Source organism: Taurulus bubalis, assembly GCF_910589615.1.
Source record: "Taurulus bubalis genome assembly, chromosome: 8".
Taxonomy (NCBI): Eukaryota; Metazoa; Chordata; class Actinopteri; order Perciformes; family Cottidae; genus Taurulus; species Taurulus bubalis.
Genome location: NC_136596.1, coordinates 11,978,716 through 12,122,894, shown reverse-complemented (window position 1 = coordinate 12,122,894; position 144,179 = coordinate 11,978,716). Strand labels below are relative to the sequence as shown.

Here is a 144,179-nt window from a genome sequence, read left to right as displayed (position 1 = left end):
CTTGAAGCCCTCGAGCTGCCTGCTGCAGCGGGCCCAGGCAGCCCTAAGTAGATTGATCACAGCTTTAGCTACAGCAATGGCATGGCACTTTACAAATATCAGTGAAGAGAGATTGATACTTCCCCGATGCTCACTATTGCCATGATGAATTTTTTTTGTGGCATCATTTCTCTCTGCAGTCTTTATTTTTGAAAAAAGAATATTCAGTAGTACAGCCTGTGTGTATGTGTGTGCGAAGAAAGATGATGAACTGAAATTCAGATAGATGCTTTTTAATATTTGTGAACTCATCCACTGCCACAGGTTCAGTATTGTGTGAGAATGAGAATAGTAATCTTAGAGCAGACTGATGATTGCAAACCACAAAATAATAAAAAAAAAGCCTTTGCAAACTGAACATTGTATCTAGTATACAAGATTAGTATACTGTTTGTCTGTGTTTGGACTGAAGTTTAAAAATATTGAGCTTCTCAGCTTTCACAGCGGCACAGAAGCATTGCCTCCTCACAACAAGACGGTCATGGGTTGATTCTGATCTGCATTTTCAGTTTGCAACAGTTTCCTCCAGGTTCAGGCAAGTTCCCACAGTCCAAACATTTGAGGATCAGGTGATGTGGAAACTTTAAATTGCCCACGGTGTGAATGTGACTGTCTATGCAAGCTCTGTGATATACTGGCAACCTGTCAAGAGTTCTCTCTGCATGCATGCTACAGCTCCCCAGTGAATTCAACAAGAATAAGCAGGTAAATAAGATGGATGGATGATAAGTGCCATGTGCAGTTAAAAAAAATCAGGTGTGTTGGGAGCATGAAGGATCTGCCTCTCTTAGGGGGCAGAGTCAATGTGTCCCAAAATGGCTCCCAAAGGATGTGCATCAGTGAGTGAATGGGTGAATGATGACATGTAGTGTACAGTGCTTTGAGTGTTTGGAAGATTTTTTTTTTACTTATTTTAGCAGTTGTACTGTGTCTGCAAGAAGATAACCCAACATCTCAGTGAGTAAGTTCCCCTTAGGTGGCTAGAAATCTATAAAAAAATAAAAATAAACATTGTGTGAAGATTGGAGGAGAGCTCCATGCGCAGCAGCAGTGTCTCCTCCTCCGACCACGAGCAGAGCTTTGTCTTGCTGGCCGCTGTAAGCTAACTCTGATACCACAGTGATTCATTTTGAGTTTGATAAGTACATAGATGCTGTCTGTGCAGGTTCCTTTCACATGATTTGGGCGACTTAGATGAGTGTTACAGATATATCTAGGCTGCACAACATTATGTTAGTGGTTGTATTGAGTTTGCTCCAAAGATATAAAGCTGCATCCTTATGATGCTGATGCATCATGCCACTATTCCACTGATGGAAAACAAATCGTAACTTGTGCTCTAATGTAAATAATAAATAGACAGGGGAAGTACATATTAGATGGTGTACAACATTGTTGACAAAATCCCGATGTTTAATTTGTCATGAAATGACACGCAGCAAAGATAATAATTATTGTGTTCTTAAAGTTTGAAATAGAAACATAAACTAACAATGACCTCTGTGCCCCATCAACCATGAATGTTGGCCTCCATTTGTCTCTCAAATGCTCCTTCAGAATGTGTCTTTGATGATTGTGAAGTTAATGTTCAGGCTTTAGAACTGATGCCTTGGTTATTGGTAACAGTTTGTAGTATCACTTTGAAGATGTGCTACTATCAGCTGATGCTAAATAGGATATTATTTTACAACCTTACATAGAGGTAATGAACAGAAACCAGATATTAAGGCTTACACATTTGTATGTGTTTTTCAGAGGGAGTGTTTTAAAAATGTATTATATTTAATTACATATAATAGTTTATTTACATTTTGTATTTGATATATAAGTTATACACATCTATCAAATAAAAATAAACTGCTTTACCACCTTCTGTTACACCCAGCTATCTAAACAAAGGCCAAATGATTTGTATTGGTCCCTGCGGAGATGAGTGATGTTAGGTACTGTACCATAATAACACTGACCCGTGATGCTAGTCTTCACAGCTGAAGGCATCTCCCTGCTGTTCCAACTCATTCTGCTTTTGATTTATCGACAGACCTGCATGCTCTGTTGCAAGTTAGATCATAGCCCACACAGCAGTGCAGTCTACACCTGCAGCTTTCAAGGTCAAAGGTCAGAAGAGTCGAGTGCTGTCGGATCAATATCTGGTTTCTCAGGAGCGGAGCTCATTCACACTTAATCTAGCTGCACCACACCTGTGGATATGAGTATGGCCCGCTTTGAGATTTACATGGTTTTTAATCAGTTTAGGAAACATGATCAACATTCACCATTACTGACTTTCTTACACTAAAAATAGATTTTGGATGATTATTGATTATGTATAAAGCAGGCAAGTTTATCAGATCTTTTATTTCCATTTTTCTTACACCACCCTGAGACGACAAATGACTCAGATGAGTCGTTTGTTGTTGTTCCAAGGTTCAGATACATCACGGTGACGTAGCCTTCGCAGTCAGAGCTCCACGACTGAAGAGATCTGGGCAGCGAACCCGGTGTCGTATTTTAAATCACTTTTATAAATTGATAAATAATGTTTTATGACATTGTAGTTAATTTAAGTGTATGTTTTTATGGGTTTAGTTTTGGGCTTTTATTTAATTTAATTATATTTTTATTTTTAACTGTACAAATAACTCTCCAACAGTGTTTTGAAAGGTACTTTATAAATCAAGTTATTCTTCATATAATTAGATATAAACACACTTTTATCAACAACTCACAAGTTGAAACTTCCATTTAGTTAAAGCTGTTATTGTTCTGAATGATTTGCAAAGTAAGAGACAATGTTAAAAAAAAGTAGTCTGTAGCACTTCAGTGAAAACCTTTCTGATAGTCAAAATCTATGTTTTTAATCAGTGGAATGAGTATTTAAATATATAACTAAATAATAACTTCAGTAGGCTTTCCTATTCTTAGTATTCAGACCATAGCAGAGTAAGAAAAGAAGAAGTGTTTGGCTAGCAAGGGCAGACTCTAAACTTGTTAAAGCAGCATTGAGCATTTTACAACCAAAACCTCCAAACTACAGCATGTCTCAAACATTCACCAAAGGAAAGAAACACAAAACAACTACGCCCTTGGGCAACAAGTCATACACAAACAAGTGTGTAATAAATGATGCACTATTAATGAATAATTTAACAAAAAACAGATTTGAAGATGTACTCAAAGCGAATAGTTTGAAAATAATAAGGAAGTGAATTCAATATTCTCTGTTTTAGGTAATGGCCTAAATTCTATGGCTATGGAAAACCTGAATTAACCTTTATATGTTTTTTAAATGATTCTGAGCCGCCGTTAACCAGCAAAAATGTGCTGATCGGGTACAGTGCAAACACACACGCGCGTTCTTGTGTGCTCGTGAAGAAAATGGTAATTGAAAACAAATCGCCACTGGTCCCTGATCTGAATTAAAAATGATGAAATTAACACATAATTGAAGAGATAAATCAAATGATTTTGCCTTCTAAGTAAAACACTAAAACAGTCTAAAATGAAAACACAACCGTAAGAAACTTTTTTCTAAATGATTAGTTCAACCTTACATATTGATTGTTGCAACTCAAATAAAGTTTAATTTACTTTTGATTGTTTCTGTGAGGCATTAACTTATACTTTGTAGCTTACTTTCAGCTTGTTGATGGATGGAAACTGCATTTAAGCCAGGACATGTAAAGAGAGGGTTTGGAGGGATTTGCTGGCCTCTCTGCTCTATCTTTTCCCATCTGATTTGTCAGCCCAAGCAAAGTCCATCTTGATTAAATACTTCAGTGCAGAAAGAATAAATCTCTTCGGAAAAATACTTAGAATGATAATTACAGGTTGTCACTATTCACTCCATTCGTTCAACTGACTGATGTAATTGGATTGAGGGAATCCAACCGTGAAACATCTACCCGGCATGTGCTGACAGTATTACACATTGAATTTTCAGGTAAGTTTTACCTGATCGTAAAACCCCTCACATTTGCAGGAAACAAATATGTTCAGGCAGAACATGTTCTTTCAATGTGGTAACAGTAGTACCCTGTGTGAACATACCAACATTCTTACATCTTAAGTTTGTGGGTATGGCTATGGATGTGAGTTACAAGCCTGATGCCAAGAAAAAGCAAGGAGCTGTATTCGCGGTGCCTTATTCTTTTACAAAAACATTTGATCCAGGAGGTGGAAGGTTTAGCAGATGAACGGTGGTTTCTGAATAGTGTTTGAATGGCTTTCCAGCTGATGTTGCAACAACGGTCATTATGTTGAAGAAGATTCAGTATTTTTGCTGGACAATCCATCGTGTTTTTGTTTGCCATTGCATCCGTAACCAGCGGCGCACCATCTAGTAACCTCTTTTTTATGTTTCCCAAAAAAAGTATGGTGCCTGAAAGGCTAATCTCACTCAAAAGAAACGCTTGATTATTTTAAGGAAAGAAAAAAACTAATATGGTGTGTGTGTGTGTGTGTGTGTGTGTGTGTGTGTGTGTGTGTGTGTGTGTGTGTGTGTGTGTGAGTGTGTGAGAGAGAGAGAGAGAGAAAGAGAGAGAGCGAGAGAGCGAGCGTGTGCATTAGTGCTTGTCAACAAAGTGAAAACTTTTTCCATTACAAGTTTAAGGTGAGCAGAGATGGAACAGGAGTTTCATTACCAGAACACTGCATTAAGTGAAACGTTGCCATTATAGGCACATCAATGGAAGTATGTCATTTATCTGTCTACACTCTAAAACCCAGCAGAGTGAGACACACAAGCTATGATCTATATATACCTTGACAAGTCATAACAAAAACAGCTGTCAGCAGGGATGATCCTCTGAGCACTAAAAAAAAACTAACATTTGAAAGCACTGTCGCTCAATGTCAAGTCGTCCTCCTGTCCACTGTGTCTCTGTGTCTAAATGATTTGGTCAAGTATTGCTCTGCTTTATATTGCTTCATGAAAGGCTACTCAGCAGGTGCCCCTTGAGTGATGGCTGCTCTGTCTCTCTCTGTTCCCCTTGTCTTTCAGATCAGTGGGCCTCTCAAGCAATCTCTTTTAGAAGATGGTGTGTGTGTGTGTGTGTGTGTGTGTGTGTGTGTGTGTGTGTGTGTGTGTGTGTGTGTGTGTGTGTGTGTGTGTGTGTGTGTGTGTGTGTGTGTGCGTGTGTGTGTGTGTGTGTGTGTGAAATTATATGTGAGTGCTGATTACAGGACTCTGGTCCATTCAGATGGGTGTCCTGTGGCCTCTTGTGTGGACCCAATCCCTTACTCTAGTTATCTCTGTGATCCCTATGTTTGCAACTGCAACAGTTGTTGTCACTAGATTTGAAAACGGCACTCTAAGCAACTCGATGTTGCTCCCAACCCGTCATATACCGACAGTTGGTCAGTGCCCCTCGCTGTATCCTACTGAATCATCTTGCTTTTAACTTACTGCAATGAAAACCCACCCGCATCATTATTATCTGCTCAGAGAAAGTCACATAGTATGAAATAGGAGATAGTCCACACAGGGCGGTAAGGTCAATCAAACATAGGACTTTCATTCAGGAGACCAGTTTGTGTCCACTGCCAAAGTAAATGTTGCCATTGTCAGTACGTCAGCCATGTCAGTCGTCTTTCCCTGCTGTTGTTATTCATGTGACTTAAGTCTTTATTCAGGCAAGTTAATGTCCACCACGCTCTTTTCCTATTCCTAACTAAGTGGTTGTATGACCTAAATCTAACTTCCTGTGAATTTGGAAGTTTATTTTTAAAGGACAATGTGCATTTAACGGGTGGAAAATGAAGCTCAAGCGCAAGTTCAATAAGGAAGACATTAGTTACCCGCTGGTTCGTTCAGGAGCCAGTCTGTAGGCTCACAGCGATGACTCGATCAGCTGATTGGGGGGGCGTGTATGTTGAATGAACCAGCTTGGCAGAGCAATTTCCTAAACCAATCACAGCGTTGTTGTCTAACTTGAAATAGTTTCTCCGCAGGTCTGTCAGTTGTCATTTCAGCCCTAACCGATGCGACCCTCCACCACCCCGGGCACCGCCAGTCAGCAGTCCTGCTTTATTCATCGACGGCCGGGTACAGCAACTCTCGTCTTCTTCTTTGTCTTCACCACCACCAGTGTCTGGACTACAGGGGGGGATTCTGCGGGCGCAGATGTCAGATTCTGCGGGCGCAGATGTCAGCATCACTCCAATCGCCAAAGACTTTGCACAATTTGATTGTTGCACAATTTGATTGTTTGCAATTGTAATAAATTATGGTTAAAACTCGGCAACCAGTCTCTCCTGATTGAACTTATGAACCCTTATGACACAATACAATTTTGTACATTTTTGGTCATTACATTTTGCTCTGATGACTTCACTGCATGGAACCAGCAGGGTTGCATAGTCCGGACAGTAGCTGCTGGTAGTCAGCGTCAGGCAGACCAAATGGTCATCAGTCATGGTGGAACGGTGTTTGCACTTAATCTTTTTCATGTGGGAAAAGGCTGACTCTAGGGCTGCAACTAACGATTATTTTCATAAACGACTAATCTATCGACTATTTTTTCGATTAATCGACTAATCTAATGACTATTTCCCGTAGCAAATTAAGAATAGTAACTCAAAATGTTGGAATTTGAACTTCAAATGTATTTGAGTAACAAGATCTGAACATCAGAACATCATCATAACAAATAAATTAAATAGTAATACAAATTAAAGTGCAAATATGCTTTAAAAGTAAAGAAAAAGAACAAATAAAGCTTTAGAGGTAACTCAACATAGCAATCAAGCCTCTGAAAGTGCAAAATAACTAAAGAATAACTGGGCTGCAAGTGCCATTCAAAGTCCAAAAGTTTAAAAAAATTGTCCATCCTACCCGATAATTAAAGCGCAAAGGTTTAAAAGTAAATCAAAATGACTCATTACAGTCCCACGTCTTGCTGCTCCCTCCTTCAGGGGAACACACAATTTACACACGTTTTAAATTGTAATTCAGAAACGTGAGCATATTGACATGCCTTAGTTAGTTGTATTCTCCATGTTTAACAACATGGAGAAACTCCTGTATCTCCAGATAGAGCTCTATAAGCCATCTCACATCAGTGTGCAGCAGGAAGTCAGAGTGGCTGCAGTCCTTCTCCAGATGCGCACAGAACATCCGTCTTTGAAGAGCTCTCGCTCGATTAGACGATCTTTGTTGCCACATCCGTGATCTCTTTCATGTTTAGCGTTGTAGCCCATAATGCTTGTTGGTGTATTATGCAGTGGTAATTAAGGAAGTTGGGGAAAACATCTCCCTGTACTTGGCAATACATCCATTCAAGCGGCCAACCATTGCGAGCGCAGCGTCCATAGTGATTGACATTAATTTGCACACTGGGAGCTGGGTTTTGTCGCTAAAGTTTTTTAAATTTTTTTTTAATTATTATTATTTTTTAAATGGCATGCGATCTACCCGCACTACCTCCGCGATCGACTGGTAGATCGCGATCGACGTATTGGGCACCCCTGACCTAGAGTGTTTTCAACAAGGCCACTGACTAAGCGTATGTAGTTGACCAGTTGGAAGTGACATTGTGTTGTTATGAGAAGTGAGGGAATTTTGGGGTCTAAGAAGCTCGATGATATTGCATGGCCAAGCCTAGAGAAGAAGCACAATCTTATATAATCAGGAATTGCCTCCATGTACAGCAGATTATTGACAGAGGGAGTATGCCATTTAGTGTGAGGTACTGTATGTATGTGAGGTAAAACGGCCTTTTTTTTATCCCTATGTAATTTATTCACATCACTTTTTGGTTCATATTATATTAATGTTTTCCAATGTATTATGTTATAACTGTATCAATAGCAGAGACATACTAAATGTGTATATACAGACTGTCTACAGAGACTTATTGATTCCAGGTAGACACATTTATCATTGGTATTCATGCCTAAGATATTGATGGTTTTCTTCTACTGCAGATGTGATTTGCATTTAAAATCTAATTTTTATGAAGGTCAGGGTAATTTATTTTTAGAAATATATACAGTCTTTACGTATTTGTAAAATGGAATATGAATAATTTCACACCTGAGAAATAAATAGATGCAGTGGTGACATTTACAAAATCTGCTTTTTTGCTAATAGCATCATTTGGAATTGATAAATGGCGTAAAAATATGCTCAAAAACAACTTGAGCATCATTAACTATTTTCACTGTTTAATTGTCAAATGTGTTTTTCTAAATGATTAAGTTTCACTCAGTTATGTTTTCGCAGTCGCCACAATGGACATCCATTTTGTATTACACAAGATAATGGTGCATTAAAACAAAAATATGAATAAGTGTAATATTCAGGAATACTTTCTAGTTCTCTTAAGTACCCATTCAACATGTTTCCATGGAATATCCTCCCTGTTAAAAGCAACAGCTAACTTAGTATATAATTGGACCAAGGCGTAAATCAATGATTATTTTTCTTAATTTAAATTGTACAATTAATAATATGACTTAGATTGAGGACATGCAGTCCCCCTCAGATTGAGTCAGTCACAGCTCCAGGATAGATTGGAGATTACTTCCTGCCCATGAATGTAAAGCACTGGAGTTGATGATGATACACTCTCCCACAGTTTGACTTCTTTTGTTTACCCTGCTTAATGATACAGTTTAACATACCACAGCACCACGTCACATGCAGGAAATGTGTTATTAAGTTCAGAACAAAAACTAAATTAAAATCCAAGACATATAAGGTAATGTGAAAATACCCCTGATGCTGACATTACAGATCTGATATCACCTTTCTTTTTCAGCATTTCACAGCCCTCCTGAACACAGCAATATAAAATGCATTCATCAGAAAGAACAGATATGGGGAGCGGAAATTAAATATATGGAGTAGGGGAAATAAAACAATAACACTGTCACTGGGCTGGACTTTTTTAAAAGAAGATGAAGTGATGAAAGGAGCATGTCTTTATTTTACAGCATTGAGAGTAAATCAAAGATCTGCCGCGGTGAATGATCTTGTTTGACTGAGCGCTTGATGCAATTAATGTATACAGTTTAATCAGTCCACTTCTGCACTTCGGTCTGAAAATAGATATTAAAACTTCTTTCCATAAAAAGAGATGAATAGCTCTTCATTTTTTCTTTCACCTTTAAAAATCACTGAAATATCTGCTAAATTAATTATGAAGGATGCATACAGCAACAATAGTAGAATGGTAAATGCATTTATGGTTTGTTTTCCTTTGTTTCTTCATATAAATCTACATGTAATGAATTTGACAGCATTCGAGGCAGACAATTACATTTCTAAAAAATAATCTGTAGGCCAATTAAATTAAATGGGATTGTAGCGGATTATACAGGAGATAAAGGAGGGACTAAAATGCATTATATGCAGATTACAGTAAACCCCATAATCTGTTTGTCCTAAATGGGCTTTGTTCATTGGAAGCCACAATCCAGCTGTCCCTCTAGGACATTGTTCCACTGATCAGCAAATCACATCACCTCCAGTTGTTAACGCAAATCAAAATTATTTATTTTCCTTGCAACAGCTCAATATACTATACAGTTTAAAAGCACAGTTATGCTGTGCTCATCCATAGGTAGCCTTGATCATGCAAAAGACTCAAAGCCATTTAGCATCTGGTTTACGTAGAACATAATTATTGCCATGGTCACGGTTGAAAACATGCAGACCTGCAACTGAGAAAAAAACATGCCATGATTTGTGCTGTTTAGGGTGAACCACTCATGCCAGGAACACACATTTCATCCACACATTCCCAGCAGGCTTCAGTTGTTATCATTTCTGAATGTGTGGTCCCATAAATTAGAAGATGAAACACTTTGATCATCTGTTCATAGCAACAGTGCTATAAGTCAAGCCAAGAAATATAAAACATTGGGACACATGTTGTCTTTTAGACTCAGTAGAAATCCTCATAACATTGATGCACTGATCAACTATTGATTATTTCTGAATCCTCGACAGACATACCATCTTATCTTTATCAGAATGTAAATGAGCCCCTGTCATGGATGCAGATTCAACATGCAACATGGATGCAGATTCAACATGCTGTAACCTCTATGCTCGCCTTACTAGTTAACTTGATCCCCTTGTTTCCTAGAAAATACTTTATTCAGCGTAACAAAATATGTAGGCTTAATCCATGGAAAACTGACTTTAGGATTATTGGAGGGAGAGAGGTAAGCAGTGTAAATAACCATTTTAACAGCTCGGATCCACGCTTGTCATAGATGGTGCCATCCTGTCTAGTCCATAAAAAATAAAAAAAACTTGGGTTTTAGGAGTTAGGACTGATTTATTTTCTCATTATGTGTAATGAGTTACTCGGTAGTAATAATATGCATTCGCAACATGAGCTCGGGTCCTGCGAAAGAAGATAAGTTACTCTTTTTTTTTTACCTCCAACCTGGTGTAGCTTTTCATTTACATGTTGGAATGTATCATCATCGTGTTGTAAATGTCCTTAATATGACCACTGACTCAAACCTTTCACATGATCGTTGACAATATAAGCTTGTACTCACTGTCAAAATTAATATTATTTGCTTTTTGATGAAATTTATGTTCAACATACAGAAACATAACACAATAAATGCCATTCACCGTTATACACCACAAGCAACAGCCACCAGTCATATTGCATGCATTTCCCAGCCAACCATTTTTGTTGCTGTATTTTTTAATACATAGGCAATTATGAAAGTGATCACTTAATAATGTTAGGGAACCTTGTGATTAGAAGTTCACAAATTTACTTAGTGTGAATGAAGAGAGTAAAAGTGTTCAATTGAGTGCTTAGACACAAAGAAGTACTTTGCCTTCATAAGTCAAGTCGGAATGGACGGCAGCTGTGTAAGTTTTAGTCTATAACTACTATAATCACAGCATGAACAGGGATGCTCTCCTCGAATAATAATACTAGTTCATTTGTTGCAGCCAGAATATATTAGAAAGCGCTGGTTTAATGCCCAGTATTGAGAGGCAGGTGTATTTCAGCTCTGAGTTGTAACCTTGTGTCACACAAGCTGTGCTACGTTCTCTTGAGCAAGGCACTGAAGCAATACAACTGCTCCAGGGGCATTGCAATGTGGCTTCTCCTATACTATTCAAATATACATGTATAGGAAGACATATAAAGATTATTTAAAATAAAGATGCACAAAAAAAGCCATACGAGGTGACATACTGCATGTATTACAATAAAGCACACTGGCAAACATACTTGAAAAATGAGAGCGTTAATAGGCTGGAGGGAGCGTGGTATGACAATGCAGTGGATGCAGACAAGAGCTCTTTGTAGAAAAACACCATTAGCAGTTGGCTGCTCTTCAGCGGGGTTGTGGGTTCAAGGAGATGCGGGGCAGTGCCAACAGGCTGATGGGTAATCTAACATGACAATATTATCGCGTAGGAGGGCACAGTTGGTGCTTTTCCCTGCCATCTCTGCTCCGCTCCATTCAACTCTGCTCCATTACCGAGCACAACACAAAGATCTCTCCCTTTGTGAATGTTACCATCAAGACGGCGAAGATGGAGAGAAGCACATGGAAGTCAGGGGCAGAAGCACGCTGAGAAAGAGAAAAGAGAAAGAGCAACAGATAGGGAGAATTTGTTGTTGAAGGGGACTTGTTCTAATGGACTTTCATTAATGCTTTTGTTCCTTCTTAAAATTTGTTTAGCTTCATTCAGCACTCTAACTCATCAACCACTCACTTAAATGTCCGTTATTATATATATTCTGCTGACTTCAGTTACTGCACACAATGTACATTGGGACTTTATCAGTACATTTTACAAAAAGCATATTCATTGTTAGAGTGAATAAACCCTATTTGTCTTTTGCCTGTTAATTATTTGTGGATTTTTTTTATTTTGCTTTTTTACTGTTCACTGGCTCTTGTTTTCTGCTTTACATTTCATTAGTGTGGACAATAATAGAGGTACTAAATCATTGCTAAAATAGAACCAATATTGTTCTCACTTCTATTACTACTGTGACATGTATCTATTCAATATTGTTATTATTTTCGAAAGAATCCTGTGGACATGTGTTATGAATTAGTGTTTTGCAAACAAACACTAAACACAGTGCATCTGGTCTTTGTCCATGAATGTATGTTACATTTATAATGCTATATGTCCATATGAACTAAACTAGACCCAACATGATGATTCTAAATACTTCTAATCCTTAGAGTAGGGGCTAAAGCTACTATGTTCATTATCATTTTTGAAGAGACTATTGGATTTTACCCAACACGACTGAAACTGCCATTTCAATTCTAGTCCCTTTCCTATGAATGCTAAAGACAGTATGGTAAAGTATACGGAGAGGGATCTTAAATGATAATAAAAAAGTGAAACATACTTGCCTTGTGTTAAGATTAATGCAATGATATAAGTAGAGTAAAATCACTCATTTAAATAACCTTGCTTAAAATAGTGGAGAGCCTCATTAATCTTCATGTCATTCCCAAGGATAAATGGAAGAAGTAATTAGTCCTAATAGGAATTTCATTTTCCTTCTATTTTGTAGAGTTATTATTCAATCTGTCCGTAATGGAAAAAAGAAAATTCTAGATTGCACAGAAATAGTCAGAACTTCAGTGGAGTATGATAAAGTGAGATTCTTATTGATTTTCTCTTCAGTTTTCTAACCTTTTATGGAAACGTTAGCCTTTTCACTGCCAATAAGTACAGTACAAGAAATGGCTAATGATGCTGGGGACATCTAACGTTAACGTGAATAAATGTCAAGTATAAGGTGATGGTCTATATTTATATTAATCATTAAAATGTTTCAAGGTAACACAGAGTAGTAATTAACATGAAGGAGAACAATAAACATATGAATATGGTTTAATACAAACAATCACCATCTAAAGTAATTTTATATGAAAGTTTATAATTTGCGTGACGCAGAAACAAGGAGAAGTTCCAATCTGCTGATAAATGCTGTTGTTAAATGGACTAAAACTTTCATTCATATACAGTATTTAATAAAATTAAATGCAATTTTTGATTACCAGACAGAGAGAGTGCAGACAATAATAACCTGCTCTCCAAATATTTGCATCGGCCATTGAAAAATATTGGTAGACAGAGAATGACATATTTACTAAGTATAATATATATATTCTGCCAAAGAAACTGCTTTGTTTGTCATACAAATGACCTTTCAAGACTCAACATATGTATTTAAAAACATCTTAATTACTCTCTGTTGAATTAACTGACGGTTGTGTTTTGCATACTTGATCTGCTTTGAAAATCTGATCTTGGAAAGTGAATAATTCACGCAGTCCCCACGGCTCACCAGAAACCCCAGAGATACCCTTGAGCAGCACACTTAACCTCCAGCTCCTGAAGAAGAGCTGCTCAGTGCAGCTGCAAAAAACCTGCAGATATATTGGATTCCTTCCACATACCTTTTACTCCTAGTTGACAAGCATTTGGACTCACTGAACGACATGTATTGTATTATGTCAAGTGGGAACAGGCAATTTAATTATCAACATTAAGAAATTACATTAATTATTTCCATTAAATGCAATAATATTACTGTGTCTGTGCACTGGCAAATACAACACTATTACTGCAGTGGCATGTCACTTGTACATTCAATCAATAATGTCAAAACACTTTTATTGATGGATTATTATTGTATTAAATAATTAAATAAACCCAGGAGATCCTATTGAACCTGTGACAGCATGATGGATTATATTCATCAAAATGATATTTAAACATTGATTGTATGTAAGTTCTGAAGGTGTGAAATGCCAAAAAATGTCAAATGTTGCCCAGTTTTTACAACAGCAAACTACATATACATCACCTGCAAATTGGCAAAAGTTTACTGTACTGTGTGTTACCAGTTTGTAATGTCTATGACAGTGGTTTGGATGCACAATTACTCATTTGTTATAGATGATTCAGTGTAAAAGAAGCAGAACATAAAAAGTGATTATAGTGATATATAGTAAGATTCATAAAACACCATTAGGATAATATTCAGGAGTCTCACCTGTGTCGATGTGTTTTTTTTAACTCGTATTCATCAAACATCCAAACAAACCAAACCTTTCTATTAACAAATGACTGAAGTACGACTATGGCCAGGGTTTGGCACAGTGAAACACTTCTGGCACCATCGAAAACCTCAGACTCTTAATTAGGCTGAGAGAAGTTTTCAAATCACACATTTCTGTGGAGTTAATTAAGTTATTTTGAATAAAAAGGATAATTTAACTAAGACCGTAAAGATGAAAAAGTATTGTTGCACTAATGAGCAAAGAGAATAGAGAGGAAGTACACAGCTCTCCAAATAACCAAACAATATATTTGGGTGCAATCCACGGGTGGAGTCACCCTCTCTAGCACCTTGCTCTGCCTGCTATGCATTTGCTGAACATTGTCATCTTTTTATGCACTTGGGAGAAAGGAACGATTACGTGCAGCGGACCATTTCTCAAATGAATTGGTTAAAATCACATTTCCTAACATACAACGACTCCCAAAGCACCATAGTTTAACCACGGGTGCACCAGTGCCCATCCATCACCAGAATCGAAAAGATGATTTACAAAGGCTCCATAAGACCTCCGAGAATTCTACAAGTGATAAATTACCTGGGAAAATATCCTTTCTTATTCTCCTCAGGATGCCACCCTTGATTCCTTTATTCTATAAGGTCTTATATTACTTAACTTTCAAAGCTTTAAAAAAAGAATGAATTCCAGTGACACCAGAAATTCCGTCAAATAACCATTATTTTAACTTTAATGCTGTAACATGAAATAAGATCATGCTAAATGCTTTATAAAAAAAACAACAGATGTATGAGTGGCAGTCAATATAATACAGGCATAATTTCCACTGCTGCTGAGGCATAAGTGAATGAATACAACAGTTGAAGCTGTGGAAATAAGTCATTCAGCTGTGGATCATTTTTATCTTTTTCTTTTTTCAGTGGTGAAAGATCATGAGCAATTTCGGGGCCGGGTGGCTTGGAACACATGTTTTGCCTGAGGGAATTGAGTTATGGTGTAGTAGTAGTGGTACATCTACAGTAAGTAAGTCCTCCAGAGTTGTAGTTGGGGGGGGGGATGGGACACCGCTGCAATAAGATACAAACACTATCTCATACATAACTAGTGTAGTGTCATCAATCTCAGTTTTATCATGCAATCTGCTGCTGGAATATGTTTAATAGTTGTGGTACTGGGTGCTCGCTACACAGCTTGCATCATGCTGTGCTAAGTGCATGCCCTTGGGATCTGACATTGTATATCAGAGCTCCATGAGAGCGACGCTGAAACACCATGTCTGTAATGCATTATGAATATACTAATAATGCATTATAATCTCCATGTAACAATGTTAATTTATAGTCATTAGCCTATATCAATATTCCTAATGATTTATAACAACAATTGTAGCATTTTTTGAAACATTTACAATGACTTATAAGGTCAATTCTCAAAATGCTTCCTAATTGCTGGTCACTTACTGAAGGGTGATCCTTGAAAACAATTATACTTGACCTTATAGGTCATTATAAAATGCTCCATAATCACTGTGATTGCTGTTATAAAGCCTTAAGAATATGTTTGACTGCTTATAACTATAATTATACAGTGCTATTAGAATGTTATAACGCATAATATGTATATTTATAATGCATATAGACATTGGTCGTCAAAGGAAGTGTTCCACATGCATATTGGAAAATAAAAAGAGCAGGACAAATGTTTTGGTGTTGGATTACTACTGAGGTACTTATGTTGATATCAACCAGAATTCAGATCACAAGTGTTTTTGATAACCATAAATGTGCATAAGCTTCTTTGAGCTGTCCCTGCATCTGTACAGCCGCACGGAAGAATCATTCGCTGTTACCACATCTAAGCCACTTTGCTCACCTCACCTCAGCAGAAATAGAGAGAGAAAGAGAGAGAGAGAGAGAGAGAGAGAGAGAGAGAGAGAGAGAGTCACTCTGGGATGATAACCGCTGTTAAGAATTTCAACCAAAAAGAGATTAGGCTGCATTCAACTGCAATGAAAAAATGACTTAGGGAGAGGCTTACTTCAGAATACAAAGCAACAGAGAGAAAGAAGTGTACCAAAAGACTGAATATCCTTTTTAAAAGTGTCAGATTGATTGTACAAATTATTTCTCGTAATGAAGATTTTTAACTGAGATCATATTGTAATTGTTTAGCAATGCAGCAACAGTCCACATAACCACTGGAGACCACTTCTTATGGATTTTCCTTATGCCTTCAAGTGGCAGTGAATGTCTTGCATCTTGCTGTAGGATTAATCCCTGTTATGCATTTCAACTGCCTTGTTATATAACAGTGTCAAGTAAACATGACCACACTAGCCTGAAAAAGCATGAACAATAGCTTGCTTTAATGGTGCACATGTGTGTGTGTGTGTGTGTGTGTGTGTGTGTGTGTGTGCGTGTGTGTGTGTGTGTGTGTGAGCGTGTGTGTGTGTGTGTGTGTGTGTGTGTGCGAGCGTGTGTGTGTGTGTGCGAGCGTGTGTGTGTGTGTGAGTATAAGCCGCTCAAGACAGCTTCACAGTTGATGGGATTCTTTTTAGCATACTCAGCAATATGTCACCCTTTTTTCCTTACTCCATTCCCTCAACTACACATTGAGTTTGTATTCTATAGCTGATTTAGGGGGGCTTTAAATCCATGGTTCTGCAGCACTATGATCAACACCGCCACGGTTATACCACCACGGGACTCTACATCTGGGTTCAGATGAGGGCAGACAACATTCGTCACTGAAGTGCTCTGATGTTTGTTATGAGCCATAGCTGTCATTATGGGTCAAAAACCTCCCAACAGCACAAAGGAGTACAAAGTTGTTTCGACCACAGGAGACATAAAACAGTAGGTTCAATATGGCAGTCCTTTCTTGTGTGATAGTGAGCCACCAAAGCGCCCAAAACTATTGAAGGGGATAGTCCATTATGTTACTTGAAATTGGTTTTGTCTGGCTGCTTGACCGTTGACTTTTCCTTTCTACTCTCATACTCTGCATGCCTCCAAAATCTTCTTGTTACTGTGATAACCTCAGATGCCATTGGAAATGGACACCATTGAAATGAAGGGAACTTCTGCCATAGAGTTTTTGTGTTGGTCCTGTTTGTAAGAACAACATCTTAAAGAAATACTCCATGGATTTCAGTAGTATTTTTAAGTACTTTGATTTTTTTCATAGCTGGTTGCACAATTTTTCATCACCTTCCCTGCTTTATGTCGGAAGTCCTCAAAACAACAGGATTTTTTTTAATAATTGGTCAAATTTACATCTCATCTCGTAAGAAAAACAATATCTTAAGTAGTTTTGGGTCATTTAAATCAGTAAAAAGAAGAAAAAAACATTCCTTTTGAAACTACCTTCTTCCAGTTTCTGTCAAGGCTGAATCATTTTTAAACAGTGGCTACCATCTAAAATTAATCTGGCGCAGTTGCTCAGTCAGTTGAATGAAAGCTCAGAGATTCTGTGATTCACAAGACATCTGATTCCTCAGTCAAGCTAAATATATGAGTTGTATGTCTGTTTTAGCACATGATTTGACAAATACGTTATCCCCACTGAACACTGAAGAATGTAGTGTTAACTTAGACCTCAAGAAAAAAAAGATGTTCCATACAGTAGCTGAGAGAAAGCATTGCTCCGCTGTTCTAATTAACTGTATCACAGCAATGCCAAAAATATATTCCAAGACTAATTTGTTTTAGGCATATGGAGACGGGGAAATAAAAGATCTTCAGATAGAACACCCAAGTCTGTGGGGGGAGAGACCCTGAAAACCTGCATAAATTGCTAAAGTATATTGTACACAGAAATCTTTAATTTAATTTCATAACGTGACCTAATTTCTTATACCTGGGGGACCCGACAGCATCTTTATCTCCCCTCTGTCTCATATTCTATCACATGCTGAGGGAAGCATTGCAGCGAAGCACAGAACAAGGCGAACAGGCACTTTGAATACCTGAGGTGGAATGTGGGTCAACACAGGTCAAACTCTGAGTGTATATATAGCCTAATTATGAACTTCCAGATGAAAACATTAAGGATCAATAACCAATTAAATAATCCATAATATAGGCCAACTATAAATATGATTTGAAAATTAAATGAATCATTATCTATAATCAGCATACGTTTGGTACTTTAAGTATATTTCTATGCTAACACTTTTGTTCCTAGTTACTGTGAGTAACTTTAAACAGCATTGAAACAGTCTAAATATAACACTGATACTAATACTAACAACGTACTTATGTGAAAGGGGATGTCAGCAAAACACTCTATGCCTGTTTCTGCAGTTTTATCGAGTGTTTGAGTATATTTCTCACTATTTGGGTTTTCAAGCCCACAATCTAACTGTTTTGGTTCAGTCTCACAGCTTACCTTCTACGACCATCAGCCATCTAGCTGTAAAAATTGTCGAGCATTTAGTTTCTGACAAGCCAGATACTCCTCCACCTCAGGATTTAGTCAAAAAACTGAGCTAAAAGAGAGTGGATATTGGACTCTATATAAATACTGTTGCTATGTGTCTGCTTCATTGTTTGATAAAACGTTTGCTATATGAACTTTATAAGGTGATAATATGCCAATGTTGTATTTACAATTTGTTGTTCAGCCTCAATCGGCAAAAATGTAGCTACTACAGTAATGTAAACACATTTTTGATTATAAAGTCTCTTTTTTGTAAGTTCTGATCAGGTTGTAAGTGTTGTAAGGCCTAGAGAGCTCAGCAATATGTGTGAAGATGAATATTGCATAATGGGTAGCTCGGTGTTTCAGCAGAACAATTGTTCCTCTGAAAGCAGGGATAGTTCCACTTAACGTGTGCCTAAACTTTTCACAACTTCAAACCAAAAAGTAAGAGGGTTAAGGACTAAAAACTTGATATGCAAATAGGCATGGCATAGCAGCAGCTAGCAATAAACATGCTAATTTAGGAGAGGGTAACAGTCACTTATCGCGAGCCAAAAAAAGTCACATAAAAAATGGCTTCTAGCATTCTCAACACCTCTACAACAAACAGAGGCAGGAGTTAGCAGTCATTACAGCATGAGATTGAGTGCATAGCTGCAGTGTTTTTTTGCCTTCCACCCACAACTTATAAAATATTAAAGGGCTATTTTGATTAGTATAACATAATCATCACTTCTGGCATTTACATATAAAGTGTATGCTTTCAATGGAATAATGCATCTGCTCAAGGGCAGGATAATATTGTTTACGGAAAAAGTCTCAAGCCTTTTATTTCCCTGGGCCCTCGCTACTCTGTGTGTTTGTGACTCATTAGAATATAGTCATTTTCAATTACAGAATAAAGCAAATCTGAAAAAAGGTAATAATAAAAAGAACAGTTTATATAAACATTGAATTGTGTCCAAGTCAGCATTTGAATTTGAATAAGCGTGCTATTCTGCCTAATTGCTTAGTATGCATGTCTGCTAATAATTACCATTGTGAGTGTTGTTATGTATTGATTTTTGCTTCAGCTGGTTTTACATCAAGTTCCCTCATAAGGTGAGCAGCGCTAAAGTTAAACCTATATGGTAGGTATTTATTAAGAAATTTCACCCATATTTCCATCGCAATATAATTGTTTTGTCTTGCTGAGGTACATGCAAAGAAAGATAATGGATTGGAAACACTAGTTGTTCCCCTAAAAGTTATAGCCTCTGGTGGTTCTGTTTTTAGATGCAATACTTCCACTCCATGATGAATTTCTGTCTTGATGGGAATGGGGTTTTTCAGGATGACAATGTCCCTTTTCACCTGGTGATTTGAAAAGCATGACAGATGTTACAGAGTCTCATCAACGAGCAGAAATAATGCCAGATGAATTGTGGGCAATTCTGAAAAGGCATTAGCGATGGTGGAGTGCATGTTCGCTCGCTATCAGTTTGTGTGTTGTTGCTACCTTTGTTGTTGCCCTTGAAGAAATAAATTGGCCCGGTGCATACCACAAGAGAAAATTGTACAAAAGATTTTTATATTGACAGCATTATCAAACTACTTTTCTGATGCAGTTTACAGAGGATTGCCTAAAGACACTTACTTTCTGATTAATGAAATTACAGATGTTCTGAATTTCCATTTGTGAATTGCAAGCGTGAATTTAAGAGTTTGCGCATAGACTTTTGTTGCTTGTGTCATCGTGATCTTGCATTTTGTCTTGCATTGGAAGTTCTGTTCACTAACTGCCTTCAAATTATTATTATCATGCACTGAAAACAACACTTCTTAAATCCATTGTCCAGCAACAATATTGTCTTGGCTTGCTAGGTATTTATTGTATTTTGACCTGTTATTTTTCCATACTTACTTTATAATATACTTTGGCTGAACTGTCAGGCCACATATTTCAAACATTTGGGTTTCCTTTTGGTGACAACTACACACTAATCTACACTTGTATCTACTTAGTAATTCATTTCAAGTATTGGTCAAAAGGCATTAATTGTCCAACTATCTAAATGTAATCTGTACAATATGTATGACATAAACTCCCCACAAATAACTAATTACACACATGTATTCGATCCGATATAAGAGCTATTGACACAAATTAAATGTTTGGAGTCCATTTCCGTCTTGCTCGTGACTTTTTTCCTCTTGATATTAGCTTTTCTTTCTTCCCATGTCACTGCAGCTCCCTGTCTCCATGCCAATCTGTCCATCTATCATCATCTCTCGTTTCCAGCCAAGTGTTGAGCCGTGGGAATATATGATCATCTCAAATCTAACTTCTGTAGCAGCTGCCAGCCACACCGTCTATTTGATAAGCACACCGATTTCCAGCTATGATCTTTTCATCAAAAATCTCCAGGGGGAGTATATTCAATTTCCATTTTCAGGTGTATTTGCAATAAACAAGCCCAGGTGCCAATGTAATGTTCGGGCCATCGCTGCATGTCACATTTATGTTCATTGTCTGTTTGATTTATGATCATGCCATAAAGCCTAATGAAACTCATTTGAACCCCTGTGGCAAAGGTGGGGAAGAGGGCATACGGAAAGCATACTTTAAAATAATGATCCTCGTCAGCTCATTATCAACAAGACTTTAAACTTTCTCAATGTTTTCATTTCCCTTAATGATATCATCAGTTTTGAAAAAGATCAGAGATTTTCAAAATGTGAGGGTTGAAGAAGGTGTGACGTAACAGATGCTATGCAAAGTGACTGTGAGCTGAATGGGATAGGTGCACGCAGTGTGTTTTCACTGGGTGTTACTGAAGTTCCTGATGATTTGGCACCAATACTGTTGACAGTTGCAGCAGTGGCTGGAGGTGTTTGAGGCAGTTTAAATACCTTAGTGCTCAGACCCCTTTTCTGAGTCACAACCTAACATGTGAAACACTTGAAAACCCTTATAATATCTAGTTGGCATACGTTTAAGGTGTCAAAGTTGCACGAATGTAAACATTTACTGTCTGAAAGAATTGAAAGGATTCTATGCCTCTGTGTAAAACTCAACCTTTTGGTTAGTAAACTTGACTAACTCTCGGCCATGTGCTACGGAGACAGTTTCAACAAAGCCAGGTCTCTTATTTTATATGTTGGCATCAGCTACAGTCTATTTATTTATTAATTTGTTTGGAAATGTGTGAGCAAATTAGTTTTATGGTCCGTCAGTGAACCGGCTTGTATCTTTTTACCTTTGTAAGAATGTCTGTAATATATATAGTAATAGTAGTAAATAGTAATGTATACAGTGCAAAATAGCGCTTACTGCCTAAACATTGCGGCCAAATATGGATGTTGCACCTTAAACATATTCCAACTAGATATTAGAAGGGTCAATTTGACCTTGGGCAAGAGCCCAAATTGCCATGGTGTGTGACCGGGACTGAATGCTTAAATAGTCCTGATGACAGGTGGCACCTCGCATGGTCGACCCTGTAATCAGCGTATGAGATGATAAATAACATGTAGGGTAATAGGGTTTTGAGTGGTCGGAAGACTAGATATACAATTACAAGTCCATTTACCATAATGGAACTATGAAAATCAATCCCATGCTTCTTTGTTGTTCTTTCAAAATGGAGCTGAATTTTGTATTTTTATTTATATTTAAACTTATATTATTAACCGAAAGCACTGTAGTTGTTCAATAATACAATTAATCCTCAAAAAACTACTTTCCTAATAATTGTGCACAGTGTATTTATTTTATAACCATATTATGTATTTATCAAATTTAATTTATCCCCCTTGTTTTTGTAGAAAACTTGCATTATTAGTTATTTTTGTCTTAATTACGCCTGACTTGAGCCGTTAAATTAGTTATTGTGTTAGCATGATTTGTTCCATGACTTGTTGTCTCTGCAGGTGTACATACACATGATCAATACATGTCTTTGTGATGATCACATTGCATCATGTCATTTATTTGACAAGGTTTTTGCTTGTTAAACTGTAGGGAGATTTGATTCAGGTATTGAATATAAGTCAAAGCAAGAGTGAGATCAATTAGTTAATAAACCAATACAGTGTTAATATTTGAATGGGCCCCAGGACACTTTGTACTTGAAAAGTTGGGCCTTGAGGTCAAAAAGGTTAAGAACCCCTGCTCTATGGCTCTCCCAACAAAATCCTCAATAAACTCCAATATGTTCAGAACTCTGCCGCTCGACTGCTCACCTCCACCCGCCGCTATGAACATATCACCCCTGTCCTACGCAACCTCCATTGTCTCCCGGTCAAATACAGGATTGACTTTAAAATATTACTCACCCTCTACAAAGCCCTGAACAACCTTTCAGACCTCCTCCCCCTTGACGCCCCAACCCGTTGTCTCAGGTCCGTCGATGCAAACACTCTGAAGACCATCAGGACCAAGCGCCAGACCTGGGGTGACAGGGCCTTCTCAGCTGCTGCACCCCCCCTCTGGAACGCCCTGCCCATCCACATCTGTCAGGCTCCCACCCTATCATCATTCAAACAAGCCCTCAAAACCCACCTCTTCAAACTCGCCTTCACCTGCTGACGTCTGCACTCCTTTGTCTTTCTATTTTTTGTTTTGTTCTGTTTGTCTCTGCCCTATGTAAAGTGTCTTTAAATATTTAGAAAAGCGCTATATATATTAAAAGTGTTATTATTACTATTATTATTAACCACCTCTGCCCTGGATATTAGTAGTGGGCTTCATTGCTAGTTGTTATATTTAAATACACATGCCATTTTACTTTACACTTGTCACTTTCACACAATCAATCACTTCATTCCGTGCACTTTACTTATTTTAAATTTTAACATTAATTTGTATTCTCTGTAGATCCAACTGTAAATATTCAATGCACCCATTTGTAAATATCCATGCTTCCTTTTTATTGCATTCTGTTTCATGTTTATCTTTAAATGTTCTTTGTTAAATGTTGTTAAATGTTTTGCACATCCCGCCAGAACAAATTCCTTGTATGTGTAAACGTACTTGGCAATAAATGGTTCTGATTCTGATGAATGTACCGTTGAAAAGCTGCCCTGCTCCTGAGTTCATCCAGATAATTATCTAGTGACTGGTAATTTGCTAGAAGACTACATAGCAGAGAAGGGTAGTTTTTTTTCACATTTCCTCAGCCTGACTATGACCCTATTTGCTGAACCATGTTTTCTTTGTCTCCATTTTACACACACAGCAACAAGTAATCCAAGCCATGGAAATCCTTTCGTTTAAGTGCTGTCCACAAACGGTCTAATGTGCCGATATTGTTCTCTTATCTGCTCGCTTTGGTGGTGCGCATGTTTCATTCATGTTAAAAAGATTATTATTGGTAAAATAAGAAAAATAAGAAAAACGAAGAGGATCTCGAAAAACGGCAGCCATTTTTTGGTCCATTTTACACTCAATAAGAAAATAGTAGAGGGTTATCATGTATGTGTTTTCAATGATACTGTCAAGGTATAGTTTTTGTTGATCCAAGACAAATTCCTCACTGAAAATGTACACAGGTTTTTTGTATAACTTTCCCCAAACAGACCATCCAAATCAGTTAATCCTATGACTCAACTTTTCAAAAATACGTAACGGTATAATAATACAAACATTAAAGCAAAAAAAGCTCAGCCAAATGATAGATCAGTTTAATAGCCATTATGCTTCTAACATATAACTAGCTATCTTTGGTTCAGTGTTTAGCCTCTCTGGTGTTACAGGTTTTATAAATGGGAATGTCTGCAGTTTCAGGCACATGACAAATAGGCTGCTGTAAAAGTGTAGCGTGCAATATTAATGGCAGTTCTTAGTGGAAAGAAGCCTACAGTTGAGGATGATGATTCATGATAATCTGATCAGTCTTGCACTTTTAGGCAAGTTAAATAACCTTGCACATTATGTTTGTTTTGTTATCAAATATGTTGTGCTTATCTACATATTTTATTTGTAACTGATAAACTGTTGCTTAAGGATTTCCCCAAAAAATATATCTTCTTTCCTCTTGATGATTATCTACAGAACATATTTGGAGAAGCAGGATCCTGTTTTTTGAACATTGTTTGCATAACGTCAGTTATTGGTTGAAGTAAGTCTTTCTGGCTGTGAACTGTAATATCTTGAGTTGTATTAATTTCCAATGTATATTGTAAATTTCACTGGTGAAGCAATGAAAAGTGTGTTTAGGCACACATTTATGAGATTTATCATGTCTAAACAGTTTTGTCTGTTTCGTCATGATAAGAGGTTTTTCCTCACACTACTGCTGCTGCTTGAGCCAATCATCATTCAATCATGCAGTGTTTGGCTACTTCTCTGCCAATGTCCCTGGCCATGGCAAAGTACCAAACCATTGGTGACTTGATTCCCACTTATGAATTTTGTACAAAAATACTTGTAAGAATCACAGATGGCAGAGCATCGAGCCCGAACCCAGCAGAACAGATCTGCATGGCAGGAGTTGTTAAATGTGTTTAGTGAGATTTTTGCAGCACTAAAACTTAATTCCATTTGTCAGGGAGATTAGTTGCATGTTTAAAACCTGCTCTCAGTCTGTTAAAAATATGTCATATCTTTTAATCTTTGTCTGTAGTTGTTTGTTACTCAAATTGAAATAGAAATAGTCCTATTTTAAATAAATTAAATTGAGTAAATTATACCTGGTATCACATTGTTATAGTGACATAATAGCATCTCTCAACATAGCATTCATGGAAGTCTGTTTCTTTCTTTTCTTTCAATTGTGTGATGCCACAGAAAGAAAAGAATGCTATGCAGATTATTTTTGCTTATTAATTTGTTAAAATGTAATTGTTGCGGTTGACATTGAAGTGGTTAATTCTAACACAGAAGATACCTTTCAATGAAATACAGCCAGCAAAATGTCAAAAAAAAGCTCAATCATAATTGACAATTATATGTTGTCGGACAGTGTGGTTAGTATACACTGAAATATGTCCCATGTTGTGTGTACATCACTGCAACAGACACTGTATCCTGTATTTAGCATTTATAATCTTCTGAAGTCACCAAAATAGAAATATGTGTGTGTGTGTGTGTGTGTATAGTGTAGCGGGTGTGTTTGTGCTCCAACACTGATGTTATCTTCCCCTCAGAGGTAGATAGGAGGTGAACAGTCTGTTTGGTTCTCCAATTTTTTCGCTATCTGACGCCTTTGGCATGTTAAGCCAGAGCAAGAAAAATGAATAAATCATGAATAAGCAAACATCCACACATCATAGACAGCTCACATTTTGTTGATGTGTTTGATGTTTCTACAGTCAGTATCTGCTATAGCTACACTTCCTTTTTTTCCTCTCTCTCTCTCTCTTTCTCTTCATGCACAAAGAGTGTTGAACACAGTTTCACTTGATTCCCTGGTAGCAGTCTGTATGTGACCCTGTGAGACGGTCATGATACATCTGTTCAGATCGTAATAAGAGACGGAGGCAAGTACATTGCTTCATCAGCGAAGGAGAGAGGGAGTTTTAAAGGCTTTGTGGTTTATGTTTCTCTGGACTCCTCTAAGTATTGCAGAGGTCTCACATTGAGAAATAAATACAGGACCTTTGGCAAGATGGCCTCCTGAAATGATGTGTGACTGTTTTCTTACCAGATAGTACATAGAAGGCTTATGCCAAAGCAGCTCAACTCACTCAGGTTACTTTCTGAGAAAAAAGTGTTCACTAGAGACCATGCTATGGTACTTTTACAGAAAACACTCAGATTTCACATATTCCTTTATCTCTTTATTTATACCACTCACATAATTTGGCTAGTAGTACATCCTACAGTTATTAAAACATGTGTTTCAATAATGTTGTATATCTGACCTTGCTTTCATTCAATTTACCCTTTTATTAGTCCCTCATCTGGATTCAATCAAAGCCTTTTCTCAGTTTCAACAGTGTCCACGACAGATGCATTTCCTCTCATATCCTGAGAAATATGCCCTTTTGTAAATTCCTGTGAACATAATTTCAGAAATCAGTCGGCCCATATCTTATTTAGTTTACATTGACCACAGGAACTGTCTCAGTGGGGAGGGAGATGAGAGATAGGGTGGATACTGACTCCCCGGTGTCACGTTGGACGCCGCCTCTCTTCAGGTGTGATTAGGGTCAGCCAAGTAAAATTATGAATACAGCAGATGTGCTTGAAAGTAATATCAGGGGTAATCCAAACAACTGAGAAAAACACACACAGCCTTTAGGGGTGGATATTATAGTAAACTGATGAATGGTTGCATTCAGTTAGCTTTTAAGGTGGTCTTGGTCTGTGTACGGTAAACTTGTATCAGTGTTTTACAGTGCAATTTAAACTCCAGATTAAATACAGGCCTCAAGGAATCAGTATTTTGATAGTATATCCCTTCTGCAAAGAAATACTGGTATGTTTGAAACAGAACAGCAGTGTTCAGTGTTTTCAACTTGTACGTTTTGAAGACAAAGATTGTATATCATAGAGGGAGGGGAAATAAAAATAATTGAAATGCATCGAAACCAGATGAATGTACAGTCTGGTATAACTTGATACACAGCATGATGTAGAAAATTATATAACATGTTGAAAAAGGAACGTATTTCATTGTAACATGTTATTTTTAACACTCAGCGTTTCCTAACTCAAGGCACCATTCGCTATTAATCTGAAGGAATCCTGAATTTATCATTCATTCAGCACTGCTTCAGGAGCGATACCCAATTTGTGTAAATGCCAAAGTCATAATGGGAGATGCTAAAGTATATCCTTCCATACAAATAAAAGAGCTTGCTGCACCAAATGTAAGACGTCAATGATTCAGTCATTGTATATCGGGTTCATTCTACAGTCCTCTTTGATTGAACAACTGCCTGCATCAGTTGGAGAGCTAATTCCCTCTGTAACATGCACTTGCATGAGCGCAAACCCCCAGGAACCTATTTCATATCAACCTCCCTCTCTTCTGTATCCAAGACATTGAGAATCCTCCCATGTGATATCTGACTGGGGACCAAGCAGCACACCAAAGACAGAGTCATTTACATATCCCACATCTCCTGTTTACACGGCTCTCATTTATCATCAAAGACAACTTCATGGATAGGCCTTTCAATGGACGAGCAATATTATTCAAGCAGCATATGGAGAAATCAGAAGCAAAAGGCCAGCATCTTCTTGTCTGTGTGGTGGAGGCCCATGTCTTGAGTAAATATTGCATGCAGATAAAGTGTACGAGTAAGCAGAAAAGGCAAAGGGAGGCAGTGCAGCTTGCAGCTTTCTTGGACTCAGCATTTTGGCTTTGCCTGATGTGCTGGATTATACAGTACACTGGTATTTTAAAGGGACACAGTGATATGTTTGCAAGCTGCAATGTTAGTTTTCATTTTATGCTACAGCGCATTGATAACATCGACACTAAAAAAGAAAAAGACGAGTAGCAGTATAAACATGCTCTATACGGGCAGCTTTGAACAGTCATTGTTGCTAAGCCTGAGACCCCATGCTGTATATCATTGAGAACAAGGAAAAAAAGAAGACTTTACAGTGGTTTACAGTAGGCACAGTAGTGTTGATATGACCTCATATACTCACATATCCTAGTCTCCATGGAAACATTAAACGGACTGTAAAATACCCAGCTGTAGAGGCCGCTCACTGTAGAGATCCATTCTGCTGAAGGTCTTAAGGTTCATGGTGGCAACTCTGCAAGGCTCTTAATGAGCATCTCCACACTAAATCTGCTGTAGGGGGAAATCATTGCACTGACCTTTATGGACACCCAAAGTCAAAGTTGCCACAATCCCACTTGACTCACACTGGTGAAATGGACCCACACACAAATCAAAATAGTTGTTTTCCCTTGGGTGACTATGATACAAGTTTGGTCTGATGGATCTGTACATTTTTTGATTGATAGATAATTATGAATTAAGGCTGGAAAATATGTTGGTACTAGATGTTGTCGTAGATTTTGGATATGGGAATACGACATAAGTGTTGTCTTTTCTTCAACTTACCAGACTGTTCTAGTTGTTCTTTTCTTTTATCCACATAGACAGTCAGACTAATCAGCTAATCACTTAATTTCTATGCCAAGGTGTCCAAAAACATACAATTCAAATAAAATGCTTGAGGCCCAAGTTAAGAATTTTAAATGTAAGTAAGGAGTACAAAGACATACTTAAACAGAAAAGTATGCATGCAACCTCTGCACATAGTCATGGGTCATAGTGCACACACACACACACACACACACACACACACACACACACACACACACACACACACACACACACACACACACACACACACACACTGTAATTAACAGACAGAAAGACACATATTTGTGCACAGCAGGCGCACAGTCAGACCATTTTGTTCACGCTTTGTCTCACTCACAGGTGTAAATAGCAATGACACACACACGCACATACAGGGACACGGCACATGTCACACTCTACCGACATCCACCACTAGTTTGTTGTGTTGTTCACATGCTGCCCCTGTAGTGAGAAGCTGTGAGCGGAGAGTTAGAAAAGAGAATAAAGACTAAACACAGTATAGGATACATAGATTGGAGAGCTGCGATGCACAGTGAAAAATCGTCTCGTAGCAATGCCATGTTTATATTTTCAAGGTCTCACATAATCATATAATTGTTTTTTGTATATCCACACACAACAAGGTGATGTGTATCTGTTAAGAAATTATATAGTTCCAACGCCATTAACGGATAACAAACAACAGTTGCAACACACTGGAACTATCTAAGAGTTTTTTTCCCAATATTTCCCCCCCTTCTAAGAAAATATATTGGTTAAAGTGCTTTGACTTATATTTGGCACAACATACGTACTAATTGCTGTATGTGTCCTTAGCGTGTCACATGGGCTTGCAGCCATGGGCTCCATGCTGTGTGAATGTTCAGTTTTGTCTTCCTTACTTAAATGGTTAAAATTGTAATAATGTTAACTTTCAGAGCAGTCTTGAGGTGTAAAAATAACGTAATCTCTCTCTCTCTCTCTCTCTCTCTCTCTCTCTCTCTCTCTCTCTTTCTCTCTCTCTCTCTCTCCCTTACTCTCTCTCTCTCTCCCTCTCTCTCTCCCCATACGATAACGATAGCTCCAATCTCACAGTGATTCTACTGAGATTATGCTTCCCATGTACAGGCAGTCTAACATACATAAATCATTATATATAATCCACCATACCCCAACACAGAGCCAAACCATATGTCAAGTCAGTATGTGTTCAGCCTTCCTGATTGCAGCACAATCAGGATTACCTATGCCTCCAAAGTGAATTGTACTGCTTGTAACCATTTAGCATTTCTTCGGGAATCAAGGTTCCTTCAGAGACACACGGCATTCCCTCTTGTGTTCGTCAACAAGCCCCACAGATATATGCAAAGGCAGAATACTGCAAGAGCAAAATATTCTGCCTGCAGAGAAAAAACCAGGTGCATGTATACCCACTGCTTCCTGAATATCATGGCCCATCAGTGGCTTCGTTGGATCACCACAGATGGTTGCATATTAAAATGATGAAAAGAAAAGCATTCTTAGTCTATGTAAGTCCATCAGTTTCCTATGAGATTCAAAACTACCACCATCATCAAATTATTTTATGAGCAGAATAAAAAAATAAAAAAGCATTGACCACAGACCATCTCTTTTCTGCTTCTCTGTGTTGTTTGTTCCGGTATATCATGTGATAACCTTGAACAACTGAATTGCTTTTAAGAAGTTAGACTTCAAATTCAAAGATATAAAAGGTTTTCAACCAATTATAAAATGATGATACATTAATTTACTATCTTGAAATGAAGATGCATTCAGGACACATATGATGTCTTGCCAGCGCCCAACATTACTCTGATGTTTGATATGACACCAATATTACAATTATATTTTGGAGTTAAAACCACCATCTTTCCCATCCTAATTCCACGGCATTATTTACATTCTAATTGGTTTCTTAGCAAAAGTGTCTTTGCTAATCTGGCGTGTACTGCCAAAGGGACTTTTTTGCCCCAATTTATGCCTCTGAGGCGGCACCTCCTCTGAGGCTGTCGAGTTCCCCCAACAAGCTCACAGCATGAGGCTAAGAGCAGGGTCTTAATGTACGCCAATAAAGTCCCTCTAATGCATGCACAGTACTGCTGGAGCCACACAGCCATGACAATGATATGAAATGATAAAAATGTAATTAAAAAGAAACTTTTCACACAGTGCATTCATTTTGACAGAACTAAGCATTGATAAGCATCAATCAAGTTACACCAGAATTGTGTAATTTTGCCACTTTTCAAATGGATCTACCGAAAACTTGGCTCTTTTGTTTATCCACCTGAGAACATGAGGCACAAATGTGAATGAGACTGCTGACGGTTACTCTTCAATCTGTGTCAGACAGAGACAGACAACTGGCGCTGGATATTCCAACATACTCAGTGGTGATGTGACATTATGCATGCAGACCCCCTGAAAATGAGCCACCCATATTGGAGATGAAGTGGGCAGGAAAGCACACGTTTCCAAGGTTTGAAGCGGCACTCAGTCACGATTGCCACTTCATTCACTTGACGAGGCTTCTTGAAGCGGTTCGCTGACAAATCCGATGGTTCTTTTGGAGTAGATACATGAATGTAATGAATGAGGTACTTAAACATGGCGGCTCATTCATTCATATATCCAGAGAAAATGTTTACATCGCAACAAAACACATGCTACAAATACAAAATGGAGTAACTACAGTACACTCAAAGATACTCAGAGTCATAGATACTCAAAGCAGGTAAAAGGTCGACAGGGCATTGATGAGCTATGTTAAACTCACTGCAATAACTATTACAAAGTGAAAGTATGGTTATAACATGTCAGCGTTAACATCATGGTTTTAAAGATTTTCAAGCGGTGAAGCAGAACCATACAATTACATCTTTGCACTCTCAATAGTTTGACAGAAAAAACTAAAATGATACTGCAGGAGGTAAAATCCTACTACAGCAAGATCCTTTCATTATTCATCTTCTCCTTTTCAATGCCACAGAGAAAACATCAGTCAAACAAAAGAGAGCAAGTGAACTTTCAACACTCTTTTTCAAGACATCTATTCATCTTCATCCCAGATGAACTTTAACATTTGCCCTAAGAAGTTTTATAGATTAAAGTGAATTCCAGTGTGACCCTGTGGTCTGGTAGGTCGATGATATGTGACACGGCTATGTGCTACATGTTCAGGTTCAGCCTGACCTACAACAGATGCAGAGACATCTCTCTTGGGTGACAATTCTTATAAAAGAGAACCCTTAAAAGAGAGGCCGTGACAGACACACTGACAGGAAACAAGAGCGAATGTTTCCAGTACGAGATGCGTTCATGTGTGCATACTGTGTTGTTGCCAAGGGAGACAGAAGATCAGTCAAACAGAAATCTACACAGGTGAAAATGAGAAGGGATTGATTGAATACAAAATAATCTGATTTGTTGACAAGATTGAAAAATCTGCTTTGTTTATTTATTTTCGAGAAGAAAAAAAAAAGTAGAGGTTCAGAGTCGACAGCTAAACAGAAAGATTACTCATCAGTTGTGTTTGCAGTGAGATGCTGAGTGCTCAACAGAGATTTCATTTTCTCGAAAAAACTAAAAAGCTTTGGGGATTTTTTAGACTGCTGTAAACTCAAAGAAGTGCTGTGCAGTCAACGTCGTTGTCATCAAAACCTCCTTTTATCCCATTAAGTTAACAGTTTTACTCTCAACTTTGTATTCCAATTATAAAAGCTCAAATGTACTTGTGACAAAGGATCCTCAGTGTGCCTTCCTTTGCAAGCACCCAGTAGTGATTAAACTGGTTCTGTAACCCACAGGAAATTAGAAACGGAAACCTTTAATATTCCGCCTTATAGACTACACCTTTGAGTAAACCTAATGAGTTTTAGTTTGCTTTGCCAGCATCTCATCTTCTCCATATCTTAAAAGTATCATTACTCACTTAAACACACATGTTCACACACTCACATGTCAGCAACACATCTGACATCAAACACATTTATCAAGTTCCCAAAAGCAAGTAGATTCACACTTGAGTGGAAAACATCTGCAATTCCTCAGACAGTTGAAAAGCATGCAGACCATGTGGAAAGTGTAAACCCCCCATAGTCTCCAGAGCACTGGACAAGAAAACGAGGTAAACATGTGGAGCCTGCAGGGTTTCTCATTGTGGGAGCTCTACGCACAAGAGTGCATCTCAATACTGTTCCTGTTGTTGTTCATTCAGTTTGTTTTTGTTCTAGTTCAACTGAACATGTGATAAATGAGGCTAACTTTTTTCTAGCTTGTCCCAAAAAAGAAAAGACAGCAAGCATTAAAGGAGGAATGAAATGCATGTTTTCTGTGTCTTCATGAAAAGCAGAACATTATAATAAAATGCCATTTCCTAGTCCACTGCATTTTATTTTGATAGATTTCTTTTTAATTTGTTTTATATCACATCATCAACAAATTGTAAAACAGGATAACAAGGCTCATATTGTAATGATATACTTAGACGGTTAGTGTTGTAGAGGGGACACAAAACAAAGAGGAAACACTGCATGACAGCCCTGGCTTCCCACTGGTGAAGCCGTTCAAGGGCTGACGGTTGTTTTTTTTGGAACAGATTAGGTATCACATGGAGCTCCTTTACTGTGGCCCGATTATGCAGTACAACTATTGCAATTTTGTAAGAAGTTGAATTGACTCGGGTGCTCATGTGTTAGCCAGAATAAACTAAATCTAATCTAATCTCATTCTTGGGATAAGGCCTGCCGGTGTGGTCCAAAAAGATTCAGCTCCCAGATTCCATCTGTCAAGCAGGATCCTGGCTGCCAAAAGGCCCTGACTTTATCGTTACACAATGAAACCTGAGGTACACTCTTGTGCAGTCGTATTACTCTTCGCCACAGAGCTGTGTTTGAAAGCAGATTGTATTAAATTTTTGTATAAAAAATGTGAAAGGATTTTAAAATACAATCAATCAATTCATTAAATCCATTCTTCCCTAAAATCCATTGGATCAGCTTTGCATTCATGTAGCTCTGTTTTATGGTTTCTGATGTGAGTGTGATGCAGTGTACAAAATTGATGTTGCAATAAAAAAAAATGAACACAAAACAGGAAGAGAAGGCATTTGATAATAATGCACAACATTTTACTTTGTTTATTTGTTGGGATTACATTTAATTAGAAGCATTGAGTGTTCACTTTTACTGAACCATTCAAAGTTTATAACTAAGTTTATTATCTCGGCCGTGGTTGGATAGACCTTCTCTCTTGACGTCACATTCAGATCAAAGCATGTCTTCCTCGTCATTTGTTGACCTCGAACTGGTATTTGGAAAAATTCACTGCTTAATAAAGTATGCCACAGAGTGTGTGCATTTGTGTCTGTGTTCATACCTTTCTAACTGATGACACTTCTTTTTGATAAAATATGTCAAAGAATGTGAATATTAACCATATGGAGAACTGGAACCCACATGTGTGTAATTAACTGTGGTGAAGATGTTTAACAAAACTATATATATGCAATTGTCTGTTTATCTCATACATGCCCCCTAAGACATGTATGGGGACTCAGGAGAGATCTTTAATGATTCACATTGGTTATATAAGTAAGTAAGTAAGTAGTCAAAATGTGTGTGTGTGTGTGTGTGTGTGTGTGTGTGTGTGTGTGTGTGTGTGTGTGTGTGTGTGTGTGTGTGTGTGTGTCTGTGCATACAGTGTATACATATATAGATGTTGAAGATATATATGTTGAATATATATATAATATATACACACACACACCCACACACATATGTGCTGTTATTTACCAACAGTGCTGGCTGTTGCCTAGTTGTATTGTATCCAAATGCATTAGAAATAATAGTCCTATTATATTTTTTTAGCATTTTTTTTTTTAAGAAGTCTTGTGGAAGGCTAAAACTTTCCTTATCTCCGATATGAAAAACATAATTCGTATTGCTGGTTTCACTTGCACCAGCAGTGTGCTAATTAATCCGCAGTGTCCTCGGTTCCCATAGCTGTTTTTCAGATCTCTAAGGGGGGGAAGAAATACACATTTTGTGAGGCTTACGCTGCTCAAAGATGACTCTTGAATTGAAATGGAAAAATGTCAAGTGTACTGCTTTGTAAAGAGAGGAATGAGTACATTGAAAATCCTCCTTCTGCGAGCAGAGAGCTTCTCCCTGCCTGACACAAGCGCAGCCAAGACAATCCCCTGCATAACCTCTGAATTATTTACATACTCCGGTGGGGGTGCATAAACATTACTGTTATATGCCTGGCTGCGTGAGAATGGACGCAAACATACCGTGGCAGCTATCATATTACAGTATTCAGCCTCAGAACATGTGATGGTGGAAGAGTCCACAGAGAATTAGGGGGCAGTATCTGCAAGCAGGGTTGATATATTGATCATAACCCAGGGACCTACTGTCATGTCACTAGGGATCCTAGCTCTGCTTAACTTATTAATCATTTCATAGTTTTTGCCAAGGCAGTCAATAATGACTGAGTGCACAATATCAGGGCATTGCATTTTTGATTGGTTTAAACCAAAAGTCTTGGGAAAGAGATTGAAAAGTAAATACAAAACATTATTCTGTTGAGGTTGATTACCTATCATGCAATGGCAGCTTTTCAAGGATGCTGGTCTCCAGGGCACTGCTCTCTATCAATACCAGTTAAAGGATAGTTTCTGTAGCATACTAGTACAAGGGCATTGGATTGTTGAACATACCCATAGGCTTGTTTCCATTATAAATGAGGTCCTTCATTTGGGATGCACGTCAATATAGAACATAACCTTGGGCTGTTTTCTGCTCTTTTCTTTTTAATTTTCTGTTCTGTTTTATTTTTCAAAACAGTTGTCATAACAGCTTCCTTTGTATGTTGTCCTTTTGGTTAGTAATTCAATAACGTACAGTGGATGTTTGTGTGCCTGAAAATGATAAAACATGCATCTGAACTGAACATATGATTGAATAATACAGTTAACATAACATCGAATCTGTGACATTTGCTAACATTAGAGTTTGCCAACATCTTCCTGAAATTAGTCAGTGAATAAACAGGAAAGAAAGGTTGTCACACATGTGAATAAGCAAACACTACGATACTGTTGTTTACTCTGTAAATGCAAGCTTGATGTTAATTGTCACCTCTTGTTTATCTCTTTCATCTTCTCCTTTTCCACCCACAGACTGCATGTGCTTTGGCTCAAGATGTATCATCATCATCATCATCATCATCATCATCATCATCATCATCATCATCATCATCGCCTTCGTCTTCGTGCTATATAAGTGCTCAGAGGCACAGAAACATGAACTCATACTTTGAGTCAAATGTTTAGAATATCATTTGAAATGAATTACTTTAATTCCACAGACCAAACCCACTTATTATCTTTATTTCCGGCAGAAAGTAGCCACAGGTCAACTAGCTCATTACCTCCAACTACAGTGTGTTTTCAATGTGGTTGGCTTTGGAATCCCTGTGAAACCTTTGAGAATATTATGAAAAAACCCTTCTTTTTTTTTAATGCTTGGCCCTGTCGTGTTGCTGCTTGCTCATACAGACAATTTCACCCTCAGCACTGCACTTTCTTGGGTCCTGAATAATACACCCGCCACGACATAGTTTCGTCACACACCCAAGTTGTGCTCACCGTCAGAAACACCTGTGAAATAGGCCTACAGTCTGGTTCACATGGAAACAATTGTTTACAGTTAAAGCAAAGTAGGCCAAATATGATGTAACTGTGTGACTATTCTAATGCACTTAACTCGGAAATAACTTACAAAAGGCCCAAAACTCTTTTGGAGTTTGCAACCATCTTCAATGTATTCACCCCTGATCAGTTCGCATCACTGATGTATGTAATTTAACTTTAAAAAGACAGCATGTTTTCTTGTCTATATGACCTTTTTATGACACTTTAAATACTACACAAACACACACAATCACAAGCAAATAATCCACACACGCACACTTACACAACAAGCAATAAATACACATTCATGTGATTCCCAAATGCCTTTGTGTGCAGCTTGATAATATGTGAGCGCCTCTGGGTTTCAGTAAATAGTGTGGCTCCAAAGGAACAGAGGCCTTAAGTAGCCTCAGTAAATGATTTTATACGCAGTTCACTGAAGCATGATGTCTCCTTACCTGAAACCCCTTACCATTATGCCTCACATACTACCACTGATGCAATTTATTTTCAGGCCATTGTGGCACAGACCAACGATTCCCTTGATTCGATCTATTGCTCATGCTAAAAATGTGCCCATGTGCTTTGGACATGGGCTTCACTGCAAACCTCCAGCAACTCTTACATTTGGCAAATCCAAATCAAAGCCCAATTACGATGTAACTCAAGTTTTCTCCAGATATTTCTGGTTTAAGATGGATTGCTTTTAAGATGTTTGTCAGGACTGAGGTGAGTGCAGATGGCAAACAGGGGCCAGCTGTTTATTACTGAGAAGCAAACAAAATTCATCACCACTGCTGATACTGAAAAGGTACTTCACTCACGTCAGAAAGGATACTCTCAGGAACACCGAAGAACATTCGGAAATAGTATTTATGCACTTACCAAATAAACTCAATACCATGTTAAATATGCAATACTCACCCTGGCTTCCTATTGCCTCCATGTATAGCAGCTGAAAAGATGCAAAGCAGAGCTAAGCCAAATAGCTTGGTATGCCGAGGCTGTTGATTTGACCAATCAGCCAGCAATGGAACAGTTGATTGATTAAACTGCTAATTGAATCAAGCCTAACAAGTTGCAATTAACTCACTCAAGATCCCCACACAACACGGTTACACTTTTAATTAGTAAAGACTCCTCTTAGCCTATGTTGTACCTTTCAGTGAGTATTTTCTTTTGTTGACATCTACAGAAGAGCGACAGGACAAAATAATGGGTAGGGATTGTGTGGTGGTGGGTGTCATGAGTTTACCTAAGCCTTTGATGATCAGACTGATGGAGGAGGTGGATGGAAGAGCCTCCTCATAACTCACATTGTTACATTAAAAATCCTGCTGTCTCATGCAGGGGAACAGCATATTGATCTTTACGCAAGAAATATAGTCCCTCTCGGGCATTTGCTTGTGTTGATATGTGGCATTATGGAGTAGAAAATGAGAAGCAGAGGTCTTCGGAAAGAGGACCAAACTCACAGGATAAGAGCCACTCCTCAGTATGACCAACACATTTGTGTTCCCACTGTTGCCTGTTTGTATCAAAGCACAACAGTGGTTGCAGTTGTGTGTGTCATGATTGCAGTGTTTGCCTATGCAGGCTTTGAGGAGAAGTCTTCAGTGAAGGGTTGAGTGTCATCTCTGTAAATTGTTCTTACAGTAAGTCCCAAGCCTCAGCCACTGAAGAAAATATGTGTTCAATTCGAGAGTATAAACTGTATTTAACTTGCCGATTGGTATAATTCTGTCCTTGATCTTAGCAGCCATATAACGTGAGCAAAATCTGAATGTGTCAAGACAAACTATAGTCCAAACTGACTGACTAAAAATCTGAATAAATAAAGCTGTTTGTGATTTAAAGCCCAACCAGAAATCTGAATCTGTTAAAATAACACCCTGCTAAATCCTCTTGGTTTGAGGAATCTGTGCCGTTAAGTTAAAAGGAGCCTTGCTGAGCCAGACAAACATTATTCGATTGTTTGAAACAACTGTTTTCACACCCTAAATTTGATATCTTCAGCTATTCCAGTGATACCATCTGAAAATAAATAATTTTTAGACACTGACTGATACTGCACTGAATTAAAGACTTAGAAAGCGTGAAAGTAGGGCATTGATGTAGATGTATGTAGGATTACTGGCATACCACTCATTAAGTCAGTTCTGAGTTAAATTCCTGGCTAATTAAACAGCTATAGGAAGTTTAGAAAGTTGAGAACAGGGTGAAAGCTCATGTCAATCATTCAGTATACCCGATATTATACATTCAGCATAAACTGACAAAAACACTGTCGAGTGGATCGTCAGCGGAGCATTGCTGACTACTCGGCAAACCCAGCCAAATATTATGATTTCCAACCGTAGTTTAAATAAGAAATGCAGGTTTGCGGGTGATGGGGGCTCGGGCCAGTGTTTCAGGCAAACCACCAGATTGCTGCCTTGGACGTATTCGTAGTGGAAACAGATGGGACGGGGTGCACAAAGGCAGCTCGTCATTATTATGGTCACACAGTGGGGGCGAGTTATGGAAAATGTTCCTTGTTCGTCAATGTATCATGGTTCATTCATTCTGGAAAACTAAAAGCAACGGGGGACATTATAAAAGTAAAAAAATAAGAATACTTTCGATGTGAATGTGTTATCTTGACAGTTGTGTTTTTCTTTTATTTTTTGTATCATTATTTAGAGATAAAATACCCAGTGCTATTATAGCAATTGTGCAATCTGTCGGATTTAAATGACACAAATGGCCAAATGCTCAAAGTAGTCATAATGAACATCGGATAGCTCAATTAAAATATATTTTTTGCCGCATTTGTAAAGTTAGCACTCAGTTCCTTCCTTGTATTTGCTGCAGAAAAAGTATATTAAAATAAGCAGAATGTCAAAGAGAGGAGCATGAGCCGGTGCCAGTGGTATCATCGGCCTGGGATTAACAGAAGAGACTGAGAGAAATAGAGAAGCCTGCTGGGGAACACATCACTCTGCTGTGTGTCCCAATGCTGAGAGAGGAGGGGAAAAGACGATAAAATGCAATATTCTCTTTGGAATTAATTCACTGTCTCTTCACCAAGAGCATCTAATTTAGTGTTGCTTGCCTTCCTTACTGTCTCAATCTGCCCCTCGCTCCCTCTGTCTCTACCACTTTCTTCATCCATCTCCTTTACTATCTCGCTGTTTCCATCCTGCTCTGCGGCTCCCCTTCCCTCCGCTCCTGCCACCATTACCACCCTTCTAACCACGGCCTCTTTCCCTTTGCTGTCTCTCGTTCTCTCTTTTTCCCTGCCTCAGGCCTTTGTTAGACTGTCTTTGCGGCGAGTGCAGAGAGAAAGAGGGAGACCTTGAACAAGACTCAAGCAGTCTGATTTGGAAGGAGAGCGCAAGAACCTGGAGACATGAGAGATGTGAGAGGGAGCGGGTGGATATAAAAAACCTCTTCTCCCCCTGTGAGAGACCGAGGGAATGAAAAAAGAGAGGGAGCATACAGATAGAAACACAGACAGGCAAGGAGGGTGAAAGTGATTAGCCCCTTATCCACTGTTTTAAAGAGGTTAACCTCATTAAAATTGTGGTTATGAAAATGCTGAGGGCACGCTAGATTATAAAACCTCATGCCAATAGTACATTCTTAGTCTGAATTCATACTCTTCACCCATTAAGTTTCGATTTCAGATAACTTCTGCATCCTAAAGGTTCATTAGCCCCCCCCTCTATCCATTTGGATGAAAGGATAAAATCGTTGTGCCCTTCAAGGTGCGGATTATTGCTGGAAGATAAATAGAAACCAGTCCTCTCCAACTCTGTAACTTTGGCTGGAAACAAAAACATGGTGCTCGTGTTAGTGGCTAGAATAAAAACAGCAGTAAATGAGTACAAAATGTAAAGGTCACTGAGTTTTGCAAATGGGTCCCCATGGCCTAAATGAGGATGGATGTGAGCTGAAGAGGATTCAATGGTCTAAGCTCTGCCTCTCGACAAGGGCAAAGGAGATGAGAAGAGTTGAGTTAGAAGAAGAACTGGCTGTGGCGAGGTTTAGATATACCAGTGTCGAGGATTTAAAGAATAGACTGGCAACAGAGAATGTGAGGAGGTCAAGGGGCCTGCATTTAGTGTACAGATTTACCAACAAGCCTCTGTGAATCCTCTCTGATCATCTCTGTTGTTCGATTCTTTATCTCGCTGTCTGGCACACATGCAACTGAAGCCTAATGAGAACTTTTGTCAGTGTTATGGTTGTGTCTGCACACTAGTCAAACGTAAAAAGAAAGAAGATATTGTTCATGTTCATATTTTTCATTGGATTCAAAAGGTACATTCCTATCTAACTCCAAACAAAATGTATTTCAAGTTAAATAAGACCATCATTTTGAAACAATCGGTTGTGGTATGATTGTAAGAATAGAGGTCGCCGTCTCATTGAGATGATAGTAGACACTTCAGAACTGCAGATGATTTATAGGTCTTGACCAAGTGCATACAGTTATCGGTCTCTATCTACATTAAACCATAAGACACTTGATATCTTCCATGATGCATGACAAGGAGCTCGGAAAAACCCCAAGGTCAGACTGATAACTATTTTATGTTGGGTGATGTCATCACCTTAAAGTCGAAGAAAATTCTAAACTAAAATGTTTGGTAATAGAGACTGGCATTAAATAGGAAGCATGATATCCCTTAAAAATTATGCTTTCTCCCAATCGACCAATTGCTGACCTGCAGTAAATGTCAGCAGAGAAGAACATCCAAATCCAAGTCCAAAATTGCATGTCCTTACAGGAGGCCATTGTTCTCTCCTATTTTGGGCATCAAATATTCAATTTAACAGTTAACAGAGTACAATACATGTAAAAACATTGTGAAAAATTGCACTTAATTGCACTAACTTTAGTCGCATCATGGTAATAATCCATGTAAATTTGAAGTCGCCAAAGTGCAATTGTCAGATTTATTTAGCCCCTGGTTTCATCAAAGACCAATAGGTGGTGCCTGAATTATCACACGTGACACATGAATCAGTGTGTGCAAATTAATCTCAATTTGAAAATGTCACAGCTCTGTGAGATAGTAGTTTATATTCTAGTTGCATCAGTGCCTTGTCAGTAGTGCCTGAATCAATGGATATATGAAATCCCAAGCAGGTCATTAAGATCGACCTTTCAGTAAGATTCCCAGAGCATGTGTCAATTCACTATGTAGCTTAAGTGACTTTTAACTGGGAAAAACAAGGTGTAGGATATGCAATGGCTACATTAGTGGAGTCATGACATCAGTGTTGCAGCATGGGCATACTCGTTACCTTTGGTATCCTTGAAATTAAAGTCACTTGCATGTTTGTTCAGTGAATATGCCACCACTCTTACTTCTGTCTTTTCCTGGAGCAGCAGACAATGTTATACTAATATAATGTATATAGTCCACAGAAGGCACACAGCTCTCAAACAAATGTATATTATGTTGTATTATATGTAACTATTGTGAAGCAAATTATTGAATTAACCAAATATCGTATTGACACTATTGCCTAACTTATTCTTTTGGGTGAGAATGCTGGTTCAGTATCTGCACCCAACAAGACTGAATATACTTGAAATAGCTATCCAATTTACTCAGACTTGAAAAGGAAGCCATGTGGAGTGAAAGAAAAGCGGTTAAAAGCGGCTGATTTAAAGCCGAAAGCCCGGCAGACTTTTTTGCAAGTGATCTCTGGGAGAAGGGGAGGGGAAGAGAGCCCCAGTCGGTTTGCTGTGACCGACGATGAAGCGCACATCCTCCGGTGAGCCGAACGGGGACTGTCCCTGAAGCTGCGTCAATTTACCCAGCCTAGCCCGGAAGTGTGGGGATTGTACCTTCAAAACAAAATATACACTTTTCAATTATGGTTAGTGGGCAGACACCTTTGTAAAAGTAATCCAAAAAAAAAAATGCCTTAAGTCAGCTATCTAGTGAAACACCATCTTGCATAAGCCTTAATAGCTACAGCATAGCGGAATGTATAGCGAACCAGACTCTATGAAAGACGATAAAACATTGCTTGTAACGCATCATGTATGAGATGAACCCTTCTTTGCATTACCAGGAATCCAATGGAGCATATTTTGAATGGAAACAAAATGAATCGTCTCATATTATTGTGGAAGTCTGTTCCGGAAATGATGATTTACGCAGCTCGGGAAGCTTGATGGTCGTTGTGCGGGAGCGCTGGGCACACACGCCGCTCTCCCTGCTACATCGCACCACTGCGGTAGGAGCGGGGAAGGCAGCAGCAGCAGCAGAGAGTGGGGGCAGGAGGCAGGCAGCCTCAGTCCACTTGTTCCTGCACGGACCAACTCAGTCTCTCTGTCGACTTTCACACAGGTGGACTTCATCTGAGAGGACATATAGCAACAGATCCCAGTGCCACCCTACAGCCCAGCGAGAGCAGAGAGAACTTTTTGCTATTGCTCCATGATTTTTTTTTTTTTACCACACCTCCGTAACCTTGGCAGTCAGACCTGTAATTGTGACAGGATGGGACCGCTACTCCTCTCCATCGTCCTGTGTTTGGGCGCCGCTGTCCCGCAGCGTGTGATAGGTGAGTGGAAAAGTGACCGGCTGTCATCAGCGTTGACAACACATTTTTACACGACTAGCCTTTTTTGTACCCCAAAACTGATCACATTTCGCAAGTGACCAAGTAGCCTGAATCCGATTATTTCAAAGAGGGGAGGCCCACATTAACCGCTGAGCAAAATGTAATATGCGTGTATGGAGAGGTTGTGTTGTTTGCGGAAAACGAGCTTTCCAGCGAGGATTGGCAACAGAAAACTACCAGTGGTAATCTGTGCACGACTCGTTAGTTAATTGGTTTACTTGCGTTTTAAGGACACTTGTGTGAGTCGATCAAACAGACGAATCAATGTTTTATCCGTGCGTAATGTTTCCGTGACAAGGGGCAAAATCGATCCATGCATCAGACGAGCGCATTTTAAGGCAGCATCGTGCATTGCTCCAATATGTTGTGTGCGCCCTCGCAGTGATGATGATCTTCAGCGGTTTATTCGCCAGAAATTACGTCACTTTTTCCTCTTTCACAAACTGAGTTTAGAAAAACAGATAAATGGGAAGTCTCGACAACGTGGGCTCGATACAGATCCAGAAGCTTTCGCTTCAAGGAGATATGCTAGAGAGCCTCCTGTATTAGTTGCATTACGGCACTATTATTGACTAAGATGTCACCAAGAGAAGGTCACTTGTGCGTTGCGAGTCTAATGTATAGAGTCTTGTCAAAAGCTGTCTGACTGCGTTCCTTAGAGAGGAAATTGTTGAAAGCTTATATATTCATCTGACCCTCTGGATCAATATTTAAATAATTTGTCATCCCCCCCACCCCCTCCTTTGCCCTTTTAGTTTCTGGTAATAGGAATATTTAAGCGTTAGTCCGTGCTGTATATTTTCCATGAACAGTGCAGAACCTGTGAGAGTTGTGTAAAGAAAGCAGTGTAGCCCTTATGGAAGTGGGTCATGCCATCCTCCTGTCTCTATTCATTTAGCAACATGCTTGCCTCAGGAGTCCCACATGTCAGACAGACCTCCGTCTCCACACCAGGAGTGTGCCTTAAGCAGAGTTTCTAAGGCTCCCTAAGCTTTGCAGTGTCAACTGAGAATCAGCCGCCAGAAGACATAATAGTCCCTGGTAGTGATGGCATAATGGATGCAGAGGAAAAGGAGGCAGTGCCGTGGGTCGGCTTGTTTCAAGGCCCAGTGAGTTAAAAATACACCGCCAACTTGTCTCTCAATTAATCACATCCCAGTTAAATTGGTTGTGTTGTAAACGGTTTCCTACAGCTGTAACCTCATTCACTCAAGAGGCTGGTTTGAGGAGGTGGATGGAGGGTCTAAACTGTACTTGATCTGTCTGTGAGCATCCTTACAGCCATCCTTGGTCATCCTGGCAGCTATTTTAGCAACATAACTGCTCTGGACGGGCTCCAAAGGCCCAGTAGCATTCAAACTTCTCATCATAAGGAATACATTGCTAGTGATTAGACATTTTGTATTGTACAAAAGCTACGTTATACTTACCTTTGGTGGTTGCCAAAAGGTAGCAGGTGTCTTCAGAGACAGCTGCTTACAAACACTCTTTTCAGGATGTCACAGGGTGCCCGTGTCCACTGAAACAAATTGATGGGGTAGACACATTCGCCTTCAGGTAAAACAGGCTGCATTGTTCCAAGTCAGTGTGCAATACATCACTTCCTCTGGTTGGTTGCTGGTGCTGACTCTCACACATTGTTTGGGATACTGCCTGTCCGCCTGGACAAAGAGCACGACGGCACCAGTGGGCCCTCTGTATATAAGATGCTTTTGTGCTTGTTTAGAGTCAGTTTTAATGAATTCTATGCATCTTAATTGTAGTCTCAGTCTTGTTATTATGGCCGCACAGTTACAGCCTTTTAAGCAAATGGACAGCCATCTGTAGGGACAATGTGATTGTCCGCTATTAGAGAATCGTGATTAGTGTTATTATTGTTGGTCACTGTTCATTTCGCTCAAAAATTTCACTCAATTAACACATTTGAAGTAACACAATGCACTGATGTAGAAGCATTGTGCTTTCTAAAATGATTGTGGTTTCAGATTGGTCTGACCAGTTGCTCGTCATGCTCACTGATTGAAGATTTCGGTCAGTTTAAAACTGGAGGGAAAAAAACGGACAGAAGGGTACTTCCTTGTTAACAGGAATGACATCTGGTGCCTTTGGATAAACAAAAGACCAGCTACAATTGAGTTGGATGGAAATTGTTGCCTGGCTGTAACGTAATGCTTTTGGTATCTTGGGGCCGTGGATTGCCATCAGCCCAGTGCAGACTAACTCACTTACATTTTCCTCCGGCGCATTGTTTTACGACACTATATGCACGGTGGGCTATAATTTTCATGAGTTATGTGATGTATTGATCACTGCAAATATATAACCTCAGACTTGTAAACAAATTGCTGCAGCAGAACATTGAATTGAGCTGGAGCAATACATTGATTAATTGATGAGTCAAACAACAGAACATTTATTTTAATAAAGAATTCATGAAGTTGGTTAAAGCTTCTCAAATGTGATGAGTTGCTGCTTTTCTTTGTCATATATGACTGTAAACTAAATTGCCTATTTTTGCCTTTGTGACTGAATAAAACAAGCAAGCTGAACACATTATCTTAGGCTTTGTGAAATTATTTAAAATTGATCAAGAACACACAAATAATTGTTTGTTTCAGTATTGACCTGTTCTTCAAAAGTCTAAATAATGCACATCTCTAAGTTAATTGTTGAATTGCCTTTTTAAATTAAATACTTCTTAGTGAACTTGCTGCCACTGGGCATAAAATGATCGAGCTTGTGTTTGCAAACAGTTGGGGATATTAATAGAAGATGTTCTCTTTAAATGCATGCAGATGATAGCGATCCATCTAAAAGCTCATTAAATTTACTGGCCAGTGGCCACTGAAGGTTATGGCGGACGTATAGGTGACTTTTAATAACAATGACAGGCAACCTCCCTCTACAGTGCCCTTCAGTCTGGTTTTAAATGGCACAGTCTTCAATCAGTGGAGCGAGGTCAGACCTCTGTCAGATCAGCAGCCATGATAACCAAAGGAATGGAAGCAACTCACTGGACGACAAAATGCACACAAGGGAATAAGACATGGGTTATCAGAACACATAGGAATCAGTCTTTGCACAAAACTATCTCTTGCTGCTGTAGTGACATTGGCAATGTCTATATTTTTCATGTTTGTGGAATTTGATTGGGCTATTCATTGTCAGTATTTAATCCCATGATTTATGATCATTTGACTCCTCTGCTGACAAGTCCATTGATTGGGAGCCATTTGTCTTTGCTGTGGTCCGGCTTCTGTTGTCTGGTCTACATTTCATGCTTGACTTATTGGCAAAGTAGTCGAGGGACAGTTACAGAGGTTGCAAGCACACACAAGCGCTAACCAAATAACCTTAACTAGGCCCTGAGATAAGAACGGGCAGCACTATAGTATATAATGTAAGGAATGTATTAATTCCTGCAATTTCAATAGGGCCTTCGCTGCCCCGATGTTGTCGGTGCTCGGGCCCTAATAAATTGTTTGAGCCAGCACAGACCCATAAGTTTTCAGACAGAAATTACTGTCAAATCACAAGATATTGGTGTAAGCTACGCTCTCTGCTTTAGCCTAGTTTTAGATTTTCAAGGTGATTTGAAGCTTTTCAGTTCTGCTTTTGTGCATCAGACAGTGAAAATGAACAATGTGAAAAAGACGAACAAAAAGACAATCGGCAGTAAAAAAATTGCCTCTTTTCACACAAGACTTCCCCTGTTTTCCCCTAATCCTGAAATCAATGTCTGATGTTTCCATTCACAAAACTCTGGAAACATTGATTCAGAGTTTTCCCAGACAACTTAAAAGTCTAACACTCGCTAAAAGCAAGATATTACGCTATGACGGCTGGCATAAGCAGCGATCGTCTTAAAATTGTATTAATGCCAGGTTTCAAAATTCAGACCGTAACTATGCCAGAAAAAGAAAAAGCGGCCCTCTGAAACAGTACATAGATTATATGAATGTTTTCGTTTGTAGTGTCATTTCATGTTGAGTGCAGCTTTACTTCACTTGTTCAGCTCGATCATGCAGCAGCACATCCTTTCATAGTTTGAGCAATCACAAGACCACATGCTGGTTTTAAGTAATCCCACTGGGTCATGATTAATGACTCAACTTTTGGAGGCACAAGTCGGCCCACACTGCAGGCCGTACAATGAGTGTGTGGCACAAACAGACATTGCACATAATGAAGTCATATAATGCCTTGTTTGAAATGAACTGTAACATACAGTTTGGGATTTTCCTGAAGCTTGCGAATCTCTTGACTAACTAAAAATACATATTATATTTGGAAAAAAGCCATCCAAATAGAACACATTTAGCTTGAAGTTGATAATGGAATTTGTTGCTATAGTTGGCCTTAAATTGCTGTTTAGACACATTATTTGTAACATGCAACATGTTGCAGGTACAGGTTCAATATCAAAGATATAGTAACATACAAAACAGTATTCATCATTACTGCACAGTAGCCAACCGTACTGTTAACGGATGGCAATATGTGGATGAACGGTGGTTTAATGACTAACCCAGTAAGGACACTTTCGCTTTAACCCACATTAATGTGATGTTGAAAGAGCATTTTAAACTTGCCATTAAACTGTATTCTTAGAAATTTATCTTGATAGCATGAAGTAAAAACTAATCAACACCACATTTGTATTCACTCACATACATTTGCTTCTGGCTGCCACGGCAGAAAATGACTGAAATTATTCTCAAAATATGTTTACTTCTTTCATATTGGTATGTAATATAATTATATACATTTATCACAATGTGTGCTATGGCTTACAGGCCAGAGTAATTACAGATTCATCGCAATAATTCACTTTAAAACACAAACATGGTTTTGCATTCAATAAAGTGTCAACACGGCAAAGCCTTCATAATGTTTTTTCACAATAAGTAGAATTAGGCTGCATTTTATAGAGGGGGATAGTGTGCTTTGTGCTAATTGCATCTAAAGATTAAGTTTAGACTTCTCTATCGTCCTTGCAGCCTGGGGTAAAAAACAACAACTCAAATTAGATTAGAGCTCTTATGCTGCGTTCCAGAAAACTACCGTGGAACGCCACTCAAAGAGTTTTACTAAACTACTAAACTAAATCCTTCTACCTCGACTTCATGAAGAAGCAGTTGTCTCACGTCACATATAGCAACACCTATGGAAACCCAAAGGCAACATGACGTTAATGTGCCTTCATTTGTGTAACAATGCATATTATTATATAGTAAAACCTATTCTTTATGTAAATTTATGTCAAAATATTTCTGCACGATTATTATGTCGCTGGTAACGCTAAAAACAATCTCTTAAAGTGTCATATGTCTTTTTTTCTCCTCTTTTTCACTCATACTGCTGCTTCAATCGTGTGTCAAAGACATTTTCACGGTCAGCCGTGTTATTTTTTTCAGTTGGTGTTATGCACCTGGACCACTTGGAGGTCGGAATTTAACAATTTCAACTTGAACATGCCGACCTGCATAAATTTGAGAAATACAGTTCAAAAAATATTGTGCTGACCCTGTTTCTAAAACAGTATTTCTTTTTTTTGCTTATTTTGCTTGTACATGAAATAGAAAAGCCCAAATGTCATCATCCTCTGCAGGGTTTCACCAATGTATTGCAAGCCAGGCCAAAGGATTTTTAAGATGCTTCTTTTTAAACAAAAATGTGTTAAACGAGTAGCGAACAACTTTCAGGAATATGTGCATGTTGTGTGCTAAACATTACTGAGTCAGTGTGAGAGCCTTCACAAAGAGGCAACTCAACAAAATAACTTGTTTGTAACAATTCACTGTTACAAATTGTGTTACGCCAACAGCAGTGGTGGATGAGAGAATGTGGACAGAACACATTAAAATATCCCTGTTCTACATGTTTACATCTTGTTTATGCTTATTTTGATACATTATTGACCTTATTCCTTCAAAGGTTTATTTGCAGTTACAATAATCAGCATACTTCACTTTACTGTGTGCACCGCAGCCTCTCTGCTCTGATGTTGACTGACTTCCCTGTATATGTGTTTGTGTATGTATGTGGAGAGCTCCTCCACAGCCCCAATACAGAGCAGGGGAGAGGCTGATAATGAATGCTACAGTTTTTAGCTCCGGGGCCTGTATGATACAGGGTTTCATTGCGTTTCAGCCAGGCTTTTGTGATGTGTTTATTGTGCATGTTCATATTGCAATGAAATAGCGACAACTTTGGCTCCGGCTCACTCGCTTGCTTAAGGTGGGCTGGCTTTTAAGCTCACCTTGCCAGGGCTTTTCTGCCAGAGCAAAGCACCATATGGACACATGTTCTTACCCACGCCTGGATTTGTAATGCACTGCAATTAAATTGAGCTTCTGTGCTTTGATTACCCACTATGAAACAACATTACCCATGACCATTTGATAATGCACAATCGTACTTCTGTGGTTATTTTGGTGAAAATAATGCAACTGTTTTGCCCCCGGTCTTTTTCCAAGCCTGTGAATACAAGCAGAGGGCCCCGGTCACTATGGGACGAATAAAGGATTATCTTATCTTATCTTATCAGTAACGCATTACTCTACACAAACACCAATAATGTACAGTTAACTTATTACTTTCAAATGAAAGTAGCCTGTGATATATACTATTTCATTTTGAGAGTGACTTGCCCAACACTGGCAAGTATCAGGCTGCATTATTATCGTTTTCTTTATGTGAGCCAAGCACAGCCTTTGTATTGCAGTGGGAGTGGATACGGAGCACTCTGGACCCTCCCTTTTTTGTCAGGAGAGTGTCAGAACAGCAGCAGCTATTCATGATGGTTGCTGGCCATGAGTGAAAGTCCACCTCTCCACAGCAGATCAATAAGAATACATTAGTTTGGATTAAGTGCAGAACTGCAGCAGCCTGTAAATCTGAAGAGGTGTGAGTAGTTTGAGCCTGTTTAAGCTCTATTGTGAGACCAAAGCTTTAAGACAGTAAGATTACAAATGAAATGTCATTTTTGAGAGTTTAAAGCTTGTACATGGATGGATGAATGACGCATAGATCTTTGAATGTTTGAATGTTTCATCTTTACACAAAAAGCCCGCTCCTGACACATTTTCACAACGTAACATCTTCTGTTTTGAAGATATAAATGTATTTTTTGCTTGTAATTTATACATATTGTTCCCATCTATCAAAGACTTTTATAATAATGTGGGTGTATCATTTCAGTTTTATGGCATCGTCAGGTGTGTGTAGGCCCTCCAGTCTCATATTAACTTTGTAATAGGAGGATAACATAAGGGGGGTCAAATAAACCCAAAGTTTGCAGCACTTATGCTTGTATTTATTGGACAGGCATTCTTTTGTTGCTGCAGACTGGAGTTAAGCCTGTTTTAGTCAAAAAAAGATTGAAGAGTTAAAGCAATGAGCTTTGCTTTGGTCAGATAAAGTCTCTCCGCCGGGCTCGGCAACACCACTGCATTTGCAATAAGCCCAATCTACTTATTGAGATCAAATGGGTGCAGGTGGCTTAAATTCTTACTTCCAACAAGCCCTAAGGAGATGCAGGCTACTTATTCTTATTCTAGAAGCATACTTTAATCATGAGCGCTCATGTTACAGTCTACACCAGGGTCTAAAAGAAACTTCATTCATTAACTCTTTTCTTCTGTTGTTTGAATGTACAGTAAATGATGCCCCAGAATCTAAGAAATGCATGTTCATCTAAATGCACTAAAAAGTAGACACAAAGTCGAAAATATTTTTTTTTTTGCTGGGTGCTCTCCGTCTTTTACTGTTTACTCTCTTTATGTACAGCCGTTGTTCTGATGATCTCTTTCTCTTTTTACTCACTCGTCTCGTACTCGTCTCGTACTCGTAGAACGAGCAAAGTGTAGATACAAGCCTTGTTTTAGGATCTGTTTGTGCATTTCATCCCATGCCCAGACTCATCATCTATGTACTTTACAGCATCTTAACTTATATTTGTGTGTGTGTGTGTGTGTGTGCGTGTGTGTGTGTGTGTGTGTGTGTGTGTGTGTGTGTGTGTGTGTGTGTGTGTGTGTGTGCATGCGTGTAGTTAGGTGGGCTTGTGTGCTCGAAGCTGGGAGAGGTAACCCAGAAATGTCACCACACAAAGTCTAGGCAGCAATTCTGGCTCTTAAGCACAGTGTGGATGCACATCTATACTTCACTCATTTGCCAAGAAAACAAAAACAGCATCCCTTTATTTATCATGTCAGTCAGCCTAAATTGTGCTTGTGCTGAATGCCCACAAGGGGTATATTTGGTGAGTGATTGAAAACAAGAAGAAGCCCATGTATTAAAATAAATGTGTTTTGATGTTAACAATCTGTATAATTTCAACTGAAAAGCTCAATCTTCAACTCAAATATGAATAAACGGCTCTGGACTAGCGCCAAGCCTTTTTCAAAAGAGTTATTTGAAGCAATTGCATGAAGTATTATGCTGCACATTGAGAAGTGAAGTGCAATTTATTGGAGTATAAGTGGAATATCTCCAAAGCAGATGTTTTAGATTACCTTTGGGCCTTTTTGTATCAGGCGGGTGGAAGAGCTGAGCGCCAGGACAGAAATCACCTTTAAAATGAAGTTCAATGAACAGCAACTACTTATCTTCAAACTTCAAAGTAAAGCTTATTAGAACACTTGCAGTGGCAAATAGCTGCTGATCTCCCTGACTTGGTGACAGGAAACAGTTGAAATCAACTTAATGCGGTGATGCGGTTTAGCAATGGGCACTATTTAGCTTATGTTTTTCTGCCTTTAAGCTTTATTTGACTTTAGATCGATAAGAAAACCAAGGACTACCTGATTGTTGCTGTCGCCACCTCTATATGTTATGTCAGTGTATATTTACAGGGACATCAGTTAAAAGAATGGGGTGGATTTATTACACAAAAGATCATATTATATTACAGTAATGTAACACCACCCATATTGGTTTGGTTTGTATATTACCTGAAATATTTCTCTCCATTAACAGCAAAGCCCAACAAGCACCCCACAAGCTAAAGCATGCGGACACACTGTTGATAAGATACAACTACTTTGAATGTGTGGCACGTGCTTAAGGTTTGCTGCAGGAGTGATGTGTTTGTATACCCCCTTCCACCGATCTTTGTGTATGTCATTAAAGTTATCACTCGGGAGCTGATGCTGTATGAATAGATGCAGTATTCAGTATCAGTCCTTCATTGTATGAGCAGTACTTGCTGATATGCATCTTTTTAAGACTTTGCACATTGTAGGGGAACAATGAGAGCAAAGCAGAATGAAAGACAAAAGACAAATGTCTATGTCTATGGATTATCATTTGTTGTCACTTAGTGTAACAACGAAGTTTAAATCATAGAGCTTATTTTTAACCAGGTTCAAAGCATTGATGAGGCATCTTTGTGGGATATCTCTCTCTCTCCCTCTAAGTTATAATTATAACACATCAAATCAAGGTTCTAAGGTGGCTGCTGCAGCTGGGCGAAGATTTGTCTTGATATTGTCAATAAAACTATTTCATAGCTTTCATATTTGCCTGTACTCTGTATGTTTGATACTTGACCATGGGCTCATTTTGCAGATTGCTTGCTTGCTTATTAAGAGCAATCGTTTTCAAAGACGGGAACCACAGGTGGGTCGCAGGAGATTTTATTAGAGGTCGCTAAACAAATTAGCAGAAGTTCTTACATTTTACCATTTATATCTGTGATACACCTTTGAGCCACATGAGGAGGGTGGCTGAATGTTCGTATGTTCTAATAAGTGTAGCCTGCATATCATATGTAATCTAATACGAAAGGCTAGTGTACATTATGTTTGTTTTCCTGATGAGAAGAAATGAAAAGAACGTGATAGCCTGTTAACTGCATCTAAATGCATCTATTTGGTCTCATTTATGAAGTATTTCACATATGTAGTATATGTTTTTCAATAACAGATGCATCAAATCAAGTGATTCATCAAACGTATATCTCTTTGAAATGAGAAGTTTACCTTTTCACGATAATCAGAATCAGAATCAGAACCATTTGTTGCCACATATGTTCTTGGCGGGTGGTAATATAAGGGGATGTGGAAATGCCACTAGAAATGGTCAGGAATGCTCAATTTGCTCTCTTCACAATTTATAGAAAAGGCCTGTTGTGAATTGGTTCGCTATGGTTTGTCAATTTTAGAAAGTGGGTCCCCAGGAAAAAAAATTGAAAGAAATGATTAGCTGATTCTGTCATTCAGTTACACATCAGTTACTTATTTTCCAGTGAACTGTCTATTCAATGTCTAATCACTGAAAAGTAGCTTCAGTACAACAGCTTGATGTCCAGTAATCAGCCGTGACTGTACTTCATCTCCAATAAAGCTACTGTACACTGAGCCTTGTCATGCACAATACTGTGGCTCTTTGAGGAAGGAGCGCCTGCAACATGAAATTCACTGACCAAGGAGTAAGCAGGATGAAGAAATTCAATTTGTCAAGGCCTGCCCTTTCCAGTCCACACAATGCACAGCTTAGGCCAGCGGGTGTAAAGTATGAGTGCAACTAGGATCAGAAGATATTGTGTAACTATTTCTTCATGTCCTTCTAACATGCATGTAGTGTCATAAAGCAACATCACATGCAGCTTCCTTTATAATATCTTTTTTACAGTTTAAATTGCCACTGCGACTTTAACCAAACAAGTCATAGTACCATGTACTGGATGAGAGACTTGCTGTGCAGCGAGACATTGAGAAGGCGGACAGTGCATTGTGCAACAGGGTGTGTTATTATGTGTGAGATGACAGTCAGAAGAGATTTAAAAGGAATAGAATGACATCTTGGGGAAATACGCCCTTTTGCTTTGTTGACAAGTATTAAATGTGAAGATCAATACCATTCTCATTACTTGTCTGTTCAATATGTAGCTGAAGCCAGCAAACCATTAACGTGTGTCTCATTTGTTTAATCTGTACAAATACCAACGTTTAAAAACAATTTGCCGTTTAACAAAGGGTTATTGTGAAGGACTGTTTCATGAAGTCTTGTTGTCAGCAACTCCTTGTTGTCACAACTCCTATCCAAAACATAGTCTGACACATAAACCTCGTAAAATGGCACTTTTGTATTTGCCGTCACTTTGATTCACGTACAGAATAAACAAACAAGATATGGTGTGACAATTACCGATTTTTGAAGGAGCATGTAGGTGTTTTGGGGATCTTTCAAACAGATTTTTCCAGTCCTTCTGCTAAGTGAAGCTAACCGGCTCCTGGTTCTAGCTACTTGTAGGACAGACAGACATAAGGTATCAGTCTTCTTCTCTTACTCTCCTTATTAGCAAGGAGGTGTCCAGACATGTTTCCTTTAATGCAAAGAAAAGTTGAATAATAATATATAATGAAATGCTTTTCCTGTATTTATCAAATGAATGATTGGCCCTTTGAAGCTATCTGTCTCCTTGCCTCTTTCATATGCACACGCAAACCGACTAAACATTTGAATGAACCAGTGCATACTTTGTACATTTTGAATCAGAGGGTTATTCAGTCACAGAGTGTATTTGTGTGGCATAATTTCCCTTTCATCCAAAATTCCACATGGAAAACATCAAGACAACAAGAGAGCTAATGAGGTACATTTACCGAACAGGGTCACAGAAATGCCTTCATCTTCTGTTGAATATGCATCAATCCTGTAAATTAGTGGCACAGTTTTCAAGTAAAATGCTTTTTCCCCTCGTCCAATTTTTTTTCTTCTTTTCATGCCTGTTAATCTGCACGGGCACTTTCCTTCACAGACACCGTCCTGAGATGAGATGTGAGCTCCACTTCTTTATACATGTTTGATGAATCGTTTTATGCCACTTCTGGGGTACAAGCATGAATGTGAGGGATCTTGTCGCGGAAAAAAAAGCGCACAGAGAACGGAGAGAAGCATGTTGCAGACAGGAATTGAGCCACAAGCTCAGCTGTGGATGTTAGGCAGAAAGAGGGGTCAGTCATACTGCAGCTCCTGCTCAATGGCCGCTCCCTTCAGACCTAAAGTGGTATTTTCTCGGAAACTCATAGCTTGTATTTAGCAGGGCATTCATCATTTTCTTTCATAAATCTATAATATTTTTAAACGGTTAGTGAAAGACCCAACTGTGCCTCTCAGTGAAAGAAAGCATGAACACTAAACTGAACAAAAGGTTAAATAGCCCATTATTGAAGGTAGAAAACATTCAAAATCTGTGATTTGTTCAACACAGTTTTGCACTGACATGAACATGTATGTATTGTCGAGATAGTGCCACGGAATGCTGAAAAATATATATCAACAATAATAATGATAATAATGCACAAACTTGTTCTGTATCACAGAAACATCCTGAAAACTGCAACCATTTCCAATGTATTGTTGAATTTACTCTCTCCATGTACTCTAGTAGCATTATTGAAAATACTATTGTGAATCCAGTAAAATGTTTATGAGCTAAAGCTGAACCTGAAATTGGATGCATATTAATTATGTTGATTAACACAATCCATCATAGGGCCTTGATGTTATGTTTCTCTGCCGGTCTTTGATTTACAACCGATTCAGAACCATCAACAATTTATTTTGGTGATTTATTTTTGGTTACCATAGGATTTGTCTTTTAATAAAACTAAAGCAGCAAAAAAGAACATTAGAATATTAAGGCGTGTGTTCAATGTGTCATAATTTTACATATAACGATTGTATATTTCTCATTTTGCAGCTTTAGTTTAATTGAAATTAGTTTCAATTTATCAAATTAGAGGAATTATAATTTATATCTTCATTTTGCTGCCACACTTGCATAGAATAACCATGTAACAACATCAGCCTTGTCATTATCATCATTAATGAAGCTCTATATTGACCTAAAGGGATATTAAACCTAAAATAAATACTTACGGCAGTTCATTTCTGAGGGATTCATCTTCATCACAAACCTGCTGAGGCCACATAGAATAAATATGTTAAGCTGAAGACCAGCGAAGGTCTGTCAACAGCGGATATTGAGTAACGGTGTTACTGCTGATCCGTCAGGGTCATGGGAGGATGCTATGTATGAAGTGTTGTGTGGATCGGCAGAATTGGACCATATGGGCTTTGCCCCGTGGAGTTCTAATTCTCAATATGAATTAGGCATTCATTAAAGGGTAACGATCAGGCAGTGAATCATTCACTCTGTAACATTATATTAGGTGGTGCTCCTAACTTCTGATTGTGTTTCATTGTGATTTATAATATGCAGGGTGGTAAAAGATCCCTCTCATCTTATATGAGTTAACATAATCCGTGATATACTGTTAATTTTAATATCTTAAAATCTACCAAAATAGAACCATAGTTTTGGAAGCATTGTACTTTTTTTTTTTAAGGAACCTCATGACTCATAACTGCACTTATTTCACCTGAGGAAAGATTCAGTCCTTGGTCTCAGGTTGCTGCAAAATCCGTTGAACCCTCTAGACACTGGGCTGAGTGCATTATCGCTGCCTCTGGCCAATGATGAGGAAAGGTATCGATCTTATCCTCCAACGAAAGCCCTCTGTGCATCTCTGCAGGGCTTAGAGATGGCTGAGGCAGGATGCACAGTAATGAGAGCAATAGAGGGCAGAATGGGGGACCAGTTTACTCCTAACAAGGATGGAGACCTTTTCACTAAAGAAAAGAAAGAAGCTTGGTGGGCTTTTTTGTTTGCTTGTTTTTATTTAACCCCTCTCAAGACGCTCAGGCCTTTCTGTCTCTGAGCACAGTACAGGTCTTAACCACACAATGCACTGTAGCCTTGATGGTCTTATCTGGAATGTAGGACCCCTGTGGGAATATATCTCAGCTGTTTGAAAAGTAAAGTTGGTTTACTCGCAGTATGAAGTCAAAGGAGCAGTGGAGGTGGTCTCAAACAATCAAAAGCATTTCTCAGCGAAAGGGGTTTGAGCTGAGCCAGACCTAAGATGACAGGATACCTCTGGCTGGGAATAAATATCCCCACTCCTTTGAGTGCAATGGTTGGAGGTTTATGTGGCAACAGAAGTTGTTTTTGAGACAAGGACTCCAAGGAGAAGACTTTGTGTGCACAAGCCTTTGAGATGATGATTATGTTGGTTGAAGCCTCGAAACCTCACAGTGACCAAAGCTCCACCACACCATACTTATCATGGATTGCTGATTCTGGGCCATGACTGCTGTAGGTTTAGTTAAGCTTACGTCATATGAATGGTGGTGGGAGCGGTAATGGTGTTGAAACAAAAGGTTCTTTCATGCTCAACAACAGATGAATTTTGATTAACTTTTCTTTTTTTTAATGGGTAACGTTGCATACGTATTCCATACTGACATGGAAGACTTCAGGTTGTGTTTGTGCCTTCTTGGTCCAGAAAGGGAAAATGTAATGTGCATCCAGGCCAAATAGCTTGTGCTGAAAGATCAGTGGCAGTGTAGGAGAGAATCTCTGGTCTCTCCTACACTGCCACTGATTGCATGCATGTTGACAGCAATTGGTCAACGAGTCAAATTTGCTTGTCAAAGTTCACCAAAGTTGAACTGTGCACAAAAGCGCTGCAAAGATTGATTTCGCAGCCGTGAGCAACATGAGTGATTGTGACAATTCCATAGCAGTGAAATGACTTCAATTTGAAATTCCTCTATAATAAATGCTGCTCTGACCAAGCACTTAGACTTCTGTTTGAAATTAGGAAATCATTGGTTGGACTTCTCCATATGAATATCAGACCATTCTGCCTCAGTTCCATTAGCTGCAGAACTCTGTTTAATTCAACGAGGGGGGAAGTTTAAAGGACTGCCCTCAGCAATTGACTGACTTCACAGGAGCACCAAAGGTTTCTCTCATCTTCAAAATGTCCCTGCAATGCAGACCTAGTTCTCATCTCTCTGGACTGGGTCCTTCCAAAAGCTTTCACATACTTAGGAGCCAGCATGCTCTCTGTTATCAATACCCATTTATCTGTTTGATGTGCTGCCTTTTCTCAGACTCTCTCCACAGTGGCTCTCCACGCTGGCGCCTTTTAATTCCTGTCCACATTCCTGCATTTTTTTTCCCTCCCGTGTGCAGTTTTTTTCTTCTTCTCCCATCTTTTTTGTGCTGTTTCTGAACAGTAGGCTGTGTATGTGTTCAGTTTACTCGGGCTACGCCGTCTGTCTTTCTCCTCATCCATGGATGTTTAGCATTTTCAGCCCTCTCTAAACACCTTCTCTCTCTTCTCGCTTTCCCCTCCCCGAGGCCAAAACAAGTTTATTCCCTCTAGCTATTACATCCAATTAGGAGGAGTGAGAGTTTCACCCCTCCTCTCTTTCTACACTAACAATGGGAAATACAGTCGAGTGAGTCAGGGTTTTCTCCTCCCTTCTTTGATGTGAACAAATTACGCTTCAGATACATACTTGGCAACAAAACAAAGATTCAGTTTAGTCTTTCAAGTGTGGGTTCTTTGTCATTTGGTGAACAACAAGACACAATGGAAGAAGAGATCACTTGGTGTGGATTGATGGAAGCTTTTAGTTCAGCTGTTCTCCAACAACTTAAAAAATAAATAAAACCTTGTTTAAATTTAATTTGACTGATAACAGTATACATACATACATACATACATACATACATACATACATACATACATACATACATACATACAGTATTTACATATATTAGGGGCATTGTGGGAATATTTGAACTGTTCTGATATTATTCATGTCAGTTCATGCTGACTTCCAGTGATATGGTTACCGGTGCATGTTCTTTTGGTTGAATATAAAGCAGGGCGTTATATGTGATGAGTATTCAAGATAACCTTTAAACACCTTTTCTTTTTTTATCCAGTCTACAAATAACCTTCAGTTAACATTCTAGGCGGTACTAGGCTGTCTTCCGGCAGGGTAAAGCGATGAAATATAAAAAATAAAGTGAACTCTGTTTTGTTTGAGAAAAATCTCTCATTTAAGTGTCTAAAACACATTTCGCTGCTGCCTCCATCCACAGCAGTATATTGCTTAGCTCCTGTGTCGGTGATATGACTGCCATCTACTGTATGCAATACACTGTGGATAAGTAAACAATCTGAATTTCCCCTTTAACCTTGAGAGTTCCTTCTTAGATAATTGAAGTACACTATGGTTTGCAACAACATTTCTGGAAAAAGCTTGTGCAACATAACGCTGTCAGTACACTTTGTCACTTAGGGACCTAATTTGCTTTTGTCTTTTGGTAGGACACACTTAGGTGGATTACATACAGCACGGTGAAGGGAATGACAGCATTTTTCTTTTGGTGTGAGCTGTTCATTTAAGATGGTGGCGAGTCGTCTCATATGGAGGCGTTTTTTTCCCTCGGCTTGTACTGCTGTAGTCTGCTGTTTCTGTGTCTTCTTCTCTGCCTCCCTCCTCCATTTTTCTGTTGCAGTGTTGCAGTTATAATCCCAACATGTATTATTCATTTGGATGCAAAGATCAAATACATATACATTCTCTGTATGTATTCACTGTCTTGCTTTATGTTTTATTTGCGGTTTTGAAAGCCACAAGAAGTGAAACCAGAGAAGCTGCACTTTTGATCTGACCGCAATCTTTTTATTGCAAGTGCTGTGGTTCAACCCTGTCTCCTAAAAATTACGTTCCCCCAGAACTAGAGAAACTAGTTCTAAGGCATGTTATCCATTTTTTGTTCTTTGTGCCCTACTATGCAAAAGGGTCTAATAACCAACATATATCTGGCAGATGTCATATAAATGTCTTAAACCTAAAACATTACTCAGATGGATGGGGTTGTGCATAAAGTAATCTCTCAAGTTAAAGATGAACACAGGAAAAGTTGCGACAACTCCATGCATTAAATGTATTGTTTTATTCTCAGTATGAAGACCAGTTTTGCTACTATTGTATGAGAAAGGTTATTAAGACGTTTTTTTACAAATAACCACACAACCCTGTCTCCTAAAAATTACGTTCCCCCAGAACTAATACGCATTCCCAATTACGTTAGATCAGAAACGTATCTCCTCCCTGATTATGTTTGTGTTTGACGTATTACACATACGTTGATTATACACGTATATGTTGATTAAACACGTATGTTGATTATACACGTATTTTTGTTTTATTGTTTATATGTTTGTGTTTGACGTATTACAAATACGTTTATAATCGTGTGTTTGTGTTATTGTTTTCTTGCTTTATTTAAGCATATTTTAATTTTTAAACTCTGCGGAGAAAAAAGAAAAGAGGGGCGGGGTGAGGCCAGTGACAGCCGGCCAGTGACAGCCGGCCGGCCCGGGCCGGGCGATGGCCGCACCGGGAGCCCGAGTGTCGGCCGCACCGGGGCTCGGAGTTCAGACACTTGGCGTCGCCGTCAGGCCGTCGATAACAGCCTTCTTCGCGCCGGCTTCGGTCTTCTCTGAGTCGGGTTGTTTGTGAATGCAGCCCAAAGTGTGTGATAAACTCCATCTAGTGCAGTAAACCACTGCGATCATCAGCAGACACATTTGGATCTCTGTGGTCACATCAAGTGCAGAATCTTCCGTGAAAAATATTCAAACGGGCGGAAGGAGTCACGGGACCCAACATCCGGTTTTCAAAATACTAACTGATATGAATGTGTTCAGAACATTTCTGACCATATCCAAACATCTTAACTGTAGCAGTACGTTGTGTTTGACTATTACAATATTTTTGTAAGACCAGTACAGTTAAGATGTTTGGATGTGGTCTCCGCAGAGTTTAAAAATTAAAATATGCTTAAATAAAGCAAGAAAACAATAACACAAACACACGATTATAAACGTATTTGTAATACGTCAAACACAAACATATAAACAATAAAACAAAAATATGTGTATAATCAACATACGTGTTTAATCAACATATACGTGTATAATCAACGTATGTGTAATACGTCAAACACAAACATAATCAGGGAGGAGATACGTTTCTGATCAAACGTATTTGGGAATGCGTATTAGTTCTGGGGGAACGTAATTTTTAGGAGACAGGGTTGTGTGGTTATTTGTAAAAAAAACGTCTTAATAACCTTTCTCATACAATAGTAGCAAAACTGGTCTTCATACTGAGAATAAAACAATACATTTAATGCATGGAGTTGTCGCAACTTTTCCTGTGTTCATCTTTAACTTGACAGATTACTTTATGCACAACCCCATCCATCTGAGTAATGTTTTAGGTTTAAGACATTTATATGACATCTACCAGATATATGTTGGTTATTAGACCCTTTTGCATAGTAGGGCACAAAGAACAAAAAATGGATAACATGCCTTAGAACTAGTTTCTCTGGTGAAAAGAAACACTTGCTGCACTGCCAAGCGTGTCAGCCTCCTTTCCAAAGCATCTGGTTGTTGCACAGTCCAACAACCGTTATTCAGGTTAGAATCATTTCTGGAAGAATAGAAGCACTTATTCTGTAAAAAAAAAATCATGACATGCAACGTGCTTGTGTTTTCGATCTGTTGCCTGAGGAATCGATCAAATCTCAGAATTTGTACACAACTTCCATTACCACCATCAGGGATTGCAATTTATTGACAATTGTCAGAGGAATATATTCAATTCTGTCCTCTATTGTATTCTTGATGTAGCCTCCTATAGGGTATAGACAATCAATACTGGCCATAGCACTATTAAAAATATATAGAATTGTGCTGACACTCGGTTTAGCACACTGACACTTACGAGCAGACTTTTAAAAAAAACATTGATTCTGTGTCAAAAACCCAGTATGAATCAGGCCTTGGATATGTCTGCACTCTGTATTGACCACATTACAAAAACATTTCCCTGTAGACGGTCTGATCCAATGGGGTTTTCTCTATGTTATGCTTGGAATCGCAATTTGATGCTCTATTTGACTGAACATCCTCTCCACGAGCCATAACAGACAGTCTACAGTATGTGATATTATGGATTTTAAACAGTTTTATAGTTTATTTCATTCAACTCTGGCTCACTTGTCAAAAGGGAAATTACTCTAAGAGCTCTGCTTTGCATAAGCCAAATCAATATCTTAAATGCATATTGGTATTAAGACTCAACACTCAGAACCACGGTCTGTGTTTTTATTGCATTGTATACATTTGATCCAGTTAGTTCACATTGCAATGAAGTGAGCACACACAAAACATATACATGACATACCTACATCCTGTTTTTATCACCTACGTGATAAAGATTACACTTCATTGGGTTCACTGTACAAAAGCCATTTCATGATTTTATGAACTAGGATTTTGAAACTCCTCATTCATCACTGCTTTGTTGAGCATTCCCTTAATAAACTATTTTGGCAGTGGTTTCCCTGCTACATTGGGAAATAAAACTGTGAAGCAAAAATGTGATACAGTAAATCATACCACAGTTGTAGTGTCTGTCAGTAATATTGCAATAAGATGTTTTTCTTCATATTTTCACAATAACCCTACTTTCATGCAATAATGTTACTTTAAAATAGGTTTAAATAGCATCTTAAGCATCCCAAAAGGCATGATGAGCCGTACGGAAACAAATTAAAATCCATTATCTAATCCTGGATTTTTTATTTTTTTTTTTCTAACAAAACCATGTGTCAAAGAGCCACTCGTTAATGCAGGACTTTACTCTGCACTCATGCTCTGCTGTCAAAAATGTGAAATGATAATGGATGGGTTATTTACTTACAGAGAGATAGCTCTTACCACTCCAGTTGATATAAAGTGATGCACTACTGCACTTCCTTGTCATTAGTTGAAAGAACATCAACAGTGCCTCTCTAATTATTGTTGGTATTATCTCCGTGAGTCATTTCACAGTTAGCCACTCACTGCAGAGCAAGATGATTTAATATGAATAAGTACTGCTGTGATGGAGAAAACACTTTTTGTGTATTATGTGTAAATGAGGATTTAGTTAAATTCACTACGACACAATCTGTGTACATGTGCTACAGGTTGCACGGAAAGAGTGATCTCTGATGTAGCACATGTATACAGATACATAGAGAATTTAACTAAATCCTCATTTGCAAGAAAGCACTTTAGACATTTAAAAATAAACAATATTTTCTGTCAGACAAAGCACGATTGAGCTGATAATAAATTCAGTGTTCATTGCCAGTTGAATAGCTGTCATAAACAATTAAAATAAACTCTTTCAGCAGTCCATTGTGCTTAAAAAAAATATTCTGACTGTAATTTGATTGCCTTTAAAACTTAGTGAGTGTTAATGTTGGTTTGCTGAATTGTGTCACATCAATAATACCTCTTATCTGGAATTACCATTTCAATGAGTCTATGACAATTTATGTCCATCTTATTTTGCAGCTGCCTGGCAAGTTGATTGTAATAATACTGCTTTTTTTATGGCTGCAAACACGTTGGACCTTTAAACTGCAACTTGAGTCATGCTGTAATTGAACGCAGTCCTGTGGCAAATTAAACTGGTTTGTTCACTGCCAAAAAAAAACTCCAACAAAAGTTTTACTGCTTTAGATTCATAACATGAGACACTTGACAGTTACACAAAACAGCTTTTTCAGTCCCACGAGTGATGTCTGGGCTGCCAGCATTAGTCGTGACTTTAGCTACACTGCTTTAGCTACACTGCTAAATAGGAATATGACCCATTGTCATATTCCCATTGATTGGCCGTCAAGGTAAGAGTGATAAGCTTTACGAAGTCATCGTGTCAGATGGAGCTCAAGTTGACTGTTGGCCAGCCATCATTTTGGGGCTTTTCAGTTGTTACATCCCAGCTAATATCTAACATTTTCCAATATAATCAAGACTAAGAAGCAGTTGTCTGTTACCTCATTGTATCTTAAAACAGTCAACAATAAATACTTTTACTTTGACCTAAGTCTTCATATGTAAATGTGAGGGGCAACCACTGATACAATATATATCGGGAGGCAAAACAAAACAACCTGTTCTTGTAATAAACTAAACATTAAAACAAAGTTCCTCCACAACCTTTCCTGTGTTTAAAATATCCACCAGGTCAGAGCCATTAAACACAACGTCACAAAACAGCTACTAGCGCCCACGGCTGTGTAATGGATTGCTATCATCATTACAATTATTGCAATCATTGTGTTGACCTCTTACCCAGACAAATGTGGATATCAAATACTGTCATCTTTGTTATTGAAGCTTTAAATATTGCAGCGTTAATGTAATGCTAAGGAAGCAACACTGGAAAATGTGGAGAACATATTTCATGCAACCTCTTTCCACTCAAAACAATCTTATTGTATTGATATCAGCACATTGCACCTAATGGACAATTATTTTTCAGAATTATGAATATTCTTTCCTCATTAATTACAATTAAGAAGTCAAGCACAATGATAAAGTATAATCTGAGATTTCACAAACTACCTCTACAATACTAACGGTGCTCTTGTCAATGTTCACACTCTCTACAGTATTGTATTGCTCAGCCTGCCAGTTACAGCCTTGTTTTAGATCTGTGTACTGTACTCCAAAACTTGTGACACCTCAAGTGATGTTAAGAGAAAAGAAGACACTTTATTGTCTGTATTCTCTCTCTGCAAAATCACTTACACTGACATTATTTGCTAGGACACTCACAGCTGTCAAGAACTGAAGGAGGGCTTTCGTTTCTTTGAATTTAAGACGGCTACATTAAAGAGAGAAAAACACAACCACAGACCAGATGAAACATTTTACTTTGAAACTTTCAAAGGACAAAAAATAGTGCTCTTCTGTTTCTCTTTTTGTTGTACCAATTTATTATTTATTTGACTACTGTGACCCTGTGATGCAGCGCGGTCCATCATTTTATGAGTTTAAGTAATGCACTCAATATGATCACCTACTGCAGGCTTCTTTAGTGCTGAGGGTTTTCTTTCTGTCCCTCTCACCTTCTATGATTCCATTTTTTTATTTAGTTGTGAAACTGTGATCACATGGTTCATCAGAGGTGATCCAAATGCATTTCACACTCTCATTTACTTCAAGTCTACTCCTGTCCTCTTGGCACCTGATAGAAATATATCACCTCAACCGTCAACTCTATAAATCTCCAAATCATTGCTAATGCCAATGCCATATTGAAGCACACATGTGACATGTCATTATGTTTGTAAGAGTATGTCTCTTTATTTTCTCATTTTACTGAAATTCTTTTTGAGATGTTGTATGAATTTGAAATTGAAAAAAATTGAAACTACTCGAGCAAATCTGTCCTTAATCACTAGCTATGATCTGTGCCCTGCTGAGCCGCCTTAATTAAGTGGAGGGGTTTCTGTTAAGCCCGATTTAACCACTAACCCTGCAGTCTTTATTTCAACATCTGAGCAATAGCTCTTCCTGTGCTATAGGCTGTTGGTAAAAGTAACCATATAAAGGTTCTCACATCATACTGTATATGAGAAGACTCGAAAATAGCGATTGATTACTCATGTTTACATTGTTTACTGTCAAGTGAGAAGCAGGCTCATTTTCTCATATACCTGTACATTTTTTTCATTTCGCAACCAAAGAAGTCACCCCCTTCTTCGGCCATTAGATAGAATACAATTTTAAGGCACATTGGCTTCGCTTTTCAAACCCTGAGGTTGCTGCTGGGAATCAACACCACTAAAGAGGCTGTCATTTTTTCAAGGATAGAGGTATGCACCATTTTTTCTTGCTTTCAGGTCTTTCAGTTGGCAGGTTTTTCTGCTGCAAAAAGCCACTTAATAAATGTTGACTTACTTGACATAAAATAATTATTTCCACTATGTTTGCATATTGGTATTCATGTAGTAAATGACAATTCATGGTTACTAGAATGGGGCTGCACACCATTTTGAGTTCACTGTGGCTGATAAAAGTAGTCTATGCAGGGTCTAATGCATTACATTCTTAGGTTTAGATTAATATACATAGAGAAATGGAATAAGTGAAGCCCAACATCACTATTGGGGAAAAAAAGCAGTTTATTAGATGTACTGGTCTATATGTTTGTTTTTAAATGTAAGCTACTATTGCACCATATTGAGTTATTGATTTTTGTTTGTAATTTATACTGTGTGATCGGATGGTGTGTGTGCATGTAAACAGGTCACTGCAGTTAAAGGGCATGCCCAGTCAGCCACAATGTAGAAACAAGTCAAAACTGCTTCTGATGAATGAAAGAAAATATTACATGATCACATTTCCTGTCATGTTAATCAACATATGTGAACACCTTCATGTGTGTTTAATATGTGCATGTGCATCCTCCTCCTCATGTACTGTATATGTGTTTGTGTGTAGTGTGTGGGTGTTTTGTAGTGGTTTTTGTACTTGGTCGTCCTGTGCACCGGCCCCTCTATCTCCACTGAACACCTTGAGGTCACAGCATGCTGGACAGGCTGGCTGGTTCCCATTTAGATTATGGATGGTTATTACTGCCTTCCGGCTGTCATTCAGATTAAACCAATATGTCCAACAGAGAGAACCTTCTCCTGGGAAGGAGGAGGGGCCATTTAAATAAGCCATCGCTAGAACCCTCCATGTTTTACAAATGTATTAGTGTGGTCTCAAGATGCACTAATTTATCAAATGTTCTTTTTTTTTTTACTAAATATACAACAAATATGTCTGTCTGTCTAAATATGGTTATTTCACTTGGCACATGTAACACATTCAATTGATTATATAAACTCATTTGTAGGTTGAATAGTTTTGTTGCTGAAAAATTGAGAAAATTAACATTGTTTGATGGTATGCATGCTTACAGCTCAAATGTTCATGTTGGGTTTGGTTTTTAACACTTTTTGATGATGGACAGTAAACTGAATCGCTTAATGTTTTTATCACAGCAGGCTTTGAGATACAGTCTGAAGTAAGCACACCCAAGTGGTAATTCATGATTGTTTCCAGATTCATTATATATCTGTTTATAGCCCTTCTGCTGAGGGAAATATGCTGGTTTGGCTTTGACGACCATCTTTATTGGAAGGGAAATTGAAATATGTTATATTTGCAGGATAATATGAACATAACCATTTAATTTCTCAAAGAAAGGCACATGTTACCAGGATATTTTTTCTCTTTGGCTGTTATTGAGTGAAGAACCACAATAGTACCGCTTTCCTCCTATCCTAGTCGTTTGCTATGTGATGTTTTTTCTTCTTCTGGTGACTTCCTGCTGTTTCCACCAGATGTGTGTAAACAGCAGGATGAGACAGACAAGTCATTGTTCAAAACCAGTCTGTGAAGCCCTTTATCGATTCCCTGAACAGCATCCTCTTTGCATCCTTTCTCGAAGGCATGGTCAATTGATATTTACATGAATAGATACAATCAAAAGATGAAAGAAAATACATACTTTGAAAGTCGCACTGCGACATGGAAGCACCTTAAAAATACCCAATTCTAAAACAACCCATCTAGCCATTTGACAAACTACACATACCTGCTCTATGGTTAAGACCTGGATAAGATTATGCGTTGGTTCAGATGAATCTACTTTGGCTGTTGGTACAAGATGGGACATGAACCATGTTCACATGTTTCAGAATCACACCTTGTTAACCCAACCCCCCATCCCAACTTCTTCTTTAATAGGTTCTCCTATATCACATTATCTCTGCTTTTGCTGCTTATTGAGGACAGCACATTGTCTGAAAAGTGTAAACATACGTAATTTTAAGTGTATCCCCAAGCAAGCTAATGCCCCTCATTTGCCTGAACATCACATGTATGTGAGATTAAGCCAGTTTTTACTGCAGAGTGTGTACGACTGCCTGGAGTTTAGAGATGACCAGCTCAGTAGTTAACTTACAATTGCGCTGTTTCACTATTTCAGTCCAGATAAACACTCTTCTTATCTTCTAATCTATTCATCAAATGGAAAGTGCATCTTCTCTAGTCATTACTCTTGCATAGTCAAACCTTTCTCCATTGTGCTGTCAGCAATAAAGACAGGTCTGGCTCCACATTTTATCATTCTTGTATAAGGGGAAAAAACTCTGGGTTGTTTGTATTTCTTTTAACCAATTACAATCGTCTTGGGCGGTGCTAAGCACAGGGTGCAGCAATGGTGCAAATTAGATAGCTGAGATAGCGGAATGGGAGCAGAATGCTCTATACAACAATAGATACATAGTGACGTTCATTTTCATTGAAAATAACTATTGCAACTTGCATGGGGTGTTTTGACTCATCTTAGGTAACACCAACAATTGACGACATACATTTAGCCAGCCCCGCGCTTTATACAACTAAAGCTTACTATTTTACACACTACTATGATTCACCACATCAACACATACAACACATAAAAACATTTTTATATGTCTATTTTCTCAGCGTGTGTATTTATGTGTGGGTGTAAATAGTTGTCTGCACTCGGAGGCATGTTTTTCCTTTTCTTTGTGAGTGTGTAACTGTGTGTGGACACTCCAGTTAGGTGTCTGCGGGCTCGCCTGTGTGTGTCTTGACCCCTATGGTAAGAGAGGAGAGGAAATAGTAGAAAGAAAACTGTTCTAAGTGAAGCTTGGAATGTGCTTGGTTGTGGGATTACATTGGCCCGTGTGCGTGGGAAAACACAAAGGGGAGCATCTACTGCCAGACAGATGAGAGGTTGGGAAAGTGCTTTGCGTTGGCTCCTTATGACTTCAATTTGAGCTTTCTCTCACAGTTAAAGAAGTGTTCAAGGCTGCGGTTCACTCTTTAATTCTGTCTGTTTATCACAGTGATGTGTAAGTGAGTCTGTTTTACCCCTCAGTTTGCAGCTGCTGGGGAAAGATTCATGGCTGCTGTCTTAGTTGAAATAATTTGTTCCAGAGGTCTCTTAAGTTTTTCAAAACAGTCAGCCCAGTTTATCTTGCTCGACATTTAGTAGATACACAGAATACAGACCCCCCAGAAATAAGGTACCACATTAAATAAGATTGGCAATATAAAAGTTTCTTAAAAACCTCTCAGAGCGCTTTGTAAAGGGATCTTATTTTCACATCCAAAGACACCACAGGGAATGCAGACTGACAGAGCACTGATGTTTGGTTTCTGGAGAGGAGACAAATGTACTCTTTGCTTGTTTCTCATCCTTATGATTGGAAGGGTTGACTTGATTAGTTTTCTAAGATGGATTTGGAGGCATTTGCAGCTGCATGACATGCTGGCATCCATAACTGTCTCCCTGTCTGCCTCATGATCTATGTGGCCTTAACCCTCTCCATATGCTAATACCTAATTAGTATGCAGCACTGTGAATTGAAAAATGTACATGACATTGAATCATACTTCAATTAAGCTTGCATGCTCATTAGTAGGCAGTATCATTAGCGACTGAGAACAGCTCCAAATCCCAATACATTCATGTTTATTCAGCCATCCATCCAACAAACCAAGGGAATCGGTTCACCCTCTAACACATCTTTGATCACCCCCAACAATAATAGCAAATGTTATTTGTCATCCCATACATCTGACGCCCTTGGTCCTCTGCCCCTGTAGCTGTGGGGCGCCTTTTTTTAGAGCAATTTTACGAGTGGTGATGGAGATGGAGGGTTGTGGTAATGATGGCAGACAGGCAAGATCTCAGCCATGAAGCTGGACTGGGATTTAGGAGCCAGGGATGAAGTAAACAAGTATGAATGCTGCAGGGGCTAATCCTACACTGGTCCAGAATGATGAACAATTATTAGTCAAAGGCCACCGACCAGGACATATAGTATTGTATAAGTGTATAAATGGGGGATGGGGATGGGCTATGGCGCGGTCTCCAGCTGTGTTTCATGGTGGCAGGGGGTTGTAGTCCACTTGGCAGGATGTTTTGTCCTACAGGTAGCAGGTGTGCTCTCCCGGATTACATATTAGATGTTAATGCACATATGGTAGTGCATGGTGCAATTCATAATATAGTTGAATCAGCACCGTTGTGTGCAGCTGAAGCACTGAATACTGTGACATAGTTGTGATAAAGCTAATTTTATTTTTCTCTCTTCCCATCCTCCCCTTTTTCTCCTCTGTGTCTCAACAGCAGCAGATGGCGAGGAACCAACTTCAGCAGGTGGGAAATTTGTATGCTTGGTAACGTGATTTCCCTTCATTTGTGTATACGTGTGTGTGTGTGTGTGTGTGTGTGTGTGTGTGTGTGTGTGTGTGTGTGTGTGTGTGTGTGAGAGAGAGAGAGAGGGACCAAGCCCCCTTCTTTACCATTGACTGTTGAAAAAAAATTGCTCAGTGCTGAAAAAAAATAGAGGGAACATTGGTCCTAGTGTGTGTGTGAGCTTTTACTTTACAATCCATTAACTAAAGAGTATCATTAATATACAGCTATTTCAACGTTTCAACAGCTTACTGTTTTGTATCCAAAGTATAAGGCATTGCATCTTTAAATGCATCCCATTAGCATCGGTTGGAATGTACAGGACGGTGTATCCAATCTCTAAGGAGCGTGTTGAATGTGTTTTGTGCTGCTCTTGGTGTTTGTAGTGAATAGTAAAGTACCTATCTGTTTATTATCATAAAGAAACTTCCTGATCAAAACATCTTCCTTCGGGACAATATTTGGTATTCAGAAGTACTACTTCTCATTATTGAAAGAACTAATGTGACGAGAGTTTTATTACAAAAGCAAGACCACAGAGTACAACAGTAAACAAGAACCTGATTTATCTTCATCAGTGGTATAATTAAAATGTCACTTCACATCCTGGGGAAGTACCGCAACTGAATACAAACTTCCTACTTCTAAGTGCATCCTCAGCATCGAATTGTCTTTGTCTGCATTTCTTTCATCAATATTAATATCTGCTGGTTTATTTGAGATTAAATGGGTTGAATCAAGAATGATTTAATTCAATGAGACATAATACCACACAAATCAAAGCAGTGTGTTGTTACTCTGCTAAATGTAGTGTAATCTCAGACTCTAATGGGTTAGTCACCACATGTACTCAAGTGCATATGCACACACATATAATCTGAATATAGATTTGATATAAAATATAAACCTTTTCAAATAAATTAATAAAAGAATATTGAAAAGTTTGATGTCACATGAACAAAAAATATTGAATAATTGAAAAATGCTCATTTAACTGCTCAGCCTACAAATGTCAGAATAAACAATTCAAATCAGTTGTTTGGTCGCATAAATGTCACAAAAAAACAGACTTTAGAATGGCACATAGATATACAGTACGTCAACCCTACTTTCATGAATTTGTTGGCATAAATATATATATTTTTTCTACTGCACATATTTCAGATAACAGAGAAAGATGTGACAAACGGCACAAAAAAATAATTAGCATATTTAAAAATGACTCGAATTAGGTGCGACTTGTGACCACTGACCTGGAACTGGACTTAGCGAGAAAATAGGACAGGGCGACGTGGAAGGGCAAATTATTCATGACAGGTTTGAAGAATTTAGCATATCAGCTGCTATTTCACAGCCTTCATATTGCTAGTGCACATGATCACGCCTGTATGTCTGTCTGCACATGCGAAGAGGACTATCTTAAGCAAGTGGCCTGTATGTCTTTAGTTCTGTATCTCTGTGTCTATGTCCATGCTGATTTAATTGTATTTTATAGAGATCTGCACATTGGCCCACTGTCTTCATGACATCTGAAGCTACGATTAAAATGAATAGTTTGAGGTTGAGAGAGAAATTCTGCAGAATGTGCTAAACATTACAGAACATCAGATTTAATTTAGTCTTCCTCACCTATTGGAATAAAAACATTTATAGAAATTGTTTGAATTTTATCTTCAAGGTTGGATTATTTCTTTACATGTAGGAGTCTCTTCACATTGTACCAAATATCATCCCAAATGATATTATATTAATGGCAATAAAAATGATGTGGGTCACTTACTGTATCTTTACCTTTTTGCTGCAAAACAAATCCCTCAGAGAAATAGCAGTATCTAAACTGATTATTACACTGAATAACAATAATACGTGTAGTGAGCATTGTTTATGCTCGTTACACGTTCTTTATTGTGCTGTATGGTGTAGTGGGAGATTGTATTTTGAATTCAGCATATCACTTAGTGCCATCACTAATTCATCAAATTTGAGCTTGAATGTTAATGTGTTTAATAAGCATCGTTTCTTTAATGAGTCTCATTAGTGAGCTCGAAATAACCTGCTCATTAAAAGGACATTCAAATAGGTTTTTTTCCCTTCTTTTTTTTTAAACAGGAGGTGATTTGAATGGGCACTTTCATTCATCAGAAGACTCTAATATATAAATACCCCCAATAATGAAGATGATCTCCTTTTACATTCGTTCTCTCACATCAACACATACACACAGCTCTCCAGTATATGAGCGTACTATGTGCACACGATGTATACAATAAAAATATCTACATTGAGTATCTTGTATGAAATTAAAGACAAAGAGAAAGAGAAAGAGATCATCTTCTCGCTTAGAAATTGCGTCTCTGTGGTTAGGGTGCAGTTCTTCGAGAGCTCTCCGCTACGCACCAACCTTAGATTAAACATTTGCAAAGCCCTTTGCAGGAGCAGCTCGAATAACACAAAACAAATACTATAAAAACAAATACTATAAATGCACCATGGTTACATCATGCCGCTGAGACCTCACAAAGCAGGTTGAGTGGATAACGAACAGTCGCTTTGCAGAATGCAGATCAGTAGTCCTCCATTGAACAGGTTGGAGCCAGCCTCTGTCTGATTATCTAAATTGTATTAAGTTATGGCTACGTTCTCTTGCCAAATACAATTTGGAACTGCTCACAAACATTACAATCAGGAAAATTGCTTTTTTTAGAGAAGACTTTTACGAGGCAGGGACATCACTCTGACATTTTCATGGCATTTAGTCTCTGACAAGATGACCTCCATTTTTGCCCTTCTCATCTTCCAAGAACGGTGGTGATCTTCAGTGTGGCCTCTCCATTTGGATATTAATGGGACATACTGCTAACCATTTTGTTTTTGCGTGATTCCTACTTTGTCCAACTCTAAGTGCATTTGTCTGACATTTTCAAATGATTATGGCCTGAAATGGCAGAGTGGCAAAGGCACATGAGAACAAGAGGCCAAGGACACACTAAAAGCATGAACGTTGGCCGGCTCATGTTGAGTGCACTGATGTAATATTGGTGGTGCGGTGCCAACTTTCATCAGTCGAGGTGAAGGATGGGTGCAGTGACCATGAGCCTGTGAACCAGTGAAGCCGTCATAGAGAAAGAGGCTGGGTTAAAATAGATTTGACACAATTAGGCCATGTCAGATTTCTCTGTGATGTGGCTGGGTGCAAATTCAGAGCCGAAGAGCTTTAATGTAAATTTCAATCTCTTGAGGCAGGTAGAAAGTGTGTGTGTGGTTTATAAAAAAATTTAAGATCTTCTAAAATGTTAACAAGGTAGTAACAGCTTGTTTCCTCAGTACTCTGCAAGACAGATGAATTGGAACTGAAATTCAGAGTTGACGATTTCATTTTCATTTTCGTTTTTCATTGACAGTCAATGAAATGATCTGCTGATTATTTTTGAAGTAAAGATTTTTCAAGGTTGTGTGTGTAACTGAGGTGTGTGTAACTGAGGTAGTTTTGCTCAGTAGAGCTGTCAGTCGACTGCAAACAAGCATCTGTCGACTGCAGATGCTTGTTGGTATTTAGAAAGAGTATTAGATGCACTTCTTCCACTGCTGCTGTAAATGGTCATCTGGCCCCACAACCTGACCCACTTCACGGGGATCGGAATAAATCTTTATCAAGAACATTCAGTAATACCTCCTCGGCGTGACCCCAACCAATGCAGACGAAGCATTCTATTGTCAGGGAAATCAGCTATCATACTGTATATTTTGACATTTTTTTTAGAGGAATGTTTTCTCTGAGTTGCTAGAGTGGACACTTAATTATATCCCTTTTCAAGTGAGATCAATTGTGTCTTAATATCAGTTTCAATGGTGTATTGTAAAATGTAGTGCTGAAACTATATAATTTATAAATGGCTAATTGATAATGGGAAGTCTAATCTAATTAGAGTTTGCTCGTAGATTTTAAAAGAAAGCTTATTTTTGTGACAGCTGTCCGCTAAGACGTAAGAGCACATGTGAAGCTTTAACCTTGAAAATGTCAGGCCTTTGTGATTGATCTTCAAGAAAACAAAGGATGCTTTCCTGTGTTTAACCATTGGTCAGGTTTTCACAGCTGATTGATTGGACTCTCTTTGTAGCCAGAAAAGAAATCACAGTGCTAGTGCCGGACACAACACAGGCTCGCATCAATCACTGAGCGAACATTGGCTTATACAGCGGAGCAGCAGCTGACATTCACACAACAAAGCTGCCAGTGTTTCCTTCAGACATGCATCACACAACCTGCATGTTGACTAAAGAGAGCATCTCTTGACAGCCTTATGAGATCTCCTAAGATGACACACAATGGCCCCCTGCCTGTTTTTTTCTGGAAAAAAATGCTTATTATTTATTATATTTTTTTTTCCAGTTTTGTCTCCTCTCATCCCTGCCACTTCCATCATGGCTATACATTTATTTATAAACTACTATACATTTTTATTTTTGCAGTGAAATTAGTGCATTACGGTATTTTAAGGAAAGCCAAGTATCTGTAGTGTAATTGTAAATGTTAACTTCTCAGAGGGTTGAAACCAGACTTCTTAGTCCATATACTTCTTAGTCCTTCTTAGTCCATATACATATATACATATGTGTTTTGTATATTTTTAAGTAAAAATAAAAAATAGTTTTAAAATAGTTTTGCAAATCTCAACCCACTGCGGACATGATAATAGCAAAAGCAATTGTGTTGTTCTACTGCCAAGTTTAGTTTGCATTTTCTCAGAAGAATAGTTTTTGATGTAATATGCTTATTAGATGTATTGTTTTTGTGTGTGAGCTAACTTTGGCATCCGATCCGGACTTACAAAATTGTTGCAGGTTTTCTCTTTTTTTCAACACACAGGGTTTCACAATTAGCAGTGTTTCCCCCATCTTGTAGTGTTGTTGGTTTAAATAAATGATCATCCAGCTCATCAATCATCAGGGAATAGATCTGTGTTGAAATATTACTTTGTAATCTTTTGTAGCCTACCATATCTAAAAAAATAACACATTTCCAAATTCAAATGCATCTGTCATACAGAAAACACTCTCACTGTATCTCTTTCCTCCTTGCTTTTTTTCTGCTCTATGCGCTCTCCTAAGGGAGGGTGTCAGCACGCCTCGGTCTGACTATAGATCATCACGTCAAAGCAGGCCTGGGACCTGTCACCCTCCCTCTCCCTCAGAGAAATGAAAATGAAAGCTAATTTACGTTTCTCTCTTCAACTGATTAGCCACCAGTCTCATTATTACTGATGCAGGTCCTGGCTTTGAAATGGCATGACTTCGATAGGATTAACTCATTTGTAATTCATATCCAGAGGCCTTCTAATTCCAACGAGAGAACAATAATAAGGTTGCTAGTGGTGTGTATTTATTTATTTTCTTGCCTGAGATCCTTTTCAGTCATGCGTTTTCTGGGTTGGGGCTCTAGTATTAAACGGTTGAGGAGATGATATAGTATACAAGCCAAGGCCGCACCCATTTATTTGACGTCAAATGTTTTGCTCATGGCTTCTCATTTGTCAAATTGACTTAAGAGGGCATGATAGTCTCACCCTTGAGACTTCTTCTTGTTGCTTATCACTTCAAATGAAATAGGAGACCTGTCAAAGCTCAGTTTACCTGTAATCTCTAAGATATGACTTTACAAATAAATGATATCAAGAGACAGGGAGCTTAAAAAAAGGCTCACAGAAGGAAATTTGTTTTTCTTCTTGTGGTTCTTCTGTCAACATACTTTTGTACAAGCTTCAAACTGACTACAAGTTATCACAGACACCACCAAACTTTCTTCTCACAACAGCATGTTAATGTTCAACATGTGCTGAGCTTTGACCGTGTTTTCATTCATATCCAACGGTAGACTACTAAAGTTTTCCCATCCAATATGAAACCACAAAGTTTTGACAGCACTCGGGGCAGTCGTACAACTCAATGTTTAAAAGATGAGACAGCTATTGGCAGGCCCTTGAGTTATGAAACCAATAACCCTGCGTCAAGGCCTCGGCATTTACATTTTGCCCCACTCTGCAGGTTGGTCCAAGAAAGATTTTAGATGGCAGTAATATGACACCATGTTGTGGGCACTGTCAATGAAGTAATATATTGCTGTGTCATATACATTTAGCTGGAATAACTTTAATTCAAAGATGTGCATATCACCATTGGTCCCAAAGAGATAACATTATGTGAATAAAGCACACACTCAATGAACAAAAAGTGCTCCACTGTGTTATTAATCATTACCAGCAGAATGTTGAAGGTTTATTTTTTTGTTTTTTTATTGAAATGATTTTGTTTGCCAAATCCCCAAAGCGTGAGTTCTGTAGCGGCTGCAAAGCTACCCAGTGTTCACTCCACCCACATACACTGCAAAAAAAGGAATTTCAAGAAAGTAAAAAAAGCCTTGTATCAAGAAAATAAGTCATATTTGCCCAAAAAAACAATATTAATCTTGTCAAGCATGTTTTGATTAGAAAAAATATCTAATTTTAGGAAAGTATGCCTTACTTTTCTTGATTTTTTTAATTTATTTTAAGAAATCTTGTCAAGCAAAAAAATCTGCCAGTGGGGTAAGTTTTTTTTTCTTTGATATAGGATGATTTGATTGAATATAAGAATGTTTTGCTTCTTTCTAGAAGGGCTGTTTTTGCAGTGTATTAGAACACAATGGTCATGATGAATGGGCTGCTGCACACACAGCAAGAATACATGTGGATATGAATATGAATTCCCTTGCAAATTAATGTTTTACATACACACTGTCTCACAAGGTCCAACTCAGGGTCATTTATTAATTCATTCAAATGCACCGGCAACTTTTAATTTGTATAGTTTGGTTTACATCACTGGCTCGGTAAGGTTGTGTCAAAATGTTTTTTTCCATTTGTCTGTTGGAATGGCAATGGCAATGTTAATTAGATTCATACTTAAAAAAGCATGCTACACCAGAGTGAAGCAGTTATCTAGAACATTGTGTACTTGTATACACAGTAAATGGTAAAGTAGAAGCTGTAGCTCATTATCAGTGTCTCACAATGTTTTCTTTTTTTTGTGTGCAGGACCTTGCCATCCAAACCCTTGCCACAACAGAGGGACATGTGAGATCAGCGAGACCTACAGGGGAGACACATTCATTGGCTACGTCTGCAAGTGTCCACCGGGCTTCAGTGGAGTTCACTGCCAACATAGTAAGTTGAACCCCTTTTATTTTTGCCCTCATAAATAAGGGTCATTCAATAAAAAGTCAAACCAAGTACAAGTACTTCCAGTTGAGTACTTGCCAGTACAGACCCTATACTGATATAGTTATCTATGCATCACTACTCAAACAATAGACACATGTAATCAAAGGTCTCATTTTACACAATCCATGAAGTAAAGTTTGTCCATTTGAGCTGACACGTTTTTCCAAAACAAATAATGACCTTGAGCAGTGAATACATGTCAAGCAGCTGACAGGAAGTAAATCACTGTTAAAAGGACAAGTTCAGCAAAAATTATAGTAGGTTTGGTGGAGAAAAGAATTGCTGATCTGGCTTTCCTTTGTTGAGCATACTCTTAATAAAGGTTAGTGTCAGAAGGTTTTTGTCGCCTATGAGATAATACTTTACATTAGAACTGTTCTCAAGTCCCGTACAGTTTATGCTATATCTTTAAACAGACTTCCTGAACTCTTAAGCCTTTAACGACTTTAAACTGTGGTCGTGACCAACACCAGAAACTGCAAAGACATGCACATGCACACAACAGACAGATCAGCAACATTGCTTTTCTTCAAAAGATACAACATTTATATTGATTCTATTGATGCAAAGCTTTCTCCAGGCGCCTCCTTATACTCCACAACAAACCACTGAGCTTTTTGATTTGATAACTGTCCACGGCAACAACAAGGAGCAGCCAGAGTGAGCTGTGAGAGTGAGTTTTTTTTTCTTTTTCTGAACTCGTCTGTTTCACTTTTTCCTGTTCGCAGCAATTTTGAAGTCCACCTTTCACAGCAGTGGCTTGCTTGTGCAGTACCACTTACCAAAAAAGTCTGTCAGCAAGTGAAACCTACCGAATATATCAATTCATTTGCTATTTTTATATAACAAATGGAACCAACCTGAGCGAGTTCAGCATCCAAACCGCTACATTAATATCTTGCTTTAAAACCCTCTCCATTTTTAATAGATGCCAGAATTTGGAAACAGCATATAGCTCTTTGTGTGCAAGTGCTAAATCTTGCTTAATTCTGCAGGATGATGTATAGGCCAAGTCCTGTGGCTGCCATGCCTGAGTGTGTGCTTCACTGAGCATTGCATTAGCTTGCACAGCACAGTTGTCCTTCATTTCATCGCAGGTGTGCTTCTAAGTAATGGATTTAATGTATCATGGTGCAACCTGTGTTGTGAGATGGATCATTATCGGTTAGAGAGAGAGAGAGAGAGAGAGAGAGAGAGAGACAGATTCGTTAACCAGTGCTTGCAGAAACCATTTATATCTGTCTCATAACTCCGCCACGCTTACACCAAGGTTAGATAAGACAGCAGTTTAGTGATAGCCTGAAAAAGGCAGCTTTTGTGTTGAGACAGTCTGTGTCAGTCATTATTTGTTTGTTTCCACATCTTTTCTTTCCATTTTTAATGAAAACCTACAAAACATAAAATCAAATGGAGCAAGTCGCTATATCAACGGTCTGTCATTGTGTTTGTCTCCAGCCGGAATTGTGAGCAATTGTCTAGTATTCATGTCATAATTCAGTTATTGTTTCCTATTAAGCCCTTAGGGCGGTGAGAAACTGATTCGGTATGGGCTGGGTACACATTATTAATATCTGCCCATTTTCCTCACCTTCATTACAGTTAAATCAAAGAGAGTGGGAGTGTTCGAGAGAGAGGGAAAAAAGGTAGAATTTTGTTGATAATTAAATCTAGCGTATGGATAATTCCTGCAATTAAATGATAAAGGCGTATTCATAATTGTTCCTTTAGAATGACAGCTTAGCTGGCTTTGTTTTGGTATGGTGTTGGCTTTGAATAGATGACATGCTCACTGAAAAGGATAAGATTGAAACAATTTTAATTGTCTGTTATTTTCATGAATACCACACAATTTTGATAGTGGATAATGTTTTTCTTTTCATTTTCACTGCTGCCGGTAGTTCAAACTTGAACATACCTTATTGGTACTGCCTCTGTCAAAACTATGAATTAATTCTGGTTAACAGCATGGATGAATCATTTCTAAAATCATTCAAGGAACATACCTTTTAATCAGCCTACAGTAATCAGTACATGTTGGATTCAGGACTGAATCATTTTGTAGGATTACCCTTTATCTTATGTGATATCTAATCAAGTGTTTTGAATCAGTACTGGCCCAGATACATGTTTGGCTTTGTGTATACCGCACTGATGCAACGTAATATATGTGTGTGACAGCCCTGGCTTTTTACTGTTGCTCTTACTATCTCCTTGCTCTGCCAGTGCCAAATCCAATTTCACACATGTGAACGTTATCCTAAACACATGCGCTACATATCCTGCCTGTTTTATGAAGCATAGCCAGGAATGATGTTGAACATGGACAGCGAGGATTAGTACGAGCTATTTTAGACGCCTTTGATGGGCGGATACTGTATGCACTTCATGGTGTTGGCAGCTTTTTTATTTATTTTTAGAACGCAGCCTTCAATGACTCAACTTGAGGTGTTGAGATTTCCATATTGAGGGGAGATGTTAGATAACCACAGCTAAAGGTGTTGGCAGGGTGAGCAAGTCAGAGCATCCATTAAACAACACGTTAGATTTCACTCCTTTCACCACTTAATATGCAGCTGAATCTCACACGTTTCTGTTTTCATTTTATAAAAGTTATTGTGTAAACGTTAAACTACAAAGGTGTCTTTTGCTTGTTGCATTAATCATGTACTTGTGCTAAACCGTAATCCCATTGCATTGGTTTACGGTTTTGCTTTTCAAATACTAATACTAATACTAATACTAATACTAAGAAAAAAAAGTTGTATATTGTTTTATAATAGTTTAAAATATTTTTTTTACCACGCCCAAGTCTTAACACCCCCTGAGATAACCAGGATTAATGTCACCATTTTTGTGATGAGAGCCCGTATTATTTCAAAGTCATTCATCTTTCGAATAGTGTGGCGTTATGTCCCTGTGGTGACAAGAGAACGCTATTGGGCGAGTAGCCAAACATTGTAATGACCTGTCACAGTGTGAAGATTTGGACTGATTACCTCCGTCGTCATGAGGTCGCAGATCATATTTAGGCCACATGTTATCCGCCTATCAAGGACAAATGAAGTACAAACGGTTGGAATTTTTTTGAGGGGATGTGTTTTCCTGAACAGAAAATCTGCCATAATGTCGTAAACAGCCTTGTCTAACAAGAACCACCTCGTGGTGTGTCTAAACAATACTTTAAATTAATGTAATGCAGTACAAGTAAATCATATCTTTGAAAGTTGGCAGATCAGATGAAAATATGTCGCCCTCTTTTCTCTTTGAGTAGGAAAGCTTGATCGAAATTTCCTGCGGCTCTTTCTTCTTTACTCTCTTTCAAAGATGTTGGTATGAGCCAGTCTGTTCGGGCTGGTGGTTATCCATGTAGAAACAGATACACTCACCGTACAAGATTAAAAGAATTAGCAAAGTTTTTTTGGCTCAATTGTCTCTCAGATGATTGGTGTTCACTTTCTAACTCTGTCTCTTTCCATCCTCCCTTGGCCTGAAAGTCCTTAGAGCAGATTCTATCTCGGTTTTTGATCAATATGTGATCGATATGTGTCTTTGCCTTTCTTTTTGAAACACACGAGCAGGGCAGAATTGATTGCGGCTAAATGTAGGATGTATGAGGTCTTTTTTATAGCTTGGCTGTGTATTTGATCATGTATTGACAGAAGATATCATGCTGCATTAGCCCTGCTGCCTCTACAATTTCTAACTACAGGATAATCAGCCGGTGTTCGTGGCTGTGGCCCCTGAGCCCAATAGAAAGAAAGAGACTCCACGTGGACTAGCTCTGTGCGTACTCGGCCCTCCCTCTCTTAGGAGTGCATTAGTGACCTTTGCATTGTGTTTTGCAGGTGAAAAGGAGGTATACAGTAGCACTTATATTTCACCAGGTTTCCTGACTCCTCGCCTTCACTTGGGTTTTTATGGAGAGTGAGCAAAAGAAAGAGAGATGACGTTGTTCTCAATTGACTGAGTCATGTCAAGACATCACTATAGACAATAGCGCTACAGCCCGAACCAACAAGAATAAGAATCAGAAAGGCAGTGGTTATGTGCATCTTCACCGTTAGACATTTGACTAAAACATCAGACTGTATTTGTGAGGCACAAGGCATAAGCAGAGGTCTGACAGTTTTTCCCAGTACCCCTTCCGCCCCTGTGAGCACCAAGCACTTTACCAGCACACCTCTGAGTGGTTACCTGCACCTCTTAAAGCGAGAAATGACTTGCCCTTCTCAAACCTGTCACTGCCTCACAGGAGGTGACTTTGTAGTGCCGGATCTTCAATTTGTTGTGATAGCAAGAGGAGGGAGGGAGGTGGGGGAGGGAGCTCTTGTTAGCCGACGTATCTGCCACTGCTCCCATGGAGTCCACTGAGAGAGGACAGCAGGTGGGGTGGAGAGAGATTGGTGGGCTTCTGGTTTTCTGCTCCCTTTTTCCATGATTGAGGCTCTTGGTATTGCCTTCTTACTGTGAGGCTGCACGGTTAAAGTCACTGCAGCAAAGATTGCGATGAAGCATGGAAATCACCTTCTCAGTTGTTAAATGTTAATAGCATTCTTACCGGGCCACAACAATCGCAAATTATTTCAGTAACTAATAGAAATGTATCTTTTATGACAAACAACATAGTGTTTTTTTTAAAGGACCATATGCTTACTTGCTTTAAACATCGATACAAAAGTTGAAACAAAAATATATAATTAAAATGGTTAATTTAATACCCATGAGCATGTATCAAGATCAGTTCTTCAGCTGCCCCTCCGACCTTATGGTGTCAAACACGGGGACTAAATTAATATTTGCTTGCTCTTATGTCATAGTTATTTTGTAGAAAGGATAACAGTTCTGAACCCATATTTCCAGCAAAATAGCTTGCAAAGTGTCACAATATCAGCTTCCTTTTCATCTCAGCGATGAAGCTCCAAAAAGTGCTTTTCCTATTTTTTTATAACTTCGGGGTAAAGTTGTTCATCTATGGAAATCCACTAACTGTCTTAGATCATATGAGCAGTATAGCTGAATTGTGTTGTTCGGGTGGAAGTTTTCGGGGCAGGCTTAGCTAAAAGGATTAGCTCGATTGATTTAAGTACAACTAAAAGTTAGTGAGAGAAAGTTTGTTAAAGAAATACTGTCGGAAGCAGTACTTCAGTCCACAAAAAGTTAACCTATTTTCAAAATAAACAGTGGCATCAGCTTAGTCATAGTGCCCAAGGTCTGTTCTGTGAGGTATAGATTTGCCTCGTTTTAACAGCCTCTGGGTTACAATAAATTATGCTAATCTGCAGACCACTTTTATTTTTAAACGCATAAATTATCATGAATAACTTCTAACACCGGTTTGTTTTCTCATAATGATGTATACTTATTCAAAACTGTTAAACTTCTTCTGCTCTACTTTTTTTCTTCTTAGGGTCAAAAAGGTACATACCATTTTGTAACAGCATTTCAGTACAACACTATAATTATACAGTATTCATTTACGTTATTAACTTAAGATTTTCAGATACATTTTACGAAACAGTGTTCAACTTCCAAAACCTCCCATGATTTACCATGTGAGTATAGATTCACTCCTGCTAGAGTTTCCCAAGGTCATCATTGTATCACCGATCTCAAAACGTGCCCACTAACAGAAGTGCCCTCAAAACTAATGTGAACACTGGCAGCATCAAGGCTCTCCCCACTGCTCCATTACTGTGATGTAGAGCTGTGTGGAGGATATTTCCAGACACCCTCTCAGCATTACATTCACAATTCCACAGCCCACTCAGTCCTCACAGTCTGTGGCTAGTAGAAAGCTGTATTTACAGGAAGAGATGAGTGTGGAGAAGCCTGGGAGAAGGGTCCATACTCCCCTAAACGTCCCAAAGAAAAAACCACAATCACACACTGCCAAACCATCAGACGCCAATGATCAACAATTCATGGAGAGCTTGTGAGTGTGTCTGCATACTCTCCTTCTTTCTCGCAGGAGTCGCTGCAGATCAAAATGGAAAGATGGAAATGCTTGTGGGCCAGCAGTCCTGTTGTTTTAGCTCACTGCACATTTGGTATTTCTTTCTTTTAAGGCGCCTCCACATTTATGTCACTGGAAACAGTTTATGTTTATGCCCTAACAAAAGGTTACATACATAGACTGTATATAAAGGTAGATAGATGTCACGTCTCCACTTGCTCAAACTGTACAAAAATTACGTCGAAATACTCGAGTGACAGGCGCTGCCGCCCAGCCCATGTGATGTTTTTTGGAGCTCGAGTCTGCACAGAAGTGATCGGGGGATGGAGTTGTGGGATTGAGGTCCTGCCAACCCAATCGTGAACATGACCACAGCTTGTTAGTGTGAGAGCCATCTAGCGGCTGTACTTGACAAACACAACTAACCATTGTATCTATATCAATGCATGTATGATCAAATTGATGCATGTTCTATTACACTTCCATTAGACATCAAAATGTGTGTTTCAGAAATGTCTGATAACTTCCACTTCCACTCCAGGATGTGAACACACAGGAAGGTCCGACAGTGCTGGCTAACTTTAATAAGCAGTGGAAATGTTGCTAAGCAACACGTTCAGTAAATGTAGACTGTATATAAAGATCTTTATAAACAGTCCACTGATGTGGAAAGTTAAAATGACATCTCTTGACATTCCTACTCTACGTATAATTACCAGAAAGAAGTCTGCGACTACTTCACTCAGACCAGCCGTCAATCACAGCTGTTAATCAAGACGTCACACACGCTTTTTATAGTGTCAAAATACTAATGAAAAACCCCTGACATGCTCTCCTCCCTGTGAAGTAGTCTCCTGGTGGAGGTAAACAAATATATACAGCTTGTTTACAAATGTACACTTTGAATTTAATTTATTTAATCTAATAAAATAACTATAAAATGTACCCGGATCCTGTATCGTCATCTATATATGCTTGTGTGTGAGCTTCTTTGTGTGTGTGCATGCATGCATCCACAAAGTGAAGGAGACCCAGTCAAAGATCAGTTATGTACTTCAAATGTCTATTTTCTCGGGTATTCTTCTGCTCCTGTCTCCATCCCAGAGGGCATTTTGGATAACAAGCTTGGGAAACAAGCTTGAATCAAGGTGTTTAGGGCCACCTTGTTTGCACCACTGACACACATGTTTTATGTAGCCTTCTAGAAAGAGCCTAGTGCCAAACTGACCTGTTTTTCTTCAGGTTTATTAAATACATAGAATGGCATCAGCCGATATTAACCAGGATCCATCTGTGCTTGGCCTTGATCTTGTCAGCGTTGGCCTCATGCAGGCTCTAACAGCCTCATTTGTCAGTCCTCTGACCCGTCATTGATGATATAAAAGTGAAGCATCACCTTTTCCATATGCCTTTAATAAGCACTCAGTTCTGCAAATCCTGCCAAATAAAAACTGCTGTAGAAACATACTTTGAGTAAGATGACCTTTATTGTTTGGCAAGGTGGTGCTTTCCTCGCAAAATTACAGACGGGACAGTTTTCTCCACAATGCATCTTTGCTGTTAAAACCAACTTAAATGGCACAGAATGCCTTCAGGTAGTGGATGCTGTATAAGATGGTCAGAGTGACGTCTTGTTATTCTTTTAGAGAAAGGCCAGCACTTTTGAAAGAAGTGATTCAAGAAGGGTTTTCTTCGAGCTTGGATTTCTTCCCTTATGTTTGTTGGGATTAAAAGGGAAAATGACTAGAAACAAAAGCCTTGAAAATGAATCCCTTTGGTTTTATAAACAGTAGGGGAAAAAAATTACATAAGACTTTTGAAAAAAAAGAGCATTGATGTATTTGTTTAATTTAGTTGGTTTCCTTTCCCCCTCCTTTGTTCTCAGTCCCTGACCTTGTATACTCACCTGGTCTATCCTTCCTGGGAAAGAGTTGTAGGGACCAAGCTGTTACCGGGGCCTAATTGTGTAAGGCCCCCTAAGACACTTGAGCCTTTCTGTCACCTTCTAGCCTCTGCAGTAAGTATGGATCTTTTGGCAGACGGCCAACGCATAAATAGAGATGCATTTCCAAATCCCAGGTGGCGGAAAAGCGGAAAAGAGTTAGACTCATTTCAGCCCAGGGCTTCTGGCAGACCAAAGAATAACCCTGACAAATGTTCAGCTTGACTACACATAACTGCATTCAATCAGAATGATAAATATGTGGCCACATTAGCATTAGTGTTGTTTTAGTTTGAGTTCAACGTGATCAAAATTAAAGTGAACGGTCATGAGAATGTACAGTTTGTAAACCATAACATATTACTTTGACTAGTGCCAAGCAGAGAGATCTTATATTATTATTCAGCCTCTCATTTAATCATAGATATGACTCAGTGTGGACAAAATTATATAGATGTGAGATTGTTCGTTAGGAAGATTATAGGATTTTTTTACCAAAGCATTCATGGAATCTCCTGGAGACAGATAAGGATAGATCAGAGAGGGTCAGCAAAGAAATGAATTAATACAATATGTGTGAAATTACTCTCTGTTGAAACCACTGAAGCATCTTAATTCTGCCCCACTCTCAATATTAAACTTTGCATAAGTCATTCAAAATCTGACCCTTATCAAAATCCTTTTTCTTTTCCTGGATATGAGTTTAAATATTTAGTCAGGATGCAACTTTTTCTTCAGATGTTATGTTCTGAACTAAGCTACTTGTCTGTATGACATGCCTCGCAGCGTTCTTGTATTTAATATAATAACGGCATTCCAGTCTTTTATTTAAATGTCAGTGTTGTTAGGTTGAGCCACCACTGTGATCCGGACTGAAACAGGTTTTAGGATGTATTGCTGCTTTCATTGTCACTAGAAGATTAATCTTATTGACTATTGTTCCTGCACCACCATGAGGTTGACATTTTTGGTTCAGATTCAATGTCAATATTATCTGATGGATTGCCTTACATTTTTGCAAGTTCCCTCGAGAAGATGTTGTGATGACTTTAATGATCCTCTGCCTTAGCTTGTTCCATCACCTACAGATCAAACTGTTGTCTTTCATTCAGTGAACATCTAGCCTACTTCCTGAATTGGCACACATGTTTCCTAGATGACGTACTCTGCTGACTTGGGTGGTCCCCTGACTTTTCCTCCAGGGTCACCATGAGGTTGACATTCATATTGAAATATGACAACTGTTGGATGGATTGTGGTGAAATGTGATGCATACGTTTGTGGTAACCAGAGGTTCCAACTGTAATAACTTTGATTGTCCCCTGCATTGTATGTAGCAATCCTGTTTTGCCACTTGTAATGTAATTTAGGCTGTCAGTTTTGTTAAAAACAAAATGTTGTTTTTCTTTTTGTTGTTTGTTAAAACCGTATACTCGACTAATGTAGTCTCCGGAGGGCAGATCCTTGTGATCCTTATTTCCCCCCACATCTAGTCCGTGCTTGCTCTTTGGCCTGCCTCCCCTTTCTTTCTACATCTTATACCAGTTATGTGTCTCTTAAACATTCTAGTAAGTGTACCTCAATGATGTTAAAGAGCTTTTGGATCACACATGGTTGTTCCGAGCGAGATCATTATTCCCCTCACACACATACTGTGGGGGCTCCATCTGCAAGCTTAAAATGATACTTACGGCTTTCCTCCAAGTGTCAATCTGCCCCCAAGCTAAGGGCTCTTCACATTCTGCACACCCCAGCTTCGACAGAAGCCCTCAGTCTGCATGTCTTAGAAATGATGAGTGTTTTGCTTCTCCGATACTCAAACCTCTCTGCAATGTATCCTAAGGTACCTTCCCAAATGCTTCTGGAGTGAATTACCTCTCAGTGGGATAATCCCACTTCAAAAAGCATGATCCTTAATCCTGAATTCACAGCTTCATGCATCATCATATCCATTGAAACATGAAGCATGTGCCACTGTGAAAACTAACCTGCATGTGAGATGAAATTTATTTTGAATTTCTATGTAGGAGACCAATAAAATCAATACTCATGGTAAGCCTAGATACACATGACCATGCAGAAATATATCACAAGTATACATCGGTTAAAAATAAATATCTCTTTCAACTGGTTGTGGCACGTCACCAGACTCCAGATAGGAATGCTGTTGTATGTGGTGATAGTCACTTCAGTGACGTGGGTAAGGCCAGAATATATTGACAGGATAGATTGACAGTGGAGACAGACACTTCCATGTTCTATCTTCTATCTCTGACTCAACTTGGAGAGACAGGTCTTGTGCCGGCCTTGTGTAGTGTGGAGTCGACACATTTCACTGCACCAGCACTTGTCAAACACAACACCCAAGGCTGATTGCCCATATAGGAAGATGCAGCTTTGAGAACAAGTCAGTATTGAAGAACAGTAGAGGTATAGGACTATTCAGCCAGGACTTTAATAGGCAGGCCATCATGTATTAAACACAGATACTGCATATGCAATATGTGTGTATGCACGTGTATTGCATCTGCAGCAAATGGTAAAGTTTGAGTGAAAATTCAGTCATAAAAAAAACACAACAGGAGGGATGAGATTAGATATGACATGTGATCAAATGCAGTTGGATAAAACATTGCATGTAGCTGACTGGTAACTAATTCCTTACTCTGCTGTACTTACAACAGATAGCTTTTCTATCTCAGCCCTTTTAATAGAGTTCTGTGTTGCACTAAAACTGACAAAAGCCAGTGGGGAAAACCAATATTCACAAAAGAAAAAAAATAAGCGTAAAGATTGCATCACAGGATAAATGAGCACACAAAGGGAATTGAAGAGAGGATAGCCCAAGATAAGCTGTTCTTCTCAAAACAAAAACTCTGTTAATGTTTCATCATGTGTATAATATGTCATGTGCAAAACATTTTCATGCAATGTTTTGCTCCCTAGATGTATCTTGGTTTTCACTGAATGGTCACGCCATGTAATGGTGTGTTAACACAGTATGTATGAGCCTAGAGTTAGGGCTGTATTATATATCCTTGGGGTGGGCATCATACAAATATTCCCAATGATTTTAGTTGTCACTCAGAAAGGAAATTCTCATACATTTGTGTGTTCACAACATCATTTAAGTGCTCAGTCACAAAACTTATAAGCTAATGATAAATATTTTTCCTGGTCAGACTAGCACCTAAGTAATGTACATCATTGGCTGTGTTTTTTATGTTATCCCTGATAAATTCATCCAATGTGTCCATGGATTGCAATCTTTTTTTTAAAAGTATCAAATCCAACATCTGCAGTAGACCAACATGAATCACTGGGCATCAGCAGCACCCTGTCCTGGTGTAAACCCCATCCGCTATTGGATAAAAAAAAAGGATGATTACTTATTTGGAAGTACAAGTGTTCAAGGTCAGGGGTTAATTATGTGGCAGGCATAAACAACCAGTTGTCTACTTCATTGCTGTCGATCACTGACTGTAGAGGTCATAACACTATTCCTTGCCCAGATAAAGATGTCAAGAGAACCAGTTTGCTTACCAAACATGTCTTCACTGGCTCTGTGGCATAAAAACAGATAAGATGAGATGAAACTTCCCCAGGGTAAACTGTGCATGAGGGCTAAACTGAGTCCAGATGGAGCGATGTAACACGATCAGACATCTCCACATGAAAGCAAAATGTTGACAAACCTCCAATTGTGTGGCTTACAGTGTCTTGGCAGAGGAACAATAATACTTTACCCAGATTTACCCAACATCTGACTGTAATTTAATGAAGGAAGTGGGTGCGATGTAGAGGCAATACTGCCGGGACACTACCTTTAATTCTGCTAATTAAGTTTGAGGGCTTTACAAATTTGAGAGGATTACAAGCTATTACCAAGCATTTATTCCAATCATTTGTGTGATTTATGTTGTTGTTTGGGGCCAGTTTAGGCTTCCTGGTTCTGCTTTATATGGTTAAGTCCAGCTGAAATTAAAAAGCCTATTTTAGTATATATCAGCTCTGTCAATTAGATATCCGCAGTTATCTTTTGAGGTAAACAAGTTGCACCAAAGATGAAGAACATGCACGTATCCATTGTTTTCTTCCTTTTAGAAATACTGTTCAAAATGTAATTACTTATGTTTTTTGACTTTGGTCGGTGTCCGTTCTCCAAACTCTTATTCTCTAATGCGTTCACACCAAAAGCGTTTGCGAATTTTTTCTTTGCGAAAAATGTGCCTCATTCACGCAAGTTGAAATTTTCCAACTCTTGCGAAAAATTTGCGTGACGCAGAGCGAAAGCGTTGAGATGCTCCGCCCGTCTGAGTCAAACTGGCTACTGGTCCGCCTGAAGTAGCGCTGGAAGCAGGACTGAGTCAGACACTCTTCCTGGATGAGTCGGAGCTGTGTGCGGCTACGGATAATATTATGAACCCAGACACAAGGCCGTTAACACTGATTACTGCATAATAAATTACACTCAGACAGGGTCTGAGGGTGCAGTGTGTAGGATTTGGCGGCATCTAGTGGTGGGTTTGCACATTGCAACCAACTGAAACTTCTCTCATGTAGGAGAACCATGGTGGTGGATGCAAAAATGCAAATGACTCTATCAAGGGCGACTGTAGAAGCATGGTGGCTGGCTCTGTGAAGAGGATACACTCTGTATGTCGATATAAACGACTCATTCTAAGGTAACAAAACACAACAATTCTTTTTTCAGGTGATTAGACACTAACTAAAAACATACTTAATTATGTTACAGTAATTTTCTGGAAATAGATAGCCCTAAAGGCCCCACACTGATGGAACTTCATGATTTTTGGCCTCATCTTTATGGCACATACACATCTTTCGGTCTGCAAGATTTGACACACTGCCTTTACTGTTGAATGAACTGGAAAGCAGATTCATTGGGCTGTGTGTTTGTGGGGCTGTAGCAGGTGCAGGCGCTGCAGAGGTCAGTGCAGCCCAGCGGAGAGGGTACAGATAAATCCGCTTCCCAATGCAGGTCTCCTGCTCTCTAGGCACACAGAAGCCAATTTAACGCTCACAGACAGTGCTAGTTCCCGACACATACAACTATTCCTTGCTCTCATTATTGTCCGACTGAGACACTCTTTAGATGGCAATAGAGGAGCGAAGTCAGGTAGCGAGACATTCCAGTGGACCGGTGAGAGTCTGATCTGATCACAGACCGTTCAAATGTATTCTGAGATTCATAGTGTACGAAATTATTTTGCTCTCAGCAAAGAGTAAGGAAGACAATGGCGGTGATGTTAATTATGATAACAGTATGGCAATAATAATTGTATTAATCTTAATTTGAATATGTCTCACAACAACAACCAATACATGTATTAAAATTGGAATATATTCATTAAGAAATTAATTAGTTTTATTGACGACTGGCATAATGAAATATGCACCTGGCCCCGGCTGTATTGGCTCTTCACCATCATTTGCTCCATCATTTGCCTGGTGTTACTGACCAATGCCAATTGCATTTGGTCCACCACAGGATGTGCAGCAGGTGGACTAAACATAAACACCTTGTTGTTGTTGATTGTTACAATCTAATGTAATAACACTAAATACAGTATTAGTTGAACAGTATCATCCTGGCTCAGTTTCAACAACAAGTGAACATTATAACCTTCACAAGTTATTATGAAGCCACTTTGTTGTATTATATTAAATTGTGCGTCCTGTAGTTTCATTGTCTCATCCGCTGTGGACATCTTTACTCAAACTGGCTTGTTAAATCCGTTATAACCAATATAGCATCATTCCCATTAAACTAAAGACATCAGTTGCAATTGCTGTTTTTTCCAAAAAGCTTTAATGACCTATTAAATTGCAGACTATTAGGGGAACTCCTTGGATGCATGTCTATAAATGTGTTGTGTAAACAGAAACACTGAATGTATGAACCTGACCACAAGGCCTGCACATGTTTCTCTTTCCACCCTCTTCTCTCTTTCTACAATCCTCTCCTCGCCTCTCGTCACCTCTCTTCTCTATTTAATGTTGGGTTACTTAACTGCATTCTCTGAGGTAATGCCTTTTCTCCCACCTGATTTCCTGGCAATACACCCCTTTTAAAGTATTCCTTTCCCTGCGTTTCTCATAAAAGGGAAAGCAAATCGTAAGATGGGCCAGTTGTGTTTTCACCTTTCTGTGCTCCTAGCTGTTGAACCTAAAGTACTGGTGGCAACAAAGCAGAATGTGAACGTACAGCGTAACAAAAACATCACTTTTCAAAGTGCTGTGTTTACAGTGGTGAAGTAAGTGAATTAGGCTGTGTGCAGAATGACCTGCGGATTGTTTATGGTTTATAGTTTAAGGTATGCCCTGTGCCTCTCTCCCACCAGCGCCCATCAAGGTGTAGCAGTTATGGCTAATGGGTGGATGTACATACCTGTTTTATACATACTTCTTTGATATTTGAAGTACTTGTCTCTACAGGGTGTGCTTTGGATTTTCACATTTTCCCAGAGCTTGCCGAGCTGAAACCTACTGCAACATGCGTGTCATTAAAGTTAAGGCTTTCATATTAATGCTCCAGCATTTATTTATAGATGGATCTACATTCAGTTGAGGCATTGGATGTGTTACATCTCAATGTTCACAAGTGGCATTGAAATCACATCAGAGTGTTCCCCTTCGGCAATTAGTAAAGACCACATATTCCTTTGTACACATTACTCCGCTGTGAATTGCAATAACCTGCTACTAATAACCGTATTAGTTTTGTATTTGTTTTGTCACATATGCTAAACACTGAGAAGCTGAATTGTTGAATGAGGATTATTATTCTTTATACTGACTGTATAAAATGTAGATCCAACCATAATGCAATTTTGGGGAGAAGCAATTAACCTGTGCAACTAACCTGCCGCACCAGATGGATTGTTACATAGAACCGAGCCATCATTGGAAACTGTTTGTAAAAGGGAAGGCACTTCAAAAAATATTTGGCAGGTATTTGGATCAACTATATGTCCATCAAACTATTGTTGAAGCCAGTTGGCAGAATAGGGAAAACATATGTTCCATTGGGAAAAGCCTTCAGTGTCATTCTTTGCTCTTCTTTCAATGAAGAGCAATGTTCTACAACAGCATATTGGAACTTAAATGGCTTTATTACATTATTTAGTAAATGTCTTGAGAAACAGACACTGGAAAACACCTAGGGTGGGGGTCTACACATATGCACCAGCAGACAATCAGAAAAATGCAAAAATTATGCAAATATCATCACAATGAATGTCATATTCATATAAATCTTCACAGCTTGACAGGCAAAATAGTTTTACTTCTCTTTGTTGTGATTTACATGTTCAATTATAATTAAAGATGAGTGGCCCCTGCAGTTTGAGTTTGATCTATCTACTTTGTGCATAGTCATTTTTTTCAATATCGCTAAGAATGAAGCTCTAAAAATATACCAGTTGGGTTGCATCATATTCAGAGGGTCTGTGTTTGTTTCATATGCAGTCTATTTGATCTATCACCTGCTGTTTTTCACTAAAATGTATTAAATGATTACCAAATCACAGGGCTTCTCTATCATCAGCTATATCTGAAGCTGGATGTATATTAAAAGACAGGACTTGTCTTGAAAGTGCTGACTGGTTTGCTTGCAAAATAAATAAAATACAAACATAGTGTTAGATGATAATCAAGAATATACTTAGAGTATATTCTGTATAGAGATCATTATTCACGTCCAGACAGACGCATCAGCAAAATGTCTCCTTGTGAATTCCCAGACAAATTCAAATGAAATAGGTGAAACTGTGGATAGTTTTAGAGTTCAATTATATTTTTTCACGTATTTTATTTAAGATGCTACTGCTTCCAGTCACAGTACTTCAGTGACTATGTGTGAAGAGCATGACTGTATTGTTCTGCAGCATACAGGACATTCACCAAAAAAAAGATATATTTTGAGATATTACAAATTTGCTCAAGTGACTATTATATATGTATTATAGATACAATCTCAGGGAGATGAAACATTAAGAAAGACTTACTTTTATCATGTTTCACTTTCCAAATCACAAGCCGTTATCTATTCATGGAGCCAAAATGTAGTCACAGAAGACATGCTGTGTTTTAAGAGGATTACAAGTCTTGTAACAGCCATGGGCAGGTTTGGAAATCATTATAAACATTTTCAAAAGTTTGCCTCCTTTCCTCTCCCACTGTCATCCCATTTCCCTTAACTGTGGCTATAATAGGACAGAGTGCTAATGGGTGGGATGTGTGTGGTTGTTGTTCTGTCACCTTCTGTAATTGGTTGATGAATCAATCAGAGAAGAATATATTGCAGAGATCAACAACAGAGCAAAGTCAGCTGTACAAAAGACGATAATTCTGTGGCAATTCTGTTCTGCGCTTCTATTTCTGTGACACTATAATGAGAGAGTGAGGATATTTACCAAGCCTATAGTAAACCAACTGTCAGTGGCTGTTAGTGGTTTGGTAAAGGTATTTAATTATTCAGACTGAAAACAGTACACTTTGTTAGTTGTCAATCTTAACATGTTTAACTTAGTTGTGTGTTCTAGTATTAGCGGTCTCAATTTGATTTGTTAGTTCCAAGAAACCGATGTCTTTGGGAAAGCTTCTATGGGCAGACTCAACCAAATAACACAATCAGAAAATGTCATATATCTTCCTAAATTGAGCAGTGCATCCCACTGAGGATGAGGTATTTTGAATTGCCTATGTCTGTTTCAAATTTCTGAATGCACCTTTTTGTTTTGTGGCTCTTCCAGATATTAACGAATGTGAGAGGGACCCATGCAAGAATGGAGGCATTTGCACAGATCGGGTTGCCAACTATTCCTGCGAATGTCCAGGGGAGTACATGGGGAGGAACTGTCAATACAGTAAGTGCTCATGTTCATTTTTTCTTCTTTTTTTCTTCTTTTAAGTCTTTGACAACTATCAATTGATTGTTAACCGCACACACACTAGACAGTTTGCTAGTGGGCTAATTCCCATAAAGAATATCTTCACAGGTTTCACCGGATGTGCCAACCTTTGATGAAAATTTTTCAGAGATTAAACAAGGTTGTTTAGCTTTGAGGACAATCTTTGTTTTGGGGTATGTTTTAAAATAGCCATTATTGTTATTATGTGCTCAGTGTGCACCATTGCACACTGAGAAACACTATGTTTCGGTGAAATTAAGCCACAGACAAGGAAAGTAAGCATTTCCAAAATGTGCCAGTGTTAAAGCAAAGTATCTTAGAACATTTGGAAATTGTTATTTTAAAGGTTTTAATGTAATTTTGTTCATAATCTATCTCACACAACTTGTTTAGTCTGGATGGATTCTAGGGAAAGTATGCACATAAACTGAAATTGCCTATGGCTAGAAATTGGATATGGCTAGCGCAGCATGGTCATTTATTAATTCCAAAGTACGGAGTAGGATTAGAGCCACCTGTGCAATTTGTTTTGCTTTTGATAGTAAGAAGGAGAGTGGCTCTAAACTTCTTTCGTAATAAAGTCTTTGCATTCCAAACAATGTTCATGTCTTCTGAATTAAAGGCAAATGAGCATTACGCAATTTATACACAGCGCTTATTCAAACTTTAATTTAACAATGAAATCCAAACTTCTCCTTATATTATTATGAAATGTTTGCATATTCAGACAAACACACAATGAACCCTCAAAAACATCTGAACGTTTGAATGCTGAGAATTCAAGGCCACTTTGTACTTGCAAGCCCTCATTTTATTCTTCTGCCCAATGGCTATGTCGAATGAGAGAGCGCTTTCTACTTATCACAAGTAGCTTTATTTTTGCAAGACGATGGAGAGCTTAAAGTGTCCTTGTGTGTTTATTGTGCTATTGTTGGGATTTGGTCTGCTCACTCTCCGAACATATTAGGATTAATGTACGAGTGGACCCGGAGCCCTGAGCCACCCTTGCACTGCTACTCCCAAAAAAAATTCATCAGATGTTCTATTTTATGTGCAGCACAGTTGTTTGACAACATACACAGGAATTGTCAAGAAAAAGTCTTCGTCGGATCGAGAGACATTTTGGAAGTTGTTATAGTGTTATAGTTTTATAAATTGAATAACAGAAGGTAGAGGGTAATTTGTGTATAGAGAGGACTTAAGAGGCACTGCCTGACTATTACGGTTGGTGTAGTGAGTGAAGAACTCAAGGAGAAAGATTTAGTCTTGCTAATTGAACATATGCTAGGCTCCATTATTTGTTTAATGGTGCTCATTTCTATTTTCTCACATAAACTCTATATTTGTACAGCATATTACACAGCCATTAAATCAGCCAGCCAGAGTGGCAGTGCAGTCTATAAGTGTTATGGTTTGTTTTTGGCTATGTACTTCTGCACATTAGATTGACAATGACTATGAGATGAAAGTGCTGACTCCTTTAATTTAGTGATGTTTATAACCAAAAGAGATCATAGTGTATCTTCAAGTGTGTAAAAGGAAGACATTCCTACACTGTTGAATCAATATAGATATAAACAACCCCAAACACCCCTAAAGCTAAACATCGGCACTGTTTCCTTGTTTTGTTTCGTTTCATGAACTTGAGTATAGCCAAACACATCACAGTCCTAATACTGTCCGACTGAAATCTATGTTTTCTGACGACGTTGTTTCATGTAAAAAACAACTTAAAACAAGAGACTGGATGACAAGGAACAACAAAATCTATCACAAAATGTATAACAGAAGGACCGCCTTCTCTCTCTCCCCCTGTTTCTAGACTACTCCATTTCAGATAGAGTAAAACATTGTTAAGATTGTTAAATGGTAACATAAAAAAAAAAAAGATTTCTTTCATTACATACTGCTGTAACGTCCTGCTAAACACCCTTTACACACTTTAAACTTAACATGCTCACTTTGTAACACAGTTATTCAGGTAAAAATGTGTAGCCTGAGATAAACTTCATGACATCCCTGTGACATCACTTGAGTTATTTTCTCATGTTTGGCAAAGCTTCCCAAGAGACCCAGAGGACATTTTCCTCACAAACGTGTTAATTAGTACAGTGGTTTTCATGTGTAAATGTGGCTCTAATTCTGCCTTTGCAGTTTAAATGCATTATTTGTTGAATATGTTGCAGCCTTATCATAAGAAATACAGTGTGTGGTGCCCAATGAATATAACATTGATAGAAAAGGGCAGAATGCCTGGAATCTACTTTTATGCACGACTCGTCATCTCTTCTGACTTGTTCCTTCAACCCACGTTGTGTGAGTGGGCAAGTACTGCACACATATTGGCTGTTGCAGATTAGGCAGCTGTACATTTTTGGCCATACCAGAAATGAGTGATGTGATGGCAGCAGTGAGCTGTTGGCCATTGTCTGTCTGTTCGGTGATTATCCGATTTTAGCGCCTTCAGTATTGATTCCCACGATCCAATTGAAAGTCAGTAGTGAGAAAAATAATCATCAATTGCTTGCCAACATGAATCCCAGTAAAATATAGAGATGGAAGCTATGGCTGTTTACTGCATATTACCCTACAATGTCATGTCCTCATGACATCAGTTGGTCTTAGACCATATTCAGAGACTGAGATTCATTATTGTGACAAATCTTTACATTTTTCTTGACAGTCACTATTTGTGTCTCTAAACCAATAATGTGCCAGGAAGTGGGTCACATTACTATGGCAACCAGCAACCATAAGCTATTGGCACCAGTATCAGCTGGGGCATAACTCCATAATACACTGTTTTTTATATGGTGATTTGGACATTTATTGAAAAATGTTTTCCATTCTAATATATTTTAAAATATACAATGAATCAAATCGATCATATCATTTACTCATCAACTAATTTGCTGAACATTTGCGATATCACCTGCATGAAGTTCAACAGGAGCTTAAATGCTTCTCTGCGTTTTTGTTGCACATGAACTGGTCATAGATCACTTTAAAATGTCCTGCTTAGCATATTTCTTGTCAGAACCTTTTCAAAACTATTTATTTCCATTATGGGTTTTGAAAAATATATATTTATCAGCCATTATCTATCCTTATACATTTTTTAAACTCAAATATCACAATCAGTATTAGCATAAAATATCCTGTATTGGTTGGCCTATCATTTTGGAATTATTTTAGTCTCTTTTGCAACCTCGATTGTACAGTTTGGCGGAAGTCGGTTTTGTGTGTGTATTCTTCTCTTCTTTTCCTCATCCCCTCCTTCTACCGCATGCTCATTAGTATTGGTATGCTTGCATTAATTTCAGTGGGGCTCTAATTCGTTGAGGCTGTAGGTAGGGCTTGTGGGAGATGGATTCAGCTGTCACATCACGCTAGTGCTGGTGTTAGTGATGTGTGCTGTCTCAGAGGTGATGTATGCTCGGGGGCCAGCGGGCCAAGGCCCGGGGGCTGGCTGCCTCTGCTGCGCTGACGGACGACTGGCAGGCGGCTCGTTAAGAGAGGCCCTTCATTGCTGGAAGGTGTGAAGGACTGCGGCTTTGCAACAGTGTCTTGCAACAACATCCACATAGAATTACCTTACAAGAGATCTGCCTAAGAGGTGCAGCAACTAGACAAATATGATACTGTGTTGACGCAACATTGCTTCTGGACCCTTCACTTCAGGTCGTCAGGAGAAAACGTGAATTCCATTTCCAGTCAATTCAGGGTGATATGCCATCTGTTGCGTGGCTATAATAATAATGTGTAAATCCACAGGGTCCCTAATGAATTGAAGGTCAGTATTAATGAAGAATGTTGTGTTGTTCTTAGTATTGATTTGCACACTCTACATTCTTTACATTTGGTGAGGAGTTATCACCCTCAAGTCAATTAACACCTTTAGCCTGCCATTTGTAGACATGCCAAGTACAAGTGTAGTGTGTCATTTTATGGGGACGCTTTTTCAGCTTACTGCAAAACCTAAAGACATGTGCAAAACCTAAAGACATGTTCCTCTCACATACCACTAATACACACAGATACAGTATGCTTAATGGAACATGTATTACTGTTTATTCAACACAATGGCCCTTTTGTCTGAGCCATGGATTTAGTCTGGTTTACCATGTCTAAAATAAAGGCTGTATGTTCTTTCTAAGAATTAATAAGAGTGAATAAAGTTAATCCATCAGATCAAAAAACCAGAAGGTTATTTTAGCTTCAGCAGGAGCCTACCACATCCACCTACACCATCCTCTCATCAGTCTGGAAGCGATGAGTCAAACACAAGGAAGAACGAGTGAAGCGAGACTGATTTACCATAGTGGAAAATATAAACACATCTATGTCAGTACAAACACACCAAACAACTATACCCTTTGCTCTCTCCCAGCCTCCAGTCAATCCCCCTGGACTGTCCTCAGACATTACTCACTGTCTCCCTGCCTCACTGTTGCCTAGAGCCCCATTGTTTTAGCAGATGGATAAGTCGTGCTAGGGTTGTTTTCATTGTTCCATTCTTCTCTGACTCTTGGCTTTCTTCTGTGGTGAAAGTCTCCATGCAGCTCCCAACCCTGCCAGTTTCATTGTCTGCAGGAATGTATGTTTGCCTAGTGTGTCTGTGTGTAAAGCGTTGGGTTCAAAATGCTTTGCTGTTTTGCTCAAATGGAGAAGGCATCACAGCCTTCGGGTGACCGCGGCTCCAGGCTTCCCCTGAAGGCTGGTTTACACCGACACCAACAGTTCAGTTGGCATGAGCGAGCAGTGCCTCTGGCGGGACTTTGCACTTGATGTGTCCTCATTCTTTTGGGACACAGTTCCCTCAGCTTTCCCAACACTTGTTGTGTTAAACAGCTATTTAATCATCTGTGCAAACACGATATCGAGGCGACTGTGGCTCAGGTAGAGCGGGTCTTCCTTCAATCAGAGGATTGGCGGCTCTGCTAGTCCATGTTGATGTGTCCTTAGGGAGTTCACCGATCCCCAAAGTGCTGTGCCTTCGGTGTGTGAATGTTCTGTAAATGTTAGTCAGTCCTGATGGGCAGGTGGCACCTTGCATGGTAGTTCCTTCCATCAGTGTATGGCTGGGTGTGAATGACATGTAGTGTTCAAGCTCTGTGAGTGGTCGGAATACTCTGATAGAGAATGTCATGTGCCAAACTGCAATTCCAGGTAGTTTCTCTGTGCAGCACACACATCCAATAAACTCCTACTAGGTGCTGTATAAAATGTAGCCGCTCTTCTTCACTGGGGCCCATCTTCAGCATATTTTACAATGGCTGTTCATCTTTGAATTGATGAATTTGTGAAATTCTGTTGAGCCAATTTACCTCAAATAGTAAATCATAATGTCGTTGTTGAGAAGGTGGTATCTCTAGAACTGTATAGTAGTCATATAAGAAAACATGATTATTAGGAAAGGTATTTTAAAACAAAAAATGCTCAGCTATAAATCCTTGCATTTGTGTCAACTATGCTTGACTAAGAGACTAATTAAAACTGAAACATATGTCACAACTAACACAGCACATCTTAAATACAGCTGTGAAGCTGTTTATGTTCGAGAGGCACTGTGGGTTCGAATATAACGATACAGGGTTTTTGTATCCTGGATGTTTAGTAGAATTTAAACCGACTTTGTCTCATCTCTTAACTGTTTTGTTTTCCTTGCAAATTGCACAGCATGGGAATCCAATTTCTAGGCTTATTTTATGTGAATAAGTTGCATAATACAATCTACAGGTTGAATGATATCCAATGGAGAGACAATCTGATTTACAATCTCAGTTACACAACACTTGAACTCAATGTATTCAGGCTGAAAGATCCGGAAGACCTCCAGTCACATATAATTTTCTTTTGATGGTGATTCGCCATACCTGTTTGAACAAAAATGTAAGCCCAGTTGAACTGTTACTGTTGTTTTCTTGGAACACATGGGCCATCTTAAATTATATAAACTATATGCATGCATATCCCATCTTAATTCAATCAATCCTGAGTAGAATATAAATGCCAACATGTTTTACTATCAATTTATATTGTTTTGTCTTATATTTATCAGACATACAGTATGGCTACATACCCCCTTACCATCAGTTACTTCATTGCGTTTAGTTTCTCATGTGTTTTCTGTTAGTATTTGATTTCCCATTAGACTTTTTTTTTTTTATGGAAACACAACAAAGTGACTGTTTTTCAGCACGATAAACAGCCAGAAGTCCTTTCACCACAGGTATTCATGTTTATTAAAATGCCCTTGATGTGTCTGGATACACCAATAAGGATTAAGAGGGAAAACAAGTTGCTTACAGAAGAAAGCTTAGTGTTTCTGTCTGAAGATATTGCTGTCATGCACCTCCCCACTGCAGACTGTAGGATGTTTGAAGCTGTTACAAAGCTTGTTGACTTTGGGGATGATGCTGTCCAGAAGTGGCAGCAGATCCTTGGGAGGAAGCCTGAGGGCTCGGGTTACTGATGGAGGAGATGAAGGAGCAATCTTTTAGCCCCTCGGATGTGGACAGCATGAAGGCAGATACGATTCCTCTCGATGGCTGCCATGACTGTAACAGTAACCAAATATCTTGTGATGAATCAAAGCAACAGTTACAATGAGAAAGACAGGAGTCAGGGTGCACACATCTATGACGACCTTAAAGATAAGATCTAAGTAGGAGGTCATCACTAAGATACAACCCAAAAAAAAGAACATTTTCCAGGTTTAATGACCATGTGTCAGACTGTGTTTTTTTTATTATCTCTGAGACAAACAAGGACTTTCACTGAAAAACAAATGAAACAAGAGATGGAGGACAAAGTCATTGACATTATAACATGTGGCCTTGGTGGTATTTTTAGTAATATCTATGCATTGCACAGGCTCAATTTCTGAGTGCTAAAATTACATGATCATACTCGTCTGTCTCTCTCTCTCTTCACTCAGGATGCTCTGGACCACTGGGCATGGAGGGCGGTATAATCTCCAACCAACAGATAACAGCCTCTTCCACCCACCGCGCTCTCTTCGGCTTGCAGAAGTGGTACCCGTACTTTGCACGCCTCAACAAGAAGGGCCTGGTCAATGCCTGGACTGCTGCCGAAAATGACAGATGGCCGTGGATCCAGGTAAAGCTCAGTCACAGGACAGGACACAAACCGAGCGGGCCAGACACAAATGAATGAACACGTATTATAGTTACACTTTATTCTCAGTTTTCAGTTTGCTGTGGCTTTAAACTGTTAGATGTGAGCTCCCTACATTTTCGCATCACTTGTTTGTAGTTGATGTTTCGAACAAAATATGAAAATGCAACAGTGATAGCTTTGCAGTTATCACTTGGTAGAACAGATGTAGGTGTAATCAAGGGTGATGAACAATGTGAAAGGGCATAGCTGTCTTCAGCTAGTAGCTGTTGCCTCTGTGATGATGATTTGAGTTACTCAGCTCTGCCGTCTACACTTTTGAGACAGCTTGCTGTATTTTATGTCACACGAGAAGGGTTGTTGCAACAAAAGTATGATGCAGAGTCATTGTCATTACTCAATGCATCCCTGCGTTCTCTTGTGTAAATTCTGATCAGCAAATCTCTCTGATGTGAAGAGGGATAGTTGATATTCGTGCACAACTATCAACACTAATATTTACAGTAATTTCTCTAATACACACAAACAAACAATTGAGTCTTTCTCTTTGACATTTAGTAAATACCTCAGAATGGTTATATGACAACCTAAGGGTCCTCATCAAAAACCTGTGAATTGTGACATACAAATAAAAGCAGCAATAACTGATACACTCTAGTCTCCACGTACAGCTCTTTGCTAAAGGGAACCTTCAGGCTGTGCCAATAGTTTGGGCTTATTGTTAAACAGTGGACATATTGATACTGTAGGAAGATCACTCCCAAAGTGTAATAATATAGAAATATAACCCGGGGGATTTCATTGCATTAGGAAATGATTAGAGATGTTTTTTAAGCTGCCACAGCTCCCTCGAATGACATGGTCTGGCTCCAGTTTATGACCTACGAAGAGCTAATTGTCTGGATTTATGTTGAGCAAATAGTCACACATCATGACTCCGTACTGAAATGGCTGTGGCATAAAGAACAACTGTCAGATGATGCATAGCTTTGCATATGAATATTCCCCCCAACTCCAAATTGGATGTATAGCTGTGATGTTTAAATGTCTTCCCATTTCCGGTTCAGTCCAAATGCTTGTTCGTGTCCCAAAGCCACCGATTTCAGACTATTCCAGATAGAAATATACAGACAGATAGGGAAAGGAGTGCATCATTAAGGTAGTTGATGGATTAACTATCATCAAAATAATGGGTTTTCAACCGTGTTACATTTCTCTTACTCTTGAGTCACTTCTATGATGACAGAAATGTTGACAGCAACCTATGAAGTGGGCCGTTATCAGATACATGACACACGGACAGTGAACCGTGAACAAATGTAATAGGAAAACATACTACAGTGTGACAGCGTGATGGAGAAAGCGAAGCTGCACCTAACAACAAGAGAGTAGTATCACAGGACAAGCGTGGATGTGTAAAAGAAGGAAAAAGAGAGAGCAAGTGCCAAAGAAACAGCCAACATGATTGAGAGAAAAGAAGCCTGGCACATGGAGAGGCTGAAGCGAACAGGGCATAAAACATTCAGGCGGTTTGTTTGACTTTAATGATGCCACGTGGGATGTTGCACGGGATGCTGTAGGCATTGTGTGTTTCTACAGAGGGCCTGGATAATTGGGACGTGGGAACAGAGGTGTACGGTCATGCCAGTGTTTTGGGAATACGTTAAGGAGTCGACACTGTGCTTTTGTAGTGCAGAGTGATGTGGCGTGACTGCGTTTGCATGTCTGCCATGTGAAACAGGTTACACTGATGGATGATAACTCGATCAGGATAGGGATCTTATTGGTCTGGCTATTCGTACGGTTTCCTCTGGTGCAGTATGTATTTTTGGATTTCAGCTTGTGTCTCTTCTTGCAAATCAAACATAGAGCAACATACTATGAATAATGCATCATAGACGTGCAAACAAAGCATGCATTCACTGTATATATTGTTTCTGTATTCATGTTGTTTCGTGTGTTTGTGAATTGAGCTCGCTACTGTTCACACATTTATGTACTGTCAAAATATCAGTTTTCCACAGCTTCGCCACGACTAGCTCACACATAAAATTGCTTTTGAACACTCAAGGGAAATATGCTGCCGGTCTGGCCAATATCAGCGAAATATAGCCCCAGCCAGCTGCGTTGGAAGAATGAAACAATTCAAATCACTTGCGAAGGTTTAGAGGGTCTCTACATAATTTGATGCAAGATAAACTGCTAATAATGTAATGTTCAGATGCAGATCTCCATCAGTGGTTTAGCATTTGTTGGTATGTATATATGCTTAGACTCTGTGCCTGTGTCTTTCTGACCCTTTTCATTTCAGTGTAAACTTTGTTTTCAAACACTCAACTCTATAGTCTGTTAGGGGGTTGGGATGTGAGCCTGACAAATGCCTTTCCATTGCAGCTCATTCACAGCATGACTGCAGTCATTAGTAATTAAAAAAATAGCTTTTTGGATACATACACTGCAATAGAATATTTTGTATTATGCATTATTATGCTGCAGTTTTCCCACCAAATCTTGATTAGGGTGAACATTTGTTTAGGTTCATGAACTTTAAAGCAGCACTTAGATGTCTGCTGTGAGTAATTAATTGGTCTGCAACAGCTGTCTCACGGTGATCACTTCTTCAAATGCTTCAAATCACTGGACGATGGTTGGTGTGGCTGTCTCCTCCTCGTCCTGACACAGCATCGCCGATGTGGACTGTTGGTTTAGGCCATTTTACAATCCTGTAAACGTTTGCAATGCCTCTATGACCAAACACAAAGAAAAGTATTTTACTGTGAGGTTGTGACATGGTCCAGATAATATTCACGCTGTGATCTTACAATGAGTCACCAGTATCTCAAACTGTCTCTGACGTGCAATGTTTAGGTGAAATACAGACCATAACGTTTAATTAACTTAAACACCAAAGAAAAAAAACTAAAAGCTGATGTAATTTTCAGTATAGTTTTCAGTGTGTGTGTTTTTTCATTTGTATTTTCTCACAGAACAGTGCCACAGGGCTCTTTGGTAGCTTCAAGGACATAGGAAAATGTAATTGTTACAATACTACTGCAATTCCCTTAACAGTTGTGATGTCAGTGTGTAATCAACAGAGGATATTGTATCACTGTGTGTGCTTCTGACTTTTGGATGCATGTGTCTTGATTGTTGGTATGATATTTGGTAATAGTTAGCGGTCTTGCTAATATTAAGAGCTGGAAGCTAGCTATTAATAATTAAAAAACAAGTTTAAATAAGGCTTTGAATGCCAGAGAGCTTTTTATAGAATACAAAAAAGGCATGAACTGCCTCTTACACAGGTATTTTCTTCCCTACATCCACTGACAAAGGTCTGCCTATGGAGGAGGTTTCCAATGATGCCTCACTCAACCAAATAAATGCATCACCATTAGCGCTCAGGTGACAGACGTATGTTTCTGAGTGGTCATTAAAAATGCGAACGATCACCCCAATTATCCTGGCAGTGGCCTTTTAGTGACAGGGCTTCTAATTAGTGCGAGAAATATCTATCTCTATGGAGAAAACTGAGAAGAGCGAAGAAATGCTGTGAACGAGAAAAAGTGGTGGGAGTCATAGTAGCGCTTAGGCTCTAAGAGGGGTCCTTGTGTATAATTAACTTGATGCAATGGTTTTAGTGTGTCGAAAAATATATCTGTAATTTAGTCTTTTCTCTACAACTGTAAATTAGTCAGAAAAATCAACACTGCAATAGAACTATTATGCATTACTCCATTAGATTTTGACCGTTCAGACAAGGTTGGTGAACATCTCCAGTTATGTTCTTTTGCTAGATCTGTAAGAGCCAGTCATGTGATCTTTAATGTCCTCAGGAGACACAGCTTAGATTGTTTTTATTCTTTAACGGAAAAAGAGAGTATAACTCAGTGGGTTCAAACTATCAGTTTGAGCTTTTACTCTCAAATATTTTACTTGCCTTATTTCATAGTAAATTGCCTTAGTACATAGTAATGCTAAACATTCCGGCACCGGAAAATAAGCTCAAGCCCCTGGAATACCATCCTAAATGTGGATTTCCTTGAAAGTGGTTCATGTTCTTGCATCAGATTCACAAACATAAGCTGAAATATAGTCTTGTTTGTTTGCAGCATCACATTAAGTTATGGATTTTGTTTTCTCGAATGCATGATCTTAAAAAGAAACTGTAAGAACAAATGCGACCTTGAGCTGTACTCGGCCAATTCATGATGCAATTCAAATTCTGTTTTTCATTTCTTTCTTAAGGTTTGGCCATTCCAGGTTAATGGTCCTTTCCTGAGTACTCACTCAGTATTGTATTATTGCTTCCCATCTGTTCTGCAGCTATGGAAGACTAGACAGCTGTGTTTTTATATTTTGTCAGAGGGTGAGCTAGATGAGCTTTTCTTCCTGAAAATAAAGCAGCTTGTTGTGATAGTGCCAAAATAATCAATGAACAATAGTCTTCAGCATTTATTTACCTTTATCTCATTTGTCACAGACTATCACAAGTGTCTTACAGTATTATAGTACTGAAATTGCCGTGTCTTATGCTGCCCTACTTTTTGTATGAATATTAATATCCATTGTAAAAGTTTTTTTTTTTAAAGGCTGTGTGTCTGCATGCTTGTGAGTACAGTGTGGGACAAAGCTCCACTCTTTTGTAACCACAGGCTGTGAGCTGTCGGGGAAAAAAAATACAAAATAACTTCTCTCATTTTTTAAACAAGTTCACCAGCATTGCACAGCGAGGGTGAGGCACTTTGTAACACATAGAGTAGACTGTAGGAAAGCATGCATGTGGCATGTACAACACCACTCATGCTCTGGATCCCTGCAGCTAGCTGCTATCCTGCATTTGGACATGAGTTATTCAATTTTTAATAGAGATGAGATGAGGAAGCACTAACCACCACTACAATGATGTGATGGGCAGAGACCCCTGTCAATCAAACAAGAATGCTTCGAAATGTATCATTCTCACATGTTTAATTGCCTCCCTGAAAAAGCTGGGCGGTTTGGCCAAAATTTAATTTCACAGGATTCTGTAAGATTGTGGCAGTTTCTCGGTATATCATGGTATTTTTTTTCTTAGAGTAAACACATTCATTCATTGACACCGAAAAGGACCTCTGGCCAACTGAACAGTTGTTCACCGCTTAATGCTGCGTTCACACCAAACGCGACACAATTTTTTGCATCGCGTTTACCGCTTCAGTTTACCGCAGTTTACTCGCGCGAGTGAAAGGGGGAGTGGCTTATCACCGTCCCTTCTCTCCGTGAAAAATAGTTATCTTTTCCAGTATCGACTATGGAATAAATAACCACTAGTTCTGCTTCATACTTGTTGTGGAAGTCCCAAAAATGTTGGAACATGAAACGCCCTCGTGTTTGGGTTCATAACACCATCCGTAGCCGCACACAGCTCGGTGAATTTACCGACTCCTCCAGGAACTGCGTCTGGTTTATCTCCGTAAAACGGATACCGTTTCTGCCATCCACCATTGAAATAACCACTAGTTCTGCTTTATACTTGTTGTGTAAATTCCACATACGTCGGAACAACAAACTCCATGGTGTCTAGATTCATAATATTATCCGTAGTCCCACAACAGTGTCTGATTGAAGGCCGCTACCAGCGCTACTTCAGGCAGACCAGCAGCAGTTTGATTCAGCAACGACGGGACAGCGGTGATGACGGGCGGCGCTTCTCAACGCTGATTCTCAACGCTGATTCTCAACGCTGGTTCCCCCCGCGTCAAACGCGCTATTCGCGCCACCTCAAACACGTCGGTCGCGCCGCCCGGCGGAAATTTCGCACCTTCGCAACCTGTCGCGTCTGTGCATTGATTTGCATGTAATCTGGTCCCGCGAATAATTTGTGTCGCGTTTGGTGTGAACACAGCATAACACGTCTTTTGTGCTTATATAATAATAATCCAGCTTTGTGTGCGCTAAACAGGATCTATGGAAACATTCATCACTTTCCTCTTTCTTAGCTTTCCTCTTGGCTCTCCGAGCCTCTTTACATTGGCACCATATTGACAGTCTGCACAGGGTTAACAGACTGGATCTAGAGCGTGAGGATTGATTAAATGTTACATTTGATCACAGACTTTCTGAATAAGATGGATAGCCCTGACAGAAATGATACAAAGGGGTGACTTGATTCCCATGACGTGCATGTGCATACTGCTCGTGCACACACACAGACACAGATGCACACATTCAAACTGTCTGGAAATAAAGTAATAATTTCTTGAATTTGCCTTTTTTTTGACTCCACAGATAAACCTGCAGAGGAGAATGAGGGTCACAGGTCTAATTACCCAGGGTGCAAAGCGTATCGGCAGCCCAGAGTACGTCAAGTCTTACAAAGTAGCCTACAGTGATGATGGGAAAACCTGGAGAACATACAAAGTCAAGGGCAAAGATGGTGATATGGTGAGACACACACGTGGGTACACAAACACAGCGCATACACACCCTTTTTCATCTCTCTCCTCTTTTCCTTTAGCCTCTGTAATACACAGACACACACATGCCCACGCGCACACGTGCACACGCAGCAACTAGAGACTGTGCACTCAGTCAAGGGCAGGGTGGAGGACATGATGAGATGGCTTTTTAATTAGCTAGCACACACTGGGCCCCATCTTGCTGCTCCTTACCCCCCTCCACTTTTATGACTTCTAGATTGAATTTTTATACTATTTGGGGCTGAAAAGCCACAAGATCGGCCGCACAGTGTTCTATCATTCCTGACAGCAAACCATGACTCACTTCCGATTGGCCAAGCTCCAAATGACCCCGATTCCCGAACCTCTGTTCAGATTTGTTCCACAGAACAATGAGTCTGGACTTGAATATTCTGTCATCTCAGTTTTGTTTATTTTTTGTTATTTTTATAGTGTAAATTGGTGTGAGTGAGATAGTGAGTGCACATTTGCATAAAGTATTTTTGGAGGTGGAGGTGTAACCGTTTGAGTACACTGGGATAAGTACCTGCACACTGTGTGTTGGAGGTAGTCACATATGCCCTGATTCTTGACCTCATATAAATCGGGGATTTTTGTTCACATTGTCCTGTTGCCACCTGTTGCCATGAAAACACACTGCTCTGTCTCTCCCTTGCTTTCTCTTTCTCTGTCGCCTTTCTCTGCGCCTCACACATCCAGTAAATCAGTCATTTGAATCTGAGTTTTTCTGTCAGATTATCTCAGGTCTTTGGGATGAAACTCTCCAGAACGTATGGCGATATAATTGGAGAACTAATTTAAAACACACCACTGTTCTTATGAATTGCAGGCTCAAATGGTGCGAGAAATTGTCTACTTTTCCCTGCAATTCTAGCTCATTGACCTTGAATGACAGCAATTTGTTGAGTGTGGAGTAGACACTAGAGACAGTGTCAGATAGACTGCTACATTACTGCAAAAATGATCTGCTTCATCCTCCCCGCCCCGTGTGCTGTTATTTCATCCCCTGCAACAGATTTTCAGAGGAAACGTCGATAATAACGCTCCATCAGCCAACTCTTTCACCCCTCCCATTGAAGCCCAGTACGTGCGTATTTACCCCCAAGTCTGCAGGAGGCACTGCACCTTACGCATGGAGCTGCTCGGTTGTGAGTTGACAGGTGAGGGGAGCTGAGTATGTTTCATCCAACTACGCATGAATTGAAATCCACTGCAATAGGCCTCCTGCACAGATGTGTCATGCTGCATTTTTTATGTGGCAACAGCGCTGAAAATATACTGTTTTGTGGGGGTTATGTGGTCAGGAAGGTCAGAACAAAAGTGTTTGTTTGTGTTGTTGCCAGGCTGCTCTGAACCACTGGGATTGAAGTCAGGTCATGTCCAAGACTACCAGGTCACAGCTTCCAGCATCTTCAGGACGCTCAACATGGACATGTTCACTTGGGAGCCTGGAAAGGCTCGGTTGGACAAACAGGGCAAGGTCAATGCTTGGACAGCTGGACGCAGTGACCAGTCACAGTGGCTACAGGTGAGACGTTATCGGTAGCTAAATGTGCTATCTTTTGTATCTACTGTCAAGATTTTATCAATATATTAGCATGGAAATGAACAACATACCGTCAGGTTCTTGTAGCTGGCTTTCACTCTGCTGAAGGATTAGTTACTTTCTCCGTCGCATAGTAATTGACGGCGTGTACATCGTAATGCATGCAAATAGATTCAATTATACAGTATTTTATAGGGAGGGAATTCATTGATGTGTATCGTGTGAGCTGTGGAGGAATTGTATATCAAAACCCTCCCTCTCAGCTAGCATTTAGTATTACTCATAGAAACAGTCAGTAATAGGTAGTATTTTGTTCTTCTTCATCCCAGTCCTTTTGAGTCCAACACCCACATTGCCTCTGTTAAACGAGTTCAGCCCTGTTATCTTTGGCTGCAGCCCAGACTTTCTATCTCTATGAACACAGCCAACCCATTTGTTTTCATTACAGTAACTGATGGCTGAAACTGTCTCCTGAAAGGGACAAGACACGTCTCTAAGTGAACGTTTACACCCCAGCCTTTCTGCTTAACAATATGTGAGATTGATGGAGGCCTCGGGAGTTTAAGATACATATCAATCAGACTCAATCATGCCCAGTTTGCTTTATTTGATTTTTTTTGTTGTTCTTTTAAGATAAAAGGCAGTCAATGCAATGCGCTTGGCTTTTATAGTAAGAAACCACATCTTACTTTAAGCTGTAAAACTGATACTATAGAAGAAATTGTGATATGGATCATCTTCTCAGGGTATTGAAGATCAGAGTGATTTCTTTGATTTCTTGGCTTTTCTGCTGCACTCGCTCCTCGCATACCGCCTCCCAGCAATGACACAGTTCGCACTCTGTAGTCACGCTGACTTGTCTGGCCGTTATTAGATTGGCCGTGTCTTGAGTCAGATATGTTTTCTATTAGGTTGAAAGCTTTTTGCCCAGGATGGGGCTATGCTGGGCTTTGTGTCGGAGGAGACAGGTACTTAGGCCGGCCCCATCCAGGTCAGGGAGTTCAGCTAAGCAAAATTGATTGCTGTGGGTAAAAGAAAACTTGTGGTCTTATATTACATGCTGTGCTGACAGGAAAGGAGAGATGCATTACAGACGCATTGAGAAGGACCCTTTCTGCGCACACCGGCATATACAATATCTAGCTTTTGGAAAAGTAGACATTAGAATTAAAGTGCAGTTTCACATTCACACAGATACAGCTGTTGGTGCTGACCACTTTTTTATATTAAGTGATCATTGCATATGCATTTGTTAGACTCAGTGTCTTCTTCATACTGGTTGCCATGGCAAATAATTGATTCTCATTGACATTACTGAATGACTTTAAACCTCACGAATTAATGGATTTAATCAGCCTTAATGACAAATTAAGTATTACTATTAATCAAGGCAACTGCTCTGGTGTGCTGTGGAAGCAGTGGGGACCTTTATAAATATCTGACTGGATTTTTTTATATATAGGATTGGACAAGATCTCATTTCAGTAGCAGACTATGGAATTAAATTTCATTTAAAATAAAAAATAAATTCAAGTTGCTCCAGCTCTCTCCCCTGCAGTGTTCTACTAGCTCAGGGAGCGAGGAGGAGGGACTGCTGGGTGTTTTAATCCTTGTCTCATTTGTGGTCTGATAAACAGTATATTCATAAAAAATGTAGGCCCCCTTCCTGATGTTTTCCAAGCTACTGTCGCTGTCATATTACCTGGAAATAGATCATCAGTTAGTGGCTGTAGAAACTCTAATTCAGTCAGTCCATGCAGGCTTGCATATATATTGAATGAATATATTGAATATGTTGAATGAAATGGCATTCCACGGCAGACAGTGGAGACAGATTTTTCTCTAATGCTACTCTAAATACTTTCGTATAAAATTAGTAGTCTAGCCTTTTAACAACACATAAATGAATATCCAAGCTCTAAGAATGTTCTTTGTGTATTTTTCAAAGTAATAGTTGGTGGCCTTTTGTAGTTTCCTTAAGAATTGTGTATCCATGCCACGGTGATATGTCATAATACTCATCTGAACATTAATCATTGGAATTGTTATCATTTGATCATCAAGTGGAGAACATATTTTTTAACAGTTTAACTACTTACATACTCAATAGAAATGTTGTGTCACAAACACAAGAATTCGACTTGTTTGGGGACCACGATCAAGTTATTCTAGCCTGGCAGGAGATACAATTACATAGAGGGAGACCAAACTAGAAGATGTTTTCAAGAGAGGAGCTGATGCTGCCAGACTGAAATGTAAGTGTTCCAGCTGGCATAAGATGATTAGTTAATTATGCACATTAACATGTCCACATAGCAAAGAGAAATTGTGTATGTCACGACGATTTTTATCTGATTTGTTTTATTTCAGTTTCTTCAAGAAATGTGCTCACAGCAGGTTAAATATATTAAAGGACATGTTATGTAAGCATTACAATTCTTAAATGGGTGAATCTTACCTTTAACAACAATAAACAATATATTTTGCACTTCCTTCAGATCTTTCACAACCTGGAGCAGACATCTTGGAAATGTTGTTATGGGAACACAAAATCACATGACCTGTCACATGACCAACCAAGATGTTCAGTAGTTTTCACTTGGGACCTTATGAGTTCAAATTAAGGATAAAGCTGTATAAGGAACTTTCCAGAATATTTAAAGGATGTGTGACACCTGTGACATCTGTGTCATCGTGGATCCTAATGGGATAACATCTGATGTTTTGGCTAGCACTGATGAGGAATCCAGGAGTGAGATCCACTAGCAGGAAGCGAAGTAGAGGACAACAAGCTGCAGAGAATAAATACTCAGTGCAGACTGAGTATTTATTTAGAATTTATTATTTATTTATTCAGAATTTTTACAAGATTCGTTCAGACTGAACGAATCTTGTAAAAATTGAGATCACTATTTTTCCTTAAAATACCAACACGGTCAACATCGTACCATCAGATATAAAAATGACAGTTGCAATACCTATCTAAATATCTACATCCCCATCAACCCACAGTAGTAGAAATTGTTTCTGGGAGTTGGAGGAAATAGAGTGAAAAAAGTTTCGCACCATGCCTCAGATGAGATAACTGCTTTAGTTTTCACACACAGTAGTACAGTGGAGAAGATGGATTATTTTGTACTAAAGGCAAGTCAGACAACACTTGCTATCAAGTTGCACGCTTCCATTCATGTATGTAACTCCATCTCACTATGTTCATGTAAAGGTTGTTCCCACACACATAGCCAGACTGTGTAATATGAATAGAGCCAAAGTCATAAGTATAATAATATCTCTAGTAGAGCTAATATACATGTAACGTGCGTGTTGCACGTTAGAAAAACGACGGAATCTTTCGCCCACAGCAGGGATATATTATCAGTCATAATAAATGCAACTCTCCAAAGCACATCATCAGAATAATTCTCCTTCAGAAATAAGAAAGCATATACAGTCTGCATGAATTGAGATTGCAATCTAACAATTAATTGTGCAGCCCTAATTTTCACCATTATATTTGATATGTCTCATTCTTTCCTTTTCTAGGTAAGTCCCATTTTAATTACAAAATATGTTTTCCAAAGGACCCCTGGCCAAGATAGAAGCAATAGAGTGTTTCAAACAACATACACACAAACATTTCAAACAAATAAAGCAGCTCACAGAAAAATGTGCCTTGGAAGACAGACGATCGGATCTAGCGGAGGATGCAATTACAAATTAAAATTGAATAGCCTCCAAACCTTTTACAACATTTTAAAATGCTCTAATTGGGATAGCTGCAAATCTGTCTGCAAGAGGTTCCAGGCTGCGGGGGCAGAGAACATAAACGTGTCTTTACCCATTTCAGTGCGAGCCTTATGGACAAACCGTTAGAAGGTGTTATGGAAGCACAAAACATTAGTGACTAGTTATACTAAACTATACTATAAACTACTATACTAGTAAATACTGACAAAGATGAGAGGTTGGCAGTCCAAGAATGGAGTTTTAAATGAATTTGCACCAGTGAGTGTTAAATAAAAATACATCCAACAGCTTGTCACACCATGGTTGTTGAACATGGTTCAGCTTTAAGAAACTGCAGAGAAGTATTATGCAGGGAATCAATGCTTTTGCACACAGTAACTCCAAATATATATATGCAGACAGAATTGTGTAATATATAAAGTGTATCCTACACATGCAGACTTCTCACTTCAATGTATTTACTTTATATATATATACGTATATATATATATATGTATATATATATATATATATATATATATATATATATATATATATATATATATATATATATATATATATATATATATATATATACATTTTCACTCAAAATAATCTGAGGATGAATGTAATATTTTAGTTGAATATGACACATCTTCACTGATCAATTCAATATAGACCAATGTGTAATTCAGATTGCTGGTCGTTATTCATAGAGAGTTGAAAAGAGCACATCTTAAATTCTCAGCATGTTTTCTCACACCCTTGTAAACCAACAAATGTGTGGCAAAGGAAAGTAAATAAGAAATGGTTCTTGAGTTTGTTTTGGTAGGGTGCCATCTCTAAGCTTTGTACACACGATTAAACAAAATGCGGACCCTTTAGTTAAGCTACAGCAGAGTGGCTGGTTCCATTGCCCCCTAAGCTAGTGCTGGGCCGATGCTTCACTATACTGTTTATCTCCAAATGCACATCACATGATATGCTTTTATGTTGTTTTCTTTCATAAAAGGACATTTTCTTTTTCTTTTCCTGATCCAAACAGGTATCACGTACAACCACTGCCATACTGTATTTGTAAGATATAGTCAGTGTATGTTCATGCTAGAATGGTTCACTAGTTACACAAACAGAACAGATTCATAATACAATCAGGTATGTTCTACATAGCTGCAGCTTGTGTCTTTGTTTCACATTGTTTTTGCCACTTTTTTTTCTGAGCTCTCTAGTAACTGCACTGCCATGTCAATTCACTTTTGGCTATTACTTTCCACCATTTCCACTTTTTACCCAGTTCCAACCACTGGACGTTTTCAGTGTAGAGACAAGAACAAGAACCCTTATACCGCATATCTTGTATATCTGTACGGGAAATAATGATTCAGTCTAAGCTTATTTTTAATAATACCCCAAAAATGAATGTTTAAATGTGGACATTGATAGTGCAAAATGTGTCACTTCATTTGCAACTTGTTTTAATTTATTTGTATCCTGCAAAGGTTACAAAACAAGCTATGAAAGTAATTCCGTTCTTGTGGTTCATTTATTATCCCCTGTCTCCAAGGTTTTCACACCCAATTATCTCCTTAAAGTGATAAATATGTGTGGTGTGCGGCTGTGGCACCCTGATAACCACCTCTGCCTCTGATGATGCAGAGTGAGCTTAAACTTGGGTGTGAAAACTTTGAGATAATTACCGCTATACAAATGGTATATTGACATTGACTATATATTCGGCATAACTGTACAGTCTTTGTCACACATCAGTCCTTTAAGTACCTGGCCTGGTCATGTAATGCCCCATTTTCATTTCCACTGCATGGTATGGCTTTACTCAACTCGACTCACTGGTACCAGGTCATTTTCTCTTTTGTTTTCCTCTGTAGTACCCCCTCAGTGTTATGGGGGCCTCTTGGTTTATCATCATAGCGGCATTGTGTGTTACTATCGTGCCATCATCTTCAATGCGACGCCTGAATCCTTTCATTGGCAACTAAACAGAGGAACGTCTGCACTTGATCACTTGAACAGCGTAGTTTACGTAGTCGTAGTGTATGGCATCGTGTATAGTGTAGTGTGCAATGTAGTTTTGTGGGCTGTTATTTATTTTTAAATCTCTTCACGTTAGTTTTTTTTTTTTTTTCGGGTTTGTGCAGGATGTTCTGTAATTTGTGATGACGATTCTCTTTGACCAATCAGCAGTCTGCAGTGTTTTGACTCTAGTATCGGCTCAGATCGCTTAGAACCTCAACAGAGGTGGTACGAAAAAATGTTTTGCCAATGGAAAACCAAAAAAGAGTTGTGCTGTGCTGGGATCGGCTCCAGTTCCCCGTGACCCTAAATAGGAGAAGCGGTTTGGATAATGGAATGGAATGAATTATAGGTTTCTACACTATTGACCCTCGAGTAATTAAATAGTAACAATTTAAGAAGTAAACTAAGATTGTATTAGACATTGATGTTTAGATTGTATTGCTGTCACTGTTCAGTTTGAGGCGGAGTTGGAATTTCTCAGAGCAGGAAAATCTCAGGAACCCACAAACTTGAAACCTCCATATGACCATATGTACAATTAAGCAAATGACTACTGTGAGAGTGGAGGCTTGCTAGATACTGATGAGGTAAATTGTGGCAGCTTAGCAGCTAAGGCTCGGCCTGCACATGGGGGAAATGGGTTTCTCTGCTGGAACACACAGGACTAAGGAGAAAGCACAGTGGGAGACAAAGACGAGAGTCATAAGTAAAGTGGCCTATTATAGTCACAGCTGTATCAAGCCTGTGGAGTTAGTGTTATTACTCTAGCACCAGTTTAGCTGCATACATTTGTTTATTGGCAATATCATAGTTTATTTCCACTGGGGTTATAACAGGATGCAAAGGAACAGGGTTTTAGATTATTTAGGAAATGGTGGTACTATCATTTTGAATAACTACCATGATTATGAGGGTGGATCAATATACAGAAAGTTCTATGATGACACATTGCTTGAGAATAGCTTCAGAAGTGCAGGTGAATATTTTGACTAGAGTGTAAGATTAATACATGGCACTGCCACAACATCTTAATTTGTACTGGTAAAAGTTGGCAATTCTCATAGCTGTGTGACAAAACTGGGTAGCAGCCATTTGTTTTCCTTTTTTTGTTGGTAAAAAACATCTGTACAGTAAGTGGCCACCAGAGAGGATGAAGCCATTTAAAGAGATGGTCCAAACACTGAATTCCCACTTTTTGGATTCAACAAAACAATCTATGACCTTGGAACCATTGTAGAGCATGTAGTGCCTGGCAGAATGGTTTGATCTGTCATGGGCAAAAGTGGTCTCTCAATGTTTACAGATTCGCAAGAAGACAAGAAAAGTCCATTTACCATTTTCTTGAATTTCTATAGGCCATGTGGGTTTATTCCACAGTACAAAGAGCTTATTGAATCCAAAGTCTACCAGCACCAAGGGGCTTCCACTGGTTATACCAGAGGAGACTGCAGCAGGCTGAATGCCAGAGGACAGTACGAGCTGCAGTTCAGATAGATGCAACCCAACACTTGATCTGGGATCATCAATCTTGTACTGCCCAGCTGCGTTGGGTCACCTTCTCCTTGTCTGTTGAGTGACAGAGTCTTTTCTGTCCCATTAATCTGATACGAACAGTTGCAGACTAAAATATTGCAGCACAGCTGGCTGAGCACATACTATAGATATAGATATGCAAATGCAGTGTACCAGTAATGAGTGGCGGTGGGAGGCGAGGCACTGAAAGGATGTTGGGACCTTTGTTGGTGAGACGGGAGCACACAGGACCCAGAAAGAGACAGACAGGAACATGTAGAGAGGCAGGAGCAGACCAGGACACACTCAGGACAATTGAAGTCAATGAAATACATGCAAAATGCAATGTTAATGAATTTCACTTTTAAGTGTAGCTTTTACTGTGCTTACAGTTCATAAAATGTGAAGCAGTAATAGGTTAGGTCAAATAAATGTTGCGTTTCCATAGAGGAGCATGCCATAGAGCAGTGGTTCCCAACCTTTTTTCAGTGATTTTTCAGTGATGCAAGATATTTTTTTCAGCCAAGCACCCCCTAACCAGCGCAAAATCATTTTGGGTTGAAAAAAATGCTAATTTTAAAGATTTAAAATATATATATGTATATATATACATATATACATATATATGTATATATATATATATATATATATATATATATATATATATATATATATATATATATATATATATATATATATATACATATATATATATTAAATCTCATGTATGTACATGTACCCCCATTTGAGAACCACTGCAATAGAGCATTCAATTAGTTATGTTGACTTTATTTTATCTAAAAATAATGACCTTACATACTACCCTTTGCACATGTTTTAATAGTTTGCAAACATTAAAGTTATCAAATTCATTTAATAAATAGTAGTTCTTGGAATAATCTTGATGGGTAAATGACAGTTTAGCATCCTAAATACTGTTTTAAGCCTTACATGACAATACGGTGAGGTTTGTGGTCAAAAGTAAATTGAACTACCAGTTTCTAGCCAGTTGTGTAAATCAAATAAATGTTTCATCTTTTGTTTTTGCATTAGTTGTCTTAAAAGGGATCATCTCATTGTCAACATTTAAATTGTTTTATTTAATAGTGTTTCAAATAACAATGAATTACGATGGCAATAATTAATATAATGCTGAAGTAAAGTATCCCAGCTTTTGCAAGTGGTTCATGAAAGCATCAATGCTTGTTGACACTTCAAATAGAGCATTGTCCCATCTAGATTAGAGGCTAGAAGGAACAATAAGAAGACATATGGTATTATCATTACACCAATTTTGTCGAGCACAGCTTCCTAATCAAGTCGCTAGCTCAAATACAGCACTGCTGACAACAAACTCTATGTCCTTTAGTCGATAGAATTAGCTGAGTGTTTGTTTCATCCATCCACAGAGAATGGCTTTAATTTGTACCATTGAAACACTTATCCCTTCTCGGGTGTTTATGCAGCAAAGATGAAGCTTGTCCTTTCTAAAGACACTAAAGCTCCGAGATAGTGAAGGCATTGTTGCATGAAAGGATTTAAGAGGGATTTTGATCATATGGAATTGCAATGACCGTTTCTATATTTCAAGAAAGAGTGACTCGTACTTTGTTAGAATTACTTGCCTGGACTGTGAGAATTTATTGGGAACTTTCAAGGGTGAGATGTCTTCTGTGTCCTTCAAGCTTGATCCCCCCTCTCAATGAGAAACAGTCCTTACAACAATGAATTGTGAGGCAGCATACAGAGGCTATCCTCTAAAACCAGCATTTTTATTACTGTCATGTACATACTACATTCATCTGGTAGAAACTAGATAAAGCCACTTATCCCTGCAGATCGCACTATTCAAAGTTCTAATTACATTAGAGATACATCCTTTATTCTACTGCTCAGCCTTTTAGCATTATTTGTCATACTACTCTACACAAAGAACTGGATCAACGAAAACAGCACCTACAGCCAAAGTTCCTGCTGAACTAATTAAAGTAACAGAGTGTTAGAGGGACAACGTCTCCAGGTAGTTTCTGTTGCAATCAGTGAAAAGCACACAGCCATTTATCCACAGCTGTGATGCTGTAAAAAGTATGCAATGTATGAACACTGGCTTGGGCATACCGTCTAGTCGGTCGGGCTGCACCTACACTTCTGTGCATGTAAAGTGCATTTTAATTAAACCTTCACAGGAATTACCATGATAATATTAATAATCCAACACAGTAGGAAACACATCCCTAACTAAGCCAACAGCATTGCATCTTCTGTCTTTTTTTTGTTCCACAATTTGTTGACAGAATCTGAGCTATGGCACTGCACACTGATAAGAGGCTCTGAAGCTAGGATGACAGATGTAACCATGACTGCTAATTACTCAGCCAGAATTTGCTTTGGCAGATGTGCCAGCCCAGTATCAGAAAGGCATGATCAAATGTGAACCTGTGTAGCTATGTACAGTCAGTGCATGATTCTAAGGCTTGGCATTTTTTGTTATATGGAGGGTCATATTAAGAGGGATTGTTGTGGTTCATTATCCAACTCATACAGAGAAGCATGCCGGATGGGATCCTTCTGATACTGGATATGTAACTGCTGGCTACCCAGCTGGAGACTCCTTCATATTAAAAATGCTCTCAAATTTCAATTGACGAAAAATGTTGCCAGCAGCTATTGCTAATTCAATCATCTAGAAAACATTATCCAAGAATTCAAGGAGAATTTGAGAAAGAATCCACACTAATTTGAAAACATGCTTGATGTAAATTTCATTCAGGCATTATCATCAGATCCGCATTTTAATCCTGTCCAATGTGACTCTATGTTATTCAATTTCCCTGCAGCTAGTATGCTGATTTAATTAGCTTCCAAATTAAGTTACGGAAGGGATGGCAAATCTATCTGCTTCCCTAATTCAATTGTGTGTTTTTTAGTGTGCCCTCTCTCCAACTATGCCTTAATGTACAGGTTTGCTTGGAACCTGTGAAATGTTACTCTTTTGTTTTCATTACCCAAGGAAGCCATCTTATCCTTCAACACCACATATTCATTTCCCTCTCTCTACCTCTATCCCTCTCACTCCCTCTCAGCTACCATAGGAAGCATGTATCTATATATGAGTGATTCATGATTCTGCTGCAGCGCCTGCTCTAATCGTGGGATCTGCAGGAATTGTCAGAAGCGATGGCGCCTGTACTTAAATCAGTGCAGCAGAGATTGGGTCCAATGTGTTCTGCATGTGTATCTCGTGGTCTCAGAGTGTCCCTAAGCAATCTCTTGACAAGCAGCTGTATCATAGGTTTAAATCAGACATCTTTATGTTATGTGCCCAGGAGAGTGTGGACTGCACTTAAACATTAGTAATACATGCAGTACCCTACAGTATTATGATTAATTCAGAATAGTCCACAGCTAAGCTAAGGCTCTTTAGAATACTGGACATTGATTAATTTCAGGGTAGTTATACTATTGCAAAAAACACCTTTGTTAATAAATGTTATCTGTTTTGCAATTTCATAGTTCCCTTTTTCATTGCGTGTGAAGCACACCATGTGTTTGTGTGTGTGTGTGAGCACACTTGTGAGAATTTTATATGAATATTTGATATACCATGTGAGAAACAGGAAAGAGGAGGGTGGAGCAATGATGAGCTGTAAGTGCAGCAGCCAGACTTGTAAACGATTTTATTTTTAACTCACCTCTTTGAAGGACCTTAAAAAACCAGTATCTTCATTTTTAGAATAGCAACACCATATTTTAGATTATTAAATCATTTTACATGTTACACTTGCTTAATATTCCAACAGTAGGCATTTTTTCTCTTCCACTAAGAATTACCGATTTGATTTGGGAGACAAACTACTTAGATGTTATCAGTAAGTAAGTGTCTATCACATGTGTAGTCACAGTGAACATTAAACAGAGTGTGAAATCCCTCAAGTCCCTTACTAGTGCAGTGTCAAGGCTATTTTTTACACATATAGATCCCTCACTTCAGTCATGCTGACACAGTATGAAACTCGCTGCTTCTTTAGATGCTTTTCTCTTTGCTGCAATAGCTCCAAATGATCCAGACCACTATGGTTGATTTCATTCATGTTCCTCTTGCCATGGACAATTATTTTCATTGGTTCTGCAATCAGACTTAACTTGACATGCTGAGGCTACTTCGGTTTTACGGCCTTGTGCTCTGAGTTGCCCATTAGAACCTCAGGTAGTAATGTATGTGCTTTAATGTATAGCTTTGATGGAAGGCTGCCTTTATTATAGTGAAAATAATAGGAATTAAATAATAGTGTTATGTTTTTTTTTAAAGCACTCAAGTAATTTTGTGAAATTATAGATGGAGAGCAAGATGTCACAAAATCAAACGCTGACCATGCACTGTGTTTCTGTTGCAAGCTTTTACAGGAGAGGGTTACTTTTCTATGCAGACTTTAATACAATGTTAGCATTTATTGTGACACATGACACAGCCTCATCGATGCTTGTACCTCTGAGAAACTTTCTAATTGTTTCATCAGTTCCCCCCCCAAAAAATGACAAAATCTCCTTTTAAGAAGCTCACAGGAAATTCCCATATGTTTATATATTCTACTGTTAAACAAGACGAGAGAGTGTAACAGTAGAGTTTATAGAAGAATTTACGGCCATGCTAGCCGCTCTTTTTAGGCTCTACTTAAACACAGCAGCGCTTTCAGCAACATACTAATGTGAAATGTTTACCATGTTCACCATCTTAGTTGAGCATGTAAGCATGCTAACATTTGCTAAGACTGATGGTAATGCCAGGTATTTGGACATTATCCAAGGTGTTGAGCAATTTTAATGTTTGACCAACATTATTAAAATTCATTCTAAAGGGGGACATACATATTTAACATCAAAACCAAATGTGTTTACCTCATGGTGGCACTAAAAGAAATCCATCCAAAAGATATTCAGATAGATATTTGACTGGATAAAGGAAAATTATGACTTTGGTGGCAGTAGATAAAAACACAGGGAATCACCAGAATAAAGATGTGTCCTCTGGGCACCGTTGATGACCAAAGTAGTGGATCAATGGACCGACCACCAGACAGACAGTGGCATCCCCGGAGCCATGCCGCTATCATGGCTAAAAATGTGTGATTGCACTGTTAGCATTGTGTTTTTGAAAAAGACATTCATTCTGGTCTTTGCAGATTGCCTGCGGTTATCTACATGCAGGTGCCATTCATTATGTGTTTAAGGATATTAGGCATACTGTGAAGATGGAGAAAATCTCAATGTTTTTAGACACAATAACAAATAGCTACATTTCAGTTACATACAAAACTACTTAATGTAAGTGTGCTGGCATGAAGACTAGAGTGAAGAGGAGGTTAGGAGGGGGAGGAAGTTCAATGCATAGCGATGTCCTTGCCATGTGAAACTGTTTGGCTTACATATTTTTGTTCTTGCCACCATTATGTCAGGACAACTCATTCGTTTCTTTCGGCAGAGTGCATTTGATTCATATTCCACATTTCACTTTTTTTTTTATCCAAGTCAAATCTAAAAAAGGAAAATGTTTTAACTTCATGCAGGAATGTGGTTAGTGCCACACTGACCGGCCTGAGACAAAATTATGCAGTCATGAGGCGACTTTCACTCTATGACATCTTTTCTGACATCCTCCAACCCCTTGTGGAAACACTGGTCACATAGGTGTCAGAAAGGAGATTGTGTGTGTGTGTGTGTGTGTGTGTGTGTGTGTGTGTGTGTGTGTGTGTGTGTGTGTGTGTGTGTGTGTGTGTGTGTGTGTGTGTGTGTGACAACTACATTAATAGTGACAGTGTCAGTTATTCAAACTATCAAGTTGCCCTGAAATTAAGTTATATATTTCCAAACAAGGCATTGATCAGCCCGTTTTCATTCCCAGGGTCTCAATACAGGCGCTTTGTAAAGGCTCCTGATACTGACGCGGAAGGCAATCACCGGACTTTCAATTAACAACAATCAATGTAAACCCATTCGCCTCATTATTAAAAGCTTAGAGAAATTCCTCTGGGAGTGTGATGCAATTAATACAAAAAACTAAAAACTCAAACAGAACAAGTCTATCAAACACAGGACTTTCAACCACCTGTGTTGTGTTCACAATGTTAAGTTTCATTTTCACTTAACAAACAACTGATTATCTCCTGTACATGTTTTACGTTTAATTTTCCCTTTAGAAACGCAGTAATTTGAACCCAAACCTTGATGTCTTTTCTTAAACCTTACTAAGTGGTGTTGTCTGATGTTTTTTACATCCACTGCCACCATAGGGGAGTGTCGGAGCTCGTTGTGGTGGGTTGTTAGAAAGTGATGGCTAAGGCTCCTGAAAAAGCAATAGTTTGTGAAGAGCAGTGATGAGATCATGTTGCAGCTATTCATTCCATATAATGAACTTGTAATCCTGAGGAACACAAAACACCTGTTTGTTGTTGTTTTATTATTATAAAGAAATAGTTTTTTATCCAACCGTAGGACATGCATCATGCTGAAGGTGTAACTTCTCAAAATATAAAAATGTGACCATCGGCAAACCTTTTATTCATTTTTACCAGCAGCTTTTTATAATCAGCACTCTAGGTTTTAAACTATAATCAGTCATTACGGCCTCTTTGTTTAACAATCTAAGTCTATGAGGGGCTACCAGCTGTTTGTTTTCTACAGTAATAAACAATACAAATAAAATAATGAATATTGAGTCTGAGGCTAATTTGTTTGGGCAGATGTTATTGCTGACTGGGGTTGTAAATATGCCACAACCTATTTCAGTACTGTTCAATTGCACTTTCCTGGGACTTGGACAATGATGGGCTTTCACACAGTAAATGTCATACATATCACAGAACGAACTTTCACGCTCAGTGACACTCGGCCTCCTGGTTCATGTCGTTGAACCGACTCAGCCAGCTCACCTCTGTGTGGAATGGCACTTTTTTTTTAAATTTAGAAAGGTCATGATACAAACAGGCTTTTCTTTTCACTCAGTGGAGAAGTGCTATACTCAGTCATCCATTTGTCAGAAAATTGTCCACCTTCAGCTTCATCCTTCCTTTTGTACTTATTTTAGCTTTGCTAAGGGGCTTTTCTGAAGATAGTAGGTTTGCAGCAGCACAGAAAAGCCTTTTGTTGGCATGCGGTACTACGTTCAGATAGCAGGCATATCTGACATCTCTTATTAAAGTTCATGCAAATGACACTCAGATTCCATCAGGCTACGGTGAAAGCACACCATGGCTTTCACCGTTCCCTCCATGTGAACCAAAGACACAACCTGTGGACATTCACTAGGATTTTGATATCTGGTCTATTTACATTGGACATCACAGTATGAATACTTATCAAATAATACACTGACTAAAGATGGCTATTAATGAATCCTATAATTTTATATCCAGTGATGAACATAACAATATTAATTCCGGCAAATATCTCAACATTGATGTGTCACAAAAAAGGTTGCATGTAGCCTGTGTTGACGATATACCTGTGTATGTCATACCCTGTGTCCCACATTAGTAGTTTTCCATCCTGCTCATCGAGAGCGAGAGCTGATACGGTTGAACCACATTTAGTATTACCACAATATCTTGACTTCCAGTATTGGTCAAGCTCCAGAAATGTTGTGTCTTTTGTGAGATTGTCCCTTTCTCTTAAATACCCCAATTAACCGCTCCATTTCTTTATGCACACATTCTTTCAACAGGGTTTCTCCTTTGGATCATTTAGTTCATATTAAGCAACGTGAGGTTTACATTGCAAAGTTTTTCAGTATGATGTGTTGTCTCTGCGTATGATTTGGAAAATTATTCTTGATGATGATTTTTCAGGAGCAATAAAACAGGGTGTTTTTTAAGCTTTCTCCACAGCTTAGAGCTTTCATGATAGCTGCCCTGTTGAGGGCTTGATGGGCCGTAGTCCTATTCCCCTCAGTCCTCCGTCACTGGTGTGCATTAAATTCGTAACTATGCACTGTGTCTAGGAGAATGTATAGAAAGTATACCACAGGCTTTGAAGATTGAGTCTTCAGCAGATGCAGTTATATTAGCACAGCAGGATGGAGAATGTCAGCAGGATGCCATGTATTAAAGTGCTTTATTCATAATAAAAGAAACTGGGCCTTGTTTGGGCTCCTTATGAAGCTGACTCTCACTGCATTTATCTTTTCATCCTGCAATGGCAAAGCCACTTCAAATAGGGACACACGATTTACACACCATCTCTCTTCTTAATGAGCAGGGGAGATGAGTGTCTGTCTGTCAGAAATGAACAAGTACATGTAAATGATGCTCTCTCACTTTTCGATGTGCAGCTGTATTGTTGGGAAAACTGGAGGTTTATATTTAAGATGCATGAATCTTGTTCTTAATCTCAGACACAGCAAGCAAAATCCTAAAATTGATTCTCATGGTTCATTTCTTTGAAACATGTATGCCATGAGCGTTCCACGATTGCTACAAAGACTTCACACAGTCCTAGTTTGTCTGGGTTAAGAGCTCGTGGAGGAGGGGATGGGGTTGAGAGTGTCATGGAAGAAAAAAACAGATGGTGGGGGCGGCAGGAGAGGCCTTGCTTTAACAAGCTTATCTCGCCCCCTAATTCAGTTTGGGCCATCAAAGTGTTGAGAGGCGCCGTCGCTTGGGGCGGTTGTATTTTTTGACCGCTACCTGTGACAGCAATTAAAGGTTCCCCTTCAAGCCTGCCTTTGTTTTGGTGGCAGACTTGACTGCTTGAGTAGAACAGGATTACCTCGACATTCTGCAACTGGAGCATAATCAAAGCCTCACAATGCAAAGTGTCATGCCCCTCTAAATGCAGCCACTGTTTTGTCCCGCCCCACTTTATCCAGTTGCTGTGACCTTATTGTTATTATAAGAGAGCTGTTGTTTCACGGTATTCATATACATCACAGGAAAATATTCCAATCTGCTGTCGCAGCCGCATATAGAGGCTGAAATGAGCATTTACCAACCACAAAAAACAGAGACTGCTCTCATTTGAAGGAGAAACTTCATGAATATTGTATTGTACTGTGAAGCATCTGCATGATTGCATACCTGTAATCACAGCATTGTTGAGAGTAAAATTATGCCTGCTGTTTTTTTACCTTCTCTTACCATCACACAAATGGAGAACTGGGAGTTTATCCACTTTGATTCCTTTAAGAAAGCCAAGAGTTTGCCTTGTAAGCAAGGCTTTGTCTACATATGTCAGGACCCAGGTATATGCTTAATTATGTTCAGAGCAGGGGTCTGCACTTCATAACGCTCATGTAATACCCAGGGAGCAGTCCTCAATCTTAAAGTTGCTAGGAGGAAAGAGAAGCTGTCACATATTGCAGGCAATAAAGGTACAGTGTGGTGTAGTGCGGCCAGGCGCAGCTTAGTGTTGTGCAATGACGTGCACAATGGTGTTCGGCAATGGGACTGGGAGGTAGGAGGAAACTGAGCCATAACTCATAATTCAGTTTGTTTTCTTATGTGCTTAATCTACACTGAGTCTTTTTGTTTTGTCAGATTTGTGTGACACAGTTTCTGTTGACCAGGTCAATTAATGTGATATGTATGGCTGCTTCGATGTTGTATGTTTATATTCAGCAGAAGACATGAAACTGCAAACGTTTGTTTCTCTCTGCTCGCTCTGCTTCAAAGCTTTGCCACTATCTTCTCACGTTACTGCAAAATGCCAAGTGACACACTGTTTTTTATCCTGTATGGACTATGAACCGGTGCTGCTTAGACGTATGTGATACGTGAGACAGTTTTACAGTGACATTTAGGCTATTAGCATTTAATGTTTGAAAATGGAAAAGTCAGTGCTATCAATTATTCACATCTTTTTACACTAGTATAAAACAACATGCTCTTTTAAAGAAAGTTAATCACATGGAGGTTATGGGAATTTCACAGCCTTCATTTGTCATATTATTTTTGATAAGTAGTTTAGTTTTTTGTTGTGTACAAAACAACACCAAACAGTTGTAACAGCATAGTATTGCTACACTGTCTCTATTATGTGGAATTGAAGCTGAAACAGAACACCTGCTGCTTTATGCTTATGAAAGTTCAGTGGGAGTGTTTACTAATACTTATCTTTATGTTCCATCACAATATGAGCTGAATAGCTGTACTTTTACACACCTTCCTGTTAAATATAAATTGTAAAGCAGACATAATCAACATGGTGGGGAAATATGTCTCTGAAAAAAAATTGACCTGTGTTTGACATTGTTGCCGTATATTTTGCTGATGCAGAGTAGAGGAGGTAAATGCGATAGAGCTATAACACTACTTATTCTTTTTGTTGTTCTTTTTGGGTTTATCTTAAATATGTTTTGAATCTCAGCCAAGCAGTGTTATGTACTTTACCAAATAACAAAGCATAACTGAATGTTACAATTTCAATATAAATATCAGTGTGTGTGTGTGTGTGTGTGTGTGTGTGTGTGTGTGTGTGTGTGTGTGTGTGTGTGTGTGTGTGTGTGTGTTTGCTGCCTAGCATGAATGGGATCCAAATTGTTTGCAACAAATGAGAACCTATTAAAAATGTACCCAAATGGAGCGGCTGAAGCGGCTGCGGCGTGCGATTTCTGTTTTGCTGAGGCGAGGTTGTGGATTTAGCCTTGTTGTTCAATATTCTGTGAATAATTTAAACTGACTTTTTGAACCCAGTGTCTTTATACAGTAACTCTTCTGACATCAAAAGAAAGAAGAAGAAAAAAGATGCTGACTAGATTGTGCATCTCTTTTACTTGCTAAGTTTCTTGAGAAAGTTACCCCTATACTTATCTATTTATCTCTGTTTCTTTCCTCTCTCAGGTGGACTTGCTTGTGCCTACAAAGGTCACAGGTGTAATTACCCAGGGAGCTAAAGACTTTGGCCATGTCCAGTTTGTTGGCTCGTACAAACTGGCATACAGTAATGATGGAGAGCGGTGGAAAGTATATCAAGATGAGAAGCAGGGGAAGGACAAGGTAAGAAGTTTTCACATCACACAATCAAACACAAATCACACAGTATTTGCTCATATTTTACCAACATTAACTGACAAAATGGTTAATCAGATTGAACGCATCTTTGTTATCATATGCACATATTAAACAAACTGAAAAATACTGTAGAATCATAAATGTCTGTCTGTGGGAACTGTGAGGACTGAACGTTTTGAATTATATATCACATAATGAGGAAAAGGTGCATTTTGGATAGATATAGCTAACATGTATAATGGATCAGGAAAGACAGAAACCTAAAGCAGACAAAAACACAGAAGTGCAAATCTCAAAAGGTGTTTTAGTATTAAGTGTGAAAATGTCCTTTTCGAACCTGCCTGTTTCTCCTGTAGCATTTTCTTATCTGTGGCTCAAACTGAGCCGGTCCGGTCTGTCCTGTTGCCTCTCTTTGGTTTGGGATCAGATAGGACTGGGCTGTCAACCTGGCCTGGCCAGTGCTATGTTGACAATCTTGTTTACGGCCCTTCAACAGAGTACATGTCCATTCCAATCGCCCGCTACAACAGAGACAGAGCAGGACAGCAGCAGCCTCTCTGCTGCTATCAGCAGGGCTGCAGGCCCAGTGTTACAGACCGTTGTCTTTCAGATACTGGTGGCAGGAGAGGTAGTGTTCACTTTGCTCTGTTGTCTTGTTATGGAGCGATAAGCCCAACTCCTTCTGCTTATTCATGTACTGCTAAAGTGTTGACTATGGTAAATCAAAAGATGTAATATAATTCATACATGCCTTTTGCACAAAGAAAATACTGTAGAGGTGCTTTAAACATAATTCACAGTATTATACATTATACAATATTGTGATATTATATACAGTTTTAACTACTGCATAATATGTTCAAATATGCAGTGTAATTTAAATCATACTTGCCTTGAAGTATTTAAGATCATATAAAAAGTTTAATAATCATTTGACATTTTCATTAATAAATATAAATAACAGCGTGTAAAACATATTTAGTAAAACTGTTAGAATCTATATATGTTGTTCCATTTAATTGAAAGAGTTGTAGTTGAGCATTTTAAAGTGTAAAAGTTTGCACCGGATTAATTCAGTTTGAGCACCCTGTGACCCAGATTTTGAATATAATTGTATTCATATTTGGAGATATATTGATTTATTATATTCAATTAAATCGTCAATATGTATTTGCACACATTATTTCACACATTTAAAAATAATAACACAATATGAAAGCATTTGTGGATATTTTCAAATGGCTTGAAATCCCTTCATCTTTAGTTTGCCGTCATACTTGATTTCATGGTTCAACTGCGGTCCATGTCTTGGAGTCTGTGTACATAAAAGCATCAGCTATGATGCTGGGCTTTCTCATGAAAACTGATTCTGAGCAGTTCGTAAAGGTTGCGAGATAACTTCAACTGCCATTTTAAAATGTGATTTTCTTAAAGAAAGGCTTTTTATTTTGTTTAGCTCAATGTGGTAGACCTAGAATGAAATATGACAGCACCTTGTTAAGGCAAATAACACGCCTCAATAGCCAGATGTAAATTCATCCCTGTATCCTGGTTGTGGAACCAGTGCAGCATCCAATGCCCCGACATATTATTCCATTTCTGCAGTTCATATTCCTTGCTTGAGGAGTTTATAATTTCAACACCCACGATTATCTTTGGATACGGGCCACTGCTTGCTCAGCATGATTTTCACTCGAGCAATTTCAATACTGAGCACTGGATGACTTCCAAAGGCCCGGCAAGAATCAGCTGAGATAGCAAAGGGAAGGAGAGAAAAGCACTGGTGGCTTCTAAGGAACCTGCTCTGTTTATTATGTTTTATTTCTAAATCTCATTTTCAGAGATAGCTCAGTGGGGAGTCAACTTGATATTGAATTAAAAATACCATTAAATTAAACACAAGCCATTTCTATAACCAGTCGTCCCCTGTGTTGTTTTTGCTGTATAAGTCAGAGCAAAACCAGGGATGGGCAGTCAATCTGAGAGTGTGTGCTCTGTATTAGAGGGCAGGCGTGTTAAGCAAGGCTTCTGAGAATGTCAATCAGTTGGTCTCTAGACGGAGCCAGGGGGCTGCTCAGATGTATGATTCTTCAAGGTGTTTTCCCTCTTCAGACGGCTGAAGCAGCCATTAATGCTAGAGGACACATTTGGCTGTTGGACTCCTGAGGCTCCTCCTGCCACACCACGGTGCTTGACTTGGCAGGGAGAGAGAGAGAGAGAGAGAGAGAGAGAGAGAGAGAGAGAGAGAGAGAGAGAGAGAGAGAGAGAGAGAGAATGTGCATCTCTGGGTGTCTGGTTCGGGCACAGTGGTAGAGGCTTGTAAGTATTCTTCTCAGCTCCCCCCTCCAGCTCCTGTGTGGCAGAGGCTGCAGGCAGTTAGATCTAGATTGAGAGAGGAGGCTCCGTCAGAATACAGATGTTGTCACACAGTGGAGCACACACACAATAGTATCCCTCTACAAAATCCATAGAGTGCCGTGTTTGCCTTTTCTGCACACATAAATCCCAAATACCCCTGTATTGCACTTGTGACTGAGACAGGTAACAACATAGTTCGTTGTTTGAACATAATTAAACTGTGTAACATTCCATAATTATACATACCGGCTCGGCTGCATTCCCATGCACACGCTGAGGTCACTACACTAGTCCTGCACCACTATTCTTTCCTAGATGTCAGTATTTACACAGTCACTTCATGGGGGCAGTCAAGCACAAAAGCAATTGATTTATGTTTGATAGCGTTTCACTGAGGTGACACAGGGTTAATTAGCCATTAGAGTCCTCAGTTCCCTCCAGGTTAGAGGGTAAAGGATGTTAGATAGCTGTGAATACAATAATCTTAAGATTAACCAACCATTAATAGTTAGTTTTTTTTTGCAGTGTAAAATATTGTCTGCGAAGTTTCATGCATCTCACTATTAGAAAAACAAATAACTAGATTACATATCGCTGAAAGGCTCCTCTTGACCTTCCAATGAAGACGTGGCCATGTTTCCCTGGTGTCATTTGGGCCGCATAAGGTATCATGAGGGCAGAGAGCATAGAGATTTGAGCGCCATGCTCCCTTGACCTGTGCAGCAGGTTTAAATAATGGAGCATGGGGGTCACACAGGGCTTGCCTTAGTAACGCCAACCCATGACTGCCGGCCTAGAAAATCAATAGTAGGCAGCAGAGTTGTGGCTACTGGGTGAGTGTGAAGACACACACTCATAAATGTGTCCTGTAGTCTCTGGATAAAATAAGTATGCTTGGGGGCGATGTAGTGAGTCTTACTCTCAACCACTTCCCACATATTTGACTAAAAGATGTGAAAATACCGTGGTTGTGTGTATTGTTGTAGTTTTCTAAATCTAGCTATTAATAATTCATATTTTTTCAGTTTCAACAAATAACAGAAAGAGTTCAGAAGCATTTTTTGTTTTGGCTTTGTAACGTTGACAATTAATTAGAGTAAAATATATTACTAGATGGTCACAATATACTAATTCTAAAGTTCATGCAACCCACCCCACACCCACCATCTGAGCAGGAGAGAAAAAGCCATATTTCAACTGCACAACTGGTCCAATTCTGATGAAACAGGAAGGCAGAAGCATCCTTTAAAAAAAGTGTTTGGTCATTTACAAATAACTAAACATAGCATTTACAAGTTTTTAATTACTCTTGATTATAAACATACTTTATATAGCATACAACCCTTACTAATACGGCAGCAACCACTATTTAAAATGCTATTGGAAGTGTCGGAAGAAGGGTCATACTGCTTTTATGGAGCTTGGCTCTAGTTCAAATATGTGTAATTGTTCAGTGTAGTGTATTAAAGGGGCATACAGTACTGTGTGCTCACTTTCTATCTGTCCGTCTATTTTAGTTTATTATTATTTATTAAGTTCAGGATACATTAATCAACCCGCTCATCCCTTTTCTGTTTTGTTTTGTTTCCTCACAGTATTTGTCTTGTTGTGATTCTCCACACATCCTGTTCCAGACAGTTTATTTTAAAGACACTGCCTCTGTCACTGTGCAGGTCCCCAGACAGTCTAGGAGAGATTCTTGTCATATTTCAATCAGCTGCTGCTCTCATGGTCTTCCTGTCCTGCCTTTTTATATTGTGCTGTCATGTGCCCTGGTTTTGACATTACAGTTGTGGCAAGACTCTTGGAAATGACACATTTCTCACTTCCCAGTGTCAAACGTTGCAGTTCTGAAATACAAATAAAAGTGAAAAGAACAACAGAAAGTGGTGGTATTGCAGACCCTGAAACAGAGTATCCAGCTCTATTAAAACGTCCACGCGTCTGTCAGCCTGTATGCCAGCTCAATAGAAAGTGCAACATGGCCACATTCAGACAGATTCATGTCTATAAATGTTGTTTTATGGTTTTTTTCTAAGACACAGTACACCCATTGCTTGTTGTGGTTTGTTATTTGAAGGGTTTTACATTTTATTATGAAATAAATAAGCTGGAGCCTGTTTCACCAAATTTGCAACATGTGATTTGAAACATGCACTTGAATGCAAGAGCTCTTTAGAACTCACAAACTTATCTGTAACTAGGATTGGTTGGGCCTGATCGTGTTTTGTTGTCCGTAGCAAACAGCATGTTAGATCATAAGGTAGTTCATGAGTGTCCCTGGTACAGGATCACCTACTGCCTTAGTTCATTCATGCTCAACATTATGCATATGCATCTCCGGTGACTGAGAAAAGAACACCAATAGTCTCGATACATTTTAAGCACTACAATGTGGGTTGACAGAAAATACATATAGAGAAAGAGGGAGATATGACAGAGGGCAGAATGCCATGTGATGTACTGTTGTTTGTTTGTCTGCAGATGCAAACCTCTAATGAGTTTCACTGCAAGAATAAATTATGTCAAAGAATGTAGGATGAAAAAGTGGCCTGCACTTGTTTATGTTAGACATGTGAAATAAGGAAACTAATGAGAGTGGACACCTGTTACATGATTAAAGCACAAGGTCTGCAGTAAGTGTGACTCACAGAAGCCCAGAAAATGACAGAATAAAGAATTAAGCGAAAGTAGTTGTATTAATGGAAACACGTGCTGGGAGGCTTTATAACATGTCACTGTACAAAAACATAAAAGATAAATAGTTATAATAATTGGTTACATAATACATTGTATTATACTGAACATAGTTTTAGTGAGTAAACTAACTAAATAGTTGAGGTAAAATTATTAATATATATTAAAGTGAAGTAAATTAGTCAACTTAAAAAAATGGATTTAGATACTTTTATTTCGTGCAACCACTTACCTAAATAAAATTGAGTAAATCCCAAACCATTTTTGTGAATAAACAAACAACAAAAACACAATGGAATAACATGAGACATAATCTCAAAATATTACAAGAAAAATATAGCAAACAAATAACAATACATTAAAACAAGTGTACTATAAAATATGTAGACATACATTTTAAAATACAGGGTCCGCTTGCTGACTTGGGATGAATGACACCCCAGAATCGGGCCGAATATACCGGCCCGATTCCGTCTGCAGACACTGCCGTCACTGGGCATAATTCCATAGTTTTAATATTGATCAGTGACAGGTAGTTTTGGTGATTGTCCATTGTTTATAGCACGTGTTGTGGTGAAACCATTTATTGTATGAGTATTTTGAAGATAATTAGTTAAAGCTTTACTCTGAAAAGGTCATCCTCTGTGTCCAGCACCTGCTTGGATTTGGCCCGCTGATTTTCCTTTCCACTCAACAGTGAGTCCCATTACATCCCAATTACGCAGGCATATTCATGACTGTTTAATTCAAATGATCATATCCTTCAATGAAGCAGTCCCTGTAGGTGCATTTCTTTCTAATACACTCAATTTCACTGTCTATTAAGCAAACACCAACGGCGTCTAATAATAAAAAATTTAGCAGACTTCCCAGTAAAACAATTAGCTTATTTGTATCTTGTATCTAGTTAACCCTTGAACTTTTCTCTTAAGGCTTATCTAAAGGCTTTTAAATGTCATTGAATTGGTATAAAAGTGGTGCAGACACTAAAATCTCTCTCTTAAGGACATGAATGTTTAGCCTAAATTAGATTACCACTAGTTTTTCAGCACTTCAGTGAAGGATACATCAGAGTAGTGTGTTGATGCAGGATGAATATCAGTCTGTAACACAATATGTTGAGATTAAAGACGGGCAATACTGGAGAAACACGACTTCCCCTTCACAGCACCATTTCTTGCGACCATCAAAGCCTTCTATGAAATGGCAGGTTGAAAAAATGAATAAAAATGTAGGCAAAAACCAGACCAACAAGCATAAGATGCATGTTAATGACACTACTTAGTAAGCAGGAGAAACTACAGTAGATGTTTGTCACTAATTGTGGAGGTGGAACTTCCAGCTGTGGTGCTTCCTGCCACACTTTTCCACAGGGTGGAAATGTTGATGTGCTCACATGTGTGGTGGATGAAAGGAAATAACCAAGAATAGGACTAGATTCAGAGACTGTACTGTTATTGGCAATGCTTGGATTGAATCTCTGATTGGCTGAACTTCATTCAGCAACTGTTCATGTATGAGACCTTGAAGGCAACAGTCTGGAAAAATCCGGCAAGAGATGCACCGCAAATGTTCTGCACCTGCCTCTCAGTAAAAATGCATTAAATGTGGTTTCTGTGGTAATTCACTGAAGATATTTTCCCCCAACAAGTTGACTTCTAAAGCCTTTGATTAGCATACGTCTAGTCCAAAAAGCCTTCAAATATTGCAGCACCATTGAAATTCAGTTTCCCCATTAATGTTTTTTCTTGGTGTCAAGCAGAGCACAACGTGTTTATAGCTTCTGGTTTCAAAATGAATAATTGCTCCATACTGCTGTCTTTAAAGGTATTCCAAGGGAACTTTGACAATGACACACACCGAAAGAACGTGATCGATCCACCCATCTACGCTCGACTCATCCGGATCCTTCCCTGGTCATGGTACGGCAGGATCACTTTGCGTGCAGAAGTACTCGGATGCACAGAGGAAGACTGAAGTCTTTTCTTCCATCTTTGTTGCCATTCCCCCCTGTCCCTTGGCATACTGGACTATCTCAACCGGTATTTCAAAAATAAACTGTGCAACCTGTAAAAAGAAATCAATTTCCAATGGATTTTTCAAGAATACGTGTTTGGTTGTGGTGGGTTGCTGTTTGTTATTTTTGTACAATGATTTAAAACCTGCCCTTGATCACTTTTGTCTTTTAGTTTCCTCTTTAAAGCGTGATCGTTCTGTCTTTTTATTCTTCTCAAGATTTACCATCCTGTTTGGAATTAACTTCTGTAATATATGTGGGAAGGGTGGGGGGGAGTTGGAGAGGGGTTCTCCTTACGGTTTTAACTTGTTGTTGCCATGGAAGCTATTGTACAGTGTCACTTTTTAACAAAGATGTGAAATCTGTCCGCCGTGCTTCATTATACATAATTAACCAACTTCATACCATAACTAAACTGTCTAAAATACCATGTAAAGATCACACGTTATTATCAGTCTCTCAAATATATTTTTACTTTGAATTTGACACCTCCTCAAGCCATGCTTTTATCCTAATGGACACTGACATTACTACATCGATCAAAACACTATTAAGGCTCTTGTATTATATGTAAAAGACTAAGAAATTGCATGGTGCGTGAATTATAAATGTATATTATGACAAATCATTTGAAACCTCCAGCCCTGAGAGCAATGGCTTTAATTTAGGGACCTATTTTTATGTGCATTTTTAAATAGTTCTGAAACATTACAACACACTGCAAAAGATAACTGATATGTGCAGTTAAACATGGCACTACAGCCCTGACGTTGAGGCTTGAAGGCTGTCTCTAGCAGAATTGTCTTAAAGTTCTCTTAAGGAGTTCCCTTTTTTATTTGTATTGGATTATCACTACGCTTTTTCTAAAATATTTGAAATTATTGTTTGTGCTTGTTCTTTTTTTATTTATTTAGATTGATTTGTCTCAGCTGTCAGATGCATACAATATGTGTTTAATGTCTTTGTGTTGTCTTGGAGATCTAAGTTGTTTCAATTACAAAGCTCAGGATAGATGTCATTCATAATAATAACCCACATAGGTAAAATCTTTGGCCCCAAATTTAAAATGAGTGAAAAGCAACTTTTAAAACATGTCCATATATACAGTATGCATAATCCGAATGTTGATAGTAATCTTCAATTTTCTTTAATCCCTTTGATATGATAAATTATAATTAATGTATTTTTCAAATAAGAGCAAATTAATAATATGTTCATATATTTCATTTTCTCAAAACCTGAGATAATAACAACACAGAATCTAAACTAATATGGACTGCTGTCAAGGTGAACTTGACAGCAGCTATCTGCATGCTAAAATAGTTTAGCTCCTGCAAACTATTTGGACACGTTCAGGTTACAGGGGATAAAAAGCCGTTTTGCAAATCGCGTCAACATATTCTATTTATGCAGTTTTCACTGTATTGGATTCTGCTGTTGGCTCTATCCTGCAGTAAATGAACCGTGGAGCTTGCCTAGTTAAATAAATGGAAGTAAACAAGTACCTGAGGTATTGCAGCAGTGTCGAACCTTACAGCCCCATTTTACACGACTTAAAAATAGTCCTGGAGAACTCTATGGCTTCCCACTCCTAACTAGTATTCCCAAAACTCTTGAGTGCCAGAATAAAAGCTACTTTACTAAAAGCTACTTTTAAGAGCTACTTTTATGCTCTGTGTCTCACTTAAGATTTATCAGCTTTCAGCCACTTAACTATCCAATAATTTCCTATTGTACTAATATGATACATATTTTTCTGAGATTGTAGCCCAGCTTGAAGGAGAAAGTAAAGAAAACCTTATTAAATTCAATGCACCAACCTCTCCAAATAATTATGGTTGCCTGATTAGACTGGAAATACAAAAGTGACACTGTTATTTTCATCACGTTTTATTCAACAAAGGAAAATGCATTTGAATTTATCCTTTTTTACAAATTTCTAAAAGCACAGCAAGAAAGGGTGTCACTGTTCAAATATGTTGGTGCTTACTTTACATTGTTGTGTTCCAGGGCATACCATCATCATAGATGTTGTAGTTGACATAAAAACAAAACAAACATAAAAATATTTCGATTGTTACCTGGATATTTGGAAATGAGTGTAGCCTATTGTATTCTGGGTTGGTAAATTACAAATGGCTATCTTGGAAAAATGTTGTTGTGCTATGTTGCCAAACTCTGTACTTCAATGTAGATGACACTGAAAGACTTTGCTGTACATTACCAATTTGTGAAAACTGTTATTGGTGTGAATCAGTGACTGTCATTCCTTAGGTTCATGGACACAGGATGAGCATAAACAGATTATGTGTGCGCTCTTCAATTCTTTATTGCCAAATAACGATCTTCTTGGCCAGCATCTGCCCTGATTGATCTTTGTAGTCAGCTTCATGTCAACAGGCCTGCTGCAAAGCTTTAAGGAAGTTTGCATGATGTATGAGTTTGAACAGTACAGTATAGCAGAGATGTCCACAGGCACATTATGTTCTTGAATATCATAAAGATCTAGTAGGCTTTACTTTGTACCTTTGATCGTCTTGTGCATTGTAACACTTCATCCCACAGGTTAGAAAGGGGAGCTAAGTGAAAACTCATCCTGTTTTTGTATTTCTGTGTCCGCTGCTCACATATTTTTTCTTTCGTCAGTCTGAGTGTCAATCACTATCTAGAAAATGTACCTATCATAAGGTTAGGTTCAAGCCTGCAGAGAGTGAGAAACTGTGTACAGTCCAACAAAAGCTCTTTCAGTTTGACAAATAAAAACATATCTGTGAAAATACTGGGGTTGCTTTGTTTTCTTTAAATGTCTGATCAATTGTGCTGTTAGTTTCTTGATACACAAAGCGTTCTTCATACCACCTTCTTCCTCAACGTGATAAACTGAGATGTTCATACTGCCCAGATGAAGGAGATGATCAATGTTAACCTTTGTTTTTTAAGTCTTGTTTAGCGTTAGTTTGTTTAGCGTTGTGATGTTGCATTTTCCTTTTGACTGCATGCCTATTTCTGTAAACAATTACAGTTGCCATTCATTCTATGCTTATCACACCTATGTACTGTATCTTATTCTCATGTCATGCATCTCAAGAACTCTGACTATGGTAGATTGTGGCATTGTGTACATTGTGCTTTAGTCCTAGAATAAATGATAAAATGGCAAAAAGGTTATAAGACTGGTTTGTGACTTAAGAACAAATAATGTATGGTAAGTCTTAGGGGTCGTTGAATACATTTCAAATAAGTTGCTCTGCTACATCCCAACTATATTAAATTAGACATCACTCAAAGACAAAAAACTGAGCTCAGATGTATTCTAGTTGTTGAAGGCTTATTAGCTAGAGGTAAATCATTAATGATTGACAGTACACATGTTTGTTTGCTCAATATGTAGCTTGAGCTAGCAGTCAGTTGTTTATTTTACACTAGTTTAGCATAGAGACTGACTTACACTAATTATCGTGTAGTCTAGGCCTATGATCTTATTGTTTAATCTGTGCAAAATCCAAGTGTAAAAATGAGAGTTCTCAATAATTGTTGAGATTATGTGCTGGAATATTTCTTGGCTTGGACCAGTTACTTCCTGGAGTATCCACTGGTTGCCAAGGTAAGGCTGCTGGTGGTAACTACATACATTATATACCGTGCAGAATTTCCCAAAATGTCAAACTATTTATTTAAATTAGGTTGGTAGCAGCAATGTGTGTAAAACAAGGGCCAAACTAACATGCAAACAGTGTCCTCTTCTGTCATTCATTCATGATCAACCTCGCGTAATATTAAGTGTCTATGAAGCTGTCTTTGAAGCTGTAAACCAAGGAAGCGGTAGAGCTGAATAGTAGAACTCCACTCGCCAGGATTTTACTAGCCTGAAAACCTCTGTGGTCCATGTAAGTAAATTAGCCTTATAAATGCTGTTTTTTTGAGTTGCTTAGGCCTAATATGTACTCATTTTAAATATAGTTTACAGGTGTGTGTGTGTGAATTTAAATGATCAACTGTAAAGGAAAGAAACTGAGCATTTGTTTACAACCCTATGCTAGGTGAAAGTCTTAATGAGCAGTACGTTTTGTTTATGTTTTGTTTTTCACAGTGCTATCATGATGCCAAAAGAATATTATGATTACACATTTAGATACACTCTGCTGCAATGTGCTACATCTTCCCTTACTGGTAACTTAATGTAATCAAATGTAACCAGGACTTTTTAAGTGTCAGTATTATGTGGTAATGCAATCAGATCACAAGTTGATGAAAAATGAAGTTGTAATTACAATTAAAGTTTCCAAATAGGACTATGGTGGTTTGACCCTTTGGATTGTGGGCCATTACTCACTCGGCTAACCAGTACGCTCCCTCAAATGTGTTAACCTAGTTGGAATGTTTTTTTTTATATGAACATACTGTAACTTTGAATTGTAATAACTCAGATAAAAATATATTGGCATTGCACTGCTTGGTCCTCTACTCCATCAAGCTTGGCTCAGTGTCAACATAGTCCAACCAGTTTAAGCTTCCTCCATTGATTTTCTTTGGCCTGCCATTGCCAGTTCATGTTTCTCAAATGAGTTCTCACAGTTGTGACAAGTGGATCCAGCTATGAGTCGCAGGGCTGACATATAGGCGGCTGAAAAGTCCAGTAATGATTCTGTTATCAAAGTACCAATGCAGAGGGAGGTAATTGCCTCTCAACTCAACTTCATGAGTGAAGCTACTTGTCAAAGCTGATTAGAAAATAATCAGTTTAGTCTGGTTGGCCTTTTTAGTAAAGCTTATTCAGTTGAAGTTCTACAATCAAACTGACTCCTTCTTGGTGGTCTTTGGGGAGGATTGTTTCCTCCTTAAATGGATGTTTCCTGTGTGGTATTTCCCCTGCATCAAATCAATACAGAGCACAAGGCATTTACTCACAGAACTCAACACTGTGAATGCAAGTGATCCTCATATTACGTCTTCTACACTTTTATGAATGTTTTATCTGAGTTTGTAGCAACATTTCACGAGTAACTGATCGACTAATCAGCACAGCTAGGCAGAACTGATAAGAAATAGTGTGCTCGAAGCTGTAACATTAAAATAATTAGTATAATCAATGTGCAATGCAGAACAAATGAAAGAAGATAAAACATTAAATATGATTTATATTTGTAATATTGTGAATATATTTTAGCTATGTTGCTGCACACATGCTAAGCACAGCTCCTTTAGTGGCTAAGACATATCTTTGTGATCTCTTTTATATGTTTATTGCTATACTTTTCACATAATTACTGTTCATGTATGTCTAAACTCTAGTTTTCTCCCTGTCATCGTCATTCATATTTATTCAACCAATGTGTTGATGATAAAATTGTTCACAAGAGCATAGTGTAAAAAGTACTACGACATCTAGCGTTGAGATTGCAGATTGGAAGCAACTAAATATCCCTTCGCTCACACCTCCTTTTCCAAGTGTAGCGGTAAACTACAGTTGACTTCAGGTTGGGAAATCTTTAGGATTGTATTACTACTAGGAGCTACTGTTATCAGTGTTCGGTACCCGCTCCCCATGTAGATATGAATGGCTCTTTACTAAACTAATGAAAACACAACGTTTCTTAGTTTCAGGTCCTTTTACACAAATGAAAACATAGACCAGAGCACATTAGACATGGTCACGACATGGTTGCTTGCGGCAGGTTTCTGCTTGTCTGTGCACATCTACCATGTTCTAACTATGTTACACATGTAAGACAGCTCCCTTTAGTTGAAGAGATATTTTGTTGTCACCTGTTTTATACCTTTATTGCTATAAGATGCACATCGTTACAGTTCATTTATATCTAACTTTTTGTTTTCTCACTTGTGTACTCCTATCCATCTCTGGTTTCTTCATTTACCTTCAATAACTTTTTTAATGCAAGAGCTCTCAGTGTAATGGAGCAGCCACACATTGTTTGCCATCTTAATTTCAACATTTGTGTAGCTGCTTGGACTTTTTTTTTTTTCCAATTTCCCTTTTTTTTCAATCGTGCAAGCAGCGTAATTTCTGTTACTGCATTCAGAAGGCAAGTCATATTCATTCAGACCAGCTGATTCAATTTATCTTTGCAAACAGATGAAATGAGTCAACATATTAGAGCATCACTGCACTGTGTAAACCTGAAGTAGAAGTATAGGCTAAGATGCACTCTTTTAAACAAACGTCTCCTGTGAAGAGAGGACTTTTCTCACTAAGAAAACAATTATTATGGTTTGATGGTGTTTAAAACTTAGTGCTTGTATACTGGAAAGATTGTTCTTTGTTTTAAATCTAAATCCTAATTTAAATACGAGGATTACATTTGTCATTTGTTGAATTGTATCACACACACAGACAACATTTACATTCATACAGAATAAGCAAATGCAGTGTGTAAAAAATTACACAAAGATATGAGATAATGACACTAAATTCTGACAAGACAGATCGGTGGAGTTAACTCTAAACATTGTTAATAGAGTAGTAGTACTTCACATAAAAGGAGTACTTCACAAACACCAAACTCCAGAGAGGAAACTGTGGTAAAATATTGCACAGCGGCATCATATAACCTAATTATATCAAAAATGTAGAAAGTCTTGCCAGGATCTATTTCAAACACTTTCTTTTCCCTCAGAATTGTTTAAGGTTTCAGGCTTGATGCTGCATAGCCAGAGAAATTGTAGGAGTAGCACATAATGATTCAGAACGGTTATTTTTAAATAAAGAGAGCAGGGAATAAAATGTTCGCTGAGAGTGAAATGTAATCTGGAGTCTCCCTGATTGCTTGTCTACACTATGTGCAAAAAGCTATTTGTAGAAATGTGTAGAGATTAGAGTTCTTATTCCCATCAGGAGCCCTATAAAGGGTTACATTATCACGTGAGCAGAAATGACATGGCTTGAATCACATTAAATATGCTCCTGTTGTTCCCAAGAGTAACTGACTGACTGGGTCATAACCGGATTGGCAAAGAAGATGGAAGAAAAGAGTAAGTATGACAGGAGCTTCCTTCTACATTACAGAAACAGCTCAGATGTAGAAATAGTTGAGACAATATTCTCATTTCTATTAATACAGCTGTCTAGTTATTTGGTTAAACAAAATGACTCAAGGTCCACTTAGTCTCCACACCTTTTCACAGGAGACCAACGTTTATATGAAATGCAGCTGATCTGTCCAACCAGTGTTTCTGGAGATTATATTCACAATAGGTCATATGACAGGAAAACAAGAGTTCCTCTACAGTAAGGACAGTCTCCTGTGTAAAGTTATACAAACTAAAGCTTATTTGTTTGATTTGGATCATCTTTTCTGCTAGTCAAAATGAACATGCTTCTAATTGCTTGTAATGATCTCTGCTCTGTGGGAAAAATCTACCAACAATGTGTATTCAATGATATTACATGATTCTGACTTTTTACCCCATTTGTAAAAGCTGTGATTACAAATTGAATCATGCCTCAGCCAGAGCGTTTTATATCTGGAACATTACAGCACCACACAACGTTTGAGCTATACATAGTGTCAATTATCATATGGACTAAATTTGTCTGTGCGGCACTCTGTTGTCACAATGAGAATTGAGGGCAAATGATGCCCTGTGATATCTCTCTTGTTATCTTGTTTGTGCAGTCTTTGGGGACTTTTTGGCAGAACTGGGACACTCTTGTGTGCGCTTTTCACCTCTCTAATGAAACCGATGCAAATGTTATTTTAGTTTCAGTTATTGTACCTGTAGAACATTCAAGTGGGACAGAAAAGCAATTAGGGACAATTAGCACTAAAAAGCTTCTGAAACCATACAGCTCTAGTCATTTATAATTGAGGTCAGCTCGGATACCTTCTTACATATGTATTGTGCACCAGAGGTTTTCTGAAAAAAATCTTGATGAGGCGATAACTCAAGAGAGGAGGATGCATGAACAATTAAGTCAGTCAAAATAGATATCACAAGAACCTCTTAGAGGCATCTTGGATAGAATACATGCTCCAAGTCAGGTGGGTTAATGCATTATTTCATATAATCTTTTCATGGAGGTGCATTTCTAGAGACCAATTTAGACTTAATGCTTTGCCTGATGTCCCATAGATAAGTCAAATAGTTCAGTGTATCACATTACATTCAGAATTAGCTGTTTGGCATATGCTATTTATATGTCCTTAGTTTAACAACTCATGTGTTGTATAGATGTAGTATATATAACAGAAGTACATTATGTATTAGTTATTCCCCTCATCCCCTGGACCGTAATCGGGGAAAGTAATACTCATAATGCTCATAAAGGCATCTTACATGGGGGGTTTTGGATGCTGCAGTTGAAGTGGTTTGTAACCAAAGCAACCAGGGTAAAAATGGGACATAGAATTGAAGACAGATTAATATTATAACATAGCTGTCCTCATATTGACAGCGACAAACGTTTAGCTTGTGTGTCTGTAACAAACACCTCACAAATATAATTTTAATTCAAAGCTATTTCTACTGTGTGTGGTTAAGGGCTGAGCGTGACAACTGGCAGCATGATGTGGAATGTTAATGGAAAGACTTAATAGACAAATTAGTAAAGTATCCAAATGATTGTCGAGGGAATTAAAGGAAAGCAGAGGTTGGAAGAGAATAATCGCCTGAAATGACCTCTGAATGTTTAAACTTGATCAAAACCGTTTCCTTAACAGTCATTCTCAATGATAAGAAAAAATTAATTGCTTGCATTGTATTAGCTTTACATCACTGCAAAAAACATGAGTCGTCTTAAGCACTTTGCCTTTTATCCAGGTTGGTGTTTTTTTTAAAGATTTTGCCAGACTTTGAGCTTCTTTTCTTATTTTTGGTATAATAAAATGTGTGTTTTTTTGCTTTTTCAAGCCAGAATGAGGTAGACGAGACATCTGGAGACACGGTTCTTGTCCCTCAGTGGCATGACTGTTCGATGAAGGTGACAAGAGCTTTGCAGCAGAGTTTATGGAAGCTACATTAACCAACTTCCAACGAGCCACCAGTCCATGTCAAAAAGGAACGTGAGATTTTAGGGGCCATGAGAGTCTCCCCTTTTTTTGCAGAAGCCTGATCAGAGATATGTTATGAACTACTCAGTACTTGATTCTTGAAGCTTTGAGAAAAACAGCGAAACCTTCAGACTCAGGGCAAATAGTCCTTTGAGACTTGTGGGTCTGCGCTTCCTAACGTCAGCTATTCCTGCGGTCTGCACTGTAAACACACATGTACCCTTTTACAGTCAGACTTCTTTGTTTTTGTCCTCCTCCAGACCAAAGAGTATTTTAGGAGAGATAGTTTGAAATTACGCTTGAACCACTTGAAAATGCCACGAGTTATGATTGCATTAACATTTTCCCTTATATTACAATAATATAAAATATATTGTACACTATGTTACTGAACATATTAAAGATAATCACGTATTGATGTAATGGTTGGCGTATTCTTTTCCAAAGAATGCATTTAAAACATATACTTTTAGCCTGCTTAAACAACTGAAAGTGTCTTCTTTCTCATGTTCCACTGGATCTGCTTTTCTAAAATTGAATTCATTTCATTCATTCATTTTCTTGAACCACACAAATATCCAGCATTGAAAATTACCGACCAATTGCTCTGGCCAGTGTACTTTCTAAAGTACTAGAACGGATTCTCTTAGATAGGCTTTAAGAGTACATGATAACCACTGACAATC

At 38.6% G+C, this 144,179-nt stretch overlaps 1 protein-coding gene across 1 annotated transcript; it reads left to right on the top strand.

Annotated features, from left to right (window-relative positions):
* Positions 1-42,765: 42,765 nt before the first annotated feature.
* LOC306740573 (EGF-like repeat and discoidin I-like domain-containing protein 3) lies at positions 42,766-134,445 on the top strand (the record flags this gene model as incomplete). Its single annotated transcript, XM_079222784.1, has 10 exons — positions 42,766-42,829; positions 69,842-69,871; positions 76,981-77,109; positions 93,839-93,952; positions 100,938-101,119; positions 107,405-107,560; positions 108,611-108,755; positions 108,939-109,123; positions 127,243-127,398; positions 134,296-134,445. 10 exons carry the CDS (start codon positions 42,766-42,768, stop codon positions 134,443-134,445), a joined length of 1,311 nt encoding a protein of 436 aa, XP_079078910.1.
* Between the last annotated feature and the right edge of the window lie 9,734 nt (positions 134,446-144,179).